General features: G+C 37.8%; 1 protein-coding gene across 1 annotated transcript; it reads right to left on the reverse strand.

Annotated features, from left to right (window-relative positions):
• Nucleotides 1-2,892: 2,892 nt before the first annotated feature.
• il11ra (interleukin 11 receptor subunit alpha) lies at nt 2,893-106,061 on the reverse strand. Its single transcript, NM_001113499.3, is given in 13 exon segments — nt 2,893-3,818; nt 3,872-11,336; nt 22,054-22,133; nt 22,241-22,343; nt 24,235-24,312; nt 28,449-28,605; nt 33,056-33,222; nt 36,717-36,901; nt 38,352-38,466; nt 40,516-40,676; nt 41,115-41,181; nt 50,109-50,205; nt 105,964-106,061. Coding segments are annotated over 10 exon segments (1,209 nt in total). The 5' UTR covers nt 105,964-106,061; the 3' UTR covers nt 2,893-3,818; nt 3,872-11,336; nt 22,054.
• Nucleotides 106,062-144,179: the final 38,118 nt, after the last annotated feature.

Raw genomic sequence — 144,179 nt, forward strand, 5'->3', positions numbered from 1 at the left:
CTCTTGTAAGAAGGTTGCGCTCCTTTAAAAGACAATTGCAATGTTTGCTGTCCAGACTGTTGATCTGTTTTGCAAGACAGGTACATTTTTTTGCAAGATGGTTATGCTCTTTCGCAAAATGGTTGCAAAACAAATATGCTGTTTTTCAAGACTGTTGAGCTGTTTTGCAAAATGGTGGCAATGTTTTAAAGAGAGTTGCGCTCTTTTGCAAAACAGTTGCACTCTTTTTTAAGATGGTTGCACTTTTTTTTAAAAAAAAGGGTTGAGCTCTTTTGCAGAACAGTTGCACTTTATTTCGAGACGGTTGCACTCTTTAAAAATAGTTACGCTTTCTTGCAGATGGTTTACTCTTTTGCAAACAGTTAAGTTCTTTTGCAAAAAGGCATGTGTTCTTTTGTAAAAGTGTTATGCAAAACAGTTGCCTTTTGCAAAGAGTTGCTTTTTTTTGGAAAACATTTTTTTTTGCAAAATGGTTGTGTTCTGGAAAACTCTTGCCTTATTTTGCAAAACTCTTGCATTCTTTTGTCAGAGTTGCGTTCTTTTGCAAAATGGTTGCATTCTTTTCAAAGTATTTCCACTATCAAAATAATAATAATATGAACAATAATAAATTAATGAATTCATATTGTGTTGTTCTCTTGCAAGACTATGTAATTCCCCAGAGAAAACTTACATTCTTTTGTAAATGTCTTGCATTCCTCCAAGAAGCTGCATATTTTTCTTTGTTTTTGGGTCTAAACACTTTTATTCTCTCACAATAGTTTTGCATTCCCCAAAAGAACGTTGCATTCTTTTACAAAAACATTAGCAGTCTCTCCCAGGCATATTGCGTCTATCTAAAAAAACTCAGCTCCCATCACGTTTTTTGATGGCCTTCCTCTAATTCCCTTTATCATCTGTCCAATACTAACCTGCCACAGCCATTGACATTGTTTAAAAAAAACACAATCAAAGTCTTAATCAGTAGCATAAATGATTGAGCCGAACATGTAAATATTAGGATTATGCTATTTAAAGTCAATATAGCTTTCAAATCCCTGCAGACTGCAAATCACCACTCTCAAACATCGGAGGAATAATATTTTACCAAAACCTTGGCCGAGTAACAGTGCTCTCGCTGTATAATTTCAACAGGGAACTGAATCCCTTGCCTGATTTTCATGATTAAATATTTGTAAATCAGTGTGAGTGATTGGAAGCGAGTTCCTGAAATCAGTGAAAAGATCTGTCGTTCATTTGGCAAAGAGCAAAGTTCTTCTCTTAACCTTTTTATAAAAAGTCATAAAACTTTCAGTATTCATAAAGATTCCCAGGAACATGCATTCTCACACTCACACTCAAAAAAAAAATCCTTAACTCTTTTATCATAATACTTAAGTATTTTAATTTACTAAAATGTTTAGTTCATTACTTGTACTAAAAACATTGTAAAATGATATTATAGTATGTTTTTAATTCAGTAAGTATTTCAAGAGAAAGTATTCTGGAGGCATTTTAGATTATTAATCAAACTGAAGCAACTATAATGATGTAAAAATGTGATTGTAAATTATACATTGAATACTTAGTACAAAGTGTTGCCATGAATATATCCAATCCTGCTGGTATGGCATTTAAACATGGGTAGATGGTGGATAGAATGCATAGTTGCTGGGGTTTTGCTAAGGTATGATATATATATATATATATATATATATATATATATATATATATATATATATATATATATATATATATATATATATATATATATATATATATATATATATATACCTATAGACAGACGGACGGACGGACGGACGGACGGACGGACGGACAGACAGACAGACAGACAGACAGACAGACAGACAGACAGACAGACAGACAGACAGACAGACAGACAGACAGACAGACAGACAGACAGACAGACAGATAGATAGATAGATAGATAGATAGATAGATAGATAGATAGATAGATTTTATGGTTGCAAGGGATTTGTTAGGGTATGATATATATGTGTAGATATATTTAATTGATTGATTAATTTATTACATGGTTGCAAAGATGTTGCTAGGGTATAAGGTGTTCAATCACTTTCTTTTCGGCTTAGTTCCTTATTCATCAGGGGTTTCCACAGTGGAATGAACCACCAACTGCTGCTGCGAAAAAACATATGCTTTATTCAGCATATGTTTTACGCAGCAGCAGTTGGTGGACGCCCTTCCAGCCGCAACCCAACTCTGGGAAACACCCATGCACTCTTGCATTCACACACACACATTACTGCCAATTTATTCAGTTGACCTATAGCGCATGTCTTTAGACTGTGGGGGAAACCGGAGCACCTGGAGGAAATCCACAAGAACAGGTAGAGAACTTGCAAACTCCACACAGAAATGCCAACTGACCCAGCTGGGGGTCAAACCAGCAACCTTCTAGCTGTGAGGCAATCATGCTAACCACTTGCGCCACCGTGACGCCGGTATTAAGTATTTCTTGCGAAAATATTGATTTTCCACAAGAAACATTCCATTATTTCACAGTACATTTCCTTTCTCTTACTAAAGTTATGGATATTTGCTGTTTATTAGTACTTATAAAGCACATATTCTACATGATCTTAATATGATGTATATTAAGATCATGCAAAATAAGTGCTTTTTACCTATATGTGCTTTCACCTAATCCTACCCAATAATTAAACATGCGACTTGTCTAATAATTATTAATAAACAGCAAATTAGAGTTTAAGCTAAATCACAGTTTATAGTTTATTAATAGTGATAATTATTTATTAAAATAAAGTGTGACAAAAAAACTTTATTTTTATCTTTTTTTTTATCTTTAGCAAAACATTAATGTTCTCTCAGAGTTCCCCAATTCATAAAGAAAAAAAAAAAGAGTCAAATCCCTTTCTTCCGATAAAATAACTTTTATTTCACAAAAATATAAACAGGAGAATAATAAAAGAGCTTATGTTGCACAAGAAAAAAACAATATAGATATATATGTATACTATGTACATTTGCTGTGGACACCATTGTGTTCACCTTTTCCCCATTTAACAGGCAACAGTAGTCCAAGATTTATGCATCTCTTCAATACATCTGGCTTTGACAGGCATGCAACATTATAAAACAAAGCCAAACATGGAAATAACGGGAAATCAAGCTCTTTTCTCCAAAAAAAGCTGTACTTGCTGACGTGTTTGGCCTGCCAGTAAATGATGATTGCTGATCGATTGGCTCGTCTACTTTGGAATTGGATTTCTGTGATGCAAGAGTTGATGGTCAGTGCGGTGAGACTAGAACTGGCCAAACACAAACCATTTACAGACATAATAATGCGGTAGATGTCTAAAAATACGCTGAAATCAGTTATAGGAAGATATTTAGGCATGTTACACTTCTTGTGTATTTTTAAAGCAGTTCTCAGCTGGTTATGATCTAAATTATAGTGAATGTGAGAAATTAGCTGCAGTCAAACCATGAAACCATTGACTATTCACATAATGTTAAGAAAACGAATGAGGAAAACAAAATAAGCCAAACTACTTTAAATAGGGGTTTATGTACAGATATGAGCGTCATATAAGCGTTATAAATACATTATATAATCAACATTTGGAGTAGATAAAAAATAATAATAATCTTAATTGTCTTAAGACAAGATTGTGTTGTTCAATAGTTTTAGTCAATTTAATTTTTGATCCACTTCAAATGTTGACTAGAGTGTTTGTTCAGTAAGGGAAAGTATTCAACACGTTTTTTCCTGTGAATAAAGGAGCTGTTGACATGGAATTGAACCAGATTTTGGTGAAAACCCAAACAATACAAACATAAAAAGTATATATATATATATATATATATATATATATATATATATATATATATATATATATATATATATATATATATATATATATATATATATATATATTTAAAAAAAAAGAAACTAATCTGAAAAAAAAATGTGTTATAACAATAGCATGATACAAGGAGAAAGTACTGAACTACTGAAATGTGTTTAATACTTTATAAAAGGCTTTTTTGGTGATGTCAGCTTAAAGACGCCTAATATGGAGACTGAAGTCACATCCATTGCTAACTGTGTAAAAATCTTGATGGTTTTGTGGGTCTCAAATCTGAGCTTTATTTAGTGTTTCCTATTGGATTCAAGTCAGGTGATTGGCTGGGCCATTCTACAGCTTGATTTTCTTTCTCTAAAAGCATTTGAGAGTTTTCTTGGTTTAGATTTGGATCATTGTCTTACTGAAATGTCCAGCCTGGTTTTATCTTCATCATACAGATGTTGGACCGAAGTAGCTAATATTCATTTACAATAATGAAGGGTAGACGGCTGCTAAAAAACTACTGAGAGATTTCAGCTGCTGTCTGGGCGTTCACTGCATTTCTACACCTTCCTTTCTTCATGTGTTTAATGCTTTTTTTCCTGTGGCATTTCATTTTATGACACATAACTTAATTTGTAAACTAATTAGGTTTGTTTTCTTTCCATATATGGATTTATTTGGTTGTTATTAACATTTGGTAAAAAAAAATTCAAGTCATCAGCACCTTTAGAAAATATGTTTCCGGAGAAAAATGGTCACATGTTCAATACTTATTTCCCCCTCTGTATGTATAATTTGCAAATGCAGGAACATTAATATTTAGTGTTTTTTGCCATGCACATTTGTGGTAATTTGAATTTCATTTATTTTCTATAATAATAGGATGCAACAAAATTTCCAGGGATTCTAAAGCAAAACCAGTTGAGAACCCTAAGTTTACTGAATAAGCCTATCAAAAAAAGAATATTTTCCTAAATTGTCCACAACTTTAAACAATAAGCTTAAGAAAACGGGGAAGGTTTTTCTAATATTGCTGGTTAATCTGATTAATGACTAACTTGTTAACCAAACACTCTTTTCTTTCCATTTCTGCATTTTTATTGCACACTTCCACTGGAAAAATGTATGCAAAGCTGATTCATTTTTTGAGAAACAGACTTTTTTAAGGAAGTATCAAAAATGCACCAATCATACAGGCCACTTTCAGAATGAATACTGCAACGCTAAAAACATCAAAATCATATTGCTGGTGGAAGAAGAACAGGCAAAAACGTTTAAGGCACATGAATGCCAGAGTATATAAGTAAAAGGTGCAAAAATGCATGAAAGATATGTACAAATAAAATGTTAAACACACACATGTAATTGTAAAAGAAATAGTCACAGTGACATCTTTACAAAAAAAAAATATCATTTTTGGTCGTAATATCATGGAAGCTTGTTTATGCCACAGAATGAAATAGTTTGATTATGTATTTCATTTTTTAGAGTTTATATCTCACCGTTTCGCAATCTAAACTTGTAATTCTGATACAAAAGGTCACAATTGTAAGATCTAAATCAGTGGTCACCAAACTTGTTCCTGGAGGGCCGGTGTCCTGCAGATTTTAGCTCCAACCCTAATCAAACACATCTGAACAAGCTAATCAAGGTCTTACTAGGTATACTTGATACATCCTGGCAGGTGTGTTGAGGCAAGATGGAGATAAACCCTGCAGGGACACCGACCCTCCAGGACCAGGATTGGTGACCCCTGATCTAAATTCAGAATTGTGAGATCGCCCATAAACTTGAAATTGAGAAGAATATAGTTCCACAATCAGAATGAAGATCAGAATTGCTATATTATAGTAAATAGGTATGTTACAGTAACTATAATAAATTCAGAATTACACGCGCATATAAAGAAATGGGGAAAAATGATAATTGGGAATTTGTAATAAACTTAATAGCAATATTTTTTAAAAAGTCTACATTTTTTAATAAAAAAATCAGAATTGTACATAAGATTTTGTGGGAAAAATAGTCAGTATAGCGAGTTTGCCTATAAATTTGCAACAAAGCTGCAATTCTAAGGGGAACAAAAATGTCAGAATTGTAACATGTGAACTAGAAAGTGCAAGAAATTTTTTTTTGCAAGATTGCCTATAAACTATAATGAGGTAAATGCACAGCTAGTGTTTTTTCCCATACCGATTACTTCCGGTGAACCATTAACGTGACCTTTTTCAATATTATACGGTTCCTTTGAAAGCATCAACATTGTAATGTAATCAAAATATAATCAGTTAAATAGATTTCAGCATTCATTTAGATACAAGATGTTTATACGCACACGCTGTCAGGATCAGCAGGCGTGTGCAAATACTCCATTGAGAACACTGGAGTAAAATAAATGTTCATAGTTTAGAGACATGGCATAGAAAATGTAATTTAATGCAGTGCTTCTTTTGCAATCTGCATAACCCACTTTTTGTCGTTTATCAATCAGGCAGTGAATAACATTGGTTTTTAGGGAAAACAGACCTTAAACACGCCGATTTTGTAACAGCATACAGAACAACAGAAGCGTCAACTGAAACAGGTCAACATTGTCAGATGTAGACCTGAGAAATAAACTACAGACTTATGCGGTGTAAACATAATTTGCAAGAAAAGAAATCTAATTTGTAACTCTATATCTTGCAGCTTTGACTTTGTATCTCACAATTTAAAAAAGTGGAAAGAAAAAAAACAGGATTATAATTGCAAAATGATAATAAATCATTCTCTGGCAGAAACAAGCTTCCATGATGTATAGCATTGCTGATGAACATCTCAAATATTTCATATTGTACAAAAAAAAAAAAAAAAAATGAAGACAGAATTTATACATAATCTACATCTGACAACAGCCATCTTAGTTTTGGACGATGTTCCTAATTCTTTACTTGTACCTATAGGAAGGATATGTGTGCTAAAACCTTATAAATCAATAACATCATATAATTTTAAAGAATTGAAAAAAATAACGGCATGCACTGAGCTTTATGTCACTGGAGAGCAATGTAAAACAGAAAAGGAGAAACTATTATACAATATATGACTGCATATAAGAATATACCTATGTAAATGAGCTTCAATAGAACTTTATATTGTGTTAGCTTCAATGTAGAAACAATCAGCTTTGATCACCTCACAAACATGTATACTGTATGGGACGTCGTAAGACTGATTTACATTCAAGTCCCCATTCCATGCAGAAAAGAAAAAAAAAAGACCATTTGCTTTTAAGGCAAGACACTGCAAAGGGAAAGGGTAAACAACAAAAACATGTATCTACATATTTTCAATGTTGATTGATTACATTATGAATTATATAATTACATAATTATTTGGTATTTGAAGTTTTCTTAAATATGCAAATTATATATGATTAAATATGCATAAATTTGCACACATTTATAGCACAAAAATAAAAATAAAAAACGGAATGAAATCGACTACAAAATTTATGTTTTATCCCTCTCAGGCTCAAATTAATTTTTTGAAACAGGAAAAATCTGATATTTAAGGAAAATTATCATATGGGGTAGTACAATAGAATCCTGACTTTTTTTTTAGAGAGACCTTCACATGCAGGCGTTCTGGGAAGTTGCAGATTTGCAGCATTGGCTCAGTGTGGTAATTAGACACTGACGACTGAATATGATATGAACAATAACTTTTTATATACAACTTTTCAAACAATGTAACTAATTGCTTTTCAGTGGCAGAACAACAACAAAACAATATGAGATCCAAATCCAATATCTCAAATCCTCATTGAGTAGGTCATGTTTCCAAGTCACTTTGTCATGTGGTACTCCAAGAAACCTTTTTTTGTGTGTGTGTGTGTGTGTGTGTGTCATCTGGTGAGCAAGTGGGGAAACAGTTTGTTGCTAATGGACAACCAAGTCCTGCAGTGGTACTTCTGAGTTAAAAAAAAAAATCATAAAATATTTTTCTGGAGAAATTAGGTAGTTAATTTTTAACTGTTGCAAAACAGCAACGCCTGCCTTGACACTCTGCATTTACATCAAATGTAGATTTAAGTATTTACTTGGGCTGGTCGATATGAACTTTTTTTTTAAATCCCAGACTTTTATTTATGCTGTATTTTTGTTCAGTTTCGACCCCACCTCCCCACAATAAATTATATAACAATATCATAATTATAATTATTGGACATAAAAATGCTAAAGAAGAAAAAAATAACTTTTCATTGAAAGATCAAATTATACAAGCTCTATTTACATATATATATTTACTGTTTGATTGCATACAATACTTGGTCCCACTTTATATTAGGCGGCCTTAACTAATGTCTACCTACACTAAATGTAATCATTTGTTAGAATGTACTTACTGTGTGAATACATGTTTTTACATTGTACTTTTGATTTATTAAATACCTACATCTGTATTTAATTTCTGTAATTACAAATTTAATTACACTGTTGACCATCCCTTATACATTTAACCTACTCATAGCACCAAACCTGTCCATAAACCTATCCGTATCTCACTTCAGGGGCGACAGAAGTGTTCTGCAATACATTGTGAACACAGTAAGTACACTGTACTTTTTTTTTATGCAAGTCCATAGTAAAGGCCACCTAATATAAAGCAGGAGCCAAGACTTTAATAATAATAATAATAATAATAATATTTTATACAATTACAGTGAAAAAAAAATCATAATAATAATAATGTTAAAAGGGAGACATTTTTCAAGATGATTTTTTTTAATGAACTATCATTTTTATTCTGTGTTATATCAGTTCATATAAACATTATTTATTGCTTTTATTTACATGGGGTCGCTGCATCTGGTAGATTACTCTAGTGTACTTATCGATCTTTGTTAGCGTTGATATTTTACAGTATTGAACATCTTTACGGCAGGGTCACATAATTTATCCTGAAACAGCAAAGTTGGATTTCATATGTACAATGTGTAATGTAATGTGTATTTTATATAGCGGATTTATTGTGTGCGGCCGTACACCCAAAGTGCTTCACAATTATGAGAGGGTCTTTCCACACCACCACCAGCATGCAGCATTCACTTAGATGATGCGACAGAAGCCACAGGACAACAGCGCCAGTGCGCTCACCACACATCAGTTATAGGAGGAGTGGAGAGCCAATTCGGTGGATGGGGATGGGTGGCCATGATGTGTAAAGGCCGATAAAGGGAATTTGGCCAGGACACCGGGGTTACACCCCTACTCTTAATGACCACAGAAAGCCAGGACTACAGTTTAACGTCTCATCCGAAGACGCTAACTGACAGTATGGTGTCCCCTTCACTATACTGGGGCATTAGGACTCACACAGACTGAGGTTGAGCACACCCTGCTGGGCTCACTAACACCACTTTCAACAGCAACCTAATTTTTCCCATGTGGTCTCCCATTCAGGTACTGACCAGGCTCAGCGTTGCTGCAGCATCAATAAGTAACCACTCTTGGGCTGCAGGCTGATATGGCTGTGGAATCTGTGCATCCTCTCCATTAATTGTCTTATCCATTACTTAACACTGTGAGAAATACATGGTGTGGTTCAAATGCGCATTTCAAATGTAGCTCCAATTGCTATTTTCTGGCGAGTGTGTTTGTGGGTCCGTGTTGTTTTTCAATTAATTTCAAAGAGCGCAACATTTTTCTGAGTTTTCTGCTCGCTGCATGCTGTTTGTTTGTTTCTACGGCAATGTCGGGGAGCTACTGGAGCGTCACGTGTTAGGGTGAAAACTGATTTTCATTTAAACAAATCAATGTGAACTTTGCATTTAAGTTAATCGATAAAATCGATTTATCGACCAGCCATTTGCCAGGTAAATTATTTACAAAGTCAATGCTAACACATATAGGGGTGAATTATTATCATGAGGCACAAACGATGTGAAATGTGCAATGTGTCTTTTTTTTTTTTTTCAATTGCATCTACCACGCTAGTTCAAACAATTAAACTCAAGCGAAAATTTTGCATGAGTGGAAATAAACATTCCATGAGTAAATAAGAGATAGTGAACTATAATGATCTGCATTTGATGTAAAATCAGCATTTGAGTAAAAGTTTTTACAGAAATAATTTGAAAAATCTATTTTTTTTTCAATCCATACTTTTGAAAAAATACTGTACAATTTTTTATAATTCTAGAATAATTAAAAAGGTTATGATTAATGAACAAATATCTCTGTACAAACCTTCAGAATATTGATATGAATAAAAGTGTGAAGTTTAGTGTATGTGTTGCTGATTTAAGGATCACTGTAGGAAAAAAAAAAACAATTTGAGAAAATGGCCTTCAAAAATAGGTCTTGTAATTGAAATCTTAGGACAGAATTTGATAAAGTGCAACAAAAGAAACACTTAAAAGTGTATTTTTGGATGCTTTCTTTGCATTAGACCACAAGTGTCAATTCCAGCTCCTGAAGGGCCGCAGATCTGAACAGTTCCAACCCTGCTCCAAAACACTTACCTCTAGGTTTCAAACAAGCCTAAATGACTATTTAAGGGACATAGTTTAAAGATCAGGTGTGATTAATTAGGGTTAAAACTAAACTATGCAGAGCTGCAGCCCTCCAGGAACTGGAATTGACACCTGTGCATTAGACTAAAGAAGTGACACTTTGTTCAAAGCTAAAATGTTTAAAGATGCTAAAAATATAAGATCAAATAAAAAATAATAATTTTTACCTGGAGTGTCTTGCCTTAAAATAAAATAAAAGTAAAAAAAAACTAATAATAATAAGTGCACTGAAGGTCTTTTAGTTTCTTGAGCACCAGCTTTAAGAAAAAAAAAAAGAAAAAAACATTCCAGCTGGTGTTTATTTTCAAGACATGAACTCCAAGGCTGATGAGAAATGCGTTTAACGGGAGTTTATAATGGAGAACTGTAGATCCCACATCTGGCTGTAAATGAAGCAGACGAAAGCGATCAGCTGCAGATGTGTCCACCTGCTCCAAATCGAAGGAAAAAAACAGACAAAACAGTCTTTGTTTCTCCAAAGCAAGAGCAGCGTGTCCATCACTGAAGCGCAAGACAGAAAAACACCATTCTCCACAGATAGCAGCTGTCTAAAGGTTGAAGAGTGTCTACTTTTCACCACTTTACCCATAATGCCCTGTTTGCTGCTGGCTTTCAACAGCATCCATGTGTCTCTAGAGTCCAGTGGAGTGAGCTGAGAAACATCGAGGAGGAGGAAGATTAAAAAATGTTTTTCATCATCCAGGTACTTGCTGTGAACGGTTAAAAGCCAAGACAGTGAGAGGGAAAACCAAGAGAAATCCATGTTTTTCCATTGCATTGTGCTACATTTGTAGATTGTACATGTTCACAGTTGATGGGACTGAGTGCATCTTCTAATTGGCTAAGAAGAGAGAGGTGGATTGTGGGTAATGAAGGCTGTTAGCTGCAGTGGCAGTGGTGGTGATTCCCATATGAGGACCGAACTGGAGACGACCAACTTCTCAAATCTAGAGTTTAGAGAGAGAAAGGTTCACTCTTATAGAGCAACAGTTCACTTTTTCATTCATTTTACACACTAGGGGGAAGGGGATATGTATTTATTTATTTATTTAATTGTTTGTTTGTTGCACATTTTTTAAACAAAAGTTAATGAAATAAAAAAAAAAAAAAAAACAAAAAAGCAACAAAACAAATGCACAATATACTGTAGCCTACATAAGAACAAAAAAAACAAGACATCAAACAACTTATTTTTTATTATTATTATTATTATTATTATTACTAAAATTGACACTTGTTAAAATTGACATCAGTTTTTCCCTGATTGAAAAAAAAAAAAAACCCAATTTGAACAATATACATTCACCGGCCACTTTATTAAGTACCACCTGTCCAACTGCTCGTTAATGCAAATTTCTAATCAGCCAATCACATGACAGCAACTCAATGTATTTGGGCATGTAGAAATGGTCAAGACGATCTGCTGCAGTTCAAACTGAGCATCAGCATGGGGAAGAAAGGTGATTTAATTAATTTTTGAACGGTCAGAAAGGCTGGTCTGAGTATTTCAGAAACTGCTGATTTACTGGGATTTTCACACACAACTATCTCTAGAATAGCCACATTTTGAGCCCATTAGTACCAATTGAACAACATATCAACACCACAATGTACCTGAGTATTGTTGCTGACCATGTCCATCCCTTAATGACCACAGTGTACCATTTTCTGATGGCTACTTCAAGCAGGATAACGCACAATGTCATAAAGCGCAAATAATCTTAAGATTGGTTTCTTGAACATGAAAATTCACTGTACTCAAATGGCCTCCACAGTCACCAGACCTCAATTCAATTGGGTACATGTGGTGGAACGGGAGATTCACATCATGGATGTGCAGCTGACAAATCTTCAGCAACTGCGTTATGCTATCATGTCAATACACACCAAAATCTCTGATGAATATTTCCAGTATCTTGTTGAATCTGTCTTGAAGGATTAAGGCAGTTCTGAAGGCAAAAGAGGGTCATCCCGGTACTAGTAAGGTGTACCTAATAAAGGCCATAGAGTGTTTAACAAATTTGTACATTTTCTATTTTCTTTAAACATTTTTTTTGTTTGTTTTGTTTACTGAAACATGAATGCCTATTTTTTACACATAAATATTAAACCCATAAAAACAGCATGAACATGCTTTCATTATCTACTCACTCTCATGCCATTCCAAATCTGGAAGTTGGAATGACATGAGAGTGACTAAATAATGAAAGCATGTTCATTTTCATTCAGTTGTTAATTATTACATCATGTGAGAGAGCGAGTGGAAGATGACAGACTAATACAGTGCAGGCGTTTCTCATATAAATCATCATGTTTACAGCTTCTCATTTTCCCTTCACTCACAAACTGAGATCTAAAAAAAAAGTTCAAAGTAATGTTGTTTATGTCTCAGTTTTTAACATTATTAATTTACAGCAGTCAGTGCTCATAACTGGATACAAACTAGCTATTACAGTAAATGAGTCATGTGATGAACAATGTGGTGATATGATTAAGTATTAATGTGTGCAGTTTTGTATTACAGCAATAAAAACTAAATGTTGGCAGCTAAATATTGATTTTCAGTCCTCTTCAGGTAGTTTTTGAAGGATAGTTCATCAATTTTTCCTCCACCATCATCAAATAGTGACCTGGCCACTATTCTGCAAGAAGAATGGCTCAAAATCCATCTGGCCACTGTGCAGGACTTGTATCTGTCATTCCCAAAACAATTTCATGCTGTATTGGCTGCAAAAGGAGACCATAACTATACTGATGAATTGTTGTGGTCTAAAAACAGGTGTTTCAGTTTCATTGTCCAACCCCTGTAGATATAGGACAAACATTCTGATGCTAGCATCTAAAAATGTAATTTGATTTCATGGGGAAAGATACCAACACATGCTAGTGCCATCTAATAGAGAAGCTTACACATGCTAGCATTAGACTAACAGTGTTAGCGAGCATAGATATATATGTACTAGATATCGCATAGAGACTCTGAGAATGTGTCAATAGCGCCGCCACATTTGTACAGTGCTCCCAGGACAAAAGTCATTCAACCGCACTAGTCAAGACTGTTTCTACGTAAAGATGCTGGACTTTAGCGCTGCCTACAGGCGTAGTAACGAGCAAATAAAGAAAACTAAGCACAAAGGCAGAACATTTCATATGTAAGGTTTAGTTTTTTATGTTTTTCTATGCTATGAACTTTTGTGCTAAACAGGTAACGTTATTGATGATAATGCAGTCTCTTACTGCATTCACCATAAGGAAAAGCAGCACCAACTCACACTAAATACTCAGCTTATGCTAGTTTTGTTGAACAAAATCAGCAAGCAATGCAAAAGAAATATGACAACGAGATGCTGCAGTGCCAGAAACTTGTATTATTGTCTGCTAGTGAAGGAGTCGCTCATAATGGAGTCGTTCATTAATTCACAAACGAATCACTTTCTCCGTCAGAATGAGAAGTGAAAGCAGGAGAGGAGGTGTGTTTCAGGACACGGATTAGATCAAATTTAACAGGGAGGGTGGATAGTACATTTCCACAAACACAAGCTTTTTGTCAGGAATACCTGAGCAATCACTTCTCCATCAATGTAGAAAAGTGTAAAATTATAAAGATGTAAAATTATAATTTTCGTAATAAAAAAATAAATAAATAATAAAATATCATAGATATATGTTTATATATGTATATCTCTGGCTTTGGATGGCCACAGTCCTCCACTGCAGCTTGGTCCTGCATTCATTTCAAAGGAGCACTACTCTGTACTAAAATGGTGGCTCTATTGACGCATTCCTTCCAATAGACAACAACAAGGTAGGTGACATCTAATGTATATATCTACTGCTAGCAAGTAGCTAGGTGCTAGCTTAGCTACAATTCACAATAACTTGACAAAAATTCAGCTACTTATGTTGCAATGTAGCTTTTCCAGTAGCTAGCTACTGCAAGAAGTTAAGCAGCTATATTTCATTTAATGAGCTTAAAAATGGTCTGGAGCAGCAGTTTGTCATCTTACAAGCCAAAATACTATACTAGCATATTAAAGAAATCAGCTGATATGTCACACATCTCATGGTTTTACATTTATTATTTTTTATTTATTTATTATTTTGGTTTGCTTTTCAGCTATTAGTAGGCCCACACAGAATCTGCGTGTGCAGAAATCCGCAGAATTCTGCAGAATTGCGCAGATTTTTAGCCCATCATTGAGTCTATTCATTTATTTGTGTGTAAATTTATATTTATTCAGTTTTTAAATTATTTCAGTAATATTATTGTCTAATATAAAAATGTTCATATGATTTATTTACAATATAATTTGTAAAGTAATATTTTGTTTTTTTAGTAGATCTATTATATGAGACTTGCTTTTCTTACCAAATAAGTGGATCTAATTGAATTTGCACTGTAAGCATTAAATAAAAGTTTTTTAATTTATTTTTTATTTCATATATTACGTTTTTAGTTGCGATACTCCCAAAATCATTCGGCAAAAATCTGCAGATTTTTTACAAATTTCTGTGCAGAAATAGCAAAAAAATGTCCGCAGATTCTAACAGGCCCTAGCTATAGAGTGGAGGGGAATGGAAATGCTATAAGTGGATTTAATTCATATATGGGGATTTCGTTCAGAAAGCCAATCATCTGAAAGAGTATATAAACGGGCCAATGAAATGCCAAATGACTTGGCAGCATCAGCTTGGGCAACTTATGCTTGTTGCAATCAATTTAGCATATAAGCACAGGAAAAGCAAGAAGATGCAAATTTTTTAAGCTGAAGAGACTAATATCAACAACTAAGGAACAATCATTATGGAGATGCAATTCAGCATTTCCGTTCCCTTCCTCGGGGAACGAGGGTTACTTTAGTAACCAGAGCGCTCCCCTTTGGATGGGGAACTTCGGTGCTATAAGTGGATTTAATCCACGTATGGGGAAATGTCTGGAAAACGCCATAATGACTGCACCTTATCTTCGCCTTCGATGAGAGGATAGCCAGGCATAGCGTCTATCATAGAGAGGCGCGGTCTTCCAACGTGATCTCTGGCCCTTACTTATCCCACTTCAAAGAAGATTTACGGATTTAGATATATTTTTCGGGAGCCGTAAGCGTCTAGGAATTTAAATACGACAGTACGTTGGGAAAGCATGCAGTCCCTAAGGGGAGGACGCTGCGGAGGCCACCTGCAACCTAAATGGGTGATATGGGGTGAAATGATATGATGGCAGAATATATGGACTAGCCCTAAGAAGGGGGAGTACGCATATAATAAGATGGTTAGTGAAGAGGGAAGACACGGGTCCGCCTGCGAGGGGGGATTGCACCGCTGCTAAATAAGCATATGGGATCGCCTAGTGGGGATCACGCATAGCGGGCACCTATAACCAAAACGTGGGCTGACCAGAGGGCAGACCTACGAAGTAATGGGCCAGTGAGTGACTCCTCCGCTGAGTCAGTGCTGGGGGCCATGGAGGAATCTGCAAGGCTCAACTAAGCGGGGAGCTTTACTGACAGAGTGAATAAGCACACGTATCTCCGTGTTAGGGAGAATGTCGCAGCAATGGTGTTTAAACACCTTACCAGAGATGTTTCCTCGGTTACCTAATACCCTTGAGGAAACTGGCTCCACTCGCAGATTGTAAAACTTTGCAAATGTATTAGGTGTCGTCCAGCCCGCAGCTCTACGGATGTCTGTTAGAGAGGCGCCTTGTGCACGCGCCCAAGAGGATACGATGCTCCGAGTGGAGTGCGCATGCAATCCTGGGGGACATGGCTCGCCCTGGCTCGCCCTGGCTCTGGTAAGCGCCTGGCATCTGCTATCCAGTGGGCCAACCTTTGTTTCGATACGGCACTTCCCTTCTGCCGACCACAACAGACGAAGAGCTGGTCAGATGATCTAAAGCTCTGAATGCGGTACAGATAAATTTGCAAAGCACGAACTGGACAAAGTAATGAAAGGGCTTTGTCTGCCTCCTCCATGGGCAGCACTTGCAGGCTCACTACCTGGTCTTTAAATGGTGCTGTAGGAACTTGGGCACATATTAATTCGCCTAGTGCTTATGAGGAACCAGATGATAAGGGTTATGCTTTCCACGGTGCTGCCAGCCATCGTGTCATGATGAGCAGAGATGGCAGCCATGTAAACCTCGAGTTTGGAGGGGACTCAAGCCAGAGTGATGGTATTGATGGCACAGTAACTATGCGAGCAGGCTCACTAGGGGAAGCGCATAATTGCGCATGCCCCAAGGCCAGCTGTGGGACAGTGCATCCGTGCCGAGAGAGCCCTCGGTCAGGGAAAAACAAACAACTGGCAATAAGCGTTCTCGGGGGGAGTAAACAAATCGATCTGGGCTTCCTCGAATCGCGCTCATATCAGCTGAATGGCGCACAGTGATTTCAGCTGCATATGACTCCAGAGGAGCAGACGGCGGGCCAGCTGCGACATGCGGTGAAAGCGAATACCACCCATACGCCACCACCACCGTGCTGTCCATCCTGACCAGCACGTGCTGCTGCTCCAGCACCGGAAAAAAACAGTGGAGAGCGAGTAACACTGATAACAGCTCTAGGCGATTGATATGCCAATGGCCCACAGTTGCATGCCCGCAACACACAGCCCCCCAGCCCGTGCTGGAAGCATATTTTGAAACAACAACAAGGAACTGTAGGAACGAGGTGTCATTCCAAGGGGCTGAAGGCGAGGTGACACAGCGCAGTAACAGTGACTCGGTGTGTGCCCGCGTACAATTTGCGTCTGGGGACTCGATCGTGAAGCCAATGCTGAAGTGGTCTCATATGGAGTAATCCAAACGGCGTGACAGTGGCTGCAGATGCCATATGTCCCAGGAGCCTCTGAAATAATTTCAGTGGGACCACTATTTTGCTGTCGAACTCTCTTAGTTCAGCATTAGCTGAATGCATTCTCTGGAGAGATGCGCTGTCATGGTGACCGAGTCCAGCTCCAGCCCCAGAAAAGAGATCCTCTGCACGGGGGCGAGTTTGCTCTTTTCTTGTTTGACCTGAAGCCCCAACAGTTGGAGGTGCCCGAGCATCTTGTCTCTGTGCATAATCAATTGCTTCCAAGAGTGGGCTAAAATCTGCCGGTGATCAAGATAATTGAGTAGCGAATGCCCGCGAGCAGAAGGGGCGCTAAGGCACCCTCCGCGAGCTTGGTCAAGACCCGCAGAGACAGAGCGCCCGAAGGGGAGGACTTGGTATTGCCAAGCTTAACCACAGAAACTGACTGTGGTGTGAAAGAATGGAGACATGGAAGTATGCATCCTTCAGGTATGTTGCTCCAAACCAATCCTGAGGACGAACGCACCGGAGGATGTGCTTCTTTATGAGCATTCTGAACGGCAGCTTGTGCAGACAGCAGTTCAAAGGTCTAGGATTGGCCGTGACCCACCGCTCTTTTTGGGCATGATGAAGTAGGGGCTGTAAAATGCACTCTCCATCTCAGCTGGATGGACTAGCTTGATTGCATCCTTCGCCAGGTGGACAGCAATCTCCTCTCCCAAGACAGGGGTGGACAGGGGGCTGACCCTGGTGAGATACACACCCGTGAACTTGGGGGGGCCGTCTTGCAAACTGAATCGCGTAGCTGAGTCAGATTGTGCATATGAGCCACCGTGAAGGGCTGGCCCACGCTAACCAGAAAGGCAGTGCTCTCGGTAATGGACTCATCACTATATCATCGCTGACGTACCAGCAGTGGGGCAGCGTGGAGTGGGTGTGCTGATCCGGGAAGCGCAAGGGTCCCGCGGAAGAGCGGGAAGCGAGAGATTGAATTGAATTCACTCTCACCTTGCATCCAAGCTCTGGAGGAGGGGGGGACTCGAGGAGTGAGAGAAAGGAGACCGTCCTCCAAGCGCCTGTAAGCCACTGGCAAAATGCACAGAACCTGCAAGCTCGAAATCATAGCGTCCCAGACTGGCAAAGTTTGGGCTGTCAAATCCAGGGAAGTGGATAAGTGCTCTTTCATTGATGTTTGCATGGCAGTGAAAAGTGCCCTTGGAAATGGGGCCCGGCCCTCCAGCGGGGAAAGAGCAAATTCCCACTTCTCCGGATGACCTTTCCCAGGGACGCTTTGTGGTCCAGTTACCGAACGTAACGGCGCCCAGGGCAGGGGGGGGCTGCCTGCTTTCGAGGTGCTAGAAGGAGGCACAGACGGGGCAGCTCTCGTAGGCGGGCACTTTCAGTGAGAAGAAGCAAATATGCATGGTTCGCCGGGCGGAGCGGGCATACGGTCCCGCCGATAGATGACATTACCCATCGCATCAGACTGCTCTCTCACCGCCTTGAATTCCTGGGTGAATTCACCCACTGTGTCGCCGAACAGGCCAGCCTGGGATATGGGGGAGTCAACAAAGCGGACTTTGTTGACTTTGAGCATATCAGCCAGGTTTAGCCAGAGGTGGCCCTCCTAGACCAATAATGTGGACATTATCCTCCCCAACGCACACGCAGCAAACTTAGTGGTCCGAAGAGCATAGTCCATTGCGTTGTGGAGCTCGCAAAGCAAGATTGAGTCGGACCCACCCTCGTGCAGCGGGGTCAGCGCCTGCACTTGTTTGCGCTGGTAGGTGGCGGAAACAGCCTGGCCCGCAGCCTTGTAAGCTTTGGCTCTGAGGGAGGCAGATAACCTACAGGCTTTGGATGGTAGACGAGGCAGACCCTGCCAAAAAGAGGCACCATGCGGACAAAGATTGACCACAATGGTGCGCTCGACTAGAGGAATCGCCTCATCCCCCTGGCTGCTTCACCGTTAGGAGTGGTGAGGGCAAAGGGACGTGTAGCACTGCACAAGCCTACTGTGCACCTCCGGGAAGAAGGGGATGAGAGGTTTAGAAGGCTTGGCCCTCTTGTCCTCTACGTAGCACCTATCTAGTCGGTCCGGCCGTGGAGCTGGGGAAAGCATGGCTAACTTGTCTGTTTTACAATTCGTTTTGATAGCGCTCACCTGCCCAGAGGGGGCGAGCTGGTCTGGATCCTCATCTGACAATGAAAGCCTACCCTCCGATGCAGCCATGGAAGTCTGGTCCCCGGTGTCATCGAACGTAAGGGCTACCATCTGTTAAGACGGATCGCTTCCTCCACCCTAAGCTTAGATGGAGTGCTTGGAGGAGCGTGAGGCAATGGATAATCTCCCACTGGAACCCTCAGACCAGCCCAAGTGCCTGCTGCAGTGCAGGAGACAGCTGTGGTGGTTCGCCCTTTTGCAAGGGCTAGCCGCAATCTTAACTGCGCAACAAATAGGCATCTCAATGGCGACATGAACTGCCCACGAGCACCGCATTAACATGCTGGACCCCCAGACATGCAACGCAGTTCTTGCAACTTTATACAAACCACTCTGGAGGACTGGACCCAAATAATGCCAGGCATGGGAGAAGCCCAGCTCGACCGTCTGCCGCTGCGTGTACACACTCTGGACCGGGAGACCGCTCTTGTTCCCTCGAAGCAGAAGGAACCCTCATCATCAGAAGGACCCCTTATCGACTCTCTCAGAAGGCTGTAGAAGTCTCTGAAGGGAAAAGATTCCATCTTCTTGCTTTCCCTGTGTTTTTTTGCTAAATTTATTGCAACAAGCACCAGGTGCGCAAGCTGATGCTGCCAGTTCTGTTGGAGTTAAACTCTCTGTTTATTATATTATAATACACACTATGTTATAAACAAATAAATACGCAAAAAACGCATAGACCTACGTGATTTTTGGATCGTTTTTACCTGGGAAATACATTTGTTTTGCTTTACGGTTGTTGTAAAAGTTTTAAAACTGTATGTATAAATTTGCCAACATAGTATTATCATAAGACATTTAAATAGGTGTATCGCTCGCGTGCATACAGCCTGCTTACCTTATCGCACGATGAGGCATGAGGGACAAGTCTACATGCCTGCAAGTTCCATCACGGATGGAAAACAACATTCAATATTATTTGTATGTCACGAAGTACAGCTAAAAGCAGCCCATACAGTCACATATGCTTTACATTTTCATGGAGGAGTGTAAATATTGCAGTTATGACAGACTGTGTTCAGATGAAGAACAAAAAACCCGACGAAAAATCAATTGATCACATTAAAATGACAGTTAATATTTGTATATTTTTACCCATTTATTCACATGTTTGCATTACTGAGAGCAAGAAAGAGCAGTATCTTCATAATATTGTTTAATTTAAATAAATGATCAACAATCTATCTCGATGGTCTTTACATCTGAAGGCATTATCTACACACAATATTAATTCCAGATTGGAAAAACACTACAAACTATAAAATACTATTTATGAAAATACTTAAATCACAGACTAATCCAAATGCCCAACACAAGCGAGCTGCCCCCAAGACCAGATTAGCTCGATGACGTGTAATGTCTCCGATGCCACCTGTAGTCCCATTTAGCAACTTGATAGCAACCATCTTTTTAAAGAAGCGTGACTGATTTGAAAAATCAAGAGTGTGATGTAATTGATATGTTTTATGTCTTAAAATTAACGTGAAAGTATCTTGAGTTTGTGTTAGCCACATACCTTATTTAAAAGATTTTACTGAAACCCCATTCAAAAAACCCATTGGCTTTGGGATGAGGGAATCGGAACTGCTAAAATGCTGACTAGTTTTCGGGTTTTTGCATACAAATTGACGTCATAGTTCCTCCACTCTATTAGGTGGCCTTTACTAACTAGCTTTACATACCAATGACATTTATTAGCATTAATATAACATTAATTGATTTAAAATAAGACTGTTATGCATGTTTAAACTCCAAAAAACTCCATTTTGGCCTGATTCACTCTTACAAAAAAAAACATGGTAAACACAAAATTAACAAAATTTTTACTATGACATTTGAAATAAAACCATCATAAGTACAAAATGAAGTAGTATTTATACAATATTACTATAGTAAAACTATAGTCTCAATAATGTGAAGAGTAAGGTGAACTCTTTAGCATTACCTGACATTAATCTATTTAATATCCATTTTAATAGTTGCCTAAGGCCTAAATTTGTGTTCATTTAAACAGATGTCTCTCTTTTAGGTGCGCGGATAGAAAAATACTGAAACAGACATTTGTCCTGACTCGTTTGTAAATGACGGTCTCCGCAGACGTTCCTCACAGCAGCCCTGTGGTTGACAGGATTTGCAAACCACATTAAACTACAGTGCAGACAGAGAGAAAAGCAGCAGCTCCACAACAACGTAAACAACTTGCGATGTCCTTGTTTACAGAGTTTCTAAATATAAAACATCTCAAGCTACTAATATCAACAACTCAATATTCTCAGGTTTTTAAGCTGCTGCTTTGTGCGTAGTTGTGAGATGAAAAAACAGTGCTTTGGTTTTGATTATGTCACTATATTCCACACACACCCAAAACAGTAATTTAGGAGATCCAATGCCACATATACAGCTGTCACTCCCTAAATTAAGTGAGTATGAAAAAATTGATTTGTTATTCCTCTAGTTGGTAATCTGGTTGGTTTTGTTGACTGCATGTTTGGCGGACTTAGATTTCTGTTAGCTTAAAGTCAACACAGTAAGCATAAATGGATAGTTTAGCAGGGCTTTTTTTCTTAACTGTTTGAACTAAAAATTGGCAAATGGCCAAAACGGCAGAAGGGAATGTGGGAATGGAAACAAGTGTCTGTGCCAGCTTACTTTAGATTGGTATGGACTTCATCTTCAGCATAGAAGTCAGTTCTTGTTTCTTCACATTGTCTTGTTTCCTTTGTCTCACCCTGTGAGGAGAATAGTTGAGATATCAGGTCACACATTGTCTTATTATTGAATGCCATTTATGTGGTTTGTATTGTAAAATATAGGTTGATGTAAAACAATTTTTCACCAAAGAAGCGTGATGATTGTTAATAAGACAGCCACCATGATCGCTGCAAACAGCCCTAACAAAACCAACAGTCCAACATTTCCATTATGGTTTGAAGACGAATCTAAGACAAAAATGGAATGAGACACAAACAAAATAAAAAGCACGTTTAAAACAGAAATAATACAATATCAAGCACAAAACAAAGTGAAATCAAATGAAAACAATAATGACAATTATAAAACAAACAAAACAAATTTAAATAAAACAAATAAAACATTACGCAAAATATTAAACAACAAAAGAAACAAAATTAAACAAAACATTAAAATAATACCAAATAAGACGAGTTAAAACCACATTATATTAAACAACAAAATACAAACAACTTTAGATAAAAAGTTAAAATAAAATAAGGAACTAAATAAATTACCTTATTTGAACAACAAAACACATACCAAATTAAACTAATCATTAATATAAAACCAAATAAAACAAAACTAAATAAAAGTACCCTCTATCGAACAACAGAACACAAACAAATTGAAGCAAAACATTAAAATAAAAAAACTAAATAAAATAAAACAACATTATAATAAACAACACAACACAAATAAAATTAAACAAATCATTAAAATAAAACCAAATAAAATAAAACTAAATAAAATTACCCTCTATTGAACAACAAAATTAAGCAAAACATTAAAATAAAATAAAAAATTAAATAAAACAATACTATATTTAAGAACAATATATATTCTGTCAATATAAAATGACAAAACAAAACAAAAATAAAAAAACAAAATGAAACTAAATAAAAAATAATTCTAAAAGCAATTTTTAATCAAGTCAAATGTTACAAACATAACAAATAAGAAAATGAAAAAAGCAACAAAACACCAAAACAAAAAAGCTAATTAACATAAAATTAAACAAAACACACAATAAATAAGACATCTTAATTTTGAAAAAATGTAAAACTAATAAAAATAAAATGAAACTACATTATATTAAACAACAAAACAAACAAAATTTAACAAAACATTAAAATTAACCAAATAAAACAAAATAAAGTAAATAAAAATAAAATTATCTTATATTGAACAACAAAACAAACAAAATTACACAAACATTAAAATAAAACAAAAGAAACTAAATAAAATAAAACAACATTACATTGAACAACAAAACACAAACAAAATTAAACAAAATATTAAAATAAAACAAATAAAAAATAAAACAACATTATATTGAAAAACAAAATGCAAACAAAATTAAACAAACTATAGGAAAACAAATCAATATAAAATTAAATACAACATACTGTAACAAAATAAAAATAAACAAAACAAAATAATAAAAGCAGAATAAAAAAAGTAAAACAAATTCAAATGAGTCAAATGTTACAAACAAAACAGAGCAAAATGAACACTCTAAAATCAAAACTAAAGAAACCTAACCAAAACTAAAGCAAAACACAGCTAAAATGATACAAAAGTGTAATATTAACAACTAATAATAGAGACATACAAGGCACTGTATTATGCTTTGCTTTTAAATCAACAACATCCTCATATGAATCATACAGTTCACAGAAGACGTTTAATCTGATTAAACAAATTATTTTAAATAATTAAACAGCTCTAATTATTACAGTATTCAAAATGAATGTACTTGTGCTGATAAATATGACTCTGCAACTGTACAGCATGTCCGCACGCTGAATGAACAGATATAAATAAACAGCCTGGAAACAGTTAGTTAATGAACAGCAGAATGAGTCACCCTGACTTCTGTCACTTGACCTACGTTTTGGAATGCTCTGATTGGTCAAAGCCAGATGAAGGGGGAAACTCCGCCCACCGCAAGTGACTCTTAAGCATATGGGTGTTCATAAATCAGGCTCAGATCTTAAATGCTGCAGACGCTCTGTGTTTGATCTCTGAATGTGTTACTCACATTATACTCTAAGCAAAAGCATATGCTGGATTTGGATTCATTTTTTAAGTAAATACCTGTAGACTTGTCTGTTGTCCTTACTGGATAGGACTGAAGTATGTAATCCGGTTCCTCTGTTGGCTCTTTTGGAGGTTCTAAAATTGCAAAACAAATACAATTATATGTATTTATGACTTCTGAATTATTCATGACCAGCTCCCCTGAAAAGTCGTCATGTCAGAATAAGTTTTCCTCCATTTTATTTTATTGTATTTTTATTTAATTTACATTCATATAGTTAACAGAATTACTTTGTTTATTGTCTGACAAGCAACATTAATATTGCATTGCTTATTTATTGTATAATTGTTTTAATTATTCAATATAGTTTTACTTTTTTTAAACGTTTTTCTTAGTTTTCTTAGTTTTATATTTTTTAACTTAGTTTTAAGAAAATTAAAAAAAGAAATTCAATTATTTGAATATTTAAATAATAAAGCTCAATTGAAATACATTTAAATGTTTTATTTATTTTAATTTAACTAAACTTTTTATGTTCATTTATCTAATTGTATTTAATTTACATAACCTGACCGACTTAAGTAGACTCTTTTAAACAAACACACAAGAAAAAAAATAAATAAATACTGAACGTTTTATTATGCATAATAAAAAAGTATGCTAAACATAAGTTGCCAACAACATCTAAACATAATTACCTTACTTTATTAAATTTATCAGCTTTATCAGCCTTAGAACTGCATCCAACATCCTGAGGGAACATGCTGATCTGATTTACACCATTATTACATTAGTAATCTGCAGGAGTTGATGGATGATGGCGAAAACATAGTACATTAAAACACTGGTACATAAAAACAAACAAACCCCAAAAAAAAGTGATTCAGAGTTTGAGTATTTGCATGCACTTATTTCTGATCCCTTGCTCTGATTAACCAACCCACCAACTTTACACTGAAACACAAATCTAAAGTATTAATCTTTTTATTTACTGCAATGTCTACCAAAATATCTGTTAATATAATACATGCATTTATTTTCCTTTGGCTTAGTCTTTATTTTAGAGTTTGCCACAGTGGAATGAACCGCCAACTATTCCAGCATATGTTTTATGTAACGGATGTCCTTTAAGCTGCAACCCAGTATCGGGAAACACCCATATATATTCATTCACACACGCACACACACACACACACACACACACACACACACACACACACACACACACACACACACACACACACACACACACACACACACACACACACACACACACACTATGGCCAATTTAATTTATTCAATTCACCTATCCGCTTGAAAGTGGTGACGTGTTGGTGACGCATGTAATACTGTTTCTAGGTCCAAGCGCCACTTATTTGATTAGAGACATTATTCGTTTATGATAACTTTTTATTGATATCACACATTAAAGTTAATTTTATATAAAGTCATAGTGTACTCAACAATCGCTGGGCTTGCTGCATAACAAATACCAACATTTTAACAATTTATAAAAAAATAAATCACTTTCTGGCCATTAGATATGGGCATGAGCATATGTACTGCGATCGTGATTTTCGCAAGTATTAAATTGCTTTGTAAACGTTTATTATTACCATTTTATGAGTCTCCCCATACAGCTGAATAGAGCACTTTTACCCGGAAGCCGCTTCGCGTGACGTCACACTTAACAAGCGGATAGCGCATGTCTGGATGTGGGGGAAACTGGAAGGAAACACGCTAACACGAGGAGAACATGCAAACTCAGAAATGCCAATTGGCCTGGTTGGGACTTGAACCAGTGACCTTCTTGCTGTGAGGCAACTGTGTTAACCAATGAGCCACCATTCCGCCCTTGTTAATATTATTCTTGTTAATATTATCACTAGTTTTTTTACTTTATTTATCACTTTAGTTTTTACTTACTAACCAATTAACAATCAAGCTAGCAAACATTAGTTATCATTCATCAATGATGAAAATGAATTAAAGCATCGGATTACTTTAAAGATGATAACTAGCATTACTTAAACATCTTAAAATATACAAAAAGTAAATATCTTAAATAACTTAATTAGTTATCATTAGTTAACAAACAATGAAACAATTTTCTAAACTATTTTTTATTATATATTAAGTTGTTATTGATGTAAAAGTGGTGTCTTGGTGGCACAGTGTGTAGCATGATCGCCTCACAGCAATAAGATCACATATTCAAGCCCTAGCTGGGTCAGTTGGCATTTCTGTGTGAAGTTTGCATGTTCTCCTCGTGTTTGCGTGGGTTTCCTTGGGTGCACCCCCACAGTCCAAGAACATGTAGTATTGTGAGGGCGCACTCACACTATGCTATCCGACCGTGCCCAGGCCCATTTCCCAGACCGTTGTGAATGCTCTGAATCGAGCTCAGGCGTGGTTCAGTTGGCCGGCCCTGGACCAGTTGGTAGAGTTGTGCCAGAGAGTCACATCTTGTCTTACAAATCGGGCTCAAGACGTGACTTTTAGGGGACTGTTTCATTTGGATTTATTAATCATTCTTACTGTTTAATGAACGCAAACTGTCATAGATTATTAAACCCCTTATTGCACCACCATTGCATCTTTAACAAACCTCCTAATTCCTGCAGCACGAGGACTTGTTTATGAGCGTCAAAAGTGGCTCAGTTCAGCAAAATATTTGATCTCATGTCACTGCATCCCAAACGTCTAAAACGATATAAAGAAATCTCCACTGTGCTGACCGAGAGAGCTTCTTAACCCGAACAGCGCATCATCGATGATGTTAGTATGCTCCGGCCCGAATGCAATGGAAGTGCAGGCCGTCGGGGGAGAAGGGAGGCGGGACAAGCGCGTTTAGGACCAGTTAAAGGCAACTGTACATAGTGTGACTACGCCCTGAAAGAAAGAGTGTGTGGGTGTTTGTGCTGGGTTGCAGCTGGAAGGGCATCCATTGTGTAAAACATATGCTAGGTAGTTTGGTGGTTCATTTTGCTGTGGTGACCCCTGATTAATAAAGGGACTAAGCTGAAAAGAGAATGAATTAATGAATGAATGAATAAAGGAAGGAAGGAAGGAAGGAAGGAAGGAAGGAAGGAAGGAAGGAAGGAAGGAAGGAATGAATGATGTGTTACTTTTCAATGCACACAAATATATTATTAAAAATGGAACACTAGCATTGTAACTACCAAGCTTACTAAATAACTAACAAACATTAAGACAAAAAAGGTAACACTTTAATTGATGATGAAACCTTTGAAATCATGACATGTCACAAATATGAATGATACTGTTATTAAGTGTCATTTGCTCAGTTATTTCACTTTAAATGCAAAGATGACATAGTTTGTCATGACAACTTGACATAAACAAATACATCACAACCAGCCTTTATCTTTATAATGACAACTTGACATTACCAAGAAAAAAACATGTCATAAATCTGTCATAAACATGATTGTCATGAGGCTATTATAATTGTGTCATGAATATTTTTCTTATCACTTTCTGTATTTGGCATTACAATGTCTCATTAAAAGTGTCATTACTTAATTTTTAATAGCATCATTAATATTTAATGAATTTTAATGACAAGTTTAGCTTGTATACCCTGTAGTTGAGGTGACATATCATGACATTTATAATGACTTCATGACAGTCAAGTTTATGATGGATTTATGACACGTTTTGTTGTCTTGGTAATGTCAAGTCTCATTAAAAATGTAATAACTAGACAAATGACACCTAATGACAGTTGCATTTAACATTCATGACATGTTATGTCATGATTAAAAAGGTTTCACGACAGCCTTATGAACAACACTTCAAGGAAGGCTTTAAAAAAAAAAAATAGAATACTGTCATATCTTTACATCTCCTTGTCAATCAAGTGTTAGTTAACTAAAAGTTCTAGTCAAAAATGAAAATAAATAAGTAAATAAACAAACAAACAAACAAACAAATAATCAAACAAACAAACAAATAAATAAATAAAATTACTGCACACACAAAAAAATTATAACTACAATTAATTTCTTTTAATTCCTTCATTTTCCTTTGGCTTAGCTTAGTCCCTTTTCTTTCAGTGGTCACACAGTGGAATGAACCATCATAACTTTAATTATACAACCTAAAAATGGTGCAAAACACATATGCCTGTATATCTCATTGAAACTAGTTCATTTGCAATTGTGTGTGTGTGTATGTGTGTGTGTGTGTGTGTGTGTGCGTGTGTGTGTGTGTGTGTGTGTGTGTGTGTGCGTGCGTGTTCACTGACCTGTCCAGGGTTTGGCCTCCACCATGTGACTCCACTCACTCCACTGGCTGTGGTTGATGAGGGCGTCCTGAGCTCTGATCTGGATCTGATGCAGGTGACCAATCAGAGCGTCTGTTATTATCAGACTGGTGCTCTCAGTGTCTGACTCTATGTCCACCTGAACACAGATAAACACAAAACAACATTTATCAAACAACAACACTCTTGAGTCAGATTCAGATCACTTCAAGTACTGATTTATTGCCACTGATTCATAATAATCCATTTGTAATAAATTTTACATATTTAATTAATATTAGTGCTGTCAATTGATTAAAAAAACTAATTAATTGCACTTTTTTTTTGGAAAATTAATCACGATTAATTGCATTTAAAAGACTGAAACGTGTAATTTTGGCTATTCAAATGTAAAATTAATATAAACGCAAGACAAAGACAGATTTCTTCATGTAAACAACAAACCCACAATAAACCATCAAGATCCTGGCTTGACAGCCATAATTATTACAGAAATTAAAACAGGCATGTTAATGCCATTTGAATTTCAAAACAATCAATGCCAATAAAGAAAAAAAAATGATTTCCAAGTTGGACTCTAAGTGGACTACAAAAAAAAAAAAAAAAAAATACAGGTGTTGCAGATATGGAAAATGGAAAGTTATAATAATAATAATAATAATAATAATAAAGTATTGAATACAAACAGTTGCACTCATTGTAAAGTTGTATTGCTGTAAGTTGAGAACATTAATTATAAAGTACAAACAATTTTGCTCAGTCCTTTACATTCATCCAGTTGCTAAGACTAGGAGTATCCCACAAATGCACTCTCCACCGCATCCCTCTTAGCTCTTCAGGTAAGTTGCGTGCAACTCACCCCCACCGCTCTTCAGGTACGTCGCGCGCAACTCACCCCCACCGCTCTTCAGGTATGTGACTCCCTTCAGATTCAACCCGCATGATCGCGTTCATCAAATTTGCTTAAACTAAGCGTTCTTAAGTATAGCTGTATTTCACAAGGATTCTGGCACAATAATGCGAAGCAGGCGCTTTCGTTGCGTTTAATGAGGAAACATGTCAAACTTAATGAAACATTGAAGGGCTCATGCTGAATGGCAGAGTAATGCGCTGTCTTTGACAGCTTGCGACTTCACCAGAGACTTTCTGAGTACATGTACATAAGACACCAATTCTCCTATTTTAATATGATTAAGATAGTACTCTTTTTAAGAGAGTGTAAGCAGTGTAAGCAGCGATTTGATTACCTCAAATGAGCAAAGAGTCACGAAATACGGAGGTTTTTCTTTCCGTTCACCATGCGGTATCAAATTACATTAAAACAAAAGTCGAAAGCTGAAAGTGTGCCTGGTGATGCGACAATAATTTTTTTTGACTGAAACTTGCCTTCAAAAAGTACTTTCTTGATCTTATCCATATTTCTTTGCATGTTGAACACGTCAACCACAACATTCCTAATAGCCCTACTTGGAAAAATATGTATTCATTTTCAATCAAATTGTATGATTTTGTAAAGGAACAAATCATGCATGAAATGTAATAAGCAAAATAGTAAAAAAAACAGTGCTTCATGGTTTTTAGAGTATAGTCAAACCGCATTCAGGCACGAAAAAAAAAAAAAAAAGATTATTTTATATTAAATATTGGGTCTGAATGCTCTTAGCACTTAAAAACATGTGAAAACGATAAACTTTTACTCCATTAAGGTTAAACTCTGCAGTAACTTAAGAATAATTGAGTATAGTCTATTTTGAAAATGAATATTTAGATCCATTTCTTTTCCCAGTGATGGGTTGCGGCTGGAAGGGCATCCGCTGCGTAAAACATATGCTGGATTAGTTGGCGGTTCATTCCTCTGTTGCGACCCCAGGTTAATAAAGGGAATAAGCCGAAAAGAAAATGAATGAATGAATGAATGAATGAATGATCTATTTTTCAGTGAATATAGGAAATTTATTTGGTACATTTAAACAAAACAGATTTATTAAAAAGATTTATTTATTAAAATAAAATTTTAGTTATCAAACATATTTAGAAATTGAAAGACAATACAATTAAATTTAAGCAAAATACTGCAAAAAAACTACAAAAAAAAAAAAATATATATATATATATATATATAAATATATATATATATATATATATATATATATATATATATATATATATATATATATATATATATATATATATATATATATACAATTTTAACCAAACTTAAATTTGCTTCTTTTGATTATTCCTCTTTTTAAGTTTGTATTTAATATTTTTCTATAACTTAAATTTGTGTGTACTGGATTTTGGACCGTTACCGTAAGTTATTTTATTAGATAAGCTCTAGATTTGGCTGCAGTACTTACTAATCTAATGTATATACAGAAATATAATATTGTAGAGCTTCATATTAAAAATATGAATTAAAAAGATACATTTGTGAGAGGTGAATTTATATATGCAGAGTACTGTATACTCCTAAACTGTAAAATCCCAACTCACCATTGCAGGTCCTGAGAGGCGACATTGCGATATCCATTCTAAAACAATATATCGTGCATCCCTATTGCTAGTGGTACTGTATGTTAAAAAGTATGTGGTGAGTTACATTTAAAATGTGTGCTTGTGAAAATCTTGCTTATGCTCACCTGCATGTCTTTTTTTTTTTTGTTGTTGTAAAAACAACAACATTGTAAAATATTACAATTTAAAATAACTGCATCTTAATATATATATATATATATATATATATATATATATATATATACATATATATATATATATATATATATATATATATATATATATATATATATATATATATATATAAAATTAAATAAATAATAATACTGTTATTATTATAGTAATTATTGTTATTATTAATATTATTAAAGCTTTTTTAAATTTTACATTTTTAAATATTTACAAATTTATATAGAAACTAAATGTAATAATTTTAGAATTTTTTAATGAACAAAAAACATAACAGCTAATTTTTGAAAGAGAAATCTTCTGTGATATCACAAATCCTCTCACTTTTGATGAATAAAGCACAATTAAATAAAAAAACATACTCAAAAATACATAAACCCAAGAAAAATTATACATACACTTAATCACCTTTTTTTTAACTAAATTCAACAGCAGTTTGTCCTTTTTGCTTCTGATTGTTTTTATTCAAACACTCATTCATTCATTTTCTTTTCGGCTTAGTGCCTTTACAAATCAGGGGTCGGCACAGCGGAATGAACCGTCAATCTATCCAGCATATGTTTTACGTAGCGGAAGCTCTTTCAGCCACAACGCAATGCTGGAAAACACCCACCTCATACACATACACTACGGCCAATTTAGTTTATTCAATTCGCCTATAGAGCATGTCTATGGCTTGTGGGGAAAACCAGAGCACCCGAAGGAAACCCATATGAACACATGGAGAACATGCAAACTCCACACAAAAATGCCAACTGACCCAGCAGGGGCTCGAACCAGTGACTTTCTTGCTGTGAGGCGATTGTGCTGCTGCACCACCATGGGACCCTTTATTCTAACATAGTAATCAAAAACAAGCAAGTTTTAAACTGGCTTCCCTATTTACTTATCTGATAAAGTAAACAGAGCCTTCAACAGTCCAGTGACACACACACACACACAAACACACACAAAAGGATTGGGAGACAGCAAACATCTGGTTGTCTGATGAAAGGCCAAGCAGGCTGATGTTATAGTAGATAAGATCAGCCCAAGCAGAGAGAACTGTGGGTTTCTGAGATTGTGTGTGTGTGTGTGTGTGTGTGTGTGTGTGTGTGTGTGTGTGTGTGTGTGTGTGTGTGTGTGTGTGTGTGTGTGTGTGTGTGTGTGTGTGTGTGTGTGTGTGTGTGTGTGTGTGTGTGTGTGTTTGCACTGAGAGGGTTGGGGCTCCAGAACTGTTTACTGAAGACTCATGAAATGAGGGTTGTGTGTTGGTCGTAAAGCAGGAAAATAAAAGTCAGAATGGGTACCTTGCTGGGCCCTATTGAACTTTATTATATAAGCAATAGTTTAATTTCCCCTATTATTTTAATTTAAAGGTTGCTGATTTTGTTTTGGAGGTCTCATACATTGGATTTACATGCTTAAGGGTAAAAAAGAACACTTAGATGTTTATATAATGTACAGTACAGAATCATCTATTTTCTCTCAGAATTTTAAAGTTTATTAAAGGATCCTTTTTAAGCCCCACTTTTCAAAAAGTCTCCTCCGCTCTGATTGGTCAGAGGTTTGTGATTGGTCTCCTGTTTACAGAGAATGGCTACATTTCATTCCAATTTATTTTAAGCCCTTCCCTTTGTCTCATTCCCTCAGATGTATGTTATTAATTACTTTACACGAGTGTCCACTACTTGCGGAACATCTGAATGGGGTTAAATGAAATGCTCTAAACCCTTGAGCACTTGGAAATTACACTGTTGTGATATCACAGTTGCACTGCATTCTGGAACATATGAAGCAGACTCCCTCAGTCAAAATCGAGAGATAGAGAGTATGTCATTGTTTGTGTCCAACTAACAATACAATACAACCAATAACAAGTTGCTGAGGTTGAAAGTTCTTACCTTTGACCAGTAGTTGGAGCCAATTGGCCGGTAGCGCAGTAAATATGTCAATGAAAAAGCAGACATGCCAACCAGCCATGATGGGGGACAGTTCCACTGGACCAGTAACTGCGTAGGCTCACCCTTCACCTGAGAGACTTGAACATCTTCTGGGGGATCTGGTTTCACTAAAACACCATTATTAAAAACATTTAATTATGATGCACTTTATTTTGGCCAATTTTACAAGACACTACATACATCTCTGTGTAATATTAACAAAAAATATACCTTTAATCATTTATTGCAGCTTGGTGTTTATGTGTCTTTTTTTTTATTCAAATTAGCTAATGCTTCCCGCCCCCTTTCCAAAAAAAGTGCGGAACCTCAGTAAATCAGGCAACAAAAATCTGAATTTGTATTTTGCCATTGTTTTTACAATCAACATGCCTAGGCTACTTTATAGGGTACACAACCCAGGCTCTTTACTGGCACGTACCCTTGTATACATTTCTGGACAGAATAAACGCAAAATGCGTTCCAGGAGATACTTTTTTTTTGTAGTTTTAATTTCCGTGTGTACACACAAATTTCTCTCACAAGTGCCATTCATGCCTGCTGTTCTCGCATAAAACCACCAGAGGCCGCTGTCAACTGACTGACTGACTGACTGACTGACCAACTGACCAATACCCCCAACCACCCCCTACCCTAAACCTAACCGATAATGTTTTCAATAGCACTGATTGACCCACCCACCACTTTCCCTAAACCCAACAGACAGTGTTTTAAAAGCAATCCAGAAAAAAAAAGCCTTCGCGGCTGCCTAAATATTATGACATTTTTAGAATTTACCATGTTCTCACCCTGTTATTTACTTGTTTATTTTATTTATTGGCTTTTGTTTTTGTTTTACATGCTTTCTGGAACCTTTATTCACTGGATCACCGCTGCTAGTACAAAAAGAATCTGAAGTTAGCACTGACGTCATACCACCCCATAGTGTTCATTTTAAACACATAATGCAGCCATACGTTGCTCTGGCTACATAATTCCCACTCTCCAGAAATGTATAAAGGGGTGCGTTTTCACCATGAGCCTGTGTTGGTTTAATATGTTACTAGCATGTTTAACCACATTGATAGTATACTTGTGAATTGCTAATATGACAACCCACTGCTAGCATGTTTTATATGCCATAAATAACCCATAAATACAGCACATTACTAGCATGTTTGTTGAATCAACATGTTTTCATGCTATTTCTTTTCTTTGCAAAAATTAACCATGGTTTTACTATAGTAAAACTGTAGTACATATGACAGAAGTAAGCTTGTTTTTTGTTGCAAAATGTGATTTTAAATACCAGGGTATTGAAATATCATGGTTTTGCTACAGTAATATTGTAGTATCAGTACTGCAGTAAAGCTCTACTTCAGTATACTGGGGCATTAGGACCTACTGTACACAAACCATAGGGTAAGCGCCTCCTGCTGGCTCCTGGTAGCAACCCAGTTTTCCATTGTGGTCTCCAATCCAGGTACTAACCGAACCATGCACAGCCCTGCTTAGCTTCAGTGATTGTATAGCTTCTGTTACTAAGGTTTTACTTTAAATGCCATAGTAAAACTATAATTAATTTTGTGGCTACTATAGTTTTCCTACAAAAAAACATGTAACTATGGTTTCACTATGGTTACTGCAATAAAGTCAATTCATATTTTAAGTATGATGCTAATGTTTTAAAATTTTGTTAACATGCTTTTCCACATTATTAGTATTTTTAAAGCTTTGCTAACATGTCCAAGGCATGTGCAGTTGTTTTAAAGTCTTGTCAGTTTAAACTCCTTATATTTGGTTTTCAGAGTGCAGAGACATGAAGTCATTTATTCATTCATTTTCTGCCGCTTTTCCAGGGCCATGGTGGCAAACCATCATGAACCGCCACCTTATCATGGTGGAGGGGTTTAAGTGCCTGAGTGATCCTAAGAGCTATGTTGTCGGGGGCTAATGCCCCTGGTAGGGTCTCCTAAGGCAAACAGGTCTTAGGTGACAGGTCAGAATAAGTGCGATTCAAAAACCCCTTATGAGTTCAGTGACATCAAGGACTGAGACGTCGCCTGGTATGGCGCAGCCGGGGCCCGACCTTGGAGCCAGGCCAGGGGTTGGGGCTCGTATGTGAGTGCCTGATGGCTGGGTTTTTTCCCATGGAACCCGGACGGGCCTAGCCCAAAGGAGCGACGTGGGACAATCCTCCTGCAGGCCCACCACATGCAGGGGAGCCGTAAGGGGCCGGTGCATTGTGGAACGGGTGGTAGTCGAAGGTTAGGACTACGACAACCCGATCGTCGAGACATGAAGCATGGGCACTTAAATACATGGCTCGAAAAGAAATATTTTTTCTTGGTAGCACCGGTGCTCCTAACTTCAAAAATAGTCGCACCCACCAAAAAGTATGATCACAGTTACTACAAGTTTTATATTAACAGATTTATTGCATTTGAAATCAACTCTAATCAAATCTTACAAATAAACAAAAATCTGCATGCGCTCACCAACCCTGCACGCACTGCTTGATGTAAATGAGATGAACTGAATCAACAATAATAACTGTGCTGTTCTCATGACTGGTGTCTGATATTGCACAGATGATTCTGACATATAACTTATTATTTGCATACGTCATCTTTATAGCAATAACAGTCTTTTCATGAGCTGCAATATTAGTTTCATCTTGGTGAATACATGCTCTTTAGCAATGGTGAGCGCGGTGTCAGTCACGATTAAATGATGGATTAAATGATAGAACATCTAGTGCTTAAAATGTATAGATTCAGTGGCAAACACTGTTACCTGAAAACTGTCTCACCGGCTTTATGGTGAATGCTTTAGTCATTTTCATAGCGGACATTAACCACTGGACTTCTTTTATCCACTCTTCGAAAAGTTTAAATGCTGGACTGACATTTACATGATCACTGATCACATGTGTCATTATTTTAAACTTTAGGTGGTTTCTAAAACTAAATCTGTCAGTGTTGTTTTCATTCTCTCATGTCCAGACCTTTACATTTTCACGGCTGAAGCTCTATGTCATCGGAACTGAGTGATTGACAGCTGATATTAACCAATCCATTCGCGTTCTGTATTAGAACAGTGGACCAATAAAAAGAGCTTGAAGGTGAGACAAGCGGTGCAGGCTTTGTTTACTGCAGCAAGTTGACTGGTCAAACCATTCCTGAGTGCTGCATTTGGTGTTTTTAGGTGCAAAGATGCCTAACGCATGAATGTCTCCGAAATGTTCATATGGTGCATTTTGCTGTTAAAAATGGTCGCACGACAACAGTCGCACATATGCTCCCAATATATTTTAAGGTCGCACAGATAAAATTTTAGGTCCATATGCGAGCAAAAAAATTGCAATTACGAGCGCTGAAAAATGTCTGTCACTCAGATTTGAACTAAGCACTCTTTCACAGCAGATGTAAAATACATAATTGTTTAAGTGAAAACCAACATTATGCAAACTTGTGTTTATGTCAGTGAATTTACACAGCTGGAGAACAAATTGCACGTGTATCAGTATGTTAAATTGTCTTAGATACTCTAATACTCTGTAAGGTGGGGAAGATACTACGAAAAAGAAGGTTTTAAAATAGAATAAGAGGGTTCATTGACTTACAGAGTTCACGGAGATCTATTTGGATGATGGTGGAGTTAGATCCCAGCGGGTTGATTTCAGTGATGTTCACCAGGATCTTCGAGGAGCTCCAGAAAGGTGGGTCTGTAATTGTGCACTCATTTACCCCGGAATCCTTCTGTTCACAGGGTTCACTGGGAATTTGCTTGCGGCCCTGGCCCTTCTGACTGTATGGAATCAAGTAACAGAGAGTATGTTTACATGAACACCAATAATAATTTTTTTATACAATTAAGACAATACTCTGATTAAGAGTCTACCATGTAAACAATGTTTTTTCATTAATTTAATCTGACTAAAGTCAGAAATGGAATTAGGACATCTGATGTATGCCGATTTTAGTCGCATAATTGAAGAACAGAACAGACATGTAAACACCATAATCAAACTATTACTGTCGTGTAGGATTTTCGCATTTTGCAACAGGATTTTCCATGCACGCATGGCTGTTTGACACTATTCTCTGCACCTATGAAGTCAGTGAAGGATCACAGACACCTGCATCATGAAATGCAGAGATTTTATTTCCCATACGACAGGTGGTATCATATTCCATTAAAACAATACTCTTGCCAAAATGCAGTTAAAGTCAACAAATTAAAAATGAAACACCCGAAATTACATAAACTGTAGAGTTAATTTAATGACGCAAATCCAATTATGTGCTATAACATATATATTGTTTGTTTTTTATTTTTACATCCAACAGTGTCTGGAATGGTAATATAATAAGGGGTCCTTCACATCTTTGTGTTTAAAACACAACACGCAGCACTCAGGAAGGTGTTTATTTTTATTTATTTTTATAAGCGCCATGGTGTTTTCATGCCAACTTGCTACTGTAAACAGAAGCTCATAATGCTTGCCCCACCTAAGAGTTTTATGATAGCTTCCCTTTTTACCAACTGACATTGATGAGCAGCGGCATGTTAAAAGTTCAAATTTAATGTAATTTTATTTAAATCTGACAAAGTGGCGCTTCAGAAGTTGTCTGTCATGTTTACAAAACATGTTTAAAAACAATAGAAAAGTAGTAGGCTGGAATTAAAGAATATGTTCTGTGTGAAAGCCAAATCACATGATCCACGAAGTGCAATAGCCATCAGTCAAAAAATGTCATTGCAAAGCATTAAAGTCAACCAGTCAACTAAACAGTGGAACAGTAATACACAGTATCAGTAAGTAAATATTATGTTTTAACATGTTGCTAGAATGTTTCAGCATTAGTTTATGTATCATGGTTTTTATTACATCACTAGAATTTTTAACTCACCACTACCATCTTTTATGAGACTGCTAACATGTCCTAGGTTACTTTGAAGACTTTTCTTTTGATTGGACGGAAGACGAACAGACGAATGGACAGACAGACAGACAGTCAGACAGCTAGATAGCTAGCTTGATAGATAGATAGATAGATAGACAGACAGACAGACAGACAGACAGACAGACAGACAGACAGACAGACAGACAGACAGACAGACAGACAGACAGACAGACAGACAGACAGACAGACAGACAGACAGACAGATAGATAGATAGATAGATAGATAGATAGATAGATAGATAGATAGATAGATAGAGTAGATAGAAGGAAAGAACAAGATGAAGCTGCACCTGTATGAGGCTCTGTATGATGTGGGCAAGTTTGTCCTCTTGGTTTGTTCCCAGGAGCAGGAGATTTTCATATGATTCGGCACACGACAAGACACACTGACGAAATGAGGTGGGTCTAGATGTAGAAGACAAAGAAAATCTCATGAGATAACTTCACACAAAATATCATTCAGTATCTGTGTACACAAGCCGAATCATTTAAACAGCACTGGAGAACTGTTCAGCTCATGTGATGCATTCATGAACATCAGGGCATGTACATTAATTCTTCACTATACTTTACTATTCTTCACTCTACCCTGCAATCTCACCCTTCCTATCAGGAAACTGTGGAGCTGTGATGTAGTGACTTCCTGTTAGAGGAAGTGCCTTGAGTTAAACAGAATAGGGCGTACAATTTTCTTTTGCAGCTCCCTGAGCTCAAAGGGTTTCCTTTTTACTAGAACATTTCCTGGCCTTCCAGCAATCTGTCCAATACAAGTGCCATTTCAGACACATCCAGCAATTATCAAGACTGAATGTACTTTAACCCTCCTGTTGACCTATGGGTTAAAATGACCCACGACCATTTTAACTGCAGAAAAAAAAAATACATTTCTTCTTTATGACTTTTATGACGGCATCAAAAATATTTTTCTTGACCTCAACTAAACATATTAAAATTTCAATAAATGTTATTAAATATTAATGATGCTGTAATACATTTAATTGACACTTTTGTTGAGAAAATGTAATCACAAATCTATTTTGTTTCAGTGAAAAAAACATTCAGAAAAAATTACTCATTGGATTTACTCTTTTACTTTAATGTGCCGTAAGTGCGTGCAAGCTATTTTTATGTGTTGAATTTAAACAAACAAGTGGAATTTAGCAATATTAAACTAAATATGTTTGTTTAAATTTTGCAGATATATTTTTTTTCACCCGCTTGCAGTACCATAAACGGCACCTATGATAAAAATCTTCTTTTGTAAGCTGTTTGGACAGAACTGTGTATATGTATAGTGTGTCCACAGTCATATTAGAGTGATATAACCCAACAAGTCTCTTTTTTAAAATTTCCTGACATAAAAATAGGACCCATATCCCAGTGATTTTGAGGCTCACCGCAACGTGATGTAGTATAGGGTCATAGTGACAATCTTGTTTATGACATGTATGACAAACCATGTTGTCTTGATAATGTCAAGTTGTCATGATAAAGATAAAAACAAGTTGTGATGCATTTCTTTGGATTGTCATTACCAAGGTATCTCGAACAATGCCATCTTTGCATTTAAAATGACAAAACTGAGCTAATGCCGATTAATGACAATCTCATTTATATTTATGACGTGTCATGTCATGATTATAAATGTATCATGACAATCTTATTATTACCCCATTCAAGTAAAGTGTTTCCTTCTAGGGTAACCTGATTATATTTATATAAATATATATATTTTCCATTAATTTACAATCATTTTTGACCTTGAAGGGCCTTGAAGGACCTTGAAGGACCTTGAAGTGTAACATCCAAATAATGATTATAGTGTGTTCATATAAGAAATAAAAATGTCAGCAAATGTCATTACATTCTGATAAGGCAAAAAAAAAAAAAAAAAAAAAAATTAATTCATTTATTCATCAATTTCCGGCCCCTTCTGCCCAAATAGGCTCAGACAGTTAAACTATTTTCGGTCCCCCTTTATATTAAGTGTCCTTAACTACTATGCAGTTACAAAAGATAAATACAATGTACTTAATGTGTTCATTAATGTGTTCATAACTTATTACATAACATAACTTATTACATAACTTATTGTGTTCTTCTTGAGGTGGGATATGGGTAAGTTTAAGGACAGATTTGGTGGTCTGGGTGGTTTTAAGGGTAGATTAAAGTGTAAGCAGGAGTCAACAATTTAATTATACATGTTATTACAGAAATTTATAGCAGATGTAGTAAAATTCAGGTATTTAATTTACCATAAGTACAATGCAAAACGTGTATCTTCAAAATAGAAGACATTCTAACGTGTTTATAATTTCAGTGTAAATACATTTTAGTTGAGGCCACTTAATATAAAGTGGGATCCCATTTCCCCCTCATGTATTTTATCAAATAAAACACATTGAGTGTCAAAACACAAAACAAGGGACTCTTGTATAGCTGAATTTGACTTACGTCCCAGGCGCAGTTTGATGGACTGCAGTAAAGTTCCCTGTTCATCATGGCAGCTGTAGTTACCTTCCATCGAGTGTGTGGTGTTCAGTAGCGTAAGCAAGCCCTCGTGTGTTTGCCACGGTGGTACTGAGCTCCCATTGAAGCGCCATTCCACTGGAGACCTGCCGACCCCATCCAAACTCACAGTCAACATACTCAGTAAACCTTCACCTATTTCCCTGCTCTAAGATAGATATACCTACGACAAAATACCAGCTATCAACTCCAGCTGGACTTGCGTATCATGTTACTCATATGTGTGTCATGCAAATCTTATTTTTGGCAGGCGGACTCTCTTGGATTGGGCCTTTATTGGCAAGAAATATGGATTATTCAGCAACTGCCTTTATATGAAACCCAAGCTTTGCCAAAATCTGAAGCTGGGGAAGCGAGCCCCCAGCCCGCAGTAAATGGCCTCAATGTGTCCAAACCCTATAAGGACTGGCCTCGTGCCCCAACGGAGGGGGGGTTAAGCACACTATTATCACTCCTTACAGGAAAGCTTAGCTCTAGGGCCTAATGGAGTTTTAGCCAGGCTTAATATAGACTGGAGAACATACCCGGTGTGAGAGCCTCCACATGTGAGGGTGACCCTGGAGCCCAGTCCACCGAACTGGACATCTGAAACTGAAAGCAGAAGACATGCAAGTCGTTTAGTTCATCAAGTCATTAAGCTATCAACAAGAAATGTTGCTGGTGCAATGTAAAATAGAAGCAATTAATTTTAAACTATATTTAGTGTTCCTAATTTTGGATTAGAGGGGTCTGATCTCCAATGTCAATCTGTCAAAGGTCAAAAAACACAGTGCAGCCTCAACTTTTCTTACAGTCTCTGACTATGCTCAGGCAGTTCAGAATTGCTTCCTTATTTTGGGATATTTTGCTATGTAGCCTGTACTTCTATATTGCGCGTCTATAGAAAAATAAAATAATAACCCCTTTATAAATGTAAATGATGACCCATGTGGACAAAAATGTGTAATATTGGTGTTATGATTGGTGTAATGTTTGGTTTTATGATTGAATATGCGATTAAAAGATTTAGTTATCTACGTTGGGATTCTTAACTGGATACCTCAGAACATACATGGAACAAGTTTGACTGCTCAGCTGAAATGCTGAGATGTAGGCTACTCTGTACTGGTTAATGCGAAAGCCTTTGTTTTCATTATACTCACTCACTTAATTAAGGCTTATTCTTGTTGATTAGAAGGAAATTAAAATTAAATTAAATACAGATAAATTAGCATTAGGCGTTGTTAAAAATTAGTGCAGTTTTAGGTTTGATAAGTGTGAAAAGATGTCAAGCAGTATGTGTAATTTTGTTAATCCATTTTCTGCAAACGCAAGACATAAATGTCATCTATAAAAGGCAGAGTGTGGCCTCTGTTTTGAGGCAGTTCCCACTATGCTATGGATTTGACTTTTTGTTGAAATGAGTAGCTGCAAAACCACACTGCTAGTGAAAAAGTCAGCACACTTTCAAGGAACAAACCTCTAAATGGGTCTATAAAACCTGAACATACCTGCTGAAGATACTTCAAAAATTGTTGTGTTGCCTTAAGTAATACAATCTTTGATAAGATTTCATAAAAATGCAAACTCTCCACATTTATCACGGCTTTGTCATTAATAATTAATGGTGTAAAATCATTTTGAACATCAAAATCAAACAGAGTTTCCTTTTGTTTAAAGAGCCTTCGAAATTAAATGGTGAGTTCTGTTCGGTTAACGCCTGATTTCAGTAGTCAGATTTGGTATTGTCAATTATTAAACTAATTATTATAGTATCACCTGCATTTTTTGTTCAACAGATTTGATGTGTGAAACTCAATTATTAGTGCAAATGGAATACAGAACTAGTCACAGTACACAGCCTTGTGTATACGCTCATTCTTATAGGGCTTGAGGTCATATTGTAAATTTTGACTACCTGTGACCTATTTTGTAGAAAATCCTGAATACACATGGCAAGCTAACACATATTATTGCTGGAACAATTGTGTTAGATGCTGATTTATAATCAGCGGTTCATTTCACTGTGGCAATCCCTTAGACCTGGGGGGTAAAATAGTATCAATATGTAATGACTGAACACCATTGTCAATAATGATAAAAAAATAAATAAAAAAAAAGAGTTGGTATGATTTTTTCGGTATGAAGTGCTTTAGCTTTATTAAAATGTGGCTGCTGAGCATGCACCTTGGAAGGAATGCAAGTAGGCTTAGGGTTATTTCCAATCGAGGCACATGGCTTGGCACAGCACATGATGCATGCGCATTTTATTTGCTTCAAATTTTGTATGCAATATACACATTTCGGTAATAATGGCAGACTCAGACAAACACAGCAGTGCTTTTTCATTCTCTTCATAAATGCAAACTCGTTTTAGAATTGCAGCAATGGTTTGTTTGTCTGAGAAAATCGTTGAAGATCGCCTAGTAATGAGAGACACCAGAGGAGCCCGAGCGTAAACCACATTGAAAATGGTGAAGAAAAACTGAATCCACATGTAACACTTTTCATGTGCTTTTGGACACAACACGTGAACAGATTTTGTTGAGTTTCGCCACCTCAGGTCAGAATAACAACACTGGCAAAATGCCATATATAAAAGTTAGAAGATTGTAAATAAAAAAGGATGTAAGGATGTCGCCAGAGTGGCTTTTTGGTTTCTTTTCTTGTGCAACCCAGCCACTAGCTCCCCATCTGAAAGAGTTTTTTTAGCATGGGGTAATGTAGTCATTCAACTTCACAATTTCTAAGGCTGCAGTCTGTGTTTGAATGATGATGGTTGATTCCTTTACTTGAAAGCTCAGATTTGATTATCATAATTTGCTTTGTTAATAGAGTTTGTGGTATACTGTGATTATTATAGACACCTTACAGATGTTGATCAACCCTAACATTGGCTTTGATTGTTCAGAGTTTACACTTTGTAAGACACTTTGTTAATATTTGATTTTGATATTGATAATTAAAATAATATTGTTAAATTAAAAGAAATGAATCCCAATATTCCCAAATGGTTTGTAAAAATTATTCTTTAATTATAAACAATGAAGTATATTAAACATTTTATTGTGATATATTTTTTTTCTGTATCGCCCAGCCCTACAACCCCTGATAAATAAGGGACTAAGCCGAAGGAAAATGAATGAATGAATGAACGGACGAATGAATGAATGAATGAATGAATGAATGAATGAATGAATGAATGAATGAATGAATGAATGAACGAACGAACGAACGAACGAACGAACGAATGAATGAACGAACGAATGAATGAATGAACGAAACAATGAATAAATGAATTGAATGAATTGAATGAGAGATCTATCTTAAGTGGCAGTTGTCTCAAGGTAATGCAAGATTGAATGAAGACACAACGCAACAGCATTATCAACATCATCAACATCATCATTTATAGTGATTTAACAGATTCTGCTCCCTGACAGTAAAAAGACAAACCGGTTCTGAACGAGTGGCACTGTTGGCAAAGGATTGGTTTCAGCTCTGGCATAAACCCAATTAGAAAAGTTTCAAATAAACCCAAATATTTTCACAAGGGGTCAGCTACAGTAAGACACATTACTGTTTTCACAAGGTATTAACATGCTTATGTTATTAAGTACACTTATGTTCCTTTTTCTATTTTAAAATTTAAATGTTTAAGTTGGAAAGTTGACTAGACTTTTTTTTTTTTCAAAGGGTCATATTGAATGTAGTTTAACTGCAAAAAATCATATGCAATGTGAAAAGCTAAAGTTTCAAGGGTCGCTTCCCCTAAAATTGCACATCCTTTCATTATTTATAAGCCCAGCAGGGTTTCTATAGCAAGAATTAAGGTGTTTATGTTACAGTGCGTTTCTGCATAGTCAGATTTCAGTATTTATATCAGGGATGTACTGCCATGAGTTAAACAAAGAGACACACACACACACTAAGTGTGGCAGCATTCCAGTGCCCAGGGTTTAACTGCGCTCAAGAAACACTCATGCTCAATGTCGGCTTTCAAAAAATACTGGCAAAAGCATATTATTTGAAATCCCACCGCATTTCTCAAATTTCTCCCTCTCTGGCCAACTAAATTGCAGCCATAACACACACACACACACACAGAAAGAAAGAAAGAACAGAGTTGCATGCATTAATTGAGCAATCCATATGCAGGGCAATAGAGACTGGGAATTTAAAACAGAGATGTTTATTGTTCTACAAAACAAGGCTACGGCTATATTCCTGCGATGGATTAAAATTGAATTTTGCAGATGATAAATCAGTTTGTTATCTGGCATAGCTGTTCAGAATAATTTCATCATGATTGTCTAAATGAGGACACGCTAGAGAGACTTCTGATGAGTTTCATATGCTGGAACACAAACCTAAACACTTGAGGCAACCAAACTGAATGATAACAATTTAGAGTATATTATAATTAAAAACAGTTCTTTTCCATTTTAATCATGTTGCACAATACTATGGTTATTATGTTTTAGTTTTTTTTTTCTAAAGCATTACTGTATCTTAGTGATTTTATAGTGCAAAAGTATAAAGGCTTGTGTTTCACCTTTAGATGTTTTTTTTCTTAAAATTCTTAACAATATCTAAAATTGGAATCTTGTATTATGATTCTTTTTATCATAAATTTGTATCTTCCCAATTCCAAAAAACTAAATCAATATATTATAAATAGTCTATAAACAATGGCAAGGAATAAACTTATAGAGCCCCTATTATGGGTTTTTGAAATGAACCTTTAATGCAGCATGAAACACAACTCTAAGTGTAGGGCTGCACAATATATCGTTTCAGCATCGAAATCGCGATGTGCGCATCCACGATAGTCACATCACAGGAGGGTGCGATGCAAAGCAAAAAAAAATAAATTATATATATATATATATTATGGGTGGAGCCGAACCGGAATACGGTATTCGAAAAGCACGAATAGCGTGTTTTTACGAACGCTTATTTCAAACAATACTTGATAAATTATTTGTATTTGGGAACAAGAAAAACATTATATCAAAAAGCTGCGTTTCCTCATGAGACCGCAGTGCATGCCCGCATGAGTGAGTGAGTGAGTGAATGAGTGAGTGAGTGAGTGAGTGAGTGAGTGAGTGAGTGAGTGAGTGAGTGAGTGAGACGTTCAGGAGTTGGTGGGCGGGGTGGGGCCGGGGTAAGGAGACTGAGCAGGCTGCTTCTCTATACAGCAACAGAGAAGGCTTGGCAGAGCGAAAAATACTTTACTGCATTACTATTTTTGTTTATTTTATCATACTAAAATAACACGTGACAGAAGTTCACTCAAAAGTGAAAGTTCTTTCTGTCATTAATTACTAACACTCCTGTCATTCCTACTACTTTCAGAACATAAATTTTGATATTTTACCATATGAAAATGCAATGCAGTTATGAAAATTGAGAAATTAAAGCAATAGTGCAGAGATCTGGTCCCCGCGTCAGGTCAGGGTGCACCTGCAACCTTAAAAACGCAGACGCGGAGGCGCACCAAACTCACACGGGAAAGAATTGGGCATTCAATTCTTGTTTTAGTGAAATAATTCTTTAAATACAGCTCTTTTGATCTCTAAAGGGGAAAAAACGCAAAAGAAATTTGTTGTTAAATTAATTTTAGCAGAGACGCAACTGCCTGTCATTTTCACATTCGTTTTTCAGTTAGGGATTTGGTCTATTAGAGTAACCTAATAAAATTGTTTTGTTGGACACTGTAGTCTACACAATAATCAATATTAAAATTTATTATATACATTAGCTATTATTAAAACTAAACTATACAATTGATAAAACAAAACCCTTTTTAATGTTTGCTTTCATTTCGACACCGCTAACAGTTGTAATAAGAAACATCACATTATGCAGAAGCAGTCTCAAGTTAAAAACACCTTTTGAGTTTAAAGATGATCAGCCTGCCAAGTCAAGTTTACAGTGTCATAAATGAAATGGGTAGCATGAGTAAAGGGGATTTGCCCAGCACACAACCTCATGCGCTGCAGGTAGGCTGAATGATAATCTTTAAAATTATATAGGCCTATGCAATACAAAACTTTAAACATTTATTTATTTTTTAATGAAAAGAAAAGAAATCAGGAGAGTAAAATATCATTTATACCACTGGTCTGGCACTGATACTATTGTTTGTATCGAGAAGGAGGGGAAAAAAAGCAGATGAAAACCTGGCTGGGGAGACAATGACAACATATCAGTTCTTCAGCAAAGATCACGACATCATTGTGTTGCGTTTATCATACAACGCAGTTCGTGTTTATATTCATTAATATTAACTAGTATTAATTCTCTCTCTAGACTTAGTTTTAGGGCTTGTTCTTGTCGGCGCAATATAGCCTCGGCTTATTGCACGTACGAATCCGATTGTGAAGAATGATTAAGCACTTGCATTTTTTATTGCATCCTTTCGCAAGTTATTCATTTATTTATTTTTTTAGGTGGTGAGAACATTATTTACTGGCAAACATGTTCCTCGATCTCGTACATCAACAAATAATGTAGCCTACCTAAGTTAATTTACCTTTTATGTAAAAATTAAGGAATAACTTAATTAAATATTAATAAATAAAACATCCGTATAAACGTACATGTTTATTTTTTACTTTCGTTAATAAAACAACATAAAACTGTTTATAAATATTGTAGTTAAATATTAAATTACTTTAACTGTTTGAAACCGTATAATAATAACAATTAAACGTTAAATTTTTAAGAACTTAACAAATAGCCTAAATGGCACTTTACTAATCAGTGTAATAATAATATAAATATTAATAATTATAAGTAAAAAAGAAAATATTAACCTAGTAACAATATAAGTCAGATGTTTAAAAAAAACAGCGTTGTTTCTCTCCACCTTTTGTAGTCATATTTTAAATTATTTGCCAGAAAATCTAACATGTTGACTTTGTCCGGTTTAAGTGAAGAATGGGGTTATAATGTTTCCAGCAATACACTGTCAGACGGTGTGCTTGTAGCGAAAATGCACAGACAAGCTACTTTTTCACAACCATGCGAGGGAGGGCTTCTTCTTCTGTTCCGCCGCCCGCATTTCTCGCAACGCAGGTTTCTCTACTCTGCGGAGCGGCGCGTTCTTAACTAGCTACCAAATAGCCTATGTTGCTCCATTTCTCGTCAATGTCTTCCATTTATCACTTTCTCTTTTGTATCTGGCCATTTTTGCAAATGCCTCTGCCATGCCTGGCTGAGCTGGGCTTCTGCGTTTAGAAGACAGGAGTTGATTAAAGCCTACATGGCTTTTTTTCCCTCGCCGTCAATCGCCACTAGCTTGCATGGTTCGGGACCCGTGGATCTGCGTATCGATGGATTTGCTCCTCAGTGTTTGGACTCTCAGCAGTGAATATTAAAACACACTTTACTTAAAACCCCCATACAAAAAGCTTAATCCAAATTGATTCGTTTACCTTTCTCGGTCGGCACGAATCCAAAATGTTCCCAGATGTAAGAGTTCGTTTTCTAACAAGATTCATGGTTGAACTTGAACTTGCTGAATCGCGCCTAATGTTATATTCTAACAGATATGTAATACTTGGCAACATAACAGTAATTTGTGTTTTAAAGTGCGTGACGTCACATACTTCGGTCGGTGGCAATGGACAACCGAGGTGGCAACTGACCACCGCGGTGACGCGGTTGTCATGGTGACTGTCACAGCCCTAGTCTTAAGTATATATAGATAAAAAAATATCGCAATATATATCGCAGGGGAAAAATATATCGCAATGTCAATTTTTTCCAATATCGTGCAGCCCTATCTAAGTGTATGAAAACATCCAGCTGAGGTTTAAATCTGAAAGTGCACCATGTTTAAAACTATTAATTCTTCAAGGAAAGAGTCGACTTAAAGTCGAATGTATAAATTGTTCTTTATTTGGATCGTTTGCCTGCCCGTATGTACGATGATATACGCCAAATATGAAGTGCCGGATCTGGTAAAAAGTGATTGTGCTTTTCCCTTCAGACACTAGCAGAGTGCAGGTGATCATGTGCATGATCATGACGCAAAGATTACAATAACTCACAGATGGCCACATATGCAGCTGTGGGTTAATTTTCACAACAATACGACAGTATACCTTGTGCTGTGTGTGTTCCTTTCATTTTTCTAATGATTAATACAATAGCCTACGCTGCAATGTGGGGTTTGCTAATAAAGGAAGGATCAGTAAAGACTATTAATGTATGGGACGTTTCAGTAACTGTTAACACAGTTCAAATGGACCAGTTTCTTCTTCCTCCAGGTCCAGTAAGTGTTTCTCCTTCTTACACAAGCTGTAAGTATGAATAAAATGGTTGCCCTGTTTTCTGTAGTTTGTAAAATATGTATTTAATTGTGTGTTGTAACTTGTTATCGTTTTACATGCTTTGTAATCACTTATCTATTATAGATCAGTGATTGTAATGTATGTTTTAGGTTAAATCTTTATAGGCTATTCACATTCACATTAGTCCAAAAACACATTGAAAATGTGATGAGTGCTTCTTTCTTTACCAATTTAAATGCGTTTTTGAACTCGCAATCAGTAAATTTTCAAAATAGTTAAACTTTTGCCACTGTGTGGATTAATACTGAATGTGTGTCATTGTTATTACTTGGGGTTAGGGTTACAAGTAGAGTATATGCTGGTGTTTAACTGTATTGCTTTAATGCATTCCTGTATTGGGCTTACGCATATACTCTGAACTCTGCTACTTCATAACCATAGTGGGCGTTTCTGTCCATCTTGTGCTGAACCCGACATAGACGTCATCAGACCAATTAGCGCAGATTAGCCTCACGCAAAGGAGGAGTTTGGATACAAATTAACTGCTGAATGAATCATAAAGGATTTATTGGGATAATTAGGTAAAAATAAATGCAAAATACAATGAAAGGTTTTTTTTTTTTTTTTTTTTTTTTTTAAACCTTACATGCATATCAGTGTTTTGTTGGAGAGCCCCAAAACCTTTTATAGTGCATAATATAGGCTCTTCAAAAGTAGGCGAAATTTAGAAATGCAATTTAATTTCTGAATATAAATAATGTGAAAACTGCTAAATGTAAACAGAGAATTGTGAGACAAACTTGGAATTCTGTGAAAAATTCTTAGTTCAAATAATTACTCTAAATAATGTGCAAAAAAGAGATGTAGAATAAAAGAATAGATGAGAATAAGAATAGTATAAAAAAGTAAAGATTTTAGAAGTAAAGATTAAATAAAGAAATAAAAATAAATCTTTAAAAATAAAGATTTCAACATAATTATACCACATATCTAAATTGTGAGTAAATTTGTGAGTAAAATCAAAACAAAATTTTTAATTTGCGAGAAAATAAATGCTGAATTCTGATAAAAAAGGTCAAAATTGCAGAACTGTACAATACAAGAAATACAACTTTGTATATGTAAATATTTTTCAAAACATAATTTTTATTTATTTAAATATTAATAATTGATGTATCACTGTATTACTGTCTACTGATTATTACTGACTATGGTTTAAATAACAGGAGTGTGTACCTTCATTGGTCCATATCTCTGATGTGACGAGCTCACAGAAGAGGATGATGAATCCAGTGACTATTAGATTTCCAAGACATGACACTAAACCGGGCATCTGCAAGAAGAAAAACACGGCAATTCAGTGTGTTTCCTACAAGGACGTCCTGTCTGCAGACTTAATGGGCATCAATCTGTGTAAAACATCCACCTGCTTAGCAACCAACAGCCCTGCAAAACAACATGACAATTAGTCGCTCTAATTTTGATATAAGCAAACACGACACCGTGGCAATCCATGCGTAACTTTGAAATTTCCATCTAAAAGGTGCAGAGAATAAACATCCACTGAATAGACCAGCTGTGCTAAAAAGTAATTTTGCTACTTTGGCTATTCATTAATTGCCCTGCAGAAATATGAAATAAAATAAATTAAAATAAAAATGTTTTAATGATTACAATGGAAGTTAATAAATTAATTAATAATAATAATTATATATATATAATTATATATTATTGTTTTTGTGTGTTTTTACTAGCGTTTTGTTATCATTTTTTTCAATTTATTTTAATGTGTGTGTGTGTGTGTGTGTGTGTGTGTGTGTGTGTATATATATATATATATATATATATATATATATATATATATATATATATATATATATATATATATATATATATTTATTTATTTATTTATTTTTTGATGTGATTTAATAGTATTTGCTTTTAATTATATTTTATTGCATTTCAACTGTACTTAATTGTGGTCAATATTTTTTTTTCATTAAATTATTTAATTGACATAATTTGATTTAATTAAACTCAAATTAATAGATTTATTTTATTTTATTTTATTTTAGCTAACTAGCCTTTTCCTGGCATGTTAAATCCAGCATACAGTGCTCAGCACAGATAAGTTCACCCCTCACAAATCAAAGGAGCACTAATGGTATTGTAATGTTTTAGTGATTACATTAGAAGTAAATTAATTTTAACTATATATGTATATATATATATATATATATATATATATATATATATATATATATATATATATATATATATATATATATATATATATATATATATATATATGTCTAACAAAATAACTTACGACAAAAATCCAAAAACCAGTACACACAAATGTATATGTTATAGAAAAATATTAATTACAATTATTTAAAAGAGAGGAAAAATCAAGGCAATCGAAAAATTTGAAAAATGTGGTTTTGTATTTGTAATTTCCTTGAATTTATTTGTATTATCTTTCAATTTCTAAATATTTTTGGTGACTAAAATATTATTTTCATTAATATATCTTTTTAATAAATCTGTTTTGTTTAAATGCACCAAAATACATTGCCTATATTTACTCAGAAGTGGCTAAAACTATATTTTCAAAATGGGACATACTCAATTATGCTGAGCACTGTCTCCTGATAAAATATGTCTCAAAACAGACTAGAAACTTTTAAACTAGGGATTTTCATGGTTAAAATTTGATAGTTAATAATGTTTTAATAGTATTAGTGGAAAGCAACAGTGTCTTCTGTATTGGTTTCTGTTGTGTTTTTCAGTGGGGTGTAGAGGGCATTCTGGGACATGACGTCAAATGAAAAGGCCCGCTATCTGAAAAATGGCCCTGAGGAGCTGAGTATCAACAAGCTGTAAACGCTTTAAACAAATACAGTAACTGACAGGACACATCTGTCGTTTGCCTGGCAGGCTGGCGTTTTATGACAAACGGTGCCCGAGGAAAGACATTAATAAAAGTCAATGCAGGAACTCATTTCACATTCCAGATGCTGAAGTCACCACACCTCACAACAACACTCTCAGGGGAGATCATTTGATCATTGATGAAGGAAAAATGACAATGGTTTAAATATAAACACTAAAGATCAAAATGTGGAAACAAGAAAGAAAGAAAGAAAGAAAGAAAGAAAGAAAGAAAGAAAGACAGACAGACAGACAGACAAGACATTATTTTATACATAGAATGAATGAACAAACTAAACAAACAATCAATAATTAAGATAATTGTAAATAAATTACTTAATTATGAATGAATTGATTAATAAATCTGTTACCTAATTATGAATGAATGAATTAGTTAATTGTGAATGAATGAATGAATGAATTAATTAATTAATTAGTTAAAAGTAAACAAATAAATTAGTTCTGAATGATTGAATTAGTTAATTGGGAATTAATGTATAAGTTATAAATTAATGAATTCTTAAAGAATCAATAAATAAGTTATGAATTAATGAATCAGTAAATTGTTAATAATTAGTTAATTGTGAAATAATAAATTAGTTATGAATAAATGAATTAGGGCCATAAGGTGGTGTAGTGGGTAGCACGATAGCCTCACAGCAAGAAGGTTCATGGTTCGAGCCTCTGCTGGATCAGTTGGCATTTCTGTGTGGAATTTGCATGTTCTCCCCGTGTTTGCGTGGGTTTTCCCCATATGCTGATAAGTTGGCAGTTCAATCCGCTGTGGTGACCCTGATTTAATAAAGGGACAAAGCCAACAAGAAAATGAATGAATAAATGAATGAATGAATGAATGAAATAGTTAACTGTTAATGATTGAATGAATAAAAAATTTATGAATAAATAAATTAAGAACTAAATAATTAATTAGTTATGAACGAATGAACACATTGTGAATAAATAAATAAGTTAACTGAAATAATGAAGGGCGATGCGGTGGTGCAGTAGGTAGGGCTGTCACATCACAGAAAGAAGGTCGCTGGTTCGACCCTCGGCAGGTTTAAAGACATGTGGTACAGATGAATTGGGTAAGCTAAATTGTCCGTAGTGTATGAGTGTGAATGGGAGTATATGGATGTTTCCCAGAGATAGGTTAAAGCTGGACGGGCATCCGCTGCGTAACATGTGCTGGTTAAGTTGGCGGTTCATTCTGCTGTGGCGACCCCAGATTAATAAAGGGACTAAACTGAAAAGAAACTTAATGAATTAATTGATGAATGAAATAATAGACTAGTTAAAAACGAATTAATACATTATGAATAAATGAACTAGTTGATTGTGGAATAATGTTATGATTGAATGAATTAGTTAACTGTTAAATTATGAATTAGTTATGAACGAATTAATATGTTATGAATTAATAAATTAGTTCATTGTGAATAAATGAATCAGTTAATTGTGAAATAATGAGTTAATTATGAACAAATTAATATGTTACGAATGAATGAGTTAATTCTGAATGAATGAATTAGTTAATTGGGTAATAAGGAATTAGTTATGAATGAATGAATGAATGAATGAATTAATGAATGAATGAATATGTTATAAATTAATTGGTTATTTCTGAATAAATTAGATTAGATTAATTAGATTAATTTAAATTGTAGTTAAATGAACTAGTGAACCATCTTACTGATAATGAATGAATGAATGAATGAATGAATGAATGAATGAATGAATGAATGAATGAATGAATAAATAAGTTTAGTAAAAACTACAATAAAATTTGTAAACAAACAAACATTTGTAAAATAGTAAAAACTGTCAAAAAACATTACTAAATAATTTATTCATTCATTTTTCTTCGGCTTATAAACCAGGGGTCGCCAGAGCAGAATGAACTGCTAACTTATACAACATATGTTTTAAGCAGCGCATGCCCTTCAAGCCGCAATCTAGTACTGGGAAACAGCCATTCATTCTTACATTCACACACACACACACACACACACACACACACACACACACACACACACACACACACACACACACACACACACACACACACACACACGACCGCCAATTTAGCTTATTTAATTCACCTGTACAGCATGTCTTTGGATGGAAGGAAGGAAACCCACGCCAATACGGGGAGAACATGCAAACTACACACAGAAAGGGCAACTGAAAAACACTTTACACACTTTTTTGTTACAGTCTGCACTTTTTCAGCTTTCATACTTATCTCAACACAAAAGACTGTCTATTACTGCCAGCATCATTATCATTCTCACAGTGTAAAGAAGCTGTGACAAAAAAAAAACTGTTAGTACAAATACCCTTTACTTGGGTGTATCTGACTTCAGGAAATCATCGTTCAGATATCGCTATAGGGCTTCAAACTGAACATTAATTTGTTAATAAAATGAGAGCGTGTCAATGATTCACACACAGATACACACATGGTGACGCATCAAGCATTATCATTTTGGTCAAATGACGTGGTAAAACCACAACATGTGACATCCACAGAAAAACAAACAAAAGGCTTTTTTAATCACAGTTCTCCAGATGACAATCACAAGACAAACTAAATATTTTCCAATAATTAGGAACGAGTCACAGATGCCACCATCAGAATTTTTTTATTTTTATTGATGATGACAGGTGTCTCAAACAAACAAACATGCAAGCAAGCAAGCAAACAAACAAACAAACAAACAAAAATTGTGTGTTTGAAAGATAAATACAATGAGATTTTAAAATATCAACTATGGGCCGGTATTCAAGGTATTGTGATCACTGCTTTAAAATATATTCTTGATAAAAAAAATCCTTTAAAAACAATATATTTTATTTTTTGAAAGATTTTAAATATTTTGGAGCAGTAAACATGCCAGGCTGAATAAGTCAAATGAATCATGGACTTCTGATGTCTTCATTTATTTCAAAATCACTGATGTCTTTACAATTTAAAACAGCATCTTTCGATATCTTTTTTTGCTGGAGATACTGTTGTCTTAAAAAATTTTTTTTTAAAAAGTAAAATAAAAAAAATCTTACACATACCTTAGAAATGGTATTACAGAAAATTTTGGCAGTTTTAAAACCTTGACTTATCCAAACCGCAGTATACTTTGAAAACGTCCCAATATCAACTGGATATTTATACAATATCACTGCACTAAACTAAATAATCCATATCAATTTGTACAATAAACTTGTTAAATACATCAACTCATGTCCTGTAGCTGCTGCAAATTGCTTGTATATTGTTTATCATTTGTTTTCATTTAACTCAATAACATCCCGAAACTTAACATGTCAGAGACAACCTGTAAATCTGTTCAAAATCAAATTCAAATAACGTTACAGGAGATCGATGTGGGCGTAAGATTTAGTTTAGTCTTCCTAATTATTATTTCAGACCCAAACAAAAATTCCTGCTAGATAATGATCACCTGTTTTTTTTTCCCCATCATGGCTAGGCGTGTATCAGCAAACTAATGATAAAGCCAGATAAAGCCCATATTTTATTGACTAAACAGTGATCCACCAGACCCCGTAGGTCAGAAAGCTTGGTTTACTGCTGAACTCATTTATCATAGTAAAATATCATAGAAAGGAATAATAACTCTTCAATCTCGTCCTGAAGCTCAGACGGTCTGCTTTGAGAAGCTTTCAACCACAACTGTCAATCATGATAACACGCCTTATTTTTATAGCATTAAATTACTGGCTAAAAATGGTTACAAAAATTAAGATCTGAACCTAAATCAGCTTGATAACCAGAGCCTCAATTGACCTAAGCAGTATGCACATAATCTCTCTTTCCGTCTGTCTGCCTGTCACTGCTGATTCAGAAGAGGGACTAGAAAATCAAACATGTCAATACTGACAAAAATTCGGACAAATACTGCGCTGCAAAGAGCAAAACTTGTTAAAACTTAGGTTAAACTACCTTAGCAAACGACCATGGAATAAGCAGGATAATCAACGGCTTGCGTTGCGATAAAGGATTTTAATGCACTTTGCCTTCAATTTGTGTATTAAAATCCTTTAACGCACGGCAAGCTGTTGATTATGCCTTACACATACTGTATATGCAATGCTAATGCAATATATGTATTTTAATACTGTGTTTTAATATATTTATTTTACCATTGTTTGTTTTTCTTTAATTTGTCATCAATTATTTTTATTTTATTTTATTTTTTTCACTTGGATGGTTGGTTAAAACGGCTTTTAGAAATATGTTCTTTGTTAAAAATAGCTTTTGACAATATTCAAAATGTTGTTTTATTTGCATTTTTTTTTCTCTAGGGACATTGTTGATAAAGCTTGATAGCTCATATGCAATATAAAGCAATTATTTACAAGATCACGCTATTTAAATGTAAATAGTATACAGATTATTATTTTTTTTTTTTGCAATGCATTTTAAATTAAATTATACATCATATTTACTAAAATAATCAGATATAAAATAAACATACTTTTACTTAATGGGTTTATATATGTATGCTAAAAAAGATTTAGGAAGTTATTAAAAAAAAAAAAATCTTCAATGTTAATTTAATGCTTGTTCGATATACAAAACCCATCTAAATTATATAAGATGCATCATCCTTCATGATTAAAATTATCATTATCAGCTCCTGAAGAATGACAGGATGTGTGTTTCTCAAAGTAAACTGGTCAGAAAAACACTCAGGAGTTTATCAACATTCCTGGCAACTGTAACCGGTAACTGAGTAGCCAAATTATAGACAATTATGTTTAACAGTAATCAGGAGACACATACTTAAGTCCAAAGACACATGTAATTATCAATCTTCCACAGTAAATCAGGTTTTTAGAGAGGAAAAAGAGTCTAAAACTCGCAGAGTGGGAAAAACACACTTGATTTTCATTTCCATATGGTTTAGTCATCATTATTACCAGACATCTCTTGGTAACTGTGAACAGGGGAATGTTCCTCAATGCATCAGAAAATGTCTAAAAAGTTTAACTTCTGAAAACCGCAGGCTGCATTCGCTGTTGCACATTAATTTTTTATGACACTTTATTGCAGGACTGCACCAATCCACAAAGTTTTCCCCACAGCATTAATACAAAACTTTATGGCAAGCAATTTATTATAAAATAAAACTTACTAGTAACTACTTTAATGCTACTAGTATAGAAGCTAATGGAAACTTTGTCATTAAGTCCTAGTGCATATCCATTAGCTGCTTCTCTTTTTTAGGACGTTTTCAAAAAAATTTTAGGATTAGTTTTTTTTTTTTTTTTTTTTTATTAGTTACTAGTTTTTTTTTTTGTTTGTTTTTTTAGAGACTAGCACTTATTAGGGCCAGACAGAATTTTGAATGAAATTTGTAAAGAAAAAATAAAATAAAATAAAATGATGCAGTACAGTACAGTACAGTACAGTAAAAAAATTATAATAATAATAATAAAAAAAAAAAAATATATATATATATATATATATATATATATATATATATATATATATATATATATATATATATATATATATATATAATTTTTTTAATTGCAACAACTTAAGTCTCATAAAATATATCTAGTAAAATACATACAATATTATTTTACAAACAGTATTGTGAATAATTCATATACACATTTCCATATTGGTTAATAAAATGATGGAAAAAAGTATAAAAATAAGGTAAATATTTATTTACCCACACTTTCATTTAAATAAACTCAATTATGGGCTAACAAATCTGCTGAAATCTGGGCCTAGTAATACTTCATTAGACACAAGTTGCCATTTGTTAAATACTAGAACTTATTAATATTGCTAATTTAATATATATAAACACTATATATAAAATATGTATTACATAAATAAGATATGATTAGTGTGATAAGACTTGTCACTATTAATATGAATACTCATTTATACATTTACCTTTGGCTTAGTTCCTTACTTCCCTTACTTACCAGATACAAGTAAGTGTAAAAATAAGTACTTACTATTTTATATGTGTGAGTTCCTAAACAGTAAGCACTAGTATCTAATAATAAGAACTTATATCTAATAGGGATGCTCTCATCAGTATTTTTGTAGCCAATACCAAGTACTGATTCCTTGTCATGGTGATCAGTCGATACAGAGTACCAATTCTGATGCTTTTTAAGCATCAAAGTATGACACTTAAGTTGAGATCTCTTCTTACCTAAAGAAGAAAAAAAAAAATAAGGATGCTCTATATAATCCCTTAAACATGTCTCTTATAACTATTTAGGTGTGAACATGTCATGGTCAGAAGTAGCTTTATAGAAAATAATAGATAGCACAGATGAAAATAAAAATAAAACAAAAAGAAAAATGACTAACAATGCAATATGGAAGCAGTGCATATGATGCAGAATTCTAAAGGTCTCAATATAGATAAAGTTTGGAGTGCATATTTGATGTATAATAAGTTAAAATTAATTTAACCATGTAAATCCATTACGTCTTTACTAAATGAAAATAGGTCTATAAACTACTGTTATTATTGCAATAAGTAAAATGAAAAAAACAGATCTTACATTTCTTATACATAAAAAAAGGCCTAAATGCATGCAAGGTCATTCAAATTTTGCTCATCTCAAACTATCACAAACACTTGCTATCGATTCACAAGATCTTGAAAATGCTCTTCATATATAAGTCTATACGAACAACCAACCCAATCTCATCAATCTACATACAAATAACACAAATTTACACTTTTCATTTACATTCTATGCATATGCCTAAAATCAATTTTGCCACCAATCCTTCCCTTTTACTTCTATGAAGATAAAATGTGCCCAAATACCCAGCCCGATCTTATGAAGAACAACTATTTTATGTATTGTAAAGTTTATGTAAAGTGGCTAATTCGCTCAAATTCATACAATTATTAAAAAGAGACTTGCCCCCAAATCCTATGCCTAACCCATCCCCTCATTAGGGGATGAGCAAATGGTACTAAAATGTATTAATTAGATCTTACACTTAATATGAATTGGCCACTAAATCAAAAAGTTACAAATTGCCATGATATTGCATTGGAAAAACGGTCTAATAATCACTTTAAAATGTCAGCTGCAACTTTTAACTTCATATATGTGCAATGACTCTTGTACATGTGTATCATAGAGTGCAAGTCCAGAGGGCAGAACATAGTCAGCAGTGGTTTTTCCCAGATCGGACACAGTGTGCTATCTGGATGCCCTCCATGTTCTCCAATCTCAAGAGACTGTCAAATTCAGCAGTGAGGTGAAGCTCCTTTCGCTTTCACGCAGTCCGTCAGAGTGACATGTTTTCTCTGTTAGTATGATAAGGGGCATTGCACTTAAAATAGAGCTGGATGATATAGCAAAAATGTCAATGTCAGTAATAATCAGGATTAATCTTGAATATTTATATTCACTTTACTTTTTTTCTTTGCTCTATACAAAAGTTGTAGAAACCAGACAGTTGTGGTTTTAAGTTGTGGTCATGTTTTTTTTTTTTTTGTCAGATCTGTCTGCTATGAAAACCACTAGCAAAAAATTAAAAGATTGTAATAATAAGCTTTATGGTTGAATTATTTAAACATGCATAAAATAAGACAGCAGGTTAAGCAAAAATATAATGGATTTCAAATTGATGTTGTATTTTTAGCAAAATCCTGCTCTTTGTTTTTATATCCAACTAATGATTTTGGAGACAGTAAATGGTTTCCTGAGGTAAATGTTCTGTGACATTGTTTGCAAACTGTTTTACGGACGTCTTTCTGTGGTTGAAACACTGGTTGAGAGGTTATGTGAGGCATGTTACATTTTGGGGAGTTGTATACAGTTTCTTTTGTGGTTGTTTATTTAGTGCTATAACTAGTAGTAAACAAGAAGAGATGATCAGTTCATGTGCTGCTTGAACTGAGCCAACTACAGTAATGCCAGCATCAGAACCACATTTATTGAGTGTGTTTTGTCGTAAAATTGATTAAATTTCTTGTCTTCTGCAATGTGGAAGTGATCTCTTTTATGTGATTGTTTTAGAAGATCTGAGTCATTTGTCTATGCAAAAATGACTAGGAAAAATAAACATTAGTCAAAGGTCAAACTACTTGCTTTATAAACAGTTGTGTTTATGACGATGCATGAACAAATATATATATATACTATATAATAACAAAATACAGAGTTGCAACATCAAGCAGCATAATCAGCTGTTTTATGGCTAAAAATCAGTAAAAGTGAATAAGATTGCTGTGTCCATTTGTACTTAAAAGAATAAGGTCAACATTTCTATTCCTTTTCCATTAAAAGCTATTTGTGATAATTATAAAGCATCGAATGTACGGTACAAATAGCATTTAGAACAATCATGCATAAACAGAAAATAGCATAGATAAAAGTAAATACCTATATCAACTACATTATCAGTCACTTTTGCCTGTTTTAAGCAAGCTAGCCAATCAACCCTCTAAACACTTTCTTAAAATCAAAGACAAAAAGGACACATTATATCTGCTAAAAGTTTAAACAATGTTACAATAACATCAGTAAATATATAATTTACAGCATTTTATTAGATTTTATAATTACTGTTGACAAAAGTGTTTAATTAGTTTTTTATAGTCGGTGCCAATAGCTTAGTGGTTAAATGTGCCGACATATAGCACCATGGATCACACAGCGGCCTGAGTTTGATTTCTGTCTTAAGGTCTTTTGCCGACCCTTCTCCACTCTCTCTAATCCCAATACTTTCCTGTATGTAACCTCCACTATCCTATATAAATTAAAGGTGAAAAACACCTAAAAATGTTTTGTAGAAAGCATACTTTGTTTGTGGAACAGTTTTTATAATAAAAAATATAAAGTTTATTCTCATATTCATCCATTTGTAGCTTTCTTGCTATATTTATTTACTCATGTATGCATGTAAAAATAAAAGATATACACACATGCATGCAAACTAAGGCTGCATGACATTGGAAAAAAATCGTTCGAGGTTACTAAAGTAACCCTTCGTTCCCCGAGGAGGGGAACGGAAGCACTATAAGTGGATTTGATTGTAAAATCCACGCATTGGGAGGTTCGGTTCAGAAGCTACTCGTCTGAAAGAGTATTGAACGGGCCAATTAAGAATGAATTGGCAGCGCAAGCCTGCGCAGGTGAGCGGCATAAGCAATCAACTGAGTATATAAGCTCACCTGGCGCCAGCAGACGCTATCCTTTTTAAGCTGAAGAGACTTTCAACAGCTAAGGGACAGTCATTATGGCGACGGAGTATAGTGCTTCCGTTCCCCTCCTCGGGGAACGAAGGGTTACTTTAGTAACCTCGAACGTTCCCCTTCGGGGGGAACTTCAGCACTATAAGTGGATTTGATTGTAAAATCCACGCATTGGGAGCCCATTGAAAGCGCCATAATGACTGCACCTTACCAACACCCCCGATGAGGAGATAGTCAAGCAAGCGTGACGCACCCACATCATGGGGGGCGCGGTCCTCCAACGTGTCCCTGGCCCTAATTTATCCTACTTCAACAGAAGTTTTACGGATTTATATATATTTTTTGGGAAGTCGTGAGCATCTAGATAATTCTAGGAAAATACGACAGTACGTTGGGAAGCGTGCAATCCCGATAGGGAGGACGCTGCGGAGGCCATCCGTTACCCAAGGGGGGATAGATGGCAGAATTTACATATGGACTAGCCCTAAAAAGGGGGAGTACGCATAGCAAAAGAGAGGTTAGCGGGGAGGGAAGACACGGGTCCGCCCAGGGGGGGGGGGACTTAACCGTGGCAGAATAAGCATATGGGATCGCCTAGTGGGGACCACGCATAGCAGGCACCTTTACCCAAAACGCGGGCTGACCAGCGGGCAGACCTACAACGTAGTGGGCCAGCAAGTGACTCCTCCGCTGAGTCAGTGCTGGGGGCCACGGAGGAATCTGCAGGGCTCACCTGACGGGGAACTTTACTGACAGATAAAAGGCGCACGTATCTCCGTGTTAGGGAAAATGGCGCAGCAAGCGTGTTTCAACACCCTACCGAATTGTTTCCTCAATCACCAAGGGTTACCTAATACCCTTGAGGAAACCGGCTCCACTCGCAGATTGTAAAACCTTGCAAATGTGTTGGGTGTTACCCAGCCCGCAGCTCTACAGATGTCTGTTAGAGGGGCGCCGCGTGCACGCGCTCGAGAGGATGCGAAGCTCCGAGTGGAGTGCGCACGCGCTCTCGGGGGACGCGGCTCATCTCGGCTCTGATAGTGAAAGAAAGGCATCCACAATCTAGTGGGAACTTATTTCGGTACGGCACTTCCCTGCTGCCGACCGCTATAACAGACGAAGAGCTGCTCAGATGATCTAAACTCTGAGTGCGGTCCGGATAATACGCAAAACGCGAACTGGACAATAAGAAGGGCTGGGTCTGCCTCCTCCGAGGGCAGCGCTTGCAGGCTCACTACCTCGAATTAAAACGGAGTGGTAGGAACCTTGGGCACATATCGCGGGCGGGGTCTCAGGACGTGAGAGAAGCCAGCCCAATTACAGGCACGAGTCACTGACCGAAAAATGCCTCCGGGTCCCCGACCCTATAATCGATATCAACGCGACCAGCAGAGCTGTCTTCAGGGACAGAAAAATACTGAGTCGAGGATCGAAGGGATCTGACGCGGCTTGTGTAGCGAGGGCGAGATCCTAAGAGGGCATCAGAGGGGGTGGGGTGGATTAATTCGCTTAACGCCCCTGAGGAACCGGATGATGAGGTTATGCGTTCCCACGGTGCTGCCAGCCACCGCGTTATAAGAGCGGAGATGGCAGCCACGTAACCTTGAGTGTGGAGGGCGACAGCCTGCTCTCCAACTTCTCTCGGCGTAAAGAAAGCACAACGCTGATCTGGCAAATTACGGGGGTCTTCTCAGCGAGAGACACACCATTCAGTGAATAGACGTCACGTCAGGGCATAGGTGCGCTCGGGGAGGGGGCTCTAGCCCGAGTGACGTATTAGCCACCGCAATCGGAGGTTACCTAAGTCTTCCTCGCGTCTAAAAATCTCTTCAAAGATCGGCGAGGGTGCCAGGTGGTGCCCTGTCCCTGAGAGAGTAGGTGCTCTCTCGAAGGGACTGCCAGGGGAGGGCTATCGCGAGGGAGAGCTCTGACATCCAGGTCCGGTTGAGTGAGCCAGAGGGGCGCAACCAGCAAACTGTTCCTCGTCCTCCCTGACCTTGCACAGTAACTGCGCGAGCAGGCTCACTGGGGGAAACGCGTATTGCGCGTGCCCCGAGGCCAGCTGTAAGCCAGTGCATCCGTGCCGAGAGCACTCGGTCAGGGAAAGAACAACTGGCAATGAGCGATCTCGGGGGAAGCAACAGATAGATCTGGGCTTCCCCGAATCGCGCCCATATCAGCTGAACAGACTCGGGGTGGAGTCTCCATTCTCCAGGACGCAAGGCTGCCGTGAGAGCGCATCGGCTGCACGGTTGAGCTTGCCTGAATATGAATGGCGTGCAGCGATTTCAGCCGCGGATGACTCCAGAGGAGCAGACGGCGGGCGAGCTGAGACATGCGGCGAGAGCGCATACCCCCTATACGGCTGATATACGCCACCGCCGCCGTACTGTCCGTCCTGACCAGCACGTGTTGCCGCTCCAACACCGGAAAAAAACGGTGGAGAGCGAGGAACACTGCCAACAGCTCCAGGCGATATGCCAATGCAACTGGGTACCTTTCCACAGGTCCGCAGCCGCATGCCCGCAACGCACAGCCCCCCAGCCCGTGTTGGAAGCGTCTGCTGAAACGACAACAAGACTGGACGCCTGTTCTAGAGACACCCAGGCCTGTAGGAACGAGGGGTCGCTCCAAGGGCTGAGGGCGCGGCGACACAGCGCAGTAACAGAGACTCGGTGTGCGCGCGCGTGCCATGCGCGTCTGGGGACTCGATCGTGAAGCCAGTGCTGAAGTGGTCTCATATAGAATAATCCGAGCGGCATGAAGCGGCTGCGGATGCCATATGCCCCAGGAGCCTCTGAAATAGTTTCAGTGGGACCAATATTTTACTGTCGAGCTCTCTCAGACAGTACAGCATCAGCTGAGCGCGCTCTCCGGAGAGGTGCGCTGCCATGGTGACCGAGTCCAGCTCCAGCCCGAGAGAAGAGATCCTCTGCACGGGGGCGAGTTTGCTCTTTTCTCGGTTGACCTGAAACCCCCACAGGTGGAAGTGCCAGAGCACTTTGTCTCTGTGCATAATCAACTCTGTGCATAATCAAGAGAGGGCAAATTCAGCCAGTCGTAAAGAAATTGAGTATGCAGATGCCCGCGAGCCGAAGGGGCGCTGAGGCACCCTCCGCGGGCTTGGTGAGGACCCGCGGAGACAGAGAGAGCCCGAAGGGGAGGGCTTTGTATTGCCAAGCTCGACCTTCAAACGCAAACCGCAGAACTGTCGGTGGCGAGGAAGAGTGGAGACATGGAAATACGCGTCCATCAGGTCTAATGCTGCAGACCAACCCAGAGGACGAACGCACCGGAGGATGCGCTTCTGCGTGAGCATTCTGAACGGCAGCTTGTGCAGGCAGCGGTTCAAAACGCGCAGATCTAGGATTGGCCGTGACCCACCGCTCTTTTTGGGCACGATGAAGCGTGGGCTGTAAAACCCGCTCTCCATCTCGGCTGGAGGGAGCGGCTCGATTGCATCCTTCGCCAGGAGGACAGCAATCTCCTCTCGCAAGACAGGGGCGGACAGAGGGCTGACCCTGGTGAATACACACCCGTGACTTGGGGGGCCGTTTCGCGAACTGAATCGCATAGCCGAGTCTGATTGTGCGTATGAGCCACCGCGAAGAGCTGGCCCGCGCTAACCAGGCAGGCAGAGCTCTCGCTAATGGACTCATCGCTACAATCGCTGACGTACCAGCAGTGGGGCAGCGCGGAGTGGGTGTGCTGATCCGGGAAGCTCGCGGGTCCCACGGAAAAGCTGGAGGTGAGATATTTGCTCTCACTCCAAACCCGAGCTCCGGAGGGGAGGCTCGAGGGGTGGGAGAAAGGAGACCGTCCTCCCAGCGCTCGTGAGCCACTGGCGAAACGCACCGAATCTGCAAGCTAGAAAGCATAGCGTCCCAGACTGGCAGATTTCGGGCTGTCACATCTGGGGAAGTGAAAAGTGCCCTTTCATAATGTTTTCATGGCAGTAAAAAGTGCCGTTGGAAATGGGGCCCCGCCCTCCAGCGGGGAAAGAGCAAGTTCCCTCTTCTCCAGATGGCCTGTCCCAGGGGCGCTTCGCGGTCCGTTGCCGGACTTAGCGGCGTTCTGGGCAGGGGGGCTGCCTGCTTCCGAGGTGCCCGACGCGCTCGCTTCGCCAGAGGTGTGTGCGGGGGCGGAGCAGCTCTCGTAGGCGGGCGCCTTCGGCGAGGAGCAGGTATGAATGGCACGGCGGGCGGAGCGGGCTACGGACCGCCGATAAGACATCACCCACCAACTGCTCTCTCACCGCCTTGAATTCCTGGGTGAATTCACAGACAGTGTCGCCGAACCTGGCTGGGGATATGGGGAAGTCAAGAAAGCGGACTTTGTCGACTTTGCGCATATCAGCCAGGGGTGGCGCTCCTGGACCACTAATGTGGACATCGTCCTCCCCAACGCACACGCAGCGGACTCAGTAGTTCGAAGAGCTAAGTCGGCGGCGGTGCGAAGCTCGTAAGCCTGGGTTGGACCCACCCTCGTGCAGCTCAGCCAGCGCCTGCGCTTGGTAGCGCTGGTAGGTGGCTATCGCATGCAAGGCGGAAGCAGCCTGGCCCGCAGCTATGTAAGCTCTAGCTCCGAGGGAGGTAGATAACTTACAGGCTTTGGATGGGAGACGAGGCGGACCCCGCCAAGAAGAGGCGCCGCGCGGATTTACCGCCATCGCGCACTCAACCTGAGGAATCGCCACATACCCCCTGGCTGTTTCACCGTCAAGAGTGGTTAGGGTGGAGGAACACGCAGCACGAGCAGAAAAAAGTGCTTTACAAGACCGCGTGAGCCTACTGTGCACCTCCGGGAAGAAGGGAACGCCCCTCTAGTCGGTCCGGCCGCGGAGCTGGGGGATAAACCATCTCCAACCCACGGCCGAAGCAGCCCGGGAAAGCACGGCTAACATGTCCGTTTCAGGATCCGTAGTGACAGCGCTCACCAGCCCGAAGGGGGCGAGCGGGTCTGGATCATCATCGGACAATGAAAGCCCACCCTCCGATGCCGCGGTGGACATCTGGTCTCCGGTGTCATCGGGCGTAAGGGCTACCATCTGTTAGACGGATCGCTTCCCCCGCCCGAAGCTTGGATGGAGCGCTTAGAGGAGCGGGAGGTCCGCGGGCCCGTGGGCGACGGATTATCTCTCGCTGAAACCCTCAGATCTGCCCGAGTGCCCGCTGCAGAGCAGGGGACAACTGGGGTGGTTCGCCCTTTTGCAAAGGCTAACCGCGATCTTGCGCAACAGTCATGGCATCGCAATGACGACATGAACTGCCCGCGAGCAGCGCATTAACATGCTGGACCCCCAGACATGCAACGCAGTGCCCGCGCCCATCATCCGAGGACAGGAAACCACCGCATCCAGAAACGCACAGTCGGAGCGCCGTCCTGATAAGGACGTGCTGCACGACTGTGTTGCTCTTTCTGTGAAGTTTGCAACTTTATACGCACCGCTCTGGAGGACCGGACCCAAAGAACGCCAGGCAAGGGAGAAACCCAGCTCGACCGTCTGCCACTGCGTGTACACACTCTGGACCGGGAGAATGCTCTCGTTCGCTCAGAATCGCTGGTCACAGCAGGAGGAACCCTCATCGACTCGATCAGAAAGTCTCTGAAGCGAAAAGGATAGTGTCTGCTGGCGCCAGGTGAGCTTATATACTCAGTTGATTGCTTATGCCGCTCACCTGCGCAGGCTTGCGCTGCCAATTCATTCTTAATTGGCCCGTTCAATACTCTTTCAGACGAGTAGCTTCTGAACCGAACCTCCCAATGCGTGGATTTTACAATCAAATCCACTTATAGTGCTGAAGTTCCCCCCGAAGGGGAACTGATATTGCAATGTTTTGCTTTTCTGTGATATACATTAAGATATCAATAAAATGTTAGCAGATGGCGTAAATGCTCTATTTTACATTTTTTTTTTGTTGGGGGGGTATGGGGTATGGGTTTGGTCTAGAGGTACAGCAACTAAATAATCACACTGCAAAAATAGATATCTTTACTTTTTGGCTTTTGGATTTTGGCTTGTTTTTAGTCTAAATAAGTTCTTAAATCAAGAAGAATTTCCTAGACAGTTAGAAATATTGTTTTGTTGTAGATTTTTAAAGTCAAAATTATGTGAATGTGTCTATAAAACAAGCTAAATAATCTTTGAATATTTGGAATAGAAACAATAGAAACAATCAATTAAGTAAGAAAGTAAGAAAAAAGTATTTTTTTTTTCTGTGCAAATGTATAAAAAACTGTAAAGCCTTGATCATCTAAATAATTGAATTTTTAAATAAATAAATAATTTCATAAAAAATCTTGTGTCTAAAAAAATCTTGCGTACAGTCACAGACCTCAAAACTTTTGCTCTATTATTATGTTTAAACTTTGTAGTAACTACTAATAGCATGTTTTGTAGCTTGTCAACTATATATATATATATATATATATATATATTAAGGGTGGAGCCGAACCCGAATACGGTATTCGGAATTCGAACAAATACTTAAAAAATTATTTGTATTCGGGAGCAAGAAAAGCACTATATCAAAAAGCAGCGTTTCCTCATGAGACCACAGTGCATGCCCGCGTGTGTGAGTGAGTGAGTGAGTGAGAGAGAGAGAGAGAGAGAGAGAGAGAGAGAGAGAGAGACGCTCAGTAGTCGGAGGGCGGGGCGGAGATAAAAGGTGTCAGGCACAAGCTTCTCCACAGCAACATAGATTTTTGTACCTTAATTGGGTTCCAAAGGCAGTTTATAAACTTGTAGCGGAGTTGAAGCGGAGTTTGATCGGGATATTCTATTACATTATTGACGTCTACAACCGGGTGCTCTGTTTACGCAACGTTAGCTCTGTTAGCGCGGTAATTTAGACAATAGACTGTTGACAGAGTAACGTTAACGTTCGTTTATAAAGGTTAAAACGATGCTTTTGCAGTTGTGTCGAATAGTATGCACTTATGAGAGTTATATGGTACGTCTAAATTACTGTCTTTTGCAGACAGCAAGATATATGCTATAGGCTAGTTAACCTTAGCATAGCTTCCCGTCACTTTTTATTAACTTGAAACTCCTCAAATACATTTGGGCACCCAGAAAAAGAGTGAAAAAGACTGCTGCTGAGCCATTTCTTGGTCCTCCACCAGTCAAAAGAAAAAAAAAAAACTTCAGGTTTTGTGTGGAAGCATTTTACAGTCAGTGGTGCTGAAGATAAAACAAAGTGATACTGTATAATGTTTGCAAAAGTGAAATCAGCAGAGGCAGATATTAAACATATGTCAACATCTTCTATCCATAAGCATTCATTCATTTCTTTTCGGCTAAGTCCCTTTATCAATCTGGGGTTGCCACAGTGGAATGAACCACCAACTTATCCAGCATATGTTTTACGCAGTGGCTGCCCTTCCAGCTGCTACCCAGCACTGGGAAACATCCATACACTCTCTTTCACACACATATAATAGGGACAATTTAGCTTACCCAATTCACCTATATTGCATGTGTTTGGACTGTGGGGGAAACCGGAGCACCCGGAGGAAACCCACGCCAACATGGGGAGAACCCAGTCGGGGCTCGAACCAGCAACCTTCTTGCTGTCAGGCGACAGTGCTACTCACTGTGCCACCGCACAACCTTCTATGTAATGTATTATCACATGCACTAAAAGCATCCTCTCCTGATACTGTCTGTGAACCCCCCACAAGCATCAATCCCCTCAATCAGCACAGCTATGCTCTGCTAAATCCTCCACAAGCACCAAACCATCAACACAGCCACATTCTGCCCCACCAAGTCAGTTTCAAACAAAAAAACAAACAAACAAACAAACTTTGTGTCTTTTTTGTGGCAGGCAGATGAAAAAAGCAGGGCTGTATCTTTTAGTATTATATAGAATACTTTTGTTCTGCCAGATCTTCCAGGCAGGGTTTTATTTAGATTTATTTAGTTAATTTTAGTTTTTGGAATTCTGTCCATTGGAAAGAAGTTCTTTCATAAGAAGAACAGTTTTTTTGAAGTATTATTTGTTTTTATTCTGTCTATTCAGTGTCCTTCAACAAGAACGGTGGTGGTGGGGTTCATAATATTCACAATGGTATCTAATTAGTTGTTGGTTTAACCATGGATGAGGTAATGGCTTCTATGTTATTTTCTTTTCAATGACATTTCTTGTCACATGTTCAAAAACAACAGCTAATATTGCTTTATTTAGCTTACCCAATTCACCTATACCGCATGTCTTTGGACCGTAGGGGTAACCAGATCACCTGGAGGAAACCCACGCAAACATAGGGAGTACATGCAAACTCCACACAGAAACGCCAACTGACCCAGCCTCGGCTCAACCTGAGTTATGGATGCTGAAATTATATATTGTGCAAACCTGATGCATACCTTTTCATTAGAAAAGAAAAAGAAGTCATGTGAAACTGAAGACTGGAATAATGATGCAAAAAACTGCATCACAGAAATGCGTTAGATTTTTAAAAAATAATACAATAAAAACTCATTTTTTATTGCATTTTTTAAATTGCAATACTATTTGACATCATTACTGTTTTTTTTGTATTGTTAACAAATAAAAACAATGTAAAATTCACAAACTAATAACAAATGAGAAGAGAAAAATTACAACCTATAAAAATTTTCTAAATGCACATAAATGTATCATTAATTCTGCACTGTAGATGGAACCATATCAATACACCGACAATTCAACTTCCGTAAGCTCTGTATTCCTTTCCAAAGTGGATGCACCTGTGGTTCTTTCCGCTGAAAAGGGGTAGAGTTATGACTCCGGCTTCATCAACCCCCACCCAAAGGAATGCTTCTCCTTCTCCTCAACCACAAAAATGCACCTCTACCATCCACATGTCAAAGCCACAGCGTGAAAAACCAAAAGCTAAACGCTGACCACGAGCCAATGGTAAATTATATATCCTTATATATTATTTAGTCTGTTGTCTGTTGTTGTTCAGGACGACTGGCTCAAATGCAACTGAGCGATGGAGCATCTGGCGAAGATAAACATAGAGCTGTTAATCCAGGTTAAAAACAGACCCTCGGTACCCATAACACCCTTTAGGATTTTCCAACAATACGAGCAATATGACTGTCCTATATTGCCCTTGTATAAGTTTAAAGGGCCATGAAACCCCCTCGTTTCAACAGGGTGTTTTCACACCTCTACTTTGGAAAAAGTCAGAAAAGTGGGCGTGTCCAGCTTTGTTTAGGGAAGAGTGTCGGAGGAAGAAAAGTGGGATGGTGTGGGAGTGTCTAGTTTCAGAGTCAAAATACACACACACAGTAGAAAGTGATGGTGTTTAACCTACATGGACATCTGTAGTCGAATTATTTGCTAAATTATTAAATGGTGGACTTTAACTGCAGTTTGGCTCTTTCATTCAGGGAATTCATTCATGTCCCTTGTGACAAATGAGATATTTGATTCGAGGCGCTGCTCTAAGCGTGTATTTTTCATGCAATGTTTGCTATCGCACGAATGAGAGAAAAAAAACTCAGCATTTCCCGGAAACTTAGATGCACACAGCAGGTAGCGTCAGAAAGCCACGTGTGTTATTCCGATCACTAAATGCGGTGAAAATCCTACACGAGGTTAAAGTTTGGTTGTGGTGCTAACATGTTTACACTCGGTGCAATAGTTAACTTAATTCGATACGAACAAACTGAATAAACAAAGAGCACTGGTCGCTCACTTACCAAATCTGTAGAGACAGGACAATCACCAGCAACTAGAGCCGCGTCTTTATGAAGAGAATACTACAAGCGAATCCGGATCTCAGCATTTGCAGATGAGAACAGCTCTCAGGTAAACAATAATCCTCCTTAGACACGTAAGTTATTGTTGTCGAGCCTGGCGTACACTGTAATCCACACGTGACTCCAGCTGAGCTCTCACAGAAAGAAAATGAAAACAAAACTTAACTGCAGCAAACTATAAAAGCAACACTTCACGCTTGTTTTGCCAACACAACGTGGCGTCTCTGTCGTCTAAACACTATGACAGTAATGAATATTAATGAAGTTGCACAATAGAGCGCGCTGATTGGTTTAAACCAAGCCTTACTCATGCATTAATGCATCACACTGTAAGACGTAATAAGACACACTCTGGCACAGACGTCCAGTCTGCACGCTCGAATACAACGCTATTATATGCAAAAATTTGTTTTAAACCGGAAGTACGAATTTGCTTTAAATAACGCAAAAACAACCAATTTACACTTATTAGTGAAATATAGGTGTCCTAATAGTGTTTTTAGCAGTGTGGGACACATATACGACTGTCAACAGCTCAAAAAATGTGTTTTGGTGTTTCGTGACCCTTTAATAGTCTTTGAGAAGAAAAAAATAATCAAATACAAAAGTTACTACTGGAATAGTGACAAATGGATACAGATTATTGTAAGTATGTGGCAATCAACAATAGTCTTTTATTTTAACCTTTTATAATCAGATCAGAAATAGGGCTGCACGATACTGGAAAAATCTGACATTGCGATATTTTGTTTATATTGCAATATGAATACATGTTCACCTGATGATTTGATAGCACACTTAGGAAAGATTTCAATCATTTAGATCAACTGGGATGATCAAGTCTTTTTTATGCAGTGCATCTGCATAAAATACAATAAAATAGAAACATATGTAAATACATTTTTTGGGGGGAGTGTAACCATATTCGAGTATGGAAACTGAACATCAAAATGTAAAATAACATGGACATCATTGTATATATATATCTTTTTTTATGATATTCAAAAATATATTTAACTTTTAATATTTAATAAGCAATCTTATTCTACAATGTGACTATTGCAGATACACACATAGTGATATCAATGCTCAAACTATGTATTGTTAAACCGTATTCAGCAATAGAATATGCATATTTTAAAATTAGTAACATCAATCATGCATATAACCACTGGCTTTGTATTAAGTGCACTCACAAATGCAGGCTCATTAAAAATACAGTATGTGCTTGTGGCAAAATTGCTGACCTTCATATTGAAAGTTCTCTCTAGGCACCATTTGAAAATAACAAACTAGAAAATAAATAAAGATGTATTTCCTCAAATGATCCATTTGATAATTAGTTAATCTACATGTAATTAAAACAATTTAGGAATAGTTAAAAAAATGTCATTGTTTAGTCATCCTCAACTTGTTCCAAACCTGTTTGAGTGTCTTTCTTTTGTTGAACACTGGAGAATGCTGGAAAAAACAGTCATTGACTTTCATAGTAGTTTCTATATGGATGTCAATGGATACTTTTCCAACATTTTTAAGAATATTTGCTCTGTGTTCAACAGGGGAGAATGGACATTCACTTGAGAATGAGATTTTTTTTATTTGCTTGAGGGTGAGTAATTTTTCAGTGAACTGTCTCATTAAAAAAATAAACTGGCCTTAATACTTATAATCAGAGTTGGGTGTAAAGTGTTCCACAGTACACGGTACTGTATACATTTTTTGGGAACGCAATAATGTAAAGAATTGCATTTTAAATCTGTGTAATTTGATTAGAGTTACTAAAGTTGATGTAATTATGTTACATTACAAATATAGTATTTAGAAGAAAAAATGCTTCTTTTAAATCCCGTTTTCTGCTGCAATGTCAGTTAATAAGCATTCACTTTTAAATTGCTGGAGAACAGGAGCTGAAATGGCTGTTGAAGAGAGTGGTTGCTTCTTCAAGTGGAAGTACAGACATTACTTTGATTTCATTGAGAATAAAACCATTAGACTAATTACTTCAGACAAACACAGAACACCCAAACACTGCAGTGCTTTCTCAAACTATGGATGTCAATAGTACAGGTATCCAATTTTCTTCTAAATCCCTTTTGGGGGTGAATTGTCTCTTTAAGTGTTTTTAATATATCAAGCTGCTGTGATCAACCCATTGTAATGCGTTTCAGTGATTATTAAATTACTGAAAGAGCTGCAGTTTACTTTGTATTTTTTAATAGGTTTTATATGTTTAAAAAGTAACTTTAAAGTGAAGTAATTAGTAATCTGATTACCTTTTACATAAATTAATTAGTAATGTAATCAGATTACAATTTTCAAGAAGTAGTCAGTAAGCTGTAATCGATTATTTTTTTGAAGTAACTAACCCATATATATATATATAACTTTAAATTGACTGGGATGATTTTCCCAGAGATGGGTTGCGGCTGGAAGGGCATCCGCTGCATAAAAACGTGCTGGATAAGTTGGTGGTTCATTTCGCTGTGGCGACCCCAAGTTAATAAAGGGACTAAGCAGACAAGAAAATGAATGAATGAATGACTGGGATGATTTTGTATAGGAGTGCATCTGCATAAAATATTCTAAACAAATTACAAGCATAAATACAGTAGAGCAAATATACAAATGCAGTATAACAGTATTCACTAACAGAAATAAAATAATCAAATGTAGGATAAAGCTGTATAGTCTTCATTGTGTAAAAAAAAAAAATACAATTATTTATTAACTTTCACTTTATTGTGGTTTTATTTTTACATAACTCAGTCAACTTTGGTGAAGGAAAAACCATTGTTTGGCTTTACTTTCAATATAGGGGCAATATATTTGTGCTGCCCATTACATTACAAACCACAGGAGAGTGCAAATTCTTCAGAAAGATAGCTCTCCTTCTCATACTTCAGACTCCACATCAAAGTTCCTGAAAGCAAAGAAGGTCAAGGTGCTCCAGGACTGGCCAGCCCAGTCTAGAGATATGAACATTATTAAGCATGTCTATTAAGTTATTTGAGACATTGCAGAGATGTATGAATGCGGTAGTCCAAGATCATGGGAGTCATACCATGACTTCTATACTGTACATTATTTCTGTTATGTGACAAGACTTTTGTTTAAGCAAAGTCAGGCATTACTGTCCTAATTAAGTAATTAAAAATCAAGGCATGATCATGTTTTATTTTGGTAAAATAAGCATGCTCTAGAGGCCTTTCATATAAGCCACTTCTGAAACCAAATGATCAACTAATACTATTTGTTGTTCCTAAAACTTGGATAGGCATAACTTGTTAAAAGAGACACGTGTCCTATAAGCCTGAATCTATATGGACATATCATGCAAATTGTAGGACAGTTTCTATGCGCTATGTATATCCTGCAGCAAAACCTCTTCTATGAAAGACAATCATTCAGTTTCACATTTGTTTATACGGCATTACAAATCCTTGTTACACAGTGGTCCCAAATGTTCCTAAAATTACCATTTATGAAAATGTGATGGTTTTGGAGAATTTTTCCCACCACAAGTTTTCATATTTGAATATTCAACTCCAAAGCAAACATATACACACAAACGCGCATATGCCAACCAGATGTTGAGTTTGCATATTTAAGCAAGTCAAAAAAAGTGAAAATTTACAACTGCACAGGCAGGAAAAATTATTGGCATCTATCAGGTTCTGGAATAAAAAGACATATGCATTTATTTCTCCAAAACTGAATCATCAGAATACCACATGTGCAAGTGTAACACAGCTCATCCATCAGAATACACCTCACCTCAATACAGCAAACCAACCATGACTCTTTACTGACACTAATGGCTCTGTTCCAAAACCTAGAGCATGGCATTGCTTTCTACAAATGACCGCGACTGCTGCTCCTAAGGCAACGTTCTAACACTAATCACTGTTGTTGTTTTAACTACAGAGAGTTTCCTCTTCTAAAAAAAAAAAAACAAAACGGGTCCAAAAAAGTTTGTAAAAGCAACTATATAAGCTATAGTACAGGTGTGCAATATGATAATAGAATTTTGGGTGATTTAAATGTCTTTGCAATTTACTTTTGAAAAGATATTGTAGCATTATGATACTACACATTTTATACATTGCAATTATGGAAGCAATATATTTGGATAATTTAGTGCATGACGCATTCACATCAAATATTAACTAAGTGGTAGAGTTACACTCCCAGGACACAACACTTATTCATAATGATAAAAGCATTCTAGTTTCAAATGCTTTAAATTCTTACTGGTTACACAATTCACTTGCATGTTACTCACACACTATTTTCAAACCATGCACACCTGGAGAGCTTGTGAGTTAAGTGGCCATACATAACTAGAAAATTTCATTTAAGTCAACTAAAATATTTAAGGCATCTAAAGAATTATTTTAGCAACACTCCTATGGTTTGTATTTCAGTAAAATGACAAAATTCCCAATATGATTGTATAAGTCGGAAGACAGGATGTAACAAAAAGAGTGTAAATACTTAATTGTCACTTAATTAATTATACTTAATTGTAGGTGTAAAACACAAACTGAAAATTAAATGTGTTTTGGCAGTCTTGAAAATACCCGGCAGGCACAGGATGTCAACATGACGTTGTACCCCAATGTCGTATGGACGTTGGATTTTATATGCAAATAAAAATCGGGTTGACATCAGAACCCAATGTCCAGCGTCCTACCTAAAATCAACCTAAAATCAACCAAATATCAACGTCTAATCATGTTACAAATTGACATTTTATGGACGTTACCACTATGACATCTATCAGACGTTAAATTTTGGTCACTTTCCAGCACAACCTAAAATCAACCAAATATCAACAAAATTTTATGTCATTAATGGACGTTGGCTAGATATTGAATTTTGGTCACCTGACATCATGGCCTAAATCTAACCCAATATTAACATCTTAGGATGTTGTGTGCCTGCCAGGTAAGTTTTGGAAAACATTTGCTGTTCTGGAGCTCATTAATAATATAATAACACAAAAACTGAAATGGGTCGGGCATTTTAGAATGACCAAAACAACGTTTCAGATGTTTTAAAATGTGCTCAGCCTGCTGGTTTGTCTATTCACACACATTTTTATCATCATATGATCTCATTTAACAAAATCACTTGACTTTTTCAATGCATATGCTGGAATTTGTTCGTTAAAAGCATTTCCATCATAGTTTATGTGCATTTTTTCTTAACGAATACAAACGTTATCCTACTTAGATATGCTAATATGTTTTTGATACACATTTTCAAAACTAATGCGCATCATGCCGTTTCCATCAACCATCTTTTATGCACATATCCAAAATGCACATACAAATAGGTGGATGGAAACGTAGCTACTGAGTGTGACATGAGAACGACCTCATTGTACATTATTAAAACTGGAGTTTCTAAACAACAGCAGAACTGTAATTTTTATTTATTAATTTCAATAGGTTTTTAAAAGTACATTATAGCTAAATAGTTTGAGTGTTTCATTTACCACATTTCAACCCTTAAGCATTTATAAGTCTGCTAGATGTGTCCTGACATATCTAGCTATGTTTGTTCATGTTAAAAATAAATACACAACCGATTACTTTTAGAAAAACGTCACTCGTTTGTCATTACATTTGATAATTTGGGTAATGTGATTCATATTTCGAGCTTCTGAACTTCCTTAAATAGTGCAAAGTGGATTTTATATGCAAATAAAAATCGGGTTGACATCAGAACCCAATGTCCAGCGTCCTACCTAAAATCAACCTAAAATCAACCAAATATCAACGTCTAATCATGTTACAAATTGACATTTTATGGACGTTACCACTATGACATCTATCAGACGTTAAATTTTGGTCACTTTCCAGCACAACCTAAAATCAACCAAATATCAACAAAATTTTATGTCATTAATGGACGTTGGCTAGATATTGAATTTTGGTCACCTGACATCATGGCCTAAATCTAACCCAATATTAACATCTTAGGATGTTGTGTGCCTGCCAGGTAAGTTTTGGAAAACATTTGCTGTTCTGGAGCTCATTAATAATATAATAACACAAAAACTGAAATGGGTCGGGCATTTTAGAATGACCAAAACAACGTTTCAGATGTTTTAAAATGTGCTCAGCCTGCTGGTTTGTCTATTCACACACATTTTTATCATCATATGATCTCATTTAACAAAATCACTTGACTTTTTCAATGCATATGCTGGAATTTGTTCGTTAAAAGCATTTTCATCATAGTTTATGTGCATTTTTTCTTAACGAATACAAACGTTATCCTACTTAGATATGCTAATATGTTTTTGATACACATTTTCAAAACTAATGCGCATCATGCCGTTTCCATCAACCATCTTTTATGCACATATCCAAAATGCACATACAAATAGGTGGATGGAAACGTAGCTACTGAGTGTGACATGAGAACGACCTCATTGTACATTATTAAACTGGAGTTTATAAACAACAGCAGAACTGTAATTTTTATTTATTAATTTCAATAGGTTTTTAAAAGTACATTATAGCTAAATAGTTTGAGTGTTTCATTTACCACATTTCAACCCTTAAGCATTTATAAGTCTGCTAGATGTGTCCTGACATATCTAGCTATGTTTGTTCATGTTAAAAATAAATACACAACAGATTACTTTTAGAAAAACGTCACTCGTTTGTCATTACATTTGATAATTTGGGTAATGTGATTCATATTTCGAGCTTCTGAACTTCCTTAAATAGTGCAAAGTGCAATAAGTGCACTGGAAGAATTTTGTAATTGGCACAGTGCTTAAAATGGCTGACAGCTTGATTTATTTAACTATGACATCATGTGTTGCATCTTTTGCAATCTATGAATTCTTTACAACAAGACCAATGACTGACTACACATCCATATCTGTGCAGGTACAAAGTTATTTGGCTGTTTTGAATGAAGGATTTGTGTAAGCTTCATAAGGCCTCAATGTATGCATATGTTGTTTTGACTCTTTTGTTTACATGCATTTTATAAATAACAAAAGACCCCGGTTCCTTTTTAGACTTAACCACGTCTTAGTTGACCTGAGGGTGAGTAGATAAATGGCAAATTTACATTTTTGGATGAACTGCTGCTTTTAAAACATTTCTCTGAATGTCAAATCCATTCCCCTGTGCTTAGTCACTAATCACTGTGCGAGAAGAACAATGGACCAGAAGAAGAAAAAAAGAGAGGAGAATGAGAGTAGGGGAACCTCGTGGGACGTAAGTCGCCTCAAAGTAGAAAAGACAGCCAAAAAAGTTTGAAGGAATGTGCAAGTCTTGCCAACATTTAATGTTTCTTTCCATTGAATTCCAGCGTTTGCTCCGTGGGGTTGCTCACTACGCCTGCCAATAGTGAGGCCGACTCTCACAGTGCTGCGATAACAAAAGATAAGACTCACATGAATGTCTTTTTTGATATAATATTGTTTTTATTGTCAGCTGAGCTGCAACAATTATATCTCCATCTGCTGCTCAAACTTATCGCCCATTACTGGTGTTTGTATATGGAAAATTGAAAAGGTATTGTTGATAAAAGGCGTAGAAGTAAAGACATCCTGTGGCCTTGTGTGAGGTATTGCTCAAAAAAAGGAAAGAAAAAAAGGACAATGACTTTGTGAAATACCTTCTCAGTACAAGTACTCCTTTTAGTTTCTGATTGCAGATACATTTATTTCAAGTTGTTTTTGTCTTGGTTTAAACAAACTGTTTTGTTTACTTTGTAAGTGCAATTAATTTGTATAAAAGTGAAAGACGCCATTTGAAATTTAGAGTGCACTAAAAAAAGTGGACTGAGAAATTAAGGATTGGATACCAGCGGGTAAACTGTAAAAAAAATGATATGATCAATAAGTCATATGTTTTTAGATAATTGTAACTCTTTAAACTAAGTTAATCATGTTCCAACTTAATTTTAGGAGTTACGCAAGCTGTTTTAAGTCAGTATAATGTAGTGCAAGTTCAAGTGACTCATAAAGTTAACTTGATTCAGCATTCAGTATTTCTTTATAGTGTATGCACACATGGATCTGGGCAATATCTTATTGTTTGCAATATACTAGGGATGCATTGAATTATTGGCCATTGAAAAATTACAAATTACAGTTTTTCTCAGTCGCTTTGGTGCGTTTCTCACAACACTAGTGCATTTCTGCACAACAGTTAATGCATTTCTCAAAACAATTAGTACAAACTGCAAAACCTAGATGATAACCTGCAAAAGTGCGTCACATGCTCAAAATGGATAGTTCATTCCTCAAAAGCAAGTATTCATGTCAATCAAAGTGTCAGTATCATCAAAATGAAAAGTCCTGACACCATTGTTTATGAACAAGAAAGTCAAATGGTTTTGTCATGTTTTCATTATGACAGTTTACTCTCTACATTTTTTCAATGCAAAAAAGTCAGATTTTGGTGACACTTCCTGAAAACGCTCAAGACAGCACTGTATACTATTTGCACAGCCATTTGAAAACTACAGCAAAGTTAGACATCACTGCATTTAGTGAGTTATCTGAGTACAAGACACTGAATATGTATGTTTCACATTTTTACTGCATTTGCTCTTTGCAATACAAACTTATACCCAGCATTGTGCAAAAGAATAAACACCCTTATTTACAACAAACATAAAATCCCTTTAGGTAGAGCTGTGCACAACTGTAAACAATATTGCAGTACATACTGGAACTGAGCCTACAACATACACCAGTCTGTAAATCATTCATCAAATTGTTCAATTTTAAAGACATTTTCAGGAAAATAAAGATTTAAATTTGTTTTATAAAATTTGTTTGACAAATTTTGACAACTAGTTCAACATTTTTGTATGTAAAGACTCAAGTAATGAAATGAGGACTGTTAGTTTTATATGCAATGACTATTCAGCGTTCACAAGTTTAGTTAATTTTGACTGACATGACATAAGCAAATGATAATGTTATAAATAGCAGAGAGTTGTATCAAAGCAATTGATGCATGTCCAAAAGCAATTGCAATTTGTTGAAAAGAACGAGAAACTGCTACTAGGATGTGCACAAATGACTAACTGTTTTGAGAAATGCATTACCTGTTGTGCAATTGTAAATAGTGTTGTGAGAAATGCACCAAAGCCACTGAGAAAAACTGTAAAATATCTCTTTGGCCAAAAGAGAAAAAAATTGCTAAAAATATTTACCAAAAAAAAAGGGCTATGCTGTGTCCCACTGCCCACCCACCATGCACAGTTTGTTCTCTCCCTTCATTCCTGGTCACTGAGTGGGGTGAAGTGGCTTTCACACTGGATGTGAAAAGTGCTGCACTATGAAACCCATTTATTTCAATTGCATGTTCTGCCATGCAAACTAGCTTGTGCATGTCAGGGTCAAAGTAATAAACAACTCAATATTCCACTATACTTATCTGTGCATGATCTGCATATGCTCTGCCGAAATGCAAAATCCACTCAAAACGACATTTCTTTTTTACTTGTTCCCGCTACTTGCAATAAAATAAATAAGACCTCTCAATTTGTTCACTGTCAATAAACTTTTATTCATTAAATTGGTTATTTTATTTCCTTGTGTTTTTAAAAAGCAGTATAATTTAAGTTATTTGGTTACAAAATATTTGTGTAAATAATAATTTGTTAAATAAAGACACCATTAATGACAACACATGTTTTTTTTTTGTTTTTTTTTCACATAAATAATGAATTATCGGCACTATTTTGATTCCTTTGGACATTTTCATCAGTTTTCAACAAATGTAAATACCAAGTACACACATATAAGGAGCACAGCTAAGTTTTGGATGTCAGCAAGATCTGTCATTTAATATAAAGCATTAAAGATTTTGTTTTATTTTTGTTTTTTGGTTTGTGTCGTTAGATTTGTCTTAAAATTTACAATGTAATCGCTAAGTGAAAACACACAAAAGCAGGGGTGTACAAACTCGGTCTTGGAAGGCCGGTGTCCTGCAAAAGCTCCAACACGCCTGCCTGAATGTTGCTAGTATACCTAGTAAGAGCTTGATTAGCTAGCCGAGGTGTGTCTGATTGGGGTTGAAACCAAGCTCTCCAGGATGCTCGCCCTCCAGGAATGAGTTTGGGCACCCCTGCACTAAATCTATCATTATCTTTTGTGATTTGGACCAAATTAACCAAGAGGAATTGACTACAAGGGTAAACACAAACCCTTCAAAAACAAGTTCACTCAATATAGAAGGTTTATTTAATTATCAAGACCAATACAGAGCAAGTCTAAGCACAGATTGCAAAGATGATTCATGAAGTAACATGCCGTCTTTTTACAAGGGAAAATGCAGAGAGGACGCTGAAAATAGACAAGCGTTCCCCTCTTTGGCACATTCCAACTCATTCAACACGCTTGAATGGAAAACAGATGACCTGACAAATGGAAAGGAACACGTGAGGAATGTGATGCATATTTGCCCTGGTTTTGATGCATTTTTCTGTGACACTTGTTTCCTATTCTGCATGCATGCACAGGTGGTGAGCGTTTCAGACAACGTAATTCATCAGTCAAGTGACATTTCTCTAAAGTATCACCTTTGCAAAGGGCAGCGGGAGTAAACAACAACACAAATATGAATGGGCTAAAGGTGCTTTGGACAAATCTGACATTTGCGTTAATCTGCTGTGTTTAATGAGCCTGCTCGACGAGAAAATAAAAGGGGGTTGAACTTTAACACTTGAGCTGGCAGAATTTTGGCAATCCATGCATCATGGAAAATAAATAGAAAATTATTTTTTATTCATTCATTTTCTTTTGGTTTAGTCTCTATATTTTTCAGGGGCCGCCACAGCGGAATGAACCACCAACTTAGACCCTGTTTACATTATTACATTTTCATTTTAAAATACATAAGTTTTGCTATGGTTAAGTCTTCATCCTCACTACCCTGCCAAAAAGAAATGTTTTGAGCCGTTTTCATTTTAAAACACTGCTGCTCCGTGTCAGTGAGGATGGGGGAAAACATCTAAATATGCCTAAAACATCTAAAAACGCCTGATTGGGGCTTTTCCCTCAATATTAAGTAGCCTAAACAAAGTTCAGTCTTGCATCCTTTCTTTAAGTTCAGACTTCGAAAGACTGATATTTAAAACAAATTACCAAGGACACATTGGGTGAATCTTCAAAGGGAAAAGTGTACTTTGTAGCGTCATTCACATCACCCTGGCTACGTTGTTTCACTGATAAAAACATGATATAAGGAACTTCCTATTTTCATTTTGATATTAACTTAATAGACACAAAAAGTGTTGAGGTTTCGTGTATATTTATATGACCATCACTGTATGCATATTTATAACAAAACGGAGCCTATAGCATGCTTCCTTTCTCTTTCTTTGAAAAATATTAACCATACCCTGTCTCTTTTGCTGAATATCAGTTTTAATAATCAATAATGGCCATTATAAAAGTATCATGTACAAGTTAATACAATATAGGCAAGCCATCAGTCAAAGGTGTAAAATCAGTGTACACGGTTACATAAATTAATATATTAACTTATCTTTGCACTTTGCCAAAATACGTTACCTGAGAACAAGTAATAGATTAAAAAGACCAAAGAGTCGTTAGACAGAGACAAAATTATTTAAATATAACATTTAACAACTATAGTGAGATGAGATACAGTAGAACATTCTTGGTGAACTGTCCGACCTGCGCTGCTCTCATCTGGGGAGGTGCCTGCAGAGCACCCGCTGACTGCCTGGAGCTCAGACATGTGCATACGCTGCAGCACATGCCAGAAGTGATGTGCATTTTCAGCAGTGTAGTGCGGATGGAGAGCTGTTCAGAAACACCAAGTGAAACGCCAGTGTGGACGTGGATAGTTTACATTCTAAAATGCCGTTTTAAAACTAAAATGCATTAGTGTAAACGGGGCCTTATCCAGCATATGTTTTACACTAGGCATGGGACAATAACTGTTTTCAAGGTTTACAGCGGTTTGTAAAGTCAAGATTTTAAAACTGCCAAAACATTTTACTGTTACTACAATATATGTATGTTTTTTTGTTTTTTACGTGTTTTTTACAACTATTTTATTTAGTTTTTTAGGGCAACAGTATCTCCAGCTGAAAAGGACCCTCCACATCAAAAGCTACTGTTCCAAAATATTTTAATGTTTCTTAAAATAAAATATATTGTGTTCAATGGGGGAAAAGTTGTTTTTTTTACCCAGACATTTAAAAAACAACATATTTTATTAGAGCTGTGCGATTTGGGGAAAATAAAACAATTTTTTGACAGATATTGCAATTTTGATTTGAATTTGATTTAATTTTGTAGTCAAGCTTCAGCTCAATAATCTGTGTCATAGCTAAAATGCAGTAAATATTAGTTAAAAAAGGAACTGAAAAGATAATAACTTAAACATTTATTTAAATTTATTTTTAAATATTCAGAAATTAAACATTTTTTTTTTCTAGAACAAACAGTAAACACAAAAAAAAAATAACCTTACTGTTCTGTAAACAAGTTGAACTCAAATTAGGAAGATAGTGTACCGAATTATACAGACAAAAAAATAAAAATACAGAACACTCAGCAAACTAACAGGGCTGAAACAACTCTGAAACTGTACTTTGTTGTTGCTTGCTAATATCGAGTGTCACTGGCAAAACTTTCGGTTGACTTTTTAGCAAGAAACTCATCACTCAATTGTGCTCAATCAATTGGCCAGTAAAACACAGACGGCAGTCACGCATTTGCTCTGGGCAGACAGGGGTAATTAATTAAATTCATTAATTAGATAATACAAATTTATTTCATATTGCAGCCTCTTGCGATTAGCCATTGCCGTGTTTCATATGGCGATTGCGATTCGATTACTCGCACAGCCCTATTTTAGAGAAATAATTACAATACCATGATACTGGGAAATGCTGATATTTTATCCAGGGTTACAGTCAGAATCTTATACCATGCCTATTTTACACAGAGGATGCCCTACCAGCTGCAACCCAGCACTGGGAAACACCCATACACCCTCACATTCTCACACACACATAGCCAATTTAGCTTATTCAATTCACCTAGATCACATACCTTTGGATTGTAGGGGGAAACCGGAGCATCCAGAGAAAACCCACAGAAACACAAGAAGAACATGCAAACTCCACACAGAAATGCCAGCTGACCCAGCTGGGACACGAAGCAGCATCCTTTTTGCTGTGCTAACCACTGAGCCACCATACCATCTGAAATTGAACTTTTTATAATTAAAAAATACATCCAAAACAGTTTTTAACAGTAATTAGTAACATCAGAAGTGATATTTATAATTACTTATTATTTATAATTTACAATGATAATAAAAAAATCAAGTGAGGCTGTCTCCTGATAAAACACTCTTTGATGTTGTTGTATTCACTTATGACAAGCCAAATTAAATTTAAATACTTTGTCAATGCACTGTTTTGGCAAAGCTACTTGAAATCGATCTCAAAATGATCAAAAAAAGAAGTCAAAGCAAATACAGAAATAAATAAACACATGAAATATGCAAAAACAAACATTTCTTTAATGTCTTGCTAATGTGGATTAACTACATCCTTCTTAAAAGGCCATTTATACACTTTTTAAAAAAAAGCTCCGATGTCCTACTCGTAAGTCAGAGAGAATTGAATGCGTTTTCCCAGAGTTGCCTGTGGTGCAGGGCCACTGCGGGTCTTCGGAAAAAGAAAGAGAGCGGTTCAAGCACATCTTCGCAACAAGAGACAAGTTTCAAGGGATTGAAGGAAAATAAAGCTGCAAGTAATCTTCCCTGTTGTTTGGATGGGCAGAGTCTACTAAACAGTCCAGGATGTGGATACACTGGAGACCATGGCTTGTGTTCTCTCTTCGACTTGAACAAAGACCACCCAGTGCCCTGCAGATAAAGGTGTGGTTTACAGATAACTGACTGGCAGAGCTTGCAAAAACTAAGCCCAGATATACAGCATTAGTCTGGAAAATTGGTGATGTGTCAGTATCTACCGGGAGGGAATAACATGTTGCCCATTTCAGGAAAGATGTAAACCCAAGATACAGGATGCATTCAAGATGGGCAACAGCTAGTGTGCAGTCTTACAAAGACAGACTGGAATTTTTGTTACCATGGGAGGAACACTGAAGGTATGTTGTGAGCAATGTCAGCATGCCTTAGGCAAAGAGTTAATGACTTGAACAACTTCTGTATCGCTGGAACAAAACCTGATGTAAACACAAATCAACCAACCAATTCCAGAATTCATTGCATATGCAAGATAGGTGGTCTTTAGTGGCTGTCTGAAAACATTCGACCACATGAGCGTTTATACTTATCAAAATAATCAGATCTGGTGCACTTTTAACTACCTTTGGAAGTGCTTTAAAGTGTATGAGCTCAAAATGTTTTAGACCCTTTCTAAATGACTGAATACTGAAAATAGCTGACTTTTAATTTAATAATGCAAAAAGAAAAGGGAAAGCATGAAAGGAGATAATGGAAAACAATATAAAGATATAAACTCACCTGCATTCTGGCTTAATCAGGGATGGTGAGATTACAGAGCTTTACAAAGTTTCCACTTAAATCAAACTTATGACTATAGGTAGCAAGGTTTAAATCCAGCTAGCACACACTTTATCAACACACCCACTAATGTATAAGAATTAGGTGTAAAATAGACGGTCTTTAGAGTTTCTTTTTTTAATCCTTTGTCTTTCACACCCATTACAAGTCTTTCAGTCTCTGCTAATGGGCCAATGATCTGAATAAGGTGTGTTTGGTTAAAGAGACATGGGTTGCATCTAAAATCGCATACTACCATACTATGTAGTATGTTAAAAACAGTTTGCGAGCCGAGTACTATGTCCGAATTTATAGAATTCGAAAAACAGTACGTGAGAAGTACCCGGATGACCTACTACTTCTGGCGAAATTCTGAAATGTGCATCTGATGCATGCTGCACTATCCCATGATGCCCGTGAGAAAATTCATGAATAGGAGTGAAACGACGCAAATCATGCGGGTAGGTCACGTGATTTTGACAAAATGGCGGATGTAGTACATCCAAGTTCCATTCATCCTGCTTACATTATTACTGTACAGAACAGGGGTGGGCAAACTCGGTACTGGAGGGACGGTGTCCTGCAGTTTAGCTCCAACACTAATTAAACACACCTGAACATGCTAATTAGTGTCTTCAAGATCACTAGAAATCCATAAGCTGTTTGCCCTCCAGTTTGCCCACCCCTGTTATAGAAGGTACTTTTGTAATGGCCGAGTAGTTCATTTAAAATTCAAATGTAGCATGTTTCAAATGCAGCCATGAATGTGTCGGTGGCCCTCCAGGAATGTGGTTGAGAAACACTGATCTAAGTTACTAAGGTAAACAGAACTAATAGTAGAAGTAGTAAAATGCCTAATGCCATAATTCCACTTGTACTTAGTGTCATCTACTAATGATTGGCTCAACAAAAAAATGCATCTTAATACCAGGTGTAAACAGGGCCTAGAATTTTTCTTGAGGAACCATCAAAATATAGTGTTAATAGATATAAGGCAGATAGTCTACTAACACTCTAATGACTGGTTGCTGGCATGCAGTTGCCCAATTACTAACAGTCAGATCTTTAAAGTGCCACCAACAATTACCAGTCATTTGTATTGTTGAGTTCCATGGACGAAAGTAGGTCAGAAGGGTTTGGAACGATGAGTAATGGATGAAAGAATGGTAATCTTTTTTGTAAACTAATCCTTTAAGGTTTAGATAAAGCTCACGATCCTGCCAAACCAGGTAGACTGGCCAATATCCACGACAAGTGTGGCTAAAGATAAAAAAAAGAAAAATCCACATGCTGGAAATGTGTGAAAGACTTCAGAAAGATTACTGCAAGGCTCCTAAAGCTATGTGCATACCACAAGACAGTCAGGCTTATTTTGAGCTGATTTTTCCCTTTCTGACAATCCTAGGTAATTTACAGAGATCTGTGTTGATCTATCTTTATCAGATGTTCCTATGGAGTGAGGTGTGAACATATCTTCATGATGAAAATTTACGATCAGAAACCATTGTGTGGGGGAAACCCAGAAAAAAAGCAAACATATGAGCCAGAGACAATGTAAAACCAAACAACTGATTGTCTATTTGCGGCAACCATGTGAACACTTATTAGTTTATTTATTTATTAATTTGCCATGTTGCTTCTCAAGTCTTGAGGGATTTTGCAAGATTCATTGAAATATTTTGGTGTGTGGTAAAGTCAAGGATTTTGTGTCCTTATGTTTGTGGTTTTTTAGCATTAAACACCAAAAAAATAAATAAAAAAACATAAGATTTTAATGTGTTCCCATCCCAAGGAAGCACAGAAGTAAATATAGCCTGGGTAACAACACAGACAGCAAATAAACTCCAATGCATGCTTGAAGTTTCCCTCCAAAAGCTTCAGAGATGCCCCTTTACATGTAGCAAACTGATGATCTCATGAGTCAAAGAGAGAGATCAGCATCTGTTTGTAGACTTCTCCCAGTCAATGTTTGTGCAGTTTGACAGATACAGCTAAAAAGACTTTGCAAGAAGGCCAAATTACGAGCATTTAGAGCTGGCTTTGAAAACAGACATCAGCTTGACGCAAAATAAGGATAAGGTCGTGAAGCAACGCTCTACACAAGAGCTATCACAGCCACTCAAGACTGGAATTTCCTCAGGCACTGGCCAGAATAAGATGGCTACCAGATGCCAGCTATTCACTGAGCTTTTGGCTGGTTTCCCAGGAGAATTGCAGCCTCAGCCAGTTCTGCTTGAAGGTAGACTGTGCATGAACACTTACCCTCACTTTACTCAACACAGGATTAAACAAAAAAGGACAAAAGCATCACCAACTGATTGATTGCCTTGTTCTGCGGTTCCAAACATGGCCCGAAGACTTGATTACAACTTGGTATGGCACAAACTTTCTCTAGGAAACGGCGCCTTTCATGGAAGTTCTCTGTTTCTTGTGAAGAACACCAGTCATTTACCTCAAACAAGAGGTTTTTCGTATACTGCAGTTGTGAGTCACACTTACAACCAAACTTGGAAGCGTTCAATGACCCAACAACAACCATGTGAGATCCGCTACCTGCTCTTCGAAAGCTGCGTTCCAAGGAATTAGAGGATCTCTCCGCAAAAGAACCACATCGACAATGACAGCTCAACACCAGCCTTGGCTTCTTGGCATTTAAAATGGCGCCACAGTCCCGCTGCATGTAATTATGGAGGCCGTACGGGCCAAAGCTCACTTCGACAAGCTACCACATCACGAACAGTGCAAAGCTCCACAACGCCAACCTGTCATTTCAGCAAACGAGCGAAGGCAAATAAATGTCAGATGACACAAAGCTCAGACCAGCAGCCTGTTTCTTGTGTCCTGTTTGGCATTGGATCTGCACAGTCTTACTATGTCCACTTAGCGCCAGCCAAGTGAGTCAAGGGGAGTATAAACCCCATGAGCGCATTGTGAAGTGCTCTGAATAGCTTGTTGAATGCTCTCCAGTGTCATTTGTCAAGTCTTCTTGAAGGTTGACACTCCCCTGTGGAGATGATACTGTTTGACCTTATGCATGTGATAGGCACTGAATGAAGAAAAGGTCCCACAAACAACTGCAGATGATCCATTGGTGAAAGGTTTGCGAAGCATCAAACAGCACGACAGCTGGAGTATCAGATTTTGCCTGCAGGTATATGTATTTGTATATGGTTCCCAAACAGAGAGGATTTCGCTCCAGAAGATAAAGTACTTTCTTTGTGCCTATGACTCACACCTGCTGGGAAACGGCACACATATTCTGTTACCACTGTTCCAACATGCTTGCCTCATAGAGTGCTGGTCTCTGGCATGAGAGTAAAAAAAAAAAAAACATACAGCGTCCTGACACAAGCACAGCGGGACAATCTAAGCTTCTGCTAACAGGAATTTTTGAATGTACTTACTGATAGAAGTCATATGTCTAGCAAACATGTATTCTTGTAGTGTGTACATAGGGAGGCTATTCCTCAAATGGAATACAACCATTTGAAACTCCTTATTAAATTTGAGTGGCGGCAAGAGATCTTCAGAGATAAAAGGCTTTAGCTGAATCAAAGCGAGTTGCCATGACAGGCCCGAGCCAAGAGAATTTTTACAGCCTAAAATCAGTCTAAATCTGCCAACACTTATGAGGTAATTGCGATTCTACAGTCTCTTAAAATAAATCTAAACTAAAAATAAAATATAATTCAAATGGATAAATAAATAAATTTATTTTAATGCTTAAGTAGTTCATTAAGCTAATGAGTTTTTTTTTTTTTTTGGTTTTAGATAATGGTTTGACAGTAAGGTTTCATTAACACAATGTTACATATTTAAAAATTCCGAAAAAAATCTTTTTATTTAACAGAAAATTAACTGACTCTACAATAGGGATGCAAGGATTAACAGATTTCACAATAAATTGCACTTTAATTTGTCACAGTAATTAAACGTTCTTAACACTGCGTTTCAGCATGAATCAAAACTGCTGCAACTAAACAAAGTTACAAATATGGCTACTGAGAATGCGCGAGTGAATGAATATGATCTCACATGGTGCTGCAGTACTGTGCAGCACAGCACAACATGGTCTAACACAAGAAAGACATGACCAGCAGGGGGCAATTATGTAACATTCCTCCATGGTCATGCACTTTACTCAGTCCCTAATTGCCCAAAGCAAGCATGATCCGCTCACGCTATTTTATTAATTATGAACTAGAATAATTAATTCCTCGATTAGTCCTACTAAAACTATAAAAACAGAATTAAATTACAAATTAATTTATGGCATTTAAAGGTGCAGTAGGTGATTGTCTTCAGAAACATTTTTTGTTGTGCTGGTCGAAAGTCTCTTCACAGTCCAATAGTAATGATTAAAGTAAATGATCTAAATGTGTTTATATGTATTTTTATATTCTGGGTAAAGCATAAAACTAAAAAATGTTCATCCAATTAAATAGAGTCGGACCGTCATCTCCCTTAATTCCGATAGGCAGGTTAGACTGTCTGTCAGCAAATGTAGATTCCGACTTCTGCACATCTGTTCACGCAGATCCGCCATTAGCGCGCGCCCGTCTGCATCACAAACGCATACGCTCTGAGCGAGCTGCAGGCCGCTCGCAGATGCCGAGTCGGACCCGGAGGCGCCGGAGGACAGCCGAGCTCGGGCCGATTACTGTAAAGCCAGGCGCAGGTATAATTCGCCCTTAAAGCAACCGCGCGGTCACGAGACGGACCGGGAGAAATCAAAAGCTGAATTGAAACTTTTAAAAACCTGAATCAATATTGGAGTTACTTTAGCACGCTGGAGGAAGGACGACACCATGGCTGAAGTAGTACTGTTAGACAGGTAATGTTCTGTTTTGAAACTATTTTATGTTAGATTGTGTTTTGTTATGAATGACTTATATGCACAGACGTGTTGTTCAGCCACTGAAATCTCCTGGTAAAAGATTGATGTGATTAATTTCAGTTTTATAAGGTTCTTTGACAGCATCTATAATGTAGATTTATATTTAGTTTAACAAAAAAACACCAGTAAATAGCGCTATTCCGCCTAGCCTGCTTTATTGAGCTGAAGTTGCTTTTATATTCACATTGGGTCATGTTTGTACAATGATAGCCTTCCTTTACTGTTTACCATGCTACACTGAATATTCGCTATGAAATAGCATGTAAGTGTGGCAAAGTATTTCATGTAATTTCTGCACAGCGCTGGCACTAACTAACTGGCGAATGACATGAACTAGTGGGTTGTCTGTCGGCTGTTGTGATGCGGTGCGCGCGCTCGCGATTTCAGGGGGTGAGGCTTTGAATCACAGTCCCTCCCCACCGTCCAAAGATAATATGCTAAGCGGTTAGCATTTTGGCAGATCACCTACTGCACCTTTAAGCCTCAACAAAACAACACATATGCATTTCAAATCGAATAGATTCTAAAATTAAATTTTAATTGATGTCTTAATATGTAGCTTAAAAAACTATTCTAAATGGCAACTGTGCGCAAGTTTAAAGTTCCAAGCTTTCACACCAAAGCTAATATGCATTCACACTGAATTAACTATGGCTGAGGCTATTACTTAATGGTTGTCATGTACATATCACGCATTTTGCACTTGCAAGTTCGTTATTTCTTTTGTTGCGCACATTGGGAGTGACATGCATTTGGTGCACACTCAACGTGATGGTGCTCACACTTTTCAAGTGCACCTAGTTGAAAAAATGGTGTGAGCACACTGCAAATCAAGTGACATGAACTGACCGTTCAGCTTCATATGGAATATACACATTTATACTCCAAAAAGAAAAAAAATACCAAACAAGTTCATAATATAGTTGATCAAAGTGTCTTTTAGACCGAGGTTCAGCCTTTGACTACATCTCTTCTCTTTAAAAGGGAAATAATTAGCAAATATGTAGCTTAGATTTACATTAGACAACTACTATTCTTAATTTATTCTTATTTATTTATTTATTTATTTATTTATTTATTTATTTGTTCGTTCGTTCGTTCGTTCGTTCGTTCGTTTATTCATTCATTTCTTTATTTTCATTTATTTATTTTCAATGTAAAATTATTTGTTTAAATGCCAAGGGACTTTTTCAGTTTTTAAGTCCACAGAGAAAATGAATACTATTTTATTATTATTATTATTATTATTATTATTATTATGCGTCGTAATATTTGGTTACTGAGCAGCAATAAACAATAATTTAAAATATAAGGAATTTTCATGTGATTTTCAAAACAAAAAAAGGTTTTTAAATTAATGAATGCATAATAATCACAATAATTGTGAAACTGTGATTATTCCTCAGGCTATAATTGTACTACCAAAATCTATAATCATTGCATTCCTACTCCACAAGATTTTGTGACATCACTAGTTCCCATGTATGCTGTAATCCATATTTTCTAAAAATATATAATTGTAAAGCATGGGTCTTAAACTGGATTCCTGGAGGGCCGCAGCTCTGCACAGTTTTGCTCCAACCCTTATCAAACACACCTGATTAAGCTAATCAAGGTGTTGAAGACTAATAGAGATTATTAAGCAGATGTGAGTTGAAGGTGGTAGCAGCTAAATTATGCAGAGCTGCTGCCCTCTAGGAAAGGAGTTTGAGACCACTGTTGTAAACACTTCAATAAACACAGTTTGAAAAATGTTAAACTCTCAAATTTTAAATAGATAGTTTAGCCAAAAACATTTAATTCATTGTTCTTCTGTTGTATGCAAAATAAGGTATATAGAAAAATTATGTAAACCAATAGCCATCGAGTTCCATAGTGTTTGTGTTGCCTATGGATGTCAATGATTACATGTTTTTAATATTCTTCAGAACATATTATTTTTTTCTTTTCTCATAAAGGTTTGGAACCACTTCATGGTTGCGGGGGTGAACTATCCCTTTAAGCCAAAGTGGCTGGCACTTGGGGTTTCAGTGATGAGGTCCATATATTTAAAAGATTCAAGTTAATCTTTTCCTTCTTCAAAAATGTAGTGGTTAGCATGGTAAATGTGAAACCTGAATTTCTTAGACAGCATTAAGTCAGCAAAGTGCCTCTAGATACCATTTTCGGGTAAAATATCTGCCTCTTATTAAAAACCATTCAAAAATGGAGAAAGATGAATACATACACTATGTCCGGCACAACATCAAGTAAATGAAGCATGGTGTGTCTGTTTCAACCACTAAATGTTTTCATATTTGGACCCTCTAACAAAATTCCAGCTATTAAATTAATGATTTGTGTTTTTAACCAAACTGAATCCAAAGATGAGCGAAAGATTTATGGAATAAAACCTATTATTAAAGACCCCATAAAAGACCCCAGATTTATCATTAACATTGCATACAGTATTTTCCATAATAATTAAAACAGTAAATGACTTATCAACCATGGCACATACAAACTAGTTCAGGGGTGTCCAAACTTGGTCATGGAGGGCTGGTGTGCTGTTGTTCACACCTGAATCAGCTAATAGTTTGTGTGAGTGAAATTATGTAGTACAGCACTGTCAAAAGGCGTGGAATTAAACAAGATGATTAGACATTAAAAAAGCTAGCAATTGGTCCATGTTTTAAATGCATGTCCAGAGAGGTCATGTTCTGATCTTCGATTGGTCTCACACAATCATGTGATGCGATTTTGCAGGTCAGAGTTCACCAAGTTTGAACTTTCCGAAGCAGCGAGCAGCAAAACTTCTCGCACAAGCTTACGTTTCTGCTCTGATGCATTCCCGTCCATATGTTTATGGGGAGAAAAATGCACTGCGACAGCTGCTTTACTACATATACAAGAAACGTCCTGGCAGGTGTTTTGAAGCAACTTGGAGATTAACTCTCCAGGACACCAGTCCTCCAGGACCATGTTTGGACACCCTGAATTAGGGTATACTAACAGTATTATTGCAAAATATTTTTACAATTTAAAATAATGTTGTTGTTATTATTATTATAATTTAATTTAATTTAATTTAATTTAATTTAATTTAATTTAATTTAATTTAATTTAATTTAATTTAATTTAATTTAATTTAATTTTATTTTATTTATTTATTTATTTTTTCATTTTGCTACATTTAAAATGATAATTTATTTAATGCAAAGCTGGATTTTCAGCATCATTACTCCAGTCTTTATTCTAACATAATTTTTCAAAAATCATTCTTTATGCTGATTTTGTGAATAAACGTATATTATTATATGCAATATTAAAAACCAGTATGCTACTTAGCCACTTAAACTCTGCGGACCCGGTACCCGTGACGTCATTGACTTTCACTTTCAGATTTAAAGGGCTTGCATTGCACCAGACCCCCGTAAGTGGTGTCGTTTGAAAGTGTAGAATGTATATTTTATGCACATATGCATCACTTTGGTTTTTATTCTACTGTATAAAAGTTATTTACACTTAAAATACACAGTATTTTGGATACCCGAGCTAGGTATTTTACATTGGTTCATTTTCATATTTTTTTTATATGATACATGTACAAGTTATAGCTCAAATGAAAGCTCTTGCCAGTGCTCATACAGTTCTAGCATTCTTTTTACTGAATTATATTCATATGCCAAACAGTTGCTGAATTAATTGTGGTGTTTCCATGGCGCAGAAATGTAAACAATACATTCATGATCAATAAGCAGCCCCAGATAGCAGAGACAGCTGTCATCTCTTACCTTATGCTGTGCCCTTCAGGGCCATTCTCCACTGTTTTTGAGGTGATGTGCATAAGTAATCCTTTTATATGTCTGATGTGGTCCAAACACAGTGAATTATGTTTGATCAAACAAAAGAATAGTGAAATATGTAAACAAGGATTGGTCCCTGTTCCTTGTATAGCACCTCTCATCAGTTGGAATACAATAACCTTTGCATAGATTATGGTAGAGACATTTGTCTTTTTTCCTATGATTACAGACATGTGCAGGAACCACCACAATTAATTACAGCACGCTAGACCACACAAAACCTAAAAGGTACACTTTCAAATTTGAGTTTATAAAAAAAAAAATACAAAAATCGCCTCTTTTTTTAGGTGTTTATTATAACACAGATGACATATACAGATATTTTAAGCACTTTCAATAGTGTTTTATGAAAATTCAAATGGTTTTCTTTAAAATGATACCAAATTTTTGCATTTACACCTCTTTATGTGGATTTGGGAATTTTTTAAATTTTGGTAGGCAAAATCCAGGTGGAAATCCCCAAATAGCAGCAGGATCCTATTATTAATAGAAATACAGATTTATTCGAAATACAAATGATTTGTTATTATAAAAATATAATATATTATAACTATATCTACTGGCACAGTTGGACAATTTCCTGTTTACATGTGGCATATACATTATCCCAAATATCGAACATATGGAACAATCAGCACAGATTACGCTATTTAAATCCCAGATGGAAATGTTTTCAAGCGACGATAGTGTGCATATTTAAAAACCATATGTCTGATGACATTCTGTGGTTTCTAAGGACAAATCATATGGATCATTAGTAGAAAAAAAAAATTAAATGACAATTTAAGTCAATTAAGAGTTATAGTAATCTAGCACTCACATAAAAAAGTGCTTCTTGCACAACATTACCATGTTCTGCATTTCACCAAATGGACATCAAAGACCCAGACAAACAGCCTCTATTTCAGTATAATTACCGCATTTCCCAACTACAGGGCTTTACCAGACCCCGACACTTTCAACTCATAAACAAACTCCTAACGAACTCAAGCTCTTAAGCAATGACTCACCCTGCCCTTGCATTTCAGCTTCATGGAAAATGACACAAATTGAAGCATCAAACTGCCTAATTAGTCACTCAACAACTGTCCAGTGCATATATATTTGTTTTTAATAATGAAACTGATCCTGCACAAATACATATGAAAACTCTTCCGTTGGATGTACTGTATAAAATCCCATCTAGGGCCTCAAGCAAGTTAAATCCTGAAGCAGCTTAGAGCCAACACACCGTCAGTGTGCCAGTGAGATAGTCCACCACGTCCCCTTCGTTGAGGCCCTTTTCTCCTGACAGAACAAAGAGCACTCCGATTTAATTTGAAATTGATTACAGCCACTCATAATGCGAGCTGAAATATGCGTTGGAAACTAGTGTGCCGAATGAGAAACAGAACTTGGCAAGTTAAAAAACCAGAGAGGATTGGGTTAGAGGGGATTGAGCCATGCATTCCAGCGCCAAACAAACTTTGCAGGCGTATCACTTTCCTTGCATTTGAAGGAGAACCTGAGTGTGTTTTATTTTCTCATGTTTGCATTCCATTTACTAGTATTTACAGTATATAAACCTTCTGGAAGCAAGGAATGCACATCTGGGCAGACGTTCTCCACGTAGGGTTCACCATCTAGGGTCCTCAAAGCAATAGTTCTCATCATTCATCACATCTATTCCGGTGTTAATTTATTACATTCTTTTTCACATGACAAAAACATTAATAAAAGTTAAATAAAATAAAAGTTTTATAATGGTCCTATTTGATGAGTTTCATATATTCCAAGTGTTTTTATGTATAAAATTGGATTTTGCATCAAAAACATTACATATCTATGTGCTCTTTTGACATATAAATGTAACAAATATTCTTTTAAAATATGACATTGATATATTTAATATTAACTGAGTTGGTGGCTGAGATTTGCTTTATTTCAAATTATGGAAATCTTTTTGAGAATTTTTTTTTTGTTTTTTTTAAATACAGTTTAAGTAAAAGCTTATATTTAAAAACACATCTGAACTATAATTATCTTGACTATATGCTGTATGTTTGTGATATATATATCTATAGGGGTGTAACGGTATTACAAACCGAACCAAAATATTGCGATACACCAACAACGATACGTATTGCGAAACTCTCGTGGCGTACCGTGGTACTCTCACGCCCCCTGCTGCCCATTGTTGAGGTTGTCGTCACTTGTCTAACTAATTAAAACATTTTAAACATTTTTATTTTATCACATTTGATTAAATTGTATTAGTAATGATGAGCTCTTCTTTTAAATGTTATATTCTAAAGTTAGTATTTTCCAAGTGCATGTCATGTCATGTGACTTGAGTGAGCATCACACTCAGTTACTACTGTACGCAGCATGGCTGCTTCACATATTATTGAGATTGCAGATCCCCAGACACATTTAAGTTGTGTGGGAACATTTTGGTTTTCCAGTGGAGTACAGGAATAGACTTTGTGTCGTAGACAAAGCGCACGCCTATCTGTCGTAACTGTTTCACGAAACTTACTTATAAAATTCAATAAGTGTCGTAATTTAATTTCACAATGTGAGGAAGTAGCAAAGTAGCAAACTCAAAGTATCAAACAAAAATGAGTACAACTCAAGAGTAAGGGGATGATAGTGAAGCCAAACAAAAGAAAGAATTATAACAAAACAATTCTAACTCATGAATAACCCCTCTTACCCCGCTAGAACCTGATGAAAAGAAAGAAAGGTCTTCAGCGCAGTGTGCCGCATTCTTCCTTATACTGATCTTTAGAATAAAATAAAAAGCTCTCTTTCCCGCTCTTCTGACATGCTGTTTTGCTACGTCGCAAAATGATGATAGATCGGTCTCCTGACCAATCAGCGGTTGTAAAGGCGGACATACAGAAATGACACGTATCAGCTGTCGTAAAGGCGGACCTACAGAAATGACCGACACGGAGGGAGAGAGAGAGAGAGAACGGGAGGCAAAAATACAGCCGGCTACAACCATAACATTAATTTCAGACAAAACTGCAAAGTATTTTACTAGTAAGTATGTCACGCAAAAACACTTTACAAACACATTTTATGTATATTTTTTCATTAGTTTAAACGGAAACCTGTCTAAATCCTTAGATAATCAAAAATGAGCATCACTGTGTCCATGTCTGCACACACCTTTACACCTATATATATACTGACTGGCTGGCTGACTGACAGACAGGTGTGTGATGCGTGAGGCCAGCAAACAAGACATATAGCCGTTCCACTTCACTTCAGGACGCTATATACTGCTCTGTGGGTATTGGAGACATTTATAAATATTCCTAGCAAATCTAATACATTTTGGAGACATACTCGTAAACGCACTAAATTGCACTTCAGCAGTGTTTATTTGAGAGCGCACAAGAAAATCTGCGCTTGAGCAGCATATAGTTTAGGGTGTGTAAGAAGTTTTAGCACAAGCAGAGGAAATCGACGCGCAAGCAAAGAGATCCGCATGCTTTAGGCTATTAAATAAATGCGATCTCGACTTCTAATACTGCGCTGACGACATTTGTCATTTGAAATAACGCCACAGGTAGTTGGTAGATCTGTGTAAAAAAAAAAAAGGCCTGCCGCCACAGCTGGAAAACATCCTAGAGGAAACACTGTATATATATAGAGAGAGAGAGTTATACTGACACTGTTAAACATTTGTTTTCATGCACAACACTTTGTGTTCACTATGAAAGAAAAAAACAAATCAAATGCTTATTGTAATCAACTTTAAGATGTGATATGATTATTTAAATGATGTGCGTGCCGGTTTCACGTTCACTGCGTCTCATGGCTGTTGTCACTTTGAAAAAAAAAACATACATGGAAATCATATTTCCAGCGCAGCTCTCAAACAATCGCTCTGTGCAACAAAATGAACGTTATTACAATTTGATTACCTGTTATTCACAGCCTTTGCAGGTTCTGTTAAATAGACATCGCTGGCGTGCATGCGCGTCTTCTTGGTAGTAAACAGTGCATCAGCTTATGTGTAATTTTACAGACGCGAACACGTCATTTTGTTATGACAGAAATTACATTTTTAGCTGAATTATACCTTATAAATACAGTTTGTGACACTTTTAACACCATTTGGAGTTGCCCATGTTGCTAGTTGCTGCCCATGTTGGAGTGAAAAATTGAGCATCTGCCTTTATGCTTCTCTCCTGAACTTATACATGAACTTCTCTCCAGAAAATATAACTGACTGAATAGCATTAAAGCTAAATCAAGATCATTTGTAGGGTCGAATCAAGATCGCAATCTTTTTTCAAATAATTGTGCAGCTTTAAGACGTGTTAAAAAAAAAAATGTAAATAAAAAGTATCATGTTATAAATGTAAATATAGTACTGCATCTCAAAACCTTTAGATATCTTATTTAGATAATCTGCTGCAATAAACGGAAATTGCATATTTTTGTTATTTTTATCACTTAACTTTGAAAATAGATTATACGACTTTGGCCAGGTATTTCAGAGAGAGGCTCACACATTTATTTAAATTAATAAATAAATGCAAAAATATTTTACCTCTTCAAAATGAATGAAGTTTTATTTCCATATTAAGTTTATTTTTGTGCAAACTCGTTTTACTACATTTTTCTAAATTACAGTAATCATGTTCAGCAATTATTTTTTTAATTACTTTAACAATGTAATATGTTCAGTGGTTGCAATTAGCTTAAATGGCGTTTGTTTTATAATGTGATTACTGAATGAATCGAATACTAAAACCTGTTGTTTTCTACTATCGAGTTGAACGTTTCTCATTAGCTTAACAATTCCACTCTGTGCCTATCCAGGCCAGTTCACATGAATATGGTTTATTTTTCCGTGGTGGTGCTAATAATGGAGATCTCTGGAATGTAATGTTTTTGGAAAAGTCAAGGTTTTAAAACCATCAGAATTTTCTGCTATACCGTTCTTAAGGTATAGAATTTTTTATTTACATTTTTTTTGTAGGACAACAGTATCTTCAGCAGAAAAAAATATCAAAAGATGGCATTTTAAATAGTAAAGAAATCAATATTTTTGAAACTAATGAAGACAGCAGAAGTCAATGATTTATGTGAATTATTCAGCCAGACATGTTTACTGTTCCAAAATATCTTAAATATTTCTCAAAAGAAAATATATTGTGTACAAAGAGGAAAAAACGTGTTGTTTTTTGTAACCCAGACATTTAAAAAGAGCTTATTATAGGGCAGTAATCACAATACTGTAAAACTGTGATATTTTACATTCATTCATTTTAACTATACAATTTAAAGACAATATCTAAAGACAATATTTAGAACCAATGTAAGCCTATTAAATGTTTACATTTCATTCTTAAAGTCTGCGTAAAATCAAAATTTACAATGTTTATTTTGATAGTGCACATTGTTATTCTTAGGGCCCACTCAAACTATGCTATCCGATCCATGCCCGGATCGTTTGAGAAGTGTGAGTTCGCTGAATCAGGCTCTTCACTTGGGCTTTGTCGTGGTACGCTTGTGTGTTAGTGCAAAACGAGCCAAAGCCCGAAACTGAAAGCAAGATGTGACTTCTAAGGGACTGTTTCATGTGGATTTATTTATCATTCTTACCGTTCAGTGAACGCTAACTGTCGTAGATTATTAAAGATGCAAACCCCTCACTGCATGACAGCTGCGCACCTTCAGCAAACCTCCTAATACCTGCAGAACGAGTACTCTATGGTTGTTTATGAGCGTCAAAAGTGGCTGATCTGTTCGCCGAAATATTTGACTGCGTCTCACTGCATATCAAACAACGCAATCTCCACTGTGCTGAGCGAGAGTACTTACTGAACAGCGCAGCATCGATGACGTAATTGTGCCCAGGCCCAAATGTAAATCGAGTGCGGGCCATCAGGGTAGACAGAACGGCGGACAATCGTGCTTTCGGTTCAAGTTAACTGTAAATAGTGTGAGTACGCTCATAAGGTGAACAATTAATCTGTGCAAGTTAAGTCGCAATCACAATGCACTTTTTTTGACCAATAGACTTCTGTTCATACTCAAGTGAATGAAACAGACCAGAAACACATGCTCATGCGACAAGTTTAGCATTTCGCTGCATTCCAAAGTTAAAGCTTGGTGAACTCGAAACCGTATCCTGTGATTGTGTGAGACCGATAGTGGCTAAAATGTGACCTCTCTTTACAGAAATTTAAAATATGGAGCAGTCACTCACTTCATCGACATTCACTTTATCCACTACACTATTCTACAGTGTACTATTCGACAGAATTTTGCATGCTTAAACTCCAGTGTGACCACGGCTTTAATCCACTGAAAATAACATATTTGATTTGGTAATCATTAATCAAAGACTGCTTCTGTATTTAGTGTTTCGCTCCCACTCTGTTGGCGTCAGTTTGACAGCTTCAATATTCTCAACCGTTAAGTTTGCAATGAGGAAATGATGTGCAAAAAGAAAACTCCCGCCCCCAACTCAATATCCTATTTTAGTTGGAACTATGTTAATGCACTGAAATAAAAGTTTCAACAACTTCCTTATTATTACTACAGTGCTTCCCCCGCATAGACTTTCATTCGGCAGGCCTCACAGGTATATTAATGGGCCAAGTTTTTTTGGTGGTGACACATGAATAATCCTGTTACTATCATCCTTTTACACTTTTTTGTATCCGTCCAAGAAAGCCAAACATTCGCAATCGATTAACCAGTAGAAAATCTTCTCTCGCTCTGCACGTTTCCTACTGCTTGTTTTGTGTGCACGAGAACCATTATCAACACTCAATCATAATATGCTCTGCAGACCCACAGAGACGCCTTTAGTGCCAAATGCGTCTGACCGTAGTTTCTCCATATCCTAATGTCTGGGTGTTACTTTCGCTTTCTAAAGTTGTCATTATTTGTATGCATTGTTAATATAGGTGGGTATAGATTGTTATTATTATTTTTTTAATCTAGATAAATCTTACTGTAATCTTGGAATTAATCTATATTGATCTAGATTAAAAAGGCTCATTTGATTTCTACCGAAGGCATTCAGAATATGTGAGCTACCCAAATAATGACATCAAAATGCAAAATGCATCCCAAACTGCTTGAGAAACTGTTCTACTATGATAATTGGTGATGAAAATAAGCAAAAGATGTACTTTTTTGTTTACTAACTGTTTATTCAGTTAAACGTGAATTTTGAACTGTAGGCCTATATAAGCTCGATACAGCGATTTTTGATTACCTTGATCTGACTAAAGTCATAACTGAACTAAACAGAAATGGAATTAAGACATGGAGTATGCATATATTAGTGGCATTATTGAAGTAAACACCGCAATCAAACCATTACCATCATGTAGGACTTTTCGTAATATTTTCCGACAAGATCCACACGTGGCTGTCAGTAAAGGACCGTACACGTGCACGCACACACACACACATACACACACGTCGCAAAATGCGGAAGTTTTTTCTTTCCATTTGGTTTGCGCTATTAAATTCCATAACATTCTCACCAGTTTTTACTCCTTATTTACGTCTACTACCCCAGTTTGTCACGAGGGCATGAATAAAATGTTCATAAGTGAAACTGCTGAACTGCAGTTAAAGTCACCCAAAATAACAGGAAACTCTTAGATGAAAGCAACACATTTGTTGCCCTGCAAAGCTCAGTTCTACGTAAAAAAGGCTAAAAGCATGTACTGTGATGTAACGTTTGCAGCACAGGATGCGCATACATGTTTTTAAAAGCTCCCAACCCAACTTTGAGAATAAATTAAAGGTGATATTTTTTGTATCATCCGATAAGAGTCTCACGTTAACGCAGCATGTTTTATATTTTATATTTTATAAGCTGACTGTGCGCGCACAGACCCGAGAGAAACATAAAATTATTTATCAATTTATAAACGTCTCTGATAAACTTTACTATATCTCGAATAGAACAAAATATACTGGCTGCAAAATATTTGTACACTCTTATAATTGGCTAATCAACTAATTTGCCTTTTTATTCTAGTAATTATTATCATTTTTTGGAATAATGTATCTTTTTATTCCTTTTTTCTGTTATTTATTTCTTATTTGCTGTATATTGTATTTATTTAATTATGTTAATATTTAACATACTTTATACATATCTAAAATGCTTTGGCAATATTATACTATGTCATGCAAATAAAGCAACTCTGGGGAGAGAGAGAGAGAGAGAGAGAGAGAGAGCAGCTTTTATCTGTCAGTGGGTTCATATGGCTCCTAAATAGCATAAAAGTAAGAGAAATAGTGGATTTCTTTTATTTCAACAGCCTTTCTTTAATAACTTTAACCCATTAACAAGAAAAGGTGATTAACAGTGTCATAATAAATAAAAAATATAGTTAAAAATCACATTATTTTTGTTTGTTGCATGTAGTTGACCATTTATGTGCTGTGGGTAAAAGGTGTGCTTTAATCAGGCTATCACCATATTTCAAACCTGTGGGAAGCATTGTACCATCATCATTAACATTAATTAATTGCAGTTAATTTTCTCAGCTACAACTGTTCAGACCAGCATCACTAATTGACAACTTCAGGCAGCAGCACAACATGCATTTAATTTGATATGATACAATAACTTCAAAATTTCAAGAAAATAAATAAGTAAACACAACACTGGGTCGGGAACCCATTTAATAGTGTCATTTATCAACAATCTCACTGACTGATGTGAAAATGTTATATTTTCACTCAATATTGCATCTTTGATACTTTCAATTTTCTTTTTATTTAAACACTAAATAAAAAAGAATAATATTCAGCTTTAGATCAACACCTGCACAAGTAGATATTACCTGAATGTTCATTTTTAAGTGAGCTATGCCTTTAGTACCTGATTAAAGTAAGGCTTGATCTGAAGGCAAAGAGACTGGTCTGTATTTAAGATTTTTTTTGGACTGTGCAACCAGTGTTCACTGGATCCAAGGTTAAAATACACAAAGAGATTCAGCATAAATGGCTGGAGACGCTGTTCCCAAACAATTCAAAAACACAGACCTTTCCAAGAGATTAGAAGCATTAAACGTCTCGGTCTGTCTTATGTCTGGATGTACAAACAGTTATATTTAAAGTCCACTGCAATTGCTGTAGTGTGATGTGTTATAAAAAGGGTAATGGAGTAGAAGCACAGTAAAGGAAAAAGAAGGTATTAGTAAAACTTAAAATTGTTTACATATTCTTCTGCTTCTTGTAAATTAGTCAATCCCAGTTTTAGGATAAAGTGTGTCCAGCGTTTGAGAATGATACTAGCATGCACAAATTATAAGTTTGATATTTGCTGTTATTTACCAGATTTTGTTTGTTTTTCCATTATGAGTGTAACTGTGTGTTTAATTTGTGTTATATTATTTTCATGTAAATGATACAGTGAATGATTTCTAATATGTCCCAACTGTTTGAGGGAAAACCCATGCGGGCCCCTTTTCAGTCATGTGATGCTGGCACAGTTCATGTCTGACACAACATTATCCTGTGCACAGCTTGCTATTGTTCATACAGTTATTACTTTCCTGAAGAATGAAATGGAATCCAAATTCACTGTAAACAAAAAGAAAATGTTTTCTAAACAGCCTAAAATTTAAAATTGTAAATGATACTACTACTACTATACTACTACTACTACTACTACTACTACTACTACTAATAATAATAATAATAATAATAAAATCTATCTATCTATCTATCTATCTATCTATCTATCTATCTATCTATCTATCTATCTATCTATCTATCTATCTATCTATCTATCTATCTATCTATCTATCTATCTATCTATCTAGCTAGCCACCTGATGATATAATGAAAAAGAAAATGAATAGCCACTCTCATATATAATGATGATTACTTGCATAACTAAAACTAATAATAGTAATATTATTTTAAAAAAATAATTTTTAAGCAAGAAAATTGGGATAAAAATAGAACAGATACTTTCCAATGGTTATAATAAAATGATTAAATGCAATAATAATACAGTTTTTCTCAGTCGCTTTGGTGCTTTCTCACAACACCTGTGCATTTCTGCACAACAGTTAATGCATTTCTTAAAACGATTAGTACAAACTGCAAAACCTAGCTGATAACCTGCAAAAGCGCGTCACATGCTCAAAATGGATAGTTCATTCCTCAAAAGCATTCATGTCAATTAAAGGGTCAGTATCATCAAAATGAAAAGTCCTGACACCATTGTTTATGAACAGAATAGTCAAATGGCTTTGTCATGTTTTCATTATGTCAGTTTACTCTGTACATATTTTCAATGCAAAAAAGTCAGATTTTGGTAAAACTTTGTAAAAATGCTCAAGATATTACTATATACTATTAGCACAACCAATTGAATACTACAGTAAAGTTAGACATAACTACATTTAGTGAATGTGTCTAGTACAAGACACTGAATATGTATGATTCACATTTTTTCTCCATTTGCTCTTAACAATTAGAATTTTTTTCACAGCATTGTGCAGAAGAATAAACACATCCTTATTTACAACAAACATAAACTTTCTTTGGGTTGAACGATGCACAACTGTAAACAATATTGCAGAACATATTGGAACTGAACCAACATACTTACACAGGTCTGTAAATCATTTATGAAACTGTTCAATTTAGAAGACATTTTCAATAAAATAAAGATTTAAACATTTTTTTAAATAAAATTAGCTTGCAAGATTTTGACAACTAGTTCAACATTTTTGTATGTAATGACTCAAGTAATGAAATAAAGACTATTAATTTTAAATGGAATGACTGTTCAGCATTTACAAGTTTAGATAATTTTGACTGACATGACATAAGCAAATGGTAATGTTATAAAAAAGCAGAGTAAAATAGAGAGTTGTATAAAACCAATTGATGCATGTCCAAAAGCATTTGCAATTTGCTGAAATGAATGAGAAACTGCTACTAGGATGTGCACAAATGACTAATTGTTTTGAGAAATGCATTACCTGTTGTGCAAATGTAAATAGTGTTGTGAGAAATGCACCAAAGCAACTGAGAAAAACTGTAATAATAATAATAATAATAATAATAATAATAATAATAATACAATTTATTCTCAATTCCTTAATTCAAAAAATTATGTTTTTTTATAGAAAGACAAAACAAAACAACACTATTTCATTTTAAAAGTGTTTAAATAAATAAATAAATAAATAAATAAATAAATAAATAAATAAATAAGCAAATTAATTACAGTTAACAAATATCAATTAGGCAAAGAAACATAAATTTTAAACAAGAAGACACTTATTTTGAATTTATTTGAAAATAAAAACTGAAACAAATGTGCAATACATAGGTGAATCGCACATGTCCAATACATTTTCAAATCAAACAGTTAATAAATAAGCCGTCTCTTATGTGTTGTAAAAGGTTATTGATAATAATACCTAAAATAAAAATAAATATTTAGAAAACGCTTTGAAAGCATTGTAATAAACTTTACCCTCCTTTTCCAGTACTCCAGTAAATATCTTCAGCATAGCCAGATTTCCTTGCATTACACACGTTACAGTACAAGCACTTCACAAGATGTGCCTCTAATCCACTATACATAACGTTAACCATCACCACGAAATCAACAGGTTTCAAGCTGATGGTTACTGCACACTCAAAGACACACTTTTTACAAGGCTTTAAAAAGCGAAAACTGAAAACACATAGTTATTAACACGACAAACAGTTTATCGTCACTGTAGCGGGCAAATATCCAAACTCAGACATACGATCTCCGTCGAGTATCCCAAACTTTCCTCTCACTTCCACTATCACACCACTTCAAACACATTACAACTTTTCCGCAAAGAACAGCTTTTAAAGTGTTTGTTGTCAGTCCTTACCTTACTTTTGTCGAAGCATTAAGCGAGCATTTTGACACGGTTTCTCTCCATTGCTGTGACTGCGCTTTACCTACAGTAGAGTACAGGATGAGGATCGCCTTCCCATTGGAGAAAAGCTCTGTCAGACACGCGCGCTCCCGCCGCCACTTCCTGCCGCGGATCCTATGCTGATTGGGCGGTGTATACTATACTATACTATACTGTACTATACTATACTATACTATACTATACTATACTATACTATACTATACTATACTATACTATACTATACTATCATACATTCATGTTAAAGTGTTCAGTTTGACTAATATAATGTTTAAACTGCAATGGAATGAAAATATTTTGACAAACAAACAAACAAACAAACAGTTCATTATTGATCTCACCTGAAGGACATCAAAACAACATGTATGAGGGATCATGCAGTCCCCTAAATAGTTAGAAGTAATTTGTTCTGATTTGTATCTTAAATAATAATATTAACAATTAAATTAATACGTAATAAACACATTTGACCACCCCTGCATGGGTCATACGTGAATGCACGCCAATCATTCATTCATTCATTCATTCATTCATTCATTCATTCATTCATTCATTTTCTTTTTGGCTTAGTCCCTTTATGAAACAGTGGTCGCCACAGCAGACTATCCAGCATGTGTTTTACGCTGTGGATGCCCTTCCTGCAAGCCATCACTGGAAAACACCTATACACTCTCATTCACATACATACATACACTATGGACATTTTTAGCAAACCCAATTCACCCGTATCGCATGTCTTTGAACTTGTGGGGGAAACCGGAGCACCTGGAGGAAACCCACTCGCACACGGGCGAACATGCAAACTCCACAAAGAAATGCCAACTGACCCAGCCGAGGCTCAAACCAGTGCATCCAATGCTTTTTAATGAGCTCACCTAACCCCACACCTAACACTACCCCTCGCAGTGACGTCACTCACTTTATTTGAGTGCATTGTGATTGCTAATCAGAGGAGACTGTATGGGCAGAATAAACTAAATATTCCTCGTAACACTAAAAATGTAATTGAATTTATTAATAAATTAGATGTAGGCTAAATAAAGGAAAACACACATTTAATTCACTAAAACATTACACAAATTAATATTATCAAAGCAATTGACCGCCCTGATCACCGATGTGGCCTATAATTCACAACCTAGTAATAAAATATCAAAATAGAATACTTTTAAGTGTATGAATACATTTTTTAGAAAAATACTGTAGACTATGCATACATATTTTAAACGTATATTTTAAAAGTATTATAAAACAATACTATACAATATAGTATGACAAAATAGTCTGTTATATTGTTAAACAGTTATATGTAAACAATATTATTTCCCCTGCAGTTTCTTTTGTAGTTTAAATGAATTTGCACATGCACAATTTTGAAACATGGCATTGTAATTTATGTGTACATTTGTTTGTTTTTTGGCTTGTTTGTATGTATGTTTGTTTGTTTATTTATTTGTTACAATTTTGGAATGAATGCAATTTATTTTTATAAATAAATAAATAAATAAATAAACAAGCAATCATGTTGTGTTTTTGAAACCTTTATTATGTTATTGATATTATTTGCCCTGAGGTAAAAGTGTCTCAGAAAACTTGCATGTCATTTTTGTATTTATTTGTTTGTTTCTTTGTTTGTTTGTTTATTTGTTTGTGTTCTTGTTTGACTGTTTGTTTGTTTGTTTGTTTGTTTGTTTGTTTGTTTGTTTGTTTGATTTTTAATGAATATAATGTATTTTTATTAATTAAATAAATAATTAAATGAATGGAAAAATAAATAATGAATAAATAAATAAATAATGTTGTGTTTTTTAAATTGTTATTATGTTATTGATATTACTTGCCCTGAGGTAAAAATGTCACAGAAAACATGTTTCCTTCATGTAATTTTTGTTTTTATTTGCTTAGTTGTTTTTTTTTTGTGTGTTTTTGAATAAATACAACATATTTTTTTCAACTAACTAACTAACTAACTAACTAACTAACTAACTAACTAACTAACTAACTAACTAACTAAATATATTAATTAATAATACAAAATAAATAAATAATTAAATAAATAAATAATGTTGTGTTTTTAAATTGTTATTATGTTATTGATATTACTTGCCCTGAGGTAAAAATGTCTCAGAAAACGTGTCTCCTGCATGTAATTTTTGTATGTATTAGTTTGTTTGTGTTCTTGTTTGATTGTTTGTTTATTTGTTTAGTGAATTATTTGTTAAATGAATATAATGTATATTTATAAATAGATAAATAAATAAATAAATAAATAAATAAATAAATAAATAAATAAATAAATAAATAAATAAATAAATAAATAAATAAAATGTTGTGTTTTTAAAACCATTGGTATTTTATTGATATTATTTGCCCTGAGGTAAAAGTGTCTCAGAAAACATGTCTCCTGCATGCAATTTTTGTATTTATTTGTTTGTTTGTGTTCTTGTTTGATTGTTTGTTTATTTGTTTAGTGAATTATTTGTTAAATGAATATAATGTATATTTATAAATAAATAAATAAATACATAAATAAATAAATAAATAAAATGTTGTGTTTTTAAAACCATTGGTATGTTATTGATATTATTTGCCCTGAGGTAAAAGTGTCTCAGAAAACATGTCTCCTGCATGCAATTTGTGTGTTTATTTGTTTGTTTGTGTTCTTGTTTGATTGTTTGTTTATTTGTTTAGTGAATTATTTGTTAAATGAATATAATGTATATTTATTTATAAATAAATAAATAAATAAATAAATAAATAAATAAATAAATAAATAAATAAATAAATAAATAAATAAATAAATAAATAAAATGTTGTGTTCTTAAAACCATTGGTATGTTATTGATATTATTTGCGCTGAGGTAAAAGTGTCTCAGAAAACATGTATCTTGCATGCAATTTTTATATTTATTTGTTTGTTTGTGTTCTTGTTTGATTGTTTGTTTATTTGTTAGATTTTTTATAAATACTATGTATTTTATAAATAAAGAAATAAAGAAATAAAGAAAGAAAGAAATATTTAAATAAATAAATAAATATTTTAAAAAAATAATTTTGATTTGTTTTTAAAACCTTTATTATGTTATTGATATTATTTGCCCTGAGTTAAAAGTGTCTCAGAAAACATGTCTCCTGCATGTCATACACAAAGACTTTTTTACTCTGTGCTCTTTCAAAAAGCTCCTCTATTCCCAAAGGTGAACTGTTATGGACAATCACTTATGCGACTGGCTTGTCAGAAATGATAAACTACATGATGTTTACACAGATTTGCGATTGTAAACTATGTTTGTTTTTCAGTGAAATGTAATGTGGCATGGTCTTTAACGTTTCATGGTCTTTTTACTTTTCTAAAAGCATATTCTGATGCATGGATTACGTTACTCTAATTTTAAATAAAACCCACACAAATGTATAGCTGATTGCATATATACATATATATTTGAAGCACAGTATGAACATTTTTAAAGTTAAATTAGATATTTAAAAAGATCACTGACTAAAATCAATGGACATTGGTGGGGTAATTGGTGATAATTTGCTCGTAATTGTATTTCCTTAATCATTCGACAAACACTATTGCACTAGCTGCAGATATTTCCAGTTATAAAAAAGTTTGTAAGACAGTAAAATTATCGAATGTGACTGAAATGTTCAGACAGCAATTAAAATCCATTCAGCAGTACTATAAGATTCAGGGTAATTCAGTATGAAGATTCTAGTCAACACTGCAGCTGGACTTGATGCAGTTAAGGAACATATAAGGATCTGTATATCTTCTCAACATACTGTACAGTTTCTTGATGTATAAGAGTTTTGTATTTTCATGCAGGATGACATGAAATGGCAGCCCATAGTCCTGATCTAAACCTTTTTAAAATTTCTGGAAAAAACCTTGATGACAAAGTTACGGCTAAGAAAACCTGCAGTCAGAGACTAGTGAAGATTGTGATAAACTTTTGATGTCTATGAGAGTGATGTTTGGTGAAATCAGATCTGCTGAAGTCATAAAACTTCATGGGCAGCACAGTGGCGCAGTGGGTAGCACAATCACCTCACAGCAAGATGGTTGCAATTTTCATTTCTGTGTGGAGTTTGCATGTTCTCCCAAATGTTCGCGTGGGTTTCCTCTGGGTGCCCCGGTTTCCACCACAAGCCCAAGAACGTGGTATAGGTGAACTGGTTAAGCTAAATTGTCTGTTGTGTATTTGTGTGAATGAGTGTGTATGAATGGGGATCCTCTGTGTAAAAGATATGCTGGATAAGTTGGCAGTTCATTCCGCTGTGGCGACCTGCTGTGGGACTAAGCCAAAAAGAAAATGAATAAATGTTCACTTCGTACTAATTTTTCAACTGCTATAACTTTCTAAAATAGTTTTAATCTTTCTCTGTGCTATACAATAATTGGTATTTTTATTTCTGATCAATTTGTTTCTACAATCAAGTGCCTTGATTATTTTTTTAAAACACTCTTCTATTTCCATGATATAGCCATTACTGAAGTTTTGAATGATGTTTTTTTTCTAGAAAAGTGTAAACAAAGTTTCCTTTATGTTGGTATCCATTGGATGAATGTACATTACCGAATGCTATATGCAACAGGTATTATTATTATTATTATTTTTTGTATTTCTTAAAAGTGAATGGAACTTGTAAATGCATTTGGAGTGTTACACTGATCAGAACACCCAGATACCATCTATGCTGCTTGGAGCGACATTTAGATGAATGTGTTAATATGAGCTGTGGTCTGTCCTCACAATAACAAAATAAACACAAAAGAAAATTGCTAATGGTTAAGAAAGTATCTGATCATAGAGATATGAATATGTTCGCACAAGCTCTGTAATTAACCAGCACCAAGTAGAAATACGGGGTATTGAAAATGACTGTTATGATAGTTTTATTATATAAATATATATAAATTTAAGGACAGTGTGAGACTCGTTTGAACAAAATACTTTCATTGCAAACCACAGTAACCTTACAGAATTTAGACTTTCTCTTTCATCTTATATATATATATATAATCATATATATATATATATATATATATATATATATATATATATATATATATATATATATATATATATATATATATATATATATATATATATATTTATACAGACACACACACACGCACACACACACACACGCACGCACGCACGCACGCACACACACACACAAGATCAAATAAATCAGTTATTAGAGATGAGTTATTAAAACTATTATGCTTAGAAATGTGTTAAAAAATCCTCTCTACGTTAAACGTAAACAGAAATTGGAGAAAAAATATACAAGCAGTCTAATAATTCATTGGGGCTAATAATTCTGACTTCTACTGTATAAAATTATAAGGTTCTATCTTCTTTCTGGATGATTTTGAGATATCGAGTTTCAAAATTTTTGCAATCCATATAGCAAACAGTATGTGTGTAACAGTTTTCTTTCATACATTAACATGACAGAGACCCTAAAGGTTCTCTTATTTTAAATTATCAAAGTTCTCTTACATTTGCAAATTGGAGTAAATAAAAACACGGTAAATGCAGATAGAACTTTCTCATTCTGAATAGTCATTTTCTGCTTGGAATTATAAGGTTTTATCTGCCAGATAATTCATTGAAGCATTACTTTTCAAGAAATACAATCATAAAATATATAAGTTGGTGTTGTAATAATATGATGATGCTTGAGAAAGTTACATTTTTGCTTTCTATAACATTTATTTCATGTTTTAGGATAAATAACTTTTCTTGTTCAAATTAAACATGCAACGCTGAGCTAAATATTGTTCCCCTTCGGGGGGAACTCCAGCACTATAAGTGGATTTGATGTTCTAAATCCACGTATGGGAGATTCGGTTCAGAAGCTACTCGTCTGAAAGAGTATTGAACGGGCCAATTAAGAATGAATTGGCAGCGCAAGCCTGCGCAGGTGTGCGGCATATGCAATCAACTGAGTATATAAGCACACCTGGCGCCAGCAGACGCTATCCTTTTCGCTTCAGAGACTTTTCTGATCGAGCTTCATGAGGGTTCCTCTTGCTGTCTACAGCCACTTCGAGCGAACGATTGTATCCCGGTCCAGAGCGAGTCTACGCAGCGGCAGACGGTCGAGCTGGGTATCTCCCTTGCCTGGCGTCCTTTTGGGTCCGGTCCTCCAAGAGCGGTGCGTATTGCTGCAAACTTTCCTAAAAGAGCAACACAGTCGTGCAGCACGTCCTTTTCAGGACGGCGCTCCGACTGTGCGTTTCTGGTTGCGGGGGTTTCCTGGCTCCGGATGATGGGCACGATCACTGCATTACATGTTTGGGGGTCCAGCATGTTAATGTGGTGCTCGGGGGCGGTTCATGTCGTCACTGCGATGCCATGACCGTTGCGCAGTTGAGATCGCGGTTAGCTTTCGTAAGAGAGCGAGCCACCCCAGTCGCCTCCTGCTCTGCAGCGGGCGCTCGGGCAGATCTGAGGGCTTCAGCGAGAGATAATCCGCCGCCCAAGGGCTCGCGGACCTCTCGCTCCTCCAAGCGCTCCATCCAAGCTTCGGGTACTGGGAGTGATCCGTCTAATCAGATGGTAGCTCTCACGCTCGCTGACACCGGAGATCAGATGTCCTCCGCGGCATCGGAGGGTGGGCTTTCATTGTCTGACGATGATCCGGACCCGCTCGCCCCCTCTGGGCAAGCGAGCGCCGTCAAAACGGATCCTGAAGCGAACATGTTGGCCGCGCTTTCTCGGGCTGCTTCGGCCGTCGGGTTGGAGATGGTTCATCCCCCAGCCCCGTGGCCGGACCGACTAGATGGGTGTTATGTAGAGGATCAAAAGGCGAAGCCTTCAAAGCCTCTCGTCCCCTTCTTCCCGGAAGTGCACAGTAGGCTCACGCAGTCCTGGAGGGCACCTTTCTCTGCCCGCGCTGCGTCTGCCTCCGCCCTCACCACCCTGGATGGTGGAGCTGCCAGGGGGTATGAGGCGATCCCGCAGGTGGAGCGCGCCATTGCGGTCAATCTTTGTCCGCGTGATGCCCCCGCTTTGCGTGGTCCGCCCCGTCTCCCGTCCAAAGCCTGTAGGTTATCTGCCTCCCTCGGAGCTAGAGCTTACAAGGCTGCGGGCCAGGCAGCTTCCGCCTTGCATGCGATGGCCACCTACCAGCGCTAGCAAGCGCAGGCGCTGGCCGAGCTGCACGAGGGTGGGTCTAACCCAGGCTTGTTACACGAGCTGCGCACGGCGACTGACTATGCTCTCCGGACCACTAAATCCGCCGCGTGCGCACTGGGGAAGACGATGTCCACACTTGTGGTCCAGGAACGCCACCTCTGGCTAACCCTGGCAGATATGCGCGACGTTGACAAAGTTCGCTTTCTTAACGCGCCCATATCCCAGGCTGGCCTGTTCGGCGACACCGTCGGTGAATTCACCCAGGAGTTCAAGGCGGTGAAGGAGCAGTCGGATGCGGTAGGCAAAGTCATCTATCGGCGGGGCCGTAAGCCCGCTCCATCCCCGGCCGAGCCATCCACCTCCGCTGCTACTCGCCGAGGGCGTCCGCCAACGGCCGATGCCCCGCCCCCGCCTCCGGCGAAGCGGGCATGTCGAGCACGCCGAAAGCCGGTAGCCCCTCCTGCCCAGGGCGCCGCTAAGTCCGGTAAATGGAGATTTGCTCTTTCCAGTTGGAGGGCGGGGCCCATATTCAAACAACGGTACTTTTCAGTGCCACCAAAATTTTGATCAAAGAGCATTTTTCCCCTTCCCCGGATGTGACAGCTCAAGCCCTGCCAGTCTGGGATGCGCTGCCTCTCAGCTCGCAGGGTTTGCATGCTCCGCCAGCGGCTCTTGGGCGCTGGGGGGACGGTCTCCCTTCTCCCAGCCTCCAAGCCCCCTCTCAGGAGTCAGGTTGCGGAGCCAGAGCGAATCGCTCTCCTCCAGCTCTTCTGCGGGACCCTCGCGCTCCCCGGATCAGCACACCCGCTCCGCGCTGCCCCTCCGCGGGTACGTCAACGATTGCTGCGATGACGTCATTAGCGAGGGCTCTGCCTGCTTGGTTAGCGCGGGCCAGCCCCTCGCGGTGGCTCATACGCACGATCAGACTCAGCTACGAACTACAGTTTTCCAAACGGCCTCCCAAGTTCACGGGCGTGTATTTCACCAGGGTCAATCCCCTGTCCGCCCCTGTCTTGCGAGAGGAGATTGCTGCCCTCCTGGCAAAGGGTGCAATCGAGCCGGTACCTCCAGCCGAGATGGAGAGCGGGTTTTACAGCCCATACTTCATCGTACCCAAAAAGAGCGGTGGGTCACGGCCAATCCTAGATCTGCGCGTTTTGAATCGCTGCCTTTACAAGCCGTCGTTCAGAATGCTTACGCAGAGGTGCATCCTCCGGTGCGTTCCTCCTCAGGATTGGTTTGCAGCCATAGACCTGAAGGACGCGTGTTTTCATGTCTCCATTCTTCCTCGCCACCGTCAGTTTCTGCGGTCTGCGTTCGAAGGTCGAGCATGGCAGTACAAGGTCCTTCCCTTCGGGCTCTCTCTGTCTCCGCGGGTCTTCACCAAACTCGCAGAGGGTGCCCTAGCGCCTCTGAGGCTTGCGGGCATCCGCATACTCAATTATCTCGACGACTGGCTGATTTTAGCCCACTCTCGGGAGCAATTGACTGCGCACAGAGACGAGGTGCTCCAGCATCTCCGCCTACTGGGGTTGCAGGTCAACTGGGAAAAGAGCAAACTCGCCCCGGTGCAGAGGATCTCTTTTCTCGGGATGGAGCTGGACTCGGTCACCATGGTAGCGCGCCTCTCCGGAGAGCGCACTCGCCTGCTGCTGAACTGTCTGAGGGAGCTTGACAGCAAGTTAGTGGTCCCACTGAAATATTTTCAGAAGCTCCTGGGGCATATGGCTTCCGCTGCGGCTGTCACGCCGCTCGGATTGCTCCATATGAGACCACTTCAGCACTGGCTTCAAGATCGAGTTCCGAGACGCGCATGGCATGCGGGCACACACCGAGTCTCTGTTACTGCGCTGTGTCGCCGCACCCTCAGCCCCTGGAACGACCCCTCGTTCCTGCAGGCCGGTGTGCCTCTGGGACAGGCGTCCAGTCATGTTGTTGTTTCGACAGATGCTTCCAGCACAGGCTGGGGAGCCGTGTGTCGCGGGCATGCAGCTGCGGGCCTGTGGGTAGGTGCCCAGCTGCATTGGCATATCAATCGCCTAGAGTTGTTGGCAGTGTTTCTTGCTCTCCGCCGTTTTTCTCCGGTGCTGGAGCAGCAACACGTGCTGGTCAGGACGGACAGTACGGCGGCAACGGCGGCGTATATCAACCGCATGGGGGGTATGCGCTCTCGCCGCATGTCTCAGCTCGCCCGCCGTCTGCTGCTCTGGAGTCACCCGCGGCTGAAGTCGCTGCGCGCCATTCACATCCCAGGTATGCTCAACCGTGCAGCCGATGTGCTCTCACGGCAGCAGATTCACTCTGGAGAATGGAGACTCCACCCCGAGTCTGTCCAGCTGATATGGGCGCGATTCGGGGAGGCCCAGATCGATCTGTTTGCTTCCTCCGAGAACGCTCATTGCCAGTTGTTTTACTCCCTGTCCGAGGGCTCTCTCGGCACGGATGCACTGGCCCACAGCTGGCCTCGGGGCATACGCAAGTATGCGTTTCCCCCAGTGAGCCTGATCGCGCAGTTAATGTGCAAGGTCAGGGAGGACGAGGAACAGGTTCTGTTAGTTTCGCCCCTCTGGCCCAACCGGACCTGGATATCAGAGCTCTCCCTCCTCGCGACGGCCCTCCCTTGGCAGATCCCTTTGAGAGAGGACCTACTTTCTCAGGGACAAGGCACCGTCTGGCACCCTCGTCCCGATCTCTGGAACCTCCACGTGTGGTCCATAGACGCGAGGAAGACTTAGGTAACCTGCCGCCCGCGGTGGTTGATACCATCACTCAGGCTAGAGCCCCCTCTACGAGGCGCGCCTACGCCCTGAAGTGGAGTCTATTCACTGAGTGGTGTGTCTCTCGCTGAGAAGACCCCCGATCTTGCCAGATCAGTGTTGTGCTCTCTTTCCTTCAAGAGAAGCTGGACAGTAGGCTGTCGCCCTCCACTCTCAAGGTTTACGTTGCTGCCATCTCCGCTCACCATGACGCGGTGGCTGGCGGCACCGTGGGAAAGCATAACCTCATCATCCGGTTCCTCAGAGGCGATAGGCGAATTAATCCAACTCGCCCCCCTCTCACGCCCTCTTGGGATCTCGCCCTCGTTCTCACGAGTCTGCGATTTGATCCCTTCGAGCCACTCGATACAGTATCTTTAAGATTTCTGTCCCTGAAGACAGCTCTGCTGGTCGCGTTGGCCTCCATTAAGAGGGTCGGGGACCTGGAGGCATTTTCGGTCAGTGACTCGTGCCTGGAATTCGGGCCGGGATTTTCTCACGTTATCCTGAGACCCCGCCCGGGTTATGTGCCCAAAGTTCCTACCACTCCCTTTAGAGATCAGGTAGTAACCCTGCAAGCGCTGCCCCCGGAGGAGGCAGACCCAGCCCTGTCCTTACTTTGTCCAGTTCGCGCTCTGCGCATTTATGTGGACCGTACTCAGAACCTTAGATCTTCTGAGCAGCTCTTTGTCTGTTATGGCGGACGGCAGCAGGGAAGTGCCGTGTCTAAACAACGTTTATCCCACTGGATTGTGGAGGCCATTTCATGTGCTTATTTGAGCAGAGGTCAGCCGCGCCCCCCGGGAGTGCATGCGCACTCCACTCGGAGCGTTGCATCCTCTTGGGCGTGTGCGCGCGGCGCTTCTTTAACAGACATTTGTAGAGCTGCGGGCTGGGCGACACCCAACACATTTGCAAGATTTTATAATCTGCGAGTGGAGCCGGTTTCCTCAAGGGTGTTAGGTACCTTTGGTGATTGAGGAAACAACTCGGTAGGTGTTGTACACGCTTGCGGTGCCTTTTTTCCCTAACACAGAGAGATGTGCACCCTCCTGTCTGTCAGTAAGTTCCCCATTCGGTGAGCCCTGCAGATTCCTCCGAGGCCTCCAGCACTGACTCAGCGGAGGAGTCACTTGCTGGCCCATTACGTTGTAGGTCTGCCTGCTGGTCAGCCCGCATTTTGGGTATAGGTGCCTGCTATGGCCGATCCCCGCAGGTGATCCCCATATGCTTTTCCGCCACGGTTAAGTTCCCCCCCCTAGGCGGACCCGTGCTTTCCCTATCTGCTAACCACCTTCTTATGCGCACTCCCCCTTTTCAGGGTTAGTCCATATGTAATTCCATTTGTTTCCCCCTATTGGGTGCGGATGGTCTCCGCAGCGTCCTCCCTACTGGGATGGCACACTTCCATATGTACTGTCGTATTTTCCTAGAATTATCTAGACGCTAGCGACTCCCAAAAAAATATACCTATTCCGTAAAACTTCTTTGAAGTGGGATAAGTTAAGGCCAAGGGCACGTTGGAGGACCGCGCCTCTCATGATCTGGGTGCGTCACGCTTGCCTGACCGCTCTCTCATGGTGGGTGTTGGTAAGTTGCAGTCATTATGGCGCTTTCAATGGGCTCCCATACGTGGATTTAGAACATCAAATCCACTTATAGTGCTGGAGTTCCCCCCGAAGGTGAACGTTCGAGGTTACTAAAGTAACCCTTCGTTCCCCGAGGAGGGGAACGGAAGCACTATTCTCCGTCGCCATAATGACTGTCCCTTAGCTGTTAAAAGTCTCTTCAGCTTAAAAAGGATAGCGTCTGCTGGCGCCAGGTGTGCTTATATACTCAGTTGATTGCATATGCCGCACACCTGCGCAGGCTTGCGCTGCCAGTTCATTCTTAATTGGCCCTTTCAATACTCTTTCAGACGAGTAGCTTCTGAACCGAATCTCCCATACGTGGATTTAGAACATCAAATCCACTTATAGTGCTTCCGTTCCCCTCCTCGGGGAACGAAGGGTTACTTTAGTAACCTCGAACGTTTTACAGTGCAGCTGTTAATTTTATCTAATTAATATGTTATTACTAATTAAATTTTATGCTTTATATGAGTTATTGAATTATATTTATTGAATTATATGTTCCATGAATTAAATTAAGTATTTGCCCTTCAAGGCTTAATATTAAATTTAAAAGCTTAAAAAGAAACAGATGATGACTAAATGAGTTTATTAAACACTGAAAAGTGCTTCACTGAAAGTATGTAAACAAACAAATATATTTTACATTTAATATATGATATATCATTTTAATATTAATTTCTTTTTCAATAATGTAAAATGTACAATTTCATCTCAATGTCGGTGACATATACGATCGCCTCACAATAAGAAGGTCGCTGGTTCGAGCCTCAGCTGGGTCACTTCTGTGTGGAGTTTGCAAGTTCTCCTTGTGTTCTGTCCAAATATAAGCCCAAATACGTGCGGGACAGGTGAATTGGGTAAGCTAAAATTGGCCATATAGTGTATGTGTGTGATTGAGTGTGTATGGGTGTTTCCCTGAGATGGGTTGCAGCTAGAAGGTCATCTGCTGCGTAAAACATATGCTGGATTTTGTGTGATTTTGTCTTTCTGGTGTTTGTCGCTGTCAATGGAGCAGTCCGGCGAAATGACAAAGAAAGATTGGTCCTTGTGTGTGCATTTAAAGTGCTAATTGGCTCACAGAATCAAATATTATATATGTATATTATAAACATATATATAGAGGGCTTGACATTAACAACTGCCTACCCGACAAATGCGGGTACATACCAAGTTAGACAGTTGCTCCCAATAGCCACTTTGTCTGGTTAAAAAAAATTTCATTGTAATTTTCTTAAAAGCAGGGTTCGACAATAAGAATGGCCCAGTATTCGTCTTAGAATCGAGAAGCAGCAAGACTGACAAAAATAACGGTGTTTGTGCGAGCAAAAGAAAGCAGCTTAATATATCGAATGAGAGGATGATCACTTGCACGCACAGGTGATGTGATGCGCAAACACTCCCATTTACTTGTGTGAGGTACTGGTGCTATGGGTTCTCTTTGAAATAGACTGGACAAAAAGCAATGGTCATGCACCCACAGTCCTGCTGCTTTCAAGAGCTCAAAAGTTAAAAAAAATATATAGCCTATATATGTTTTGTAAGCAGCAGTGGCAAGTGCTTTCGTTTGAATTATTCTTTGAACAAATTATTAGCAGGCCTTACATTAACCATGTGCATGTGATCATCCTTTCATTATCACTCACAGTGTTTTTTTTTTTGACCTGCTTTCTTTTGCTTACAGTTATTTTAGTTAGTATAATTTAATTATCATTTTTTTTACAATACCATTAATTTAATATTAGTTATGTTGGAAATCTACTAGCCATAGTAGCTAAAAAAGTTAATGTCATGCCCTGTATATATATATATATATATATATATATATATATATATATATATATATATATATATATATATATAGTATAATGTCACAGAATAAAAGTGACAGTCTTGGGAGAATTTGTAACTAGCACATCTTAAATAGCTAAATAAATAAGCAATAAACAAAAATCCATCATATAAAAATTACACAGTTTCAAGAAATTGTGGAAGGTCTTTTTTTTTATAACATAAGCTGTTCGCACATTGGCAAAAAAACAGTAATTAATGCATTGAAATATACACACAGTTACGTTATTTATAAAGCATGCTTGATTTAGCATTTTTATAAAACATCTTTAAATAGATAAAAATATGGATGTTTCAATTCTGTTTAAACAATGGCCAGACTGAAGTGATGCTTATTGGTTCGCTTCGTTAATTAAAAACAACGCAGAGCACACAGCTGGTGGATTGCTCTGCTTTGCAGTTTCTAACTAAACATATTTAACATTTTTGGGGGGTGGTAATTAACCTTTAAATTTGATCCTCATGTGTGCATCTCAGGGTGATGCAGTGCCGCCTTAGGTAGTGCTGTCGTCTCACAGCCGCTGCTTTGAGCCTCGGCTGGGTGAGTTGGCATTTCTATGTGGAGTTTGCATGTTTTCCTGTATTCGCGTGGGTTTCCTCCGGGTGCTCCAGTTTCCCCCACAAGTCCAAAGAAATGCGATACAGGTGAATTGGGTAAGCTAAATTGTTTGTAGTGTATGTGTGTAAATGAGAATGTATGAGTGTTTCCCATGGATGAGTTGCGGCTGGAAGGGCATCTGCTGGCTAAAAATATGTGCTGGATACGTTGGCGGTTCATTCCACTGTGGTGACCCCAGATTAATAAAGGAACCAAGCCAAAAAGAAATTAAATGAATGAATGTTTGCAACTCAGACTACATGTTGGCTTTTCTGTCATGAAAACTTTCTGAGAGATTTAGTATGACAATATGTATATGGCAATATGTTTCGTCTTGGCAGCATAGATCTGCTATGCTGCTGCTGCTTTGATTATTCAAGTAAAGAGACCTGCTACTGCCAGTATATTCATGTAAATATGTTGATAAAGATCTAGGTGGAGCTGGGGTGGAGGAGAGTCTCTGAAAACATGCTGCAATATTACAGAACAGAACAACACTGGGCATTTAAAACACTGAAAAAAAAATGACTTTCTGTTTTATTTCAAATCAGAAACAAATCAAAGCTGAAACAACCAAGGGCGATGCAGTGGCACAGTAGGTAGTGCTGTTGCCTCACAGCAAGACTTTTTTACAACTTAATTGTTGTACGTTCAATCCACTTAAATTTGTAAAAAAAAAAAAAAAAAAAAAAAAAAAGTTAACCTAATTCTTTAATTGGTAGTCTGGAACCCAGCATTTTTTACAGTTAATGTTGAGGAGAAAACTTATTGGTTGCCAAGGTGACACCAACCAATGTACCATTGTAGTTAATGACGAAAGAGTAGATTGGGTGACCTATAAGTCTGCACATGTAGACTGTATTATGACAGAACTTTATATTTTCAGTAGCTAAAACATTAATCAACACCTTTGTTTTTCACAAATTGACTGTGTGTTATTGGCCAGAGCTTCAAATACTCCATTAAGCCAATTGATACAAAATTCTGAGGTAAGAATTCTGACCAAGACCAGTGGAGGAGAGCACAGATCTGTTTATGATGTATTAAAAATTTAAAAGTTTATCCTTAATATTTTTTGAGAATACAGACTATAATTACATAACTGGTCAAATAAATAAATAAATAAATAAATGATTGATCGATTAACAAACATAATTCAAGCCTAAGAAAACAGGCAACTCTAAAGATCTGCTTACAATGTATTAAAAATATTTAGCAAACAGACAATAAACTAATAAATAAGTGAACAACTAAAACAAACAAACAAATAAACAAACAAACAAACAAATGATTGACAAATTTTATTCAAGCCCAAAGAAAAATGAAGGGCTCTATTTTAACAATCCATGCGCAAAGTGCAAAGTGTAGGGCGCAAACGCATTAAGGGCATGTCACAATCCACTTTTGCAAATTTAAGATGGAAAAATTCGCTTTTCGCTTATTTTCTCAATGAGTTATAGGTTGAGAATAAACCAATCAGAATCTCATCTCCCATTTCCTTTGAAGCTGCGGTCACACCAGAGTTTGAGTTTGTGAAATTCTGTCGTACAGCTCTGCGAAAAGGGGCGGGATTAAACAAGTTTATTAGACATTTAAAAAAGCAAGCAATTGCTCCATTTTTTAAATTTCTGTCCAGAGATGTCTTTTTAATCCTCGATTGGTGTCACACAGTCAAGTGATGCGATTTCGCAGGTCAGAGTTCACCAAGCTTGAATTTTACACCGCAGCAACCTGCGAAACTTGACGCATGACCCTGCATTTCCGGTCTGACGCATTTGAGTGCTTATGAATGGAAGTCTATGGAAGGAAGAGCCCAGTGTGACTGCAGCTTAAGAGTTGCGTCGCGCCATGGTGCATTTGCTTATTACATGACGTAAAGTAAGTGTTAGTGGAAAAACTGAGCATTTCACTAGCAAGAAAAGTTAAACAGAGCATCTATAGCACGAGAATGAGAGATAAATTATTAAATTTAACTTTTGCTCTCATGGACAGAGAAACCTTCTACGCATAGACATCAATTAGCCTATAAATGATTTATTTTGTTTGTTAAGCACAAATATTTTAAAACTTTTTCTTCTAATTTCCAGCAAACGAATTAATGAACAATAATAACAAAGTGTGGTCAAAAAGTTATATCCTAATACTAATGCTGTGACCCATATGGTCTAAAACCTGACAGGTGGGCAAATCTAAGCTTGTTTTTAATAAAACAAATATAAATAAACATATAATAAATAATACTGCTAGTAATAATAATAACATTATGCAAAAGCCCTTTTAAGACGCCTATGGGCCTATGAGCGCAAATGCATTTGCTATATAAACAGCATGGCGCAAAACGTCAAAACGACTCTTGCACCAAGCTGAATCTAGCAAACAACAATTGGGTTGCGCCTTGTGCCATATTGTGCCAGGTGTATGATAGGGCCCAATATATTAATATATCATAATAACGCAGTGTATTAAAATAAAACAGTTTATCCTTAGTATTTTTGAATTTTTTTTGCCTACAGACAACAATATTGTCAAAATAATGCCAGCACGACTAAAAACAATGTGCCTTGCCGCTTTGAATGAGAAATGTTTTGACTACATTGTTTCCTTTAAAAAAGGTTGAAAAATGCGAAGTATCACATTGTTATGTAAACATACACTAAGATCATTACAAATAACATTGCTGAACACATATCATGTAACCAGCTGCTTCATATTTTTTGTATATGACGTTGTATACCAATAACAATACTACAAAAATGGATGGACAAAAAACTGTTCTGTCTGTGTTAAACAGTACGGCCTCCTTTAATCAGCTATATAAAACAAAGTGAGTAGAAAAGTTAAACAAAGAATATCTACTGTACTTTGATCCCAATGAATGCAGGGAACACTGATTAACGAAATGATAATATTATTATTTTTTTAATTAATGACGCTTATTAACAATTATAGTCATATAATTATATGATTGGACTTTAATTTCTCATTCCCCTTTTTTAACTCCTTTTTTATGAACTTTTATTGAAGTTTTCAAGTCCTTTCTCCAGCCTTTTCCATTTCTCCAAGCATTTGTTTTTCCATTTCTAAAGTACCATGGTATAATTGCTGGTGGATAATAATGATTTAAAAGCTTTAATCTCTAAAATCACAGAGTGGAGAATTAAATGAATGTTTTCCCAGTGTTAAACATTACTGAAACATGTTGCATCTTGACAGTCGCTGGAGCACATGTATCTCACAGATATGAATTTAATACGCAATGGTAGCTACTCAGGAAGATATTTTTGTGTTTACAGTCTTTAACTTGTTGTCCATCCCAGATGTAACATCTGAAGTCTGTAATCTGAGCAAGAGAACCAGATGCTCCAGATGTCTGGCCACATCAACATCCCCACAAATATGTTACCCAATATATATTAATCTTCAAATGGCGCTGTGGCCTCTAAACTGAAAACTCAGACATCACTCAAAAATGTTGGCTAATCATATATTGCAGTTTGATTTCAGATCAGCATTTGAGGTGAGTTTCGTTCTTGTAGAAAGAATAACACAATTTACAGCTTTAGTTACAATATACAATCTTATTTTATTTTGAGTCCCTAAAACCATAAATATCGCACACTGTAATCATGGTGGACAAGTGTTAGAGTCATTAGCCATTTGAATTTCAAGCGTTGGTTTTACATTTTAGTGGAAGTTTATTTACTTTGAATACACTCATTTGATACATGATTTTTAATACTTAACAGTCCTTGACTTACAGTGGGTTTTCTGAACAGTTGTATGGCGACCTCTTCTGGACATAGCTTATAAAATACATTTTAGCCTAACTCAGTAAAGAGTGTTCTATTTAAAATGTAAAGAGCGTGGTGTTTTAAACATACTCTATTGTTAAAGACATTATTACATATAAAAATATTGTGTTTGATCAATATTGATATGATTAAAACCACTGGTAATTTGCTGCATGTTACAACCTCTAAATCTAATTGAACAAATTGTCTTCCAGCTTTTTTCAGTAACGAACAAGCATTTGTCCAACCAGTTTTCACATTTTCAAAATTCTATTCACAATTAGAAGAGCATCAGTCTTTTGTGGCCATATCATTCACACATTTCATGTCGTTTTCACCCAGTATGCAGTCAGTTAACATCTACACAATGTTTACATTTTCTTAACAGACAAGCTACCTCCCAACAAAACGATAGATTGTTTTTGTAGCATTTACGAATGTTAACACACATCCCACAATAGCAAAAACAATATTCCAAACCTTAAATACAGTACAAAAATATCTGCTTCTGCAATGATATCAGTTCAAAAACAATATCAAAAATATATCTTAGCTGATAATTAACAAACAAGTGCATAATTGACACACAACTGATTTATGTTGGGTAAATTGGCCCAACCACAACTGACTCCAGTCTGGGTTGGAATCTATTACATTTACAAATATACAGTAAAAGGAAGACTTTGAGGAGTGATGTTGATGAAAACATGTGGCCTAACCCTAGTAGCAAAGAATTCTGGCCCAGATTTGGCATAAAGCTGGCACAGCAGGCATTCATCCGGCACTGGCATACAGCATGTGGCCAAACATGGCCCGGGTTTGGCAGAGGCGGCACCGTCTTTAAGGCGGCACACAAGATTTGGGCCAGATGAAAAACGTAGTATTTGGCCCAGATTTAAAAATTTGATAAGTGGGCCATGTGAGTTTGGCCAGTCTTGACCCACATTTAAAATACACTAAAATCATTTTTGAGTAAAGAAAAAAAAATCTACCAATCAGGTCACTTTGAGAAAAAGTGTGCCCATAGTGTGCCTAAAGCGCATAACTCCATGGGTTTATCAATTTCATTGGAATCGTGACACACCAACCTATCTGGCACAGTTCAGGCCCAGTTACGAGTTATTAACTTGGCTGAGACTTGGCCCAGATATGGTCCGTGTTTGGCCCTTGTCTGGAAGCCAGATTTGGTCCAGTCATGTACCGTAATTCACTGCAGCATGTGGGCCAAGCAAAACCTGATTGTGTGGGCCAGAGCTGGGCCAGAGATATTTTGCTATGTGGGAACCCTGAACATCACAGAGATTAGAAATAGTCATTTTGTGCTTTTTTGTTAGATTTCCAGTGTTTTGGTAAAGTGCATGCAGAAACATGTGCTCTATTATGAAATGAAGAGTTAGTATATATTCAACAAAATTTATTTTTGAGAAGAAAATTATCAATTTGGCCTGTTGTGTTTTGTAGGTGTGAGTCTGTGTTAAGAGTTTAGAAAATATGGGTAAGCACTTGTTAGCGATTGAAAAAAACTGTAAGAGTTTAGAAAAAGTATCTGATGTATATGGGTAGGCGATTGTTAGCGACTAAACAAAAACTGTAAGACAGAGGATAGAGGCGACCTAGGTGCATAGGACCTAGGGCGGCAGAATAGAGACGGTGACGTCTGCAACACTACCCTCACCACCCTCAGTTATAACCGCGTCCCCGACACTACCTTCAGGCAGAATAGAGAGGGTTGGGGTTGAGGGCGGCGTGACCGTCTTTTGCCTAGAGCGGCAGTTCGGCTTGCTCAGGCCCTGGGTAAGTTTGATTGTGGTGCTAACATGTTTACTCTCTGTGTAGTTCGTATTGATCTAACTTTGCCATCTGAATAAATAAAGACCACTGGTTGCTCAATTACCAAATCTGTAGAGACAGGCCAATCAACACCAACGACGGCCGCGTCTTTATTAAGAGAACACGAGCCCCATTTCTAGATCTCACCATTTCTAGATGAGAAAAGCTTGCGGGTATAAAAATGTTCCTTAGACACTTATTGTTGTCAAACTTTGTTGTCGAACAACGAATTGTTGTTGGCACTGTAATCCACACGTGAGTCCAGCTGCGCTCTCATAGAGAGAAAATGAAAACAAAACCTTCACTGCAGCAAATTATAAAAGCAACACTGCACGCTTGTTTTGGCAACACAACAGAGCCGGCCCAAGGCATAAGCGAGCTAAGCGGCTGCTTAGGGCCCCATGGCCACCAGGGGCCCCCCAAGAGTGCATGAAATTACTAACTTTCGTTTTTGTTTTAGTTTGTTGGAGAGTTTGGTTATAGATTATGGGTGGGGCAAATATATCAATATGCTCTGGCGCCAAGAATCGATATTTATCTAAATGTACAAAAGATCTGAATTAAATAATCTACTCTGACTGCAGCCATTTACCGCTGTGGCTGCAGTACACCCAGCTAATTTACCGTAATGGTGGATCAACAATACATCAGAGACGCACCAGCCATTTTAACCACTGACAGATGAGCGATTGCAATTGTGAAACTTTATACAGGAATATGGGCTCACACTATTTAATTCCGCCAAAATATATAAAGATATCAATAGGACAAGAACACATAATTTGAAGGGTTTTTCATTTGTTTAACCCTTGCAGACCTTTGCAAAGTCTTGTAGATGGTATTTTTGCTGAAAATATTAGATAAATTAAAAAGAAAAACTTAAAAATAATGCTCTTTTTAAATTGATGAGTAAATAACTAATGTTCTTCACTGCTGGAGGCATTATAAGTGCTCAGAGGAGTCTGTGCTCACCTTTCTGAGCATTCCAATCAGTTACTGTTCTTGAAGAAAATATATTAATGTAGTGGCAATGCAAAATTTAGCATGATTAAAAATAAACCAGGGCTATGCATAAAATACATCAAATAGGTTGGCCAAGTTGTAATAAATGTCTTTAGTTTACAGAAAACTAGAAAGCAATAAATTGCTATTTTAACTGTTTTCTAACATGCACAGTTGAAGTTAGAATTGTTAGCCCCCCTGAATTATTGGCCCTCTGTTTATTTTTTCCCTAATTTCTGTTTAACGGAGAGAAGATTTTTTTCAAAACATTTCTAAACATAATCGTTTTAATAACTCATTTCTAATAACTGATTTATTTTATTTTTGTCATGATGACAGTAAATAATATTTGACTAGATATTCTTCAAGACACTTCTATACAGCTTAAAGTTACATTTAAAGGCTTAAGTAGGTTAATTGTGATGCTGCTGCTCTGACTAATTTAGAGATGAGCCCTCTATCTCTGCATTTTTCAGCTTGTTAAACAGTTGTGTGCTTTTATACACAGTTGCAATACTATAAACATGCTTTTAATGAAAGAAATGCATCTTATAACTTTTTGATGCATTTTTTAGTCTTCATTTGCAAAAATTTGTATATATCATGGTTGGTTTTCTTGTGATCAAATTTCACAGCCATGTACTATGAATCATTGTTGGTAATTACTGCAAAAATTCTTTCATTTTTATTGTTTTTGTCTTGTTTCTAGTTCAAATATGTAAAAAAATCTTAAAGAATAAACATTTTCTAGACAGATTTTCTGTGGAAAATGCTTCTTGATTTAATTTGATTTTGATTTAAAGTGATTTTTTTTTAGATATTTGAACTAGAAAATACAAAAAGTATATGTAAGAAAAAAAGCATATTTTATAATGTAAGCAACACAGCTACAGCAAATAAAATTGATAACGCGTATTTTAAATTGAAAGTGTGCAAATAATCAAGGATTAATGATAATTTATCATATTGTCTGCACCAAGGGGGCCCCAAATAAAATTCTCATTAGGGCCCCCTAAAGTCTTGGGACACGTTGGAGAATGTTTTAAAAACAGTCTTGGAAGCTATCATGCATATTAATGAAGTTGCACAATAGAGCGCACTGATTGGTTTGAATCAAGTCTTACTTATGCATTAATGCAGCACGCTCATGCTGCATTGACACTGCAGATCTTGATGGTCAAATCCGATTTTTTGACTGTATCCGATATTTTTGCTGACCTGCTTACATCATCTTTTAAAAGTGACTTGTATCCAATCATCTGCATTTACACAGCAAATGGCAAAGGTGCAATGACCAGGAAAAAAAAGAGCGGGCGCTGACTAACAGCTAATAAATTTCTCTATTCCTGTATGTAATCTGTTCACAGCTTTTGACAAGCTGTTTTACGATAGTTTATGACAGAAAGGTTTTCATTTGTCCATTTTCTTTTGATATATAGGCTTTTTTTAAACCTTTAGGCATCTTAGTCAGGCCTGGATTGGCTAATCGGGAGGACCTGGAGAATTCCCGGTGGGCCGGTTCGTTTATTGGCCGTGAGGGCCTGTGTTTCTAGCTCCTTGCACTCTCAGCAGTCGCACTTTTTTTCCATTTATTTATTTATTTGACTGTAGCCTCACTCTTTTTATTCATTCTTTTGCTGCATTCTTCTTCTTATTTATTGTCTCGCAGCCCCATGAGCAAAATGCAGCCTGCAGGGTAATGATGATGTAACTATCATTCCGGCCACACAAAAGTAACACCGCTATTGTGGTCAGCAAATTGCGTTACGATGCCGTCGGTCCGTGTTCTATCCTCACCTGAGTAATTCTTTTTTTTTTTTTCCTTTTTATTGTTAAGACATATAAAACTGTAAGGTTGTTGAACATTTGAAGTTCTAAAACAGCTGTTTTCTTGAAATAGACATGATATTGTAATTAGAAACTGAATTGGAAGTGACCTTATTTTAATATAGTCAGTCGCGAACTGAGGTGGGCCGGTCTATGGCTTGAAACTCCAGGGCTGAAAAGGAGTCCCACTCCAGCCCTGATCTTAATGTATGTCCATGACGTGTTTTATGCATGTCATGTATGCACTTGTTTTTATATTAGTTTATACTGGTTATGTGGCAGACATTGCACTCTCTCGCTCTTGTTAACATGCTTAAATACCTGTGCTATATAACAATATAAAAGCGGTTTAGGTCCTCGTGTATGAGATTTAAGGTTTGGGACTCTGCTGAAGTCTGTCCTGAAATAAAAGTGTCAGACTTGACATCATTCGCTATGGTTTTAAATGATGCGCGACTGGCATGACAGGTGAAAATCCGATCTACCTGCTTACACTGCAGACACGTGGACACAGATTCGATTCATATTAGATAAATTTCCTTATATGAACAAGGCCTGAATCTGATTTGAGTACATCGGAATCCATGTGATTTGTTACTGCATGGGCCAAATCCGATCTGTGCCACATGAGTGAAACAAATCGCATTGAGACACTTGAACAGTACAGTGTAAATGCGGCCTCAGAGACTTAATAAGGCACTCCCAGATACAGACGTCAAGTCTACACGCTGGAATATAAGCTAAGATATCATGCCCATGACGCAGCTTCAAAAATTTGTTTTAAACCGGAAGTACAAATTTTCTTGAAATAACGCAAAAACAACAATTTTTCACTCTTCAGTAAAATATATTTGTCCTAATAGTGTTTTTAGTAGAATGGGACACATATATGACGGTCAACGGCTCAAAAATTGTGCTTTGGTCTTTTGTGACCCTTTAAGCTTCACTCCAACAATTTTAGGAGGATTACTTTGCCCCAGAATGTATATAGAGAACAAATCAGCATATTGTTTGCTTATTTAATATGTGGCTAGCATGAATTAGTATGACAAAAATATTGTTTGCATGTTTAACATGTTACTAGAATGAGTTTGCATGTTACAAACATTGACTAGATTTAGTAGCAAGTTTGCTACTATGTATTTCCATGTTACTATCTTTACTTTGCTTCTAACAGGTTATACACAATGCTAGCTTAAGCTAACATGCTTCTAGCATGTTTAACACAATGTGTAAATGGTTAATGCACAATTGCTTACATGTTTTAACATGCAGCTAGCATAAATTATGTTGCTAGTGTAATGGAGGCCAGCTAGTAAGTGCTGTGCAGGTAAATCTCACTCCTTTGACCTCTAAAGGTGCTCTAGTGACAGACAGATGGTCTTTAGCCTCCTTGGTAGAGCAACTGACTCCCATGCAAAAGGTCACCGGGGTTGGATGGCGTAAGACCGATGGCGTTACACTAGCATGTTTAGAATAACATTAACATTTTATCATTGTTTAGAATGCTCAATATTTCTATGAGTATACCAATAATGTGTTAAGACTACGTTAGCATGAATAAATATTTTGCTAGCATTTTTACTGTTTAAGCACATTGCTAGCATGAACTGTTTGTTGCTCCCATGTTTATAATGTCATGATTCTGTTAGCATGTTACTAACATGTTTGAAAATGTTATCAGAACATTGTAGACGTTTAACACATTGCTGAAATGTCTCCAACATTTAGAAGGTACATAATGATTCAGAGCCCATATCTAAAGGGTTGTTTCATTTTTGTTTTTTATTTAATTAGGTATACTACTATAAGACTATTAGTGGTCACACATTGGGACATTATGGTGAAATTTTCCATCATGTGTGGATTTCTCCTGTAAGACGAAGATTTGCAGAACAATGATAGATGTGATTACATTGACATTTAATATACAGTAACAGTATAAACAGTATATATATATATATATATATATATATATATATATATATATATATATATATATATATATATATATATATATATATATATAAATAATCCCATTGGTGGTGCTGGTGGGTGATATAACGCAGGCTAGTTTCTGGAATAAGAACCTCACATTGACAAGCTAAATATTGTTTAACATGTTCCTGATGTTTTCCCAGCAGTCTCCACTTGGAGGCAATAAATATAATGGTGCAGAGTCCAACAGTCTGTTTCAGGCTGAGCTCGACGAGTGCAGTTCACAGCAGGAGCAGATTGAGCAGCAGGAGCATTGTGGACGTTCGGCAAATCCTCCTCAACATGCACTTAAAGGTTTGAGCACACATATACATTTCACTGTTGACATCTACTTGAAGACTTCCTGTCACAAATTTCCCAATTTTAGAAATGCAATTTCAACATTTCCAACTTCTGGAATACTATACCTTTGCAGTGGTATTGTTAAAATAAGCGGTCACTGTGGAAGTTATGTAATACAATACGAATATGTAATTCGCATATAGATTTTTTCACTTGAGCTCTTGTTGACCTGCAGGCTGATAGGCAATGACTTGAACTTTAAGATGAAGGCTCTCATTAAAACTTGCCAACTAACTCAATCTTGATCGTTTGCCTGTTCTGTGTTAAAGTTGAGGCCAAGAGTCTGCAGTGCTTCTGGCCTCATTAAACCTGCAGTGTAGCTTGTATATATTTCCAGGTCAACCGTCTTGCGACTGGTAATGTCACATGTCCACATCTGTACCCATTTGATGTTCATTTTAAATCTGTCCACTTTCAACCACTTTTAGATGTTGTTGAAACCAGTTAAATTTAATTGTTTTTACAGTATAAGTGCATGTGGTTTAATGTGTTCAGGCTGTCACAATGTTCTCCACATACTGTCTTAATATGTGATTATTATGGGACACTGTAAAAAATACCGGGTTTCATTCAATTCCATTACGTTGTCCCAAACAAGTCGATTAAGTTAACTTAATAGTTTTTACAAACTTAAGTGGATTGAACATAAAACAATTAAGCTGTCCCCCAAAAGACTTTGAAGTTTGAACAAGCAGCAAAGTGTATATTCAGAACGTTCGAGGTTACTAAAGTAACCCTTCGTTCCCCGAGGAGGGGAACGGAAGCACTATAAGTGGATTTGATTGTAAAATCCACGCATAGGGAGGTTCGGTTCAGAAGCTACTCGTCTGAAAGAGTATTGAACGGGCCAATTAAGAATGAATTGGCAGCGCAAGCCTGCGCAGGTGAGCGGCATAAGCAATCAACTGAGTATATAAGCTCACCTGGCGCCAGCAGACGCTATCCTTTTTAAGCTGAAGAGACTTTCAAACAGCTAAGGGACAGTCATTATGGCGACGGAGTATAGTGCTTCCGTTCCCCTCCTCGGGGAACGAAGGGTTACTTTAGTAACCTCGAACGTTCCCCTTCGGGGGGAACTTCAGCACTATAAGTGGATTTGATTGTAAAATCCACGCATTGGGAGCCCATTGAAAGCGCCATAATGACTGCACCTTACCAACACCCCCGATGAGGAGATAGTCAAGCAAGCGTGACGCACCCACATCATGGGGGGCGCGGTCCTCCAACGTGTCCCTGGCCCTAATTTATCCTACTTCAACAGAAGTTTTACGGATTTATATATTTTTTTTGGGAAGTCGTGAGCATCTAGATAATTCTAGGAAAATACGACAGTACGTTGGGAAGCGTGCAATCCCGATAGGGAGGACGCTGCGGAGGCCATCCGTTACCCAAGGGGGGATAGATGGCAGAATTTACATATGGACTAGCCCTAAAGGGGGAGTACGCATAGCAAAAGAGTGGTTAGCGGGGAGGGAAGACACGGGTCCGCCCAGGGGGGGGACTTAACCGTGGCGGAATAAGCATATGGGATCGCCTAGTGGGGATCACGCATAGCAGGCACCTTTACCCAAAACGCGGGCTGACCAGCGGGCAGACCTACAACGTAGTGGGCCAGCAAGTGACTCCTCCGCTGAGTCAGTGCTGGGGGCCACGGAGGAATCTGCAGGGCTCACCTGACGGGGAACTTTACTGACAGATAAAAAGGCGCACGTATCTCCGTGTTAGGGAAAATGGCGCAGCAAGCGTGTTTCAACACCCTACCGAATTGTTTCCTCAATCACCAAGGGTTACCTAATACCCTTGAGGAAACCGGCTCCACTCGCAGATTGTAAAACCTGGCAAATGTGTTGGGTGTCACCCAGCCCGCAGCTCTACAGATGTCTGTTAGAGGGGCGCCGCGTGCGCGCGCTCGAGAGGATGCGAAGCTCCGAGTGGAGTGCGCACGCGCTCTCGGGGGACGCGGCTCATCTCGGCTCTGATAGTGAAAGAAAGGCATCCACAATCTAGTGGGAACTTATTTCGGTACGGCACTTCCCTGCTGCCGACCGCTATAACAGACGAAGAGCTGCTCAGATGATCTAAACTCTGAGTGCGGTCCGGATAATACGCAAAACGCGAACTGGACAATAAGAAGGGCTGGGTCTGCCTCCTCCGAGGGCAGCGCTTGCAGGCTCACTACCTCGTATTAAAACGGAGTGGTAGGAACCTTGGGCACATATCGCGGGCGGGGTCTCAGGACGTGAGAGAAGCCAGCCCAATTACAGGCACGAGTCACTGACCGAAAAATGCCTCCGGGTCCCCGACCCTCTAATCGATATCAACGCGACCAGCAGAGCTGTCTTCAGGGACAGAAAGATACTGAGTCGAGGATCGAAGGGATCTGACGCGGCTTGTGTAGCGAGGGCGAGATCCTAAGAGGGCATGAGAGGGGGCGGGGTGGATTAATTCGCTTAACGCCCCTGAGGAACCGGATGATGAGGTTATGCGTTCCCACGGTGCTGCCAGCCACCGCGTTATGAGAGCGGAGATGGCAGCCACGTAACCTTGAGTGTGGAGGGCGACAGCCTGCTCTCCAACTTCTCTCGGCGTAAAGAAAGCACAACGCTGATCTGGCAAATTACGGGGGTCTTCTCAGCGAGAGACACACCATTCAGTGAATAGACTCCACGTCAGGGCATAGGCGCGCTCGGGGAGGGGGCTCTAGCCCGAGTGACGGTATTAGCCACCGCAATCGGAGGTTACCCAAGTCTTCCTCGCGTCTAAAAATCTCTTCAAAGATCGGCGAGGGTGCCAGGTGGTGCCCTGTCCCTGAGAGAGTAGGTGCTCTCTCGAAGGGACTGCCAGGGGAGGGCTATCGCGAGGGAGAGCTCTGACATCCAGGTCCGGTTGAGCCAGAGGGGCGCAACCAGCAACCTGTTCCACATCCTCCCTGACCTTGCACAGTAACTGCGCGAGCAGGCTCACTGGGGGAAACGCGTATTTGCGCGTGCCCCGAGGCCAGCTGTAAGCCAGTGCATCCGTGCCGAGAGCACTCGGTCAGGGAAAGAACAACTGGCAATGAGCATTCTCGGGGGAAGCAACAGATCGATCTGGGCTTCCCCGAATCGCGCCCATATCAGCTGAACAGACTCGGGGTGGAGTCTCCATTCTCCAGGACGCAAGGCTGCCGTGAGAGCGCATCGGCTGCACGGTTGAGCTTGCCTGAATATGAATCGCGTGCAGCGATTCAGCCGCGGATGACTCCAGAGGAGCAGACGGCGGGCGAGCTGAGACATGCGGCGAGAGCGCATACCCCCTATACGGCTGATATACGCCACCGCCGCCGTACTGTCCGTCCTGACCAGCACGTGTTGCCGCTCCAGCACCGGAAAAAAACGGTGGAGAGCGAGGAACACTGCCAACAGCTCCAGGCGATATGCCAATGCAACTGGGTACCTTTCCACAGGTCCGCAGCCGCATGCCCGCAACACACAGCCCCCCAGCCCGTGTTGGAAGTGTCTGCTGAAACGACAACAAGACTGGACGCCTGTTCTAGAGACACCCAGGCCTGTAGGAACGAGGGGTCGCTCCAAGGGCTGAGGGCGCGGCGACACAGCGCAGTAACAGAGACTCGGTGTGCGCGCGCGTGCCATGCGCGTCTGGGGACTCGATCGTGAAGCCAGTGCTGAAGTGGTCTCATATAGAATAATCCGAGCGGCATGAAGCGGCTGCGGATGCCATATGCCCCAGGAGCCTCTGAAATAGTTTCAGTGGGACCACTATTTTACTGTCGAGCTCTCTCAGACAGTACAGCATCAGCTGAGCGCGCTCTCCGGAGAGGCGCGCTGCCATGGTGACCGAGTCCAGCTCCAGCCCGAGAGAAGAGATCCTCTGCACGGGGGCGAGTTTGCTCTTTTCTCGGTTGACCTGAAACCCCCACAGGTGGAAGTGCCAGAGCACTTTGTCTCTGTGCATAATCAACTGCTCCGAGAGAGGGCAATATCAGCCAGTCGTAAAGAAATTGAGTATGCAGATGCCCGCGAGCCGAAGGGGCGCTGAGGCACCCTCCGCGGGCTTGGTGAGGACCCGCGGAGACAGAGAGAGCCCGAAGGGGAGGGCTTTGTATTGCCAAGCTCGACCTTCAAACGCAAACCGCAGAAACTGTCAGTGGCGAGGAAGAGTGGAGACATGGAAATACGCGTCCATCAGGTCTAATGCTGCAGACCAACCCAGAGGACGAACGCACCGGAGGATGCGCTTCTGCGTGAGCATTCTGAACGGCAGCTTGTGCAGGCAGCGGTTCAAAACGCGCAGATCTAGGATTGGCCGTGACCCACCGCTCTTTTTGGGCACGATGAAGCGAGGCCTGTAAAACCCGCTCTCCATCTCGGCTGGAGGGAGCGGCTCGATTGCATCCTTCGCCAGGAGGACAGCAATCTCCTCTCGCAAGACAGGGGCGGACAGGGGGCTGACCCTGGTGAATACACACCCGTGACTTGGGGGGCCGTTTCGCGAACTGAATCGCATAGCCGAGTCTGATTGTGCGTATGAGCCACCGCGAAGAGCTGGCCCGCGCTAACCAGGCAGGCAGAGCTCTCGCTAATGGACTCATCGCTACAATCGCTGACGTACCAGCAGTGGGGCAGCGCGGAGTGGGTGTGCTGATCCGGGAAGCTCGCGGGTCCCACGGAAAAGCTGGAGGTGAGATATTTGCTCCCACTCCAAACCCGAGCTCCGGAGGGGAGGCTTGAGGGGTGGGAGAAAGGAGACCGTCCTCCCAGCGCTCGTGAGCCACTGGCGAAACGCACCGAATCTGCAAGCTAGAAAGCATAGCGTCCCAGACTGGCAGATTTCGGGCTGTCACATCTGGGGAAGTGAAAAGTGCCCTTTCATAATGTTTTCATGGCAGTAAAAAGTGCCATTGGAAATGGGGCCCCGCCCTCCAGCGGGGAAAGAGCAAGTTCCCTCTTCTCCAGATGGCCTGTCCCAGGGGCGCTTTGCGGTCCGTTGCCGGACTTAGCGGCGTTCTGGGCAGGGGGGCTGCCTGCTTCCGAGGTGCCCGACGCGCTCGCTTCGCCGGAGGCGTGTGCGGGGGCGGAGCAGCTCTCGTAGGCGGGCGCCTTCGGCGAGGAGCAGGTATGAATGGCACGGCGGGCGGAGCGGGCTACGGACCGCCGATAAGACATCACCCACCAACTGCTCTCTCACCGCCTTGAATTCCTGGGTGAATTCACAGACAGTGTCGCCGAACCTGGCTGGGGATATGGGGAAGTCAAGAAAGCGGACTTTGTCAACTTTGCGCATATCAGCCAGGGGTGGCGCTCCTGGACCACTAATGTGGACATCGTCCTCCCCAACGCACACGCAGCGGACTCAGTAGTCCGAAGAGCTAAGTCGGCGGCGGTGCGAAGCTCGTAAGCCTGGGTTGGACCCACCCTCGTGCAGCTCGGCCAGCGCCTGCGCTTGGTAGCGCTGGTAGGTGGCTATCGCATGCAAGGCGGAAGCAGCCTGGCCCGCAGCTATGTAAGCTCTAGCTCCGAGGGAGGTAGATAACTTACAGGCTTTGGATGGGAGACGAGGCGGACCCCGCCAAGAAGAGGCGCCGCGCGGATTTACCGCCATCGCGCACTCAACCTAAGGAATCGCCACATACCCCCTGGCTGTTCCACCGTCAAGAGTGGTTAGGGTGGAGGGACACGCAGCACGAGCAGAAAAAAGTGCTTTACAAGACCGCGTGAGCCTACTGTGCACCTCCGGGAAGAAGGGAACGCCCCTCTAGTCGGTCCGGCCGCGGAGCTGGGGGATAAACCATCTCCAACCCACGGCCGAAGCAGCCCGGGAAAGCACGGCTAACATGTCTGTTTCAGGATCCGTAGTGACAGCGCTCACCAGCCCGAAGGGGGCGAGCGGGTCTGGATCATCATCGGACAATGAAAGCCCACCCTCCGATGCCGCGGTGGACATCTGGTCTCCGGTGTCATCGGGCGTAAGGGCTACCATCTGTTAGACGGATCGCTTCCCCCGCCCGAAGCTTGGATAGAGCGCTTAGAGGAGCGGGAGGTCCGCGGGCCCGTGGGCGACGGATTATCTCTCGCTGAAACCCTCAGATCTGCCCGAGTGCCCGCTGCAGAGCAGGGGACAACTGGGGTGGTTCACCCTTTTGCAAAGGCTAACCGCGATCTTGCGCAACAGTCATGGCATCGCAATGACGACATGAACTGTCCGCGAGCAGCGCATTAACATGCTGGACCCCCAGACATGCAACGCAGTGCCCGCGTCCATCATCCGAGGACAGGAAACCACCGCATCCAGAAACGCACAGTCGGAGCGCCGTCCTGATAAGGACGTGCTGCACGACTGTGTTGCTCTTTCTGTGAAGTTTGCAACTTTATACGCACCGCTCTGGAGGACCGGACCCAAAGAACGCCAGGCAAGGGAGAAACCCAGCTCGACCGTCTGCCACTGCATGTACACACTCTGGACCGGGAGAATGCTCTCGTTCGCTCAGAATCGCTGGTCACAGCAGGAGGAACCCTCATCGACTCGATCAGAAAGTCTCTGAAGCGAAAAGGATAGCGTCTGCTGGCGCCAGGTGAGCTTATATACTCAGTTGATTGCTTATGCCGCTCACCTGCGCAGGCTTGCGCTGCCAATTCATTCTTAATTGGCCCGTTCAATACTCTTTCAGACGAGTAGCTTCTGAACCGAACCTCCCTATGCGTGGATTTTACAATCAAATCCACTTATAGTGCTGAAGTTCCCCCCGAAGGGGAACTGTAGTTACCATCCTTATCCTTTCATTCACTTACTTTCATTGACGCATGTAAGTTGTGACAATTGTTTGTTCATTTAATGGTATGCATTGTACCAACTGCTAAAATATTGTAGAACATGAAAAAAAATAATAAGGAATGCTCTCAAGACAATCTCAACACATGTCCACAAGAAATGAATTTGAATGCAAGTTAAAGTGAAAACAGGGCCTTCATTTGACAGCCTGCAGCCTCTGTGCATCGAAATTAATTACCCTTCCACTGTATGACACCTTGTTAATCAGTTATTACCCTGAAGAATAGCTAAATATGAGCTAGTCCATAGAGTAATTATAAATAACCTTAATGGAGGAGCTGAAGGATGGACACCAAAGTACCTTACCAGTTTCCACTGTCCTTCAGTGCAAGTGTAGCTTCAGTTGATCAAACATCTGCCCTCTGCTGGCCTGTTTTGTGAAACAAACCTAAATTAGTCTAAAAGATTGCTGGTTAGAAGACATTTTTATTTTGTTTGGTGACAGTCACAAACAAACAATAACGTCAAAATAAAATTAACTAAAAATGTAAATTAACAAAAAGGCCAAAGAGGGATAATACAGCCCTTTATGCTTGTTTCTGGTCAGAACTGTTTTTTTTTTGTTTTTTTTCAAGACAGAGAAACTTGTCTCTGAATTCAATTAGTCAGTCAACTTGCATTTGCATGAGGTAAAACACGTCTTGTGTATGGATGTCATGTATCTATGTTTTGTAGTTTTGCTTTTTTATTCAGATAGTAACAATAGCAGAAACATTTTGTGCTAAATACAACCATTTTTGTAAGGATCCATAAAGAACCATGAAAGAGCTACTTAGAGAATGCAAAAAATATTAAATAATATTGTCAGAATTATTAGCCATTCTGCGAATTTTTGTATTTTTTTTTATTTCCTAAATGTTTAACAGAGCAAATAATTTTTCACTGCATTTCCTATACTCCTATAATTTCCTATAATTATTTGTTTTGGTTCTGCTAGAATAAAATCAGAATCAGATTCAGTTAAAATTAGAATCAGTTAAAAACAACAACAGCAACAGCAATAGCAACAACAACAATACATTTTAAGTTCAATATTATTAGCCCCCTTAAGCAATTTTTTTTGGGTTGTCTACACAACAGAACAAACCACTGTTATACTTGCCGATACTATACTATTGTTATACTTGCCTATTACCCTTACTTGCCTAATTAACCTTGTTTTAAGCCCTTAAATTGCACTTTAAACTGAATGTTAGTAAAATATCTAGTCAAATATTATGTGCTGTCCTCATGGCAAAATCAGTCAGAAATCAGTTATTAGAAATGAGTTTAATATTATTATGTTTATAATTTGTTGAAAAGACACCTTCCCATAAATTAATTTTTTTGGGAATTTTTTTTTTTAAATTAAGGGCTAACAATTCTGATTTTGTAATATATACTACACTACTACTACCACTAATAATAAAAATAGTAATTAAATAAACATTACAATTCTTAATATTCTGTTTATAATAAATAATTTTTTTTATCAATACTCAATATTATTACATTTTTTTATGGCCTTACATTTCTCATGTTCTGTTATGTTAAAAAGAATTTTACATACCATACATACCAATCAGCATGTTCAAGTTAACTACTTAAAAATAATAATAATAAAAAAAAAAAATAAATATATATATATATATATATATATATATATATATATATATATATATATATATATATATATATATATATATATATATATATATATATTTTATTTTATTTTTTTTTTTTGGCCATATATATATATGTGTAGATTTGTGGTAAAAATGTATATACTTAAAATAAAAATGAAACCATCTTTTATATTTGTATATCCATATCTCTTAAGAGTGTACAATAAAAGCACCTTCTCAGAGACACTTTTTCAGCGTGTGTCCAGCAGGTGTCAGTTTTCACCTAGAGAATGTTCTGCTGCTGCTTTTATTGGGCACTAACTTGGGTATGTTTGGATAGAGGAGACAGTGTAACTCTGACAGTAAAATTTAATGGTGACTGCTTTAAGTGAGTGGCACACTTTTCTACGGGGCGCAGACAAGTATTGTAAAACACACTAATAAAGGGCAATAAGCCATGTCTGAAGACCAACTTCATAGACAAAAACATTCTAACAAGGGCTTTATGCAGAAAGATCAATCATTTATTAGAAATGTATTCAGTTATATCAAGCCAAGCATGAAATTATAGACTTTTGTGACTCTTGGGTACACATTTCAGATAATATGTACGGCCACACTCGTTCCAGCTTAAAGAAGTAACTGAAGAAACTCTGATTTCATTTAATTCATGGTTTCCTTTTTTTTTTTGAAAGTTGAATTATATTAACATCCTAAGTGATACTTAAGTAACATTAAACTGAATTAATACAGCTTGTATTAATTCAGAATTAAGTTATAAGCATTACAAATAATTGACATCAATTAAAATAATGGTTAACATAAAAACATGTCATGACTTTCTATAAACATATTTTTTTACAGGTAAAAAAATGCAAATAATATTTATCATAATTGAAACAAAAAGTTGATTTTGATGTAAAAATAATCAATAAGACACACATAAAGTGTAAAATCTCAGCTAAGCCAGTCAATTTCATGTTCTGATGCATTAAGCAATAATTATAGGGTGTCAAGGAGCTGCGATTTGAACGTCTAAAAATAAAAGGTGAAAAGCTGTGTCTCACTAACTTCTCTAATGGCCATATCAGCTGTTATTTGCTGGATAATGGGCCGGCAATCAAAGTTAATCAAGCACAGTGCCTCGTCTGTCATATAATTGCACAGCATATTATCCATTTTAAGGCATGGTCTGATATTGCTGACAGACATGATGAACAGTTGACTCCATCTGCTATGGCTCTTTTAAAACTATTTTTATTTTTTTTTTTACCAAAGTTCAACTAAAAATATAAATCTTGTTTATTCACTCACCAATATTATGCCAAATCCATGCACTAATTTATTATTATTTTTTTTATGCTGCTGCATTACAGTTGGTTATGACATCTGGGGATTTTATGGTACTTTCTGCAAGGTAATTAATCAGCTTGACAGACGTGTTGTATTTTAAACTGTAAAGATTGATTGAGTGATTATTTGATTGATTGATTGATTGATTGAAATGTTTTGATCAATCACAGGGCTATGCAGTTCTGAATTTTGTTCTTCCTCAATAATAAAATCTGTGGTAACACTTTACAATAACAGTACATGAATAATTGTCAAGGTCAGTGGTTGGGGAAAAGGAGTGAGGACTCAAGTGCAGAAACAATATGGGTTTTAATAATAATAAAATAAAATGAAAATTACTAAACTAAATTACCCCGAGGGGTAAAACATTAATAAAACAAATAAACAATCAAGACAAACTAACACATCAGGACAAGGTGACATACCACAACGAACTGGCACAGGACAGCAGACATGAGGAGAATATAAGCAGAAGAAAATTAACACAAACAGATGAACATAATTAATTTAATTTTAAATATTTAATTTAATTAATGGGTTAACAACAAGCATGGGACTAGACAACCGATGGGAGAGCACATGACACAGACAACACAAGCCATGGGCTCACATAAAACGCAGACATCCCAAGTCTCCCGGAAGTTCCGGGAGTCTTCTGCAAATGCATACAGACTCCTGGATGCCCGCAAACGAATGATAACCTCCTGGAAATTGCGCGTTTCTCATCCAGTCCTGTGCACACCCCTCTCCATCGCATCCCTCCCAGCTCTTCAGGTATGTCGGGCGCAACTGAACTCCACCGCTCTTCAGGTACGTCGAACGCAACTCACCCCCACCTCTTTTCAGGTACATCGCACACACACGCCCCCACTGCTCTTCAGATATGTCGCCCACAAATGCCCCAACTACTCTTCAGATACGACGTGCACCCAGAGACACACACAATGACAGAAAACAAGTGCTCGACCTGAGAAAACTCAAGCTGAGCACAACATGACAGAACAAGACAGAGCTAGTGTCTGGAAGGGCATTTGGTGTGTAAAAACTGGCTGCATAAGTTGGCGGTTCATTCCGCTGTGGTGACCCCAGATTAATAAATGGACTAAGCCGACAATAAAATGAATGAATGAGTTTTTAAAACTTATATGTTGAGAAATGTGTTGAAAAAAAAAATCTCTCCATTAAACAGAAATTGGGAAAAAAAATAGACGGGAATAATAATTCTGACTACAACTTCATATATTTGGCTGGATTAGGGGTGTAGAATAGGATGATGCAGAATATGTACTTTTCAAGTAATAATAAACAGCCAATAATAGGGTCGCAGTGGGACTTTTTTCAGCCCTGGAGTTTCAAGCCTTAGACAGGCCACCTTCAGTTCACAACTGACTAAATTAAAATTAAAATAATTTCTAATTCAGTTTTAATGACACATCCACATCTATTTTAAGGAAACAGCTGCTTTAGAACTTCAAATGTTTTTCATAAATATGAGAAGATTAAATGGTAGCTAAATCTCTAACACTATTCTTTAAAACACAATGTTCTTTCCTGCAATATCTGAATATATATTCTGTGCAAAATTCTTTATAGATATACAGTCCTTTGTAACAGTGGTCACACAAAAAATAGAATAAAATATGTACACCTACATAAGTAACCCAAACAGTATTATATGTCTTAACACTAAAATTTTTAAATAATAATATTAATAATAATAAAAATAAATAAATAAAAATTACTCAGACGAGGTTCAAACTTGGGTCTGTGGTGTCGTAACGCAACATGGTGACCACTGGACCACAATGGCGCTGATATACCAGTACTTTTGGAATAATAAATAAATATTGCACTGTTATCTGCAAAACTTTTTTAAACACAACTTTCTATTGATGGCTTAATCTTTTTCTCCCTTTTTTAGATTTTCTGTTCAAGTTATGTCAGATTTATTAGTGTAGTGAATCATCTGATTTTCATTGAGCCGGTCTAAAATTCATTAATATTAATTATTTGAATTCTTATATTCACTAAGGTGCCGCTGTTTGGGGTCAAATGATAGTTACATCATCATTAACCTGCAGGCTGCGTTTTGCTCACAGGGCTGCGAGAAAAATAAAAAGAGCGGAGCTGCGGCAAAATATTCAATAAAAAGAGTGAGGCTATGGTCAAATAAAAAAATTAACGGGCCTGGCTAATATCCTAATACTAGTCAGGTAAATAGCCACTGGTTAATGAGAATTACTCACTATACCAAAGTGTTACTGAATCAATACATCATTCCAACATTTACAATTCTGCATAAACTGTTCCTCCAAAATATCTGAAAGATCTTTCAAAAATTGCTGAGGTGGAGTTACTTCTGAAGAACAAAATTGTGGTCATAAGCCTGTCACTTCAGCAAGAATCTAAACACGGTGTAACAGTGTGTTTTCAGTTAGTCTGAGTTGTATAAGCCAAGACGTTTGCTTTGGGCTGTGAGTGTGGCTGTTAGTATTTGTGTCTTGGCCTTGACAGTGGCCGTGAATCAGGTACACCTTAAACCTTACAGAAGAGTGCTATATCCTCCCTTTGACAGCGGCTCTTTTTTTGCCAAGTCATAAAAGTGCCAGTCACGGTGCGGCTGTATTTGAAGACTGTCACGGGACACCCTGCGCCCTGAGGTGTCGGGCTTCACCGCGGCCCCTTGAGAGCCGTCTCTCCTCCGGTACCAGATACAGACATCACAGCCGTTAGCTTGGGACGTTCTGGCAGGATGGGGAATGCTAAGCGCAGGTCATGCTGATGGACATGATTGTAAATCAGGCTCAGATCATGACCGTAGCCTGGCTTTGAAAATTAGAGAGGTCTGGGATTGCTAGGAGTTCTGCACCAATAATAGATACAAATGGTAATTTTTTATTTTATTATTATTATTTTTTTGCAGTAATTATTTATTACATTTCGCATTACTTTCTATATTGGCAATTGGTGTATGAGAAGCTATGATTCCATCCACCTATTTTTATGCGCATTCTGGAAAATTGCATACAAATTGTTTTAATGCACATTAAAAATTTAAGCACACAACAGCGTAGGATAAACTTTTATTTGGATAAGAAAAAACTGCACATAAATTATGATGGAAACACATTGAATAATTCCAGCATGATCAAAACAAAAATCATGTGATTTAATATTAACAGATCATGGGATACCAAAGTGTTCTCTGATGCGAGACAGTTTGGATTAAGACTTAAGTGTAGATTTAGGCCCAATGCCAATTTTCCCCCTTAGCTCTTCACCTTACCCCTTTCCCTCATTTTGCACATGCACGCCAAGGGGTAGGGGTGTCCCATTTCTCTTTAGCTTGAAGGCGTAGGGCTAAGGGGAAGGGGTGAATAACCCTTCGAACGAAGATTTTTCAGGACCACACTTGAAACCAAGGGGTATGAAAATTTCCCAGAATGCACCAGACACAGCGGCAGTATTGCTGAAGTAAGATCCACAAATTATTATTTTTTGTCATTATTTCGAATTTTTACAACAAACATGTTTTAATATATTCATAACCGCATGCGTGTTTTACCATCATGCTTTAAAAAAAATAATAAAAATGCTAAAAAA

The sequence above is a fragment of the Danio rerio genome, chromosome 10 (assembly GCF_052040795.2).
Source record: "Danio rerio strain M-AB ecotype USA chromosome 10, GRCz13ab, whole genome shotgun sequence".
Lineage (NCBI taxonomy): Eukaryota > Metazoa > Chordata > Actinopteri > Cypriniformes > Danionidae > Danio > Danio rerio.